Here is a 128,418-nt window from a genome sequence, read left to right as displayed (position 1 = left end):
ACAAGTCAGAAATGTAAAAGGATGAAACACCAGACAACGGGGAAACCTCAGAAAGTGACCTAAACGGACAAAGATCAGGAGACTCTGGGACAGAGGAGACAAGGGGTGATAACTGCCTGAAACTAGCAAGAATGTTCGCCCAGACATGTACCAGAGAGGGAATCTACTCCCCCCACCAAAACACAAGATGGTGTGTACAATTTGTTACTGGAGGAGGCAGCAGAAGGGAGGTGGGGGTGCCAAGGTTCCATTTACAGCCCATTAAAGAGTTCCAACCATGCTGGTGAGTCGAGTTGTGATCTGAGGGTCAGGGGTCGAGACATTGAGGAAGCCCTAAATTTATTCAGGGTTTTCAGGCTACATAAGAGCTTCAACAATCTGCGGTTCAGAGCTACACTTCTCCGGCAGCTTTCTCTCATGGGAGGTTGCAATGTCTGTTTTGTTCTCCCAGGAGCCAACTGTCGGGTGAACAAAGCCAAAAAAAAAAAAAAAAAAACACTTATAGTGGCATGGAAACGTTTGGGCACCCTAGGTCAGAATTGCTGTTAATGAGAACAGCTAGGCAAGTAGAAGATGAAATGATCTCCAAAACGCACAAAGTTATAGATGTCACATTCCCTTTACATCATAAACAAAATAACATTTATATTTTTTCAATTTTTCATTTGACATTTCAAAATGACAGTAAAGGGCCCACAGCAAAAGTTTGGGCACCCTGCATAGTTAGTACCTAGTAGCACCCCCTTTGGCAACTATCACAGCTTATGTCACAGTGGGTGGGGGTGTTGCCTGAATGAGGACCCAAATGCAGAAGCCACAGAGTAGGTGTAGAGATGAAGATTGACCTTTAATAGCAAAAACCCAAAAACTACAAAATAACAGAGAGGCAGGCAGGCAGACCAAACAGGAAAACATACGCAGAGGGACGACGAACATAACCAAGAGACAACATGTGATCAACAGATGCAGAGAGACACTGGCCAAGGGACAAGGATCCGACACAGACTAACCAGCAGACAGGACTTAAATACAGTGACTAGGCAAGACACAGGTGAACCACTAGGGCAGGGAAGGCAATCCACATGAGGGAAACAGAAGAACAAGATTTTCAAAATAAAACAGGAAGTGGCAACACAGACCGAACACACTAGACAGAACTCAAAACATGACTACTTGCTTAAATGCTCACATTGACAGAAATTTTGACCAGGGGTGGCCAAACTTTTGTTTGCCACTATAAGTATATATATATTCTGCATTGAAATGTGCCTTAAAAACATTAATTACATGTGCAACTAAATCCATATATGTTACTGAAAAGATTTGTTGAATATCTAACTGCATGTTAGGATCAAATTACTTGCTGTAAATGGATTTCACTGTTAACAAAACAGTTAAGGAGTTAAGGAAATCTTTGAAAAGGATTATACTGAGGCTTTCAGCAGTTACCTCAGAGGGAAACAGATGGATAAACTCAGACTAGAGCTGTAATCGGTCTTTAAAAGTTAGGCCCGACAAGGACATTTAGATTGACAGCTTTTTGAAGGCCCAAACCCGTTTACATTCCTGCATTATTCAAATGTGCGCACCCCTCAGCAGCCATTTTGGCATCTTTCTCGCGCTAATCGAAACTCATCACCTGACCACCGGAGCGCAAGCCCGAGCCCGGCAGAGCCAGTGTAAAACGATAGAAATTAGGATCTTCATTTCTAACTCAGACTCATTTTCTAATTGTGGATTATTTAGAAATCAACCCACACAAAGTATAGCGAGCAACAAAAACATACTGACAAGGTAACAATACATTTTATTTGGAATGTCGGTGGAGCAGAATGTCTTTGCTCATATAACTGCAAAGATCTTTGAATTTTTACCTCAATTATGAGACTTCCTGGTAAGATACAAGAAAAAATTTGTTTTCATTTAAATACATTTTCCGTATTGAGCAAATCAAGTCAGCACATCTGATATCAAACAAACCAAAGTTAGGAGCAGTTTTCTCATTGAAATCTTTTTTTTTTCTCAATCATAAATGTAGTCTGATGAATAATAATCAGGATGAGAACATCTGCAGTACTAGAACAAAACTGACTCACTGTGTGAATATCTGTTCTGCTCTTCATGCACATCAAAATCTTATCAGACCAACTAATCAAATTATTTCTGCCACAGGACACAACGGGTCAGTCATCTCTCTTTACCCTCACCCGTTTAATCAGAAGGAATGTAAATTTGTGCACAGGTGATTCATGAAACTGAGCGTGACCCAGTCACCTAAGCTAACAACCAACAGCTTCATTATCCTTTACGTGAACCCTAAACACCTGAACCAAAGGATGGTCACCAATACCAGTACCAATACTCACTGCAGCGTTAAGAACTATGTTAGAAATGCTGACTAAGCTCTACACTATAGTCACAACTGCTGCAGGTGTCTCAGGGAGAGAAGTAGTAAGAAGAGGTAGCCACTCAATGATCTTAATAGACGAACAATATAAAACGGAATAAATACTGACAATATCCAATTAAATACATTAAAAGCTAAAATAAATCAGCGGACGACAAAGAAGTTTCCAGCCTCTTCTTTGAATCAGTAACGTTTGGGCTGACTTTGCTCAAGGCCCCACTGACTGTTTGGATCTCATGTCATCTCATGTCCATCAAACATTTCACGAATATTTTTACACCGTAAACTCTCTAAATTAACCAAAAATGGTCAATAATGTGACAGGTTGGTTTTATTTTGAAAGGCTCGCCGGACGTGAGGCGGTGTCGTCACTGAAAATCGGAGACCAACTACAGCTTTGCTCAGACCTGATTCTGGAATAAGCACATCAGAGGCTACTGGGACTAGGCGGGTTCGTCTGGGACAACAATGAGCTTTAACATGGAGTGACATGTTTCCGTAGCTTGGACGGGAACAGCTACCGCAGCTCCTGAGTCTGTTTCACCCGGTTTAACGCCTCTGATGTTCTCGGTGAACCGCGGACAGCCGCACTACTCATCGTCACACGGACCAAGTAAGATCCAAGTCCGGGTTACACCTTCCCTGACTGACTCACAGAGAGTCGTTGGAGTGGGTCTAGTCCGGGAACAGCTGGCGGAGTAGACCCGCTCGATCGTTACACTCCGCCTCTCTCCAGGACTCTTTACAAGTCTCCGGTGCGCAGGCCCGGGCGTTATGGAAGAAATCCGCCGGTTGTTTTTCCATTAACGCAGACTCAGTGCTGTTCACGCCATCACGCTCTTGTCTTCGGGTACTCAGGTGTGACAAATTTGTATACAAACACAAGCCTCGTGTTCGGGTGCCGATAAATCCCTACTGTTAGTAGTGTTTAAACAGTGGTCATCATCTAACCTGAGTCAAATACTTTTTACTATTTAAAATAATTTGTTCACATTCACGCCAAATAGATTTACTCCTTTTTAATTTTTCATCATTTTCATCGTTATTCAGTTTTTTATATAATCTAAATCCACATCAACGTGTTTCACTATCAGGCTGTAACTAACCTCTTTTTCATTATCAGTTATATTTCCAGCTGATTTTAAGTCTATAAATCAATAAATCCTTTTCTGAGGTGAAGATGAAAGCATTGAATATTTGACCGAAATCCTCAAAACGGAAAACTGTTGTACGACTGCTTTCAGCAGGAGGCAACAGCCCCCATTGTCTCAGTGTGTGTTGGTTTGTTTTCTGTGTTATAGGCACCTCCTGAGATGGCCCTAGCAGAGACCATTGAGAGCGCCAGGGAAACGAGGGGGGAAGGAAATAGCCCCCTTCCTCCCCACACCACCTGCTGCATGGAGCTCCCTCAGCCGTTCCAGCCCTGGCCTAGCCTGCTCTCCACCATCACCACTGGGAACCACTACCTGCGTCCTCAGAGTCACCAGCTGTCACCTGTGTTACCACCATCACTCACGATGCCCTCTTCACAACTCTGCAAGCAGAGGGACGGGATGATACCCAGCTCTTCCTCAGTCTCAAGAGAGGATTCAGGTGAGAGCACATGGAATAACTCTGCTGACGGGGAGTTGACTTTCTCTAGGTGCAAATGAGATAACAGGTTAAATCATGTTGTGTATATACTGTGGTGTGGTAGATCTGTGTTTTCACTGACAGGAAGAGAAACCAATGTAACACTGAGACCTGTCAGATCTGTATCAGCATTAATCATAATTTAGTGTGGCAGAGTGTGCAGCAGCATTGATTCTTGGCCCTGTAGTCAGATTCTTCTGGACTAGAATGAAAAGTTAGATCTATAATACAGTTTTTCTTTAGTCCTCCACACCAAAGATGAAGGGGGTGTGGTTATAGTATGTAGTATAGCTATCAGGAGATTTTTTTTCTGTGTGATATTTACTTTCTGATTTGCCAGGAGAAGGCAGATATTGATAATTGTTAACCACTTTACACACACACACAGAGAGACACCCCTGGCCCTGCCCCACCCCCATCCTCTCCTCAGCTGTAGGTCAGCTGTTCATCTCAGGCATGTTCAGACATGTCCTCTGAGCTGTAGCTGCAAGAAAGAAACAATGTACAGTCCCCCCCCCCCCACCACCTCCTTTGACTCAGCAGTAAAAAGTAAAACTTCCATCTTTTCAGAATCACAGTATCTCCTCAGGGGTCTGATTATTCCATACACACGTGGACACGAGGCAGCAATACAGGGGATTTAGAGTGGCATGTTATTAGGACAGACAAACAGCTACTTTGCCATGAGGACTCAGGTAGTCAGAGATTCAGATATTCTCCTGGAGCTTGTTAGTGTTGAGTTCCCAAAGTGAACTCACACATTTGTTTGATGACTGATGCAGGAGACATCCAAATCAATTTCATATATTTTATTTGAACAACTAACAGTAAATATACTATAAAAAAGAGATTGTTTACAGAGCTCTTGACCAGACCATGTTTCCCTGACCAGCAGACAACTCCAGCATCAGTTCACAAAGTCTGATGCGCTATCTTTCCCCAGTCCAGCTTATGTTATGGTTACACAAAGGAAATGAGGTATGTGGGTGTAGTCCTCTTCAAAGTGCCCACTTCCTCTTCATATTATGTGGCTCCATTCCCGCGATCATGCCCTAGCGGCTGTTGTAGGTTGCTGTTTTCTGTGCAAGAGAAAGGAGAAAAGACACAAACCACAAAGTCCACAACCCCAGTGTATCTCCTTCATTCAGTATTAAAAGGGACATAATTCTAATATACTGTATATAGATATTTCATAAGTGTTTTTCAATCATGTCTATATGCTATCCTTATTATATTGTGCAGTAGCTACTTCATTCATGTGGGTGTCACTCTCTACTCTATCATGAGTAGTTAGTTAAATCCAAACAGCACAATAAAAGTATAAAAACATATGAGAGGTATAAACTCAGATATTAAAGCAATATGTGATTCATTAGGTTAAAACAGCCTGATTATCAATTGTACAAAAGTATGTAAGTAGCATAAGGTCAGACATCCCAACATTAGTCAGCTGTTAAATCTGTTAGCTGAACAGGAAAGAGTTTGCTGGTCATACTTAACTGTCAGTTAGTTGATTGTTCTCACAATAAACCACAATTCTTCATTGATCACTAGATTTGTCAATCAATCTGTTAACAGTTGTGAGATAAGTTAATGGGGAATTGTTGTTGAACTAATGGATGGGCATGTTGGACTGAAGGGGGTCTCTCTTTGAAACCTTGTCAATCTTAGCATTTCACTTTCAGGTTCATCCTCTGCCCTGCCCCCTTCCCTTTGATCCAGCCTATGACATCGAAGCCTTGAGCTCTGTCAGCCAATCACACAAAAATGACTACGGGGTGCTGCTTTTCAGTTACCTTGGCAACAAGCCAGGGTTCCCATCAGTTTTTTTACTCTTCTGCCGCTCTCTCTTTTCTGTCTCTATGTCTCATGGATCATTTCTAATCCTCCAGCAACCCTAATACAGTGGTTGCCAGGGGTGCCTGTTTCTGTGGCAACTAGTTCTGATTAAGTGGGTGCTGTAATGGTGCAATGATCTCCATGCCGCATGCAGGGGTCACTTCATGTGGAAGCTGTGATTCGACCCAAAGGTGTGCGGATGGATGTTAGAGCAGGGTCAGACTTCCACAGTCACAAGCTTTAAACTTCAGTTCTCATTTGCATTCCTGGGGCCGTGGAACTAAAGAACAATGAAATGACAATAGATTGAAAATGGCTCTTTAATTTTATTTTTCATCAAAACCAAGAAAAAGGAAGACCAAAGCAGAAAAACAGTGTTTCTTTTGCAGTGGTCAAATTATTCATTATGTTTATATGCTTACATAAACATGAATAGATGAGAGTGACTAAGTAATAGTCTCTAGAAAAATAGTCCTGTCTATTTGTGGCAGTGAAAGGACCAGACAGAAAGTTCAGGTATTGGTCTGTTAAAAATACAAACACTCAGCAAACAAACATGCAGTACCTCCATACCAGACTTATTAAGAAGATTAAGGGATTACTATCTCAAGTTCCATGAAGAGGAAAATAAGTCACAATCTATCAGCCCATCAGTCTCCTTCAGAGGTGTGCATGTGTGTGCGTGTGTGTCTGCATGCGAGAGAGAGAGAGAGAGAGAGAGAGAGAGAGAGAAATAGTTAGACCAGGGAACTAAACATCCCCACAGTTAATAATACTATATATAGTAATACTATATTTCAAAGGTCTAGACTGAAGTTAGAACCATTTAAGCCTGATGGTGAATGTTACTGTGTTTGCTCCCTTTTGTGTCCCCAGACTAGAAATGTCTTCATTTGTAAAAAAGATGTTCCAATTTGCTGTTATTTCAGAACTAGTGTGGCCAGAGGTTATGGAGCCAAGAAAGTATTTTAATACAGACAAAGACAGAGTCAGAACATGAACAATTATTAAACAAATAAATAAATAAAATGGGGAAGAAGAGTATAGTAATGTGTGTTTCATCTTTTCTGAATTTATTTGGCTTTTTCTGCTGCAGACTCCCACAGAGAGGAACACCAGGAGGCTTATAGCCAGCAGTGGCATTTGCCTGACCTGTTGCCCCAGAATGAGCAACCACCGCATGCTTCACTGCACCACAGAGCCACCAGAAGAGAGGGAGTGCAGGCCCTGCAGATCAGGAAGGTGGCCATCCAGCTGAGGGCCATTGGAGATGATTTTAATACCAGAGTCGTCTGCAGAGTGGTAAGGGGGGGGGGTTATGATTGTGAGTCAGTTTTGTTTTAATGATTACAAAAGATCATTACCTGATTAACTGTAATGCTGTTTTTTGAAATTTTTAATCACAGCCACTTTAGAAAAAGTAACCTATTCATTAATTTTTTTCCAGTGGCCCTCACCATTGTTTGAAATACACACACACACACACACACACACACACACAGACACTTTTCAGAACAAGATTATTTATTCAGAATCAGAAACTTAACACACATTCATCACACACACCCTCACATATTCATCCATTTAGGAACACCATGGACTGTCTGTGTGTGTGTGTGTGTGTGTGTGTGTGTGTGTGTGTGTGATTTTACACACAGCCTGAGCCCTTCTCAGGAAAGGAAGGAAGGATTGAGGGATGGAGACTGACTGTACAGAAAGGAAACAGGGAATATGAAAGGAGGGAAACAAACCTATCTTTCTACTTTTTTTTAGCAGGGCTGTGTCATTATCCAGGAATTTCAGACATGTAGTCTTTCCAGTCTCTCTGTCTCAGTCTCTCCTGTCTGCCTCTCTCTCCCTCTGCAACAGTGTGGATGTGTCATTAATGATCATGTGATGCTCTAGGACCAGTCACATGGCTCAGAGGATGAAGACCATTAATGGGGGACAGCAGTGAAGTTTAATGATGTTGCGTGATGTGTCCGACAGGCCATGTATTAATTAATTATTTTGTCCTACCCTCTGGCAGAACGCTGGTTCCCATTTGCAGGAGTGGAGGGACATCTGCAGAGGAATCCTTAGCTTCATCACTCAGACTCTCAGCACCCTCTACACACACACATAGAAGGCTGCCAATGCAGCTACTCGTCATCATGGCGGCATGCTTACATTTGGGACATTAAGTCAGACAGGGGCAGGTTGCCCAATCCAGCATCAAGTCAAAGGTTTTCCTCAACAATGAATTTGGAAGAAAATCCTACAGGGCCTCTGGCTCCCTATCAGCCAGGTCATGAAACTTAACCATGGCAGTCTGTCTGCAAGTGGATCAGTCCCTCAGCCACTCAGACTGTAGCTGCTGGACACACTGGAACTTCTCTACCTGTACATTCTGTAAAATCACTTTACTTTCACTGCTATTGTTAGAAAGCCGGAGCTTGACTCTTTATGCAGCAGGCTCAGCGTGTGTATTTATGACTGAGCATGTGCATGTCTGTGTGTTGCATCGCAGGGAAAGTCAGGAGGGACCATTTCTCCCAACACACACGGACATACAAACATAATTAAAGTTTTTGTTTGCAGACACTAAATTTAAGTGTCATTTGCATTACATTCAAATGTTATTGGCAGCAAAATTGAAGGTCGTTTCAGGACAGAAATAACTTATTCTGACACAGACGTGTACACAAACAAGTGGCAGGTTTCACGGTGTAAATAATCAGAATAGGTTTGATGAGCTGATTAATTCAGTATTTGCTGGTTCAAGATCAGTTTATGTTGGAGTGGTTGGCAACAGGAGAATCTGAATTTAAATCCAGTGGATTTGAGATGTTTTCCTGCCCACTCAATTTGTAAAATAAGCCCTGCTATTGTGATTATTTTAATTGTAGTTTGGACAAAATGTTAATTGCTCAAATTAAGAGCATCATTTATTTTCGAGTAGCCTGTCTGTAGCTTGGGTTTGTCATGCATTATTTATTATTTTTGTAGATTCCTGACCAAAATTTTGAATTGGGCTGTTCTTGAATTGAGACTTTCCCAACAGGGATCAACCGGTCTGGAGATTAAAGGTTAATCATTAACACTGAAGGTGAAGACATCACTTCCCTCCAGGTGCAATGAGCTGTACAGCAACTATGAACTGCTACTTAGTCAGCTCACAGAGGAAGTCAGGCTTCACATTGTCAGCAACAATTGAAGATTTTATTGACTTGACTTGAAACCCATGTCACTGCACATTCAGTTCTAATGTGACCTCTTCATTCAGATGATAAAGAGCTATCTATGTTGGTCCTGTAATTTACTTGGGATTAACTGACACTTCAGACAGCGTGAAGCTTTGATGTTCTGTGTTTCCTTCTCTGTGTTTTTGTCATTATATGGTGTATAAAATTGTGATGGCATCTCAGCTTTTAGCTGTTCAGCTAACATGGCTAAATGAAACACAATGCTACATAATGCCTGTGTATTCATCTTTGTTGACCATTTTACTAGCCGCGACTTTAGCCATGTTTGCTGTCATTCAAACGGCAGGTAACCCTGAGCACTTGCTTTGTTTTTTTTTTTATTTAATTTTTTTAATGAGAGGGCACTTCCTGGTTCAGGCAGGTGTGTTGCTGTTTTTCAACTTTCTTCTAAAGTAAACTTTTGTACTTCTTTCTTTTTATACAATAAATATTAGGAGAAATGTATGCACACATTTAGTGTCAATAAGTTTAATGTCTTTTTTCACATTTTAGACCAAATGTGGAAACATGAACAATTTAATTAACCATTTAATTCCAATTTAATTCATTCATTCATCTGCAACCACTTATCTGTTTCCGGGTCACGGGGGGTGCTGGAGCCAATTCCAGCTCACCCTGGTCAGGTCACCAGCTCATCACAGGGCCAACACAGAGACAGACAGAGACGAACAACCACTCACACTCAGACCTATGGACAATGGGAGGAAACCCACGCAGGCACAGGGAGAACCCTAGCCCGGGAACAGAACCTGCAAACTTATTGTGGGGCAACAGCCCTAATCACTATGCTGAGCTGGGACTGTGACTGGAACTGGGACTAATCTTAATCATTATCGATTGTTTTTTTTTTTTTTTTTAATTTAAGTCTATTTTTGTGAACTCCCAATCTGTCTTGATAGTATGCTCCCCAGTATGACTAGTTTACATACTAGGACTTACATTTAACCATTACAAAAACCTCCCCAGTGAGAGCTGAAGGTCAATGCCAAACTGGTGGCAAAGGGAATGGGTTTGATTTACTGCCAACAATGTGAGCCTAACACTGACTCCAAGAGTACAGGAATTAAATGGATTTTACATTGACATGGGACGTCCACCCCAAATCCAGTGAGGAATGTGGACTACTCTGTCAGTTCCTAACAGCCCCTCACTATTCATTTGGACCTGCTGGGTCTGTCCAGCGTGCTCCCCAGCCAACTCACCACCAGGTATTGATCAATTATTAGCTCAGCTCCTCTCTTCACCCGAGTATCCAGAATTTTTGGTCCCTGATCGGGACTGCTTTGGTTCAGACCAGGCAGGCCATTTCCCCAGGCACACTGCAATTTGATCCCTTGCTGCCCAGTTGTTTCAACCTGTTATATAGGATCACCAGTGTGCTCAAACCCCTACACTAATAAAACTGATATTTCTATTTTCTGCTCCTAGCCAGAAAATGTATATGAAAAATCCTCTGATGTCTGATGTGGTTTTACCACGTGAGTTCCTGAATAATCATTACGCCTCCGACATTCACTGAGATTCTCCTTAAATCTTCATTTATTCAAAATTGTTTTCATGGATTAGTACACAAAATGCTTTTAAATTTGTTTGATGCTTTTTCTGAATTAATTATCTTTTACTTATGAACAACAATCACCACACAGACACCATCAGGATCAGATGTCCTCAGTTCAGCTCCATTCTGCTAAATTAAACAATCATTCAGCTCCAATAGCAGCATCTGGGATTTGATTAGCTGCTCAATATTTGCTGTCAGGAGGAGGCTACAATGGAGTAACACAACAGGACATCACAGTATGTTGTGTGAAAAACCCTAGAGAAAGGATCAGAATGAACGAGAGAAATGTGATGCAGAGAGATGAAGTGCAGTGGAGTGATCATATTAGCAGAATTTCAGTCCTCCATCAACTGCAAATACCAACTACCCTCGTCCACTAAGAGAAGCTGTGGGATCATGTCCAGAGGTGAGTTCTGTTCTTTGAGTCAGATCCTTCATTAACAGCAATTAAAATCTGTCCAATAATAATAATAATTAAAAAAAAAAAATTCTGAATGTTCAGTCTGATCTTTTGTTCTTTGGTCACTGCAAAGTGAAGGATGATCCAATTTCTTTCACTTCAAAGCAAATCTTCCCTGAAGGTTTAAACATTTAGTTATATCCTTGTTACATTTAAACTTGAGCTTTAGTCATTTTAAAATGCAAACTTATTTATTAAACAGAATTAGAATAAAGTAGTACAAAATAGGAATTCTGCCTTTTGTTTCTGATTTTCAGATAATACCAATAATCATATTTAATTTAGGGGAATTTGAAATTTCTGATCACGTATCATTAAGTATGGCTAACCTTCATGATAAAAATCATATTAAAAAGCACTTGTTTTATGAATGCAGAAAATGAAACAATTTATAAAATATTGCTTTATTAGCAAATGTAAAACATTTTTAATATTTGTAGGGAAACAGGTGAAATGAGAAAGAACAAAGGAACTGCAGATGATTTCTTGATGGAGACAGACGTTCTGCCCTGGGGCCTTTCAGGTCTGACAGATGATCAGTTCGGTCCAAAATAGTCAATGACCCCGTTGCCTTTACGACCATCGAAGAAGAAGAAGTTCCTGTGTGGAGCGTCTCTCTGTGAAAGTGCCTGATACCAAACAGGAAGAGCTATTAAACCCCTACAAAGTTGCTTACATGTTAGACCTCAACCACAAAATGGCCTGCAGGTAATTACCCCCACACTTGAGATGCAACCCACTTCAACCTAGTGTGACGGGTTCAAACCACCATTATCAGTTATAATTCCAGCTTCCTCCTGCCTATTGTCACATCAGGGCCTCAGATTTCACTTTGAGTCAGATTCATCTGACAACAAGTAAACAAGTTAGAGGGTTTCATCATCACCACCATGATCCACACACGCTTGTGATGTGATGAACCAGTTTTCCAACAGGCCTCATTAGGACAACCAGAGAAACTAATAAGCTCAATTTGCTCAGTCCAAACAGGCTCCACAGGCTGTGGCCCTTGTCCTTTAGGTTCTCACCTTGACCACTTCCTGTCCCAGGACCCCACCCATGACAGCACAGACCGGAGACATCTCTGAGAAGCAGTAGCTGAGGAGGAAACAGGAGAATTATGTTACTCAGCTCATGTATGATGAGGAACAGACCCAAATTTGATAGATGAAAAATGGAAAAAAAGCTATGTAAAAGACCAACAGACTTTATAAATATAAATGTAATGTCACAATGGCTACCTCTGCATTACCAGGTAAGGGTAGACTGGTGTACCTGATGAAGTCATCATTCAGAAGGTCGCGGCTGAGGGTCAAGCCCTCAAGGACATCGTCACGGATCTGTCTCAATAGTTGACAGTCTCCTGCAAAGGATTGCGGGTCTGGGTCCCGGCGTTTGTCTGTGCGAAACTTCAACAGAACTGTGGGAAAGGATAGAAGGTAAGAAGGAGAGACAAGAAGAGAGTAATGACAAATGAAGGTCACGTTTCAACCATTTTTTCCATTTATTTCATGACACATCCACTGTCAGTTATCAGATGATCTCAAGAAAAGATCTCTCAGCGTGCAATTGTATCAGGAACAATTTTTTTAAACCATAGCTGATTTTCTGCAGCTGTATCACCTGAACACAAACACACACCCACATATTTCCTCTTTGTCCATTAACTGAAACCAAAGGAGGAAGTCAAGTCCTCCCACAGCTATTTCCAAAAGCATCGAGCGCGCACGCGCACGCACACGCACACACACACACACACAAACGATGAATGATTGTGTGTCCTTTAATCAGAGAAGCATTGTCAGTGAGAGCTAAAGGTCTGAGTTTGATGACAGATGATAATAATGTGACAAATGGAAACAAAACTGAACCTAAACCTGCAGATCATAACTTAGGAAAATAAATGTTGTAAAAAAAAAAATAGATTTACCCTTCATGAAAGGAGATTTTTATTTATAGTGATGAAAGGGAATTTTAAGAGTCAGAAACAGAAACAGATATTGATATGAAGAAGAAATCAAGAATAAAAGCAGCACCCCTTGTTTTCACCTGACAGTTCCTAGTGAACAGGAAGAAGTTGTAACATAGGAAGAACCACTTCCTCAACTGTTGCCAAACACAACTTTTCAACTACGGACCAAGTAGAGGAGTGAAGGAGAAGAGAGAATAAAGGAGAGAAGGACATGATGCCCCCCCCCCCCACCCCCCTTCACTTCATTGGACAACACCCAGATTGACCCATATGGGCTCAAGTAGAACACTGACCAGATGTTCAAGCAATATCTAACATAAACCTGAGACAGAAAAAACATCAATGAGACAGTGACCTGTTCCAGCCACAAACCAGATTTGGATATGCTCCTGATTTGGGCCAGGTTGAGACTAGGGCTCGATGATTTTGGAAAATAATCTAACTGCAATTTTTTTTCTCCAATATTGTGATTGAAATTTTTTAAATTATTATTTTATCCTTTTTTTCCAACAAAACATCATGAATTATTTTAATATGACCAACACAATATTAGATAGATTTAGTATAGAATGTTCTTTCCCACAGGCCGAGTGTCTTTGCTAGAATTAGAAGATCATAGGTCAAAGGTCACAATAAGATGCAAGAGTTGAAATAAATAAATGCCATGTTTATTTCACTGCTCATTACAAAAACATAAGAGCAACAAATCTTTCGCTTCTCCTCTATGTATTTAACAGGGGAGAAAAAAAAAACACTTGCAGAATGCACTTTGCATTCTGCAAGATAAAGATATTTTTAAATGGCATCTATCTTACTGCTCCCAAGTCAGACACATTTCACACAAACACAATTTGCCTCTACTACTTTGAAAGTATTTTGGAAAATCAAAGTAAATAAAGTTATACATAAAAAGATGGATAAATACACATACTGTATCATTTATCAAGCGTATTTATCAATGCTGTGAACCCAGGCTTGGCCACCATGCTGAGAGGCACCATATCTTTAGCAATGAACTCAGTTATTGCCTGAGTGACATCCCCGTGCCATTTAGGACTACGCTCATACAGAGCGACCCTTTCAAACATGTTGGGGAATGATGCCTGTCTTGGGTTTAGTGGCGCACTGATGTCAGGCTGTCGTGAATGGCTCTGTGGTGTTTAAGTGCTGGAAAAGGTTTGTTATGTTGCCCCGTGAAGTAGCAACAGTAGCTCAGCATGTTCTGTGCAACACCTGACGCTGCGCAGCATCTTTCTTTTTAAAGCTGAAATAATTCCCCACCGCTGATGTGCTGTTCTTTATTGAGACTAAAGTCTCAGTTGAGTCAGTTTCTGATGGTTCCATCGAACCAGAGACCATTGCGCAACAGGCTAAGGTGCATAAAAAGTTGATACAGTCAAGTGGTCTGCTCTCTCTCTCGCATGACCCCCCCCCCCCCCCCTTTTTTTTTAATTAAACGTGGCCACATTGTAATCACACGTTGTGATTAGATAATCACATTTTATCATATTGCAATATTATTGCAAATGGAATTAATCGTTCAGCCCTAGTTGAGACCAGGTACAGTCACAGACCAGGTTTAGAAGATAATTTGCCTGTATCTTTATTTTCATTTCTACTATTTAACACACATTTTTAGCCATTAGTGATGAATATACTAATCAATATCTTACACATTATAACTTCAATATTCTGTCTACACATCATTAACCTCTGGAACAGTCCCAGTTCTGTGACTGGTTTCATTTGAACACCCCATATCCATTAGTGGTTGTTTCTTGTTGCCTCACACTGGTCATCAGGTGGCGTAGGAGTTGGCCTGTTCTCTGTTCTATACTCAGTACACATGACTGGCCATGGACAACCTGTTATGGAAACTAGCATCAAGGGTTTGTTGATGGTGCAGCTGGGGAATGGTATGGGGGGGGGGATAACAATGTAAAGCCTGTAAATAACTTGAAAGGAAGCTACAATTGAGGTTTATTCAAAGACTCAAAAATGTTCCTCAGGCTGATGCTACCTAAACATTAGACTTTTTTTGATTTGTGAACATCACAGAGCATTATTATTATTGGAGTAGACTGGACAAAAATGTTACCATGACCTAATTGTTCTCTTGCCTGCACCCCCACCCTTCCCAATGCTGACATTGAACAAACTTCATGGATGTGAATTTTCATGTATGTGCAACAGCACCTCATCAGATAAATAAGATGCTATGATTTTGCAGGTATATTGTGTGAGCTTTCAGGATACAGTCTGATCTTTCATGAATGCTCTACTTGGATATTCAATTTGTCTTCAGCACACATTCAGGGACTTCTCACATCTCAAGTGTCATTAACAAATGTGCAACTTTAAAAAAAAAAAAAAAAAAAAAAAAAAAAAAACTTTTCATGGTTCCTAATCGCTATCATTTAAAGTGCCTTGATGTAACTTTGTTATGATTTGGCGCTATACAAATAAATCTGATTTGATTTCTCAACCTGTATTGACCTTTTTTTTTTAAGAAGTGAATAAAAGAATAACAATAAGAAAAAAAAAAACTGGAAGTAGAACTCATCAATGAAACTAAAACATCACCTGGAACTTAAAAAAAGCACAGCCATTGATATTAGAGCGAGAGAGAGAGAGAGAGATGAAGAGAATCGACTAGCAGTTCATCTCACAAGCCTCTTCAAAGTCTGATCCAATTGTTTTAATTTATATTCATAACAATGACTCGATTTTAATTTTTAGGAGGAAGCGAATACCCACGACCACTAAATAAAGGCTTTCACTGTGACAGGTACCTTGAAGAAGGAAATAGTCCACCGGAGTTCGCTTCAGACCTGCACGAGCCTTCTCACTGGTCCAGTCGACCTCCAGTGCCTCCTTCAGGGAGCAGAAACTGGCCATCTGGACAAACACAATGTGGATTACTCAAACATGCAAACAGACAAGGAGAACCATTTACTTAACTTTATCATCATTAATGTAAAAACATTTTAACTGAGAAAAATTACAGCCATTTTAAGAGCTCTAAAAGGTTTCCATAGTTTTAGAAATTACAAATGTTTTCCATTACACATTGAGGCATTTCTGAGGTAGCTTCAGTTTAGCCCTGCTGAGAACATCAGCCCACACAATCCATTAATAGTATTTCAAAAATGTTTTTTCCATATTTTCAGTTTCCACTTCTGTTGTCTTAGGTCATCAGTTGAGTACCGCCAGTTTCTATTCGTCTTCCTTACTGCTCATGGCATCATCCCATTGAGCCAAAGAGATGGAAAATCTCTTACTATTTTTTCACCAAAATAAGCAGGTTGTTGAAAAAGTTGTTAACCTTGTTATGTCTTTGACCAGACTCAACCTGATGTCAGCTGTCATGCAAACTGATAAAACACATCTATGACATCTCATCCTCAGGTAGTTGCTAGGTGTTAGCAGGTCTCAAATTTTTAATCACCTACCTTTTTCACCATTGTGGTCTCAGTGGGGTCCACTTTGGCTTTCTTTCCCTCTGGACCGTCATCTGAATCTTTGGACGGTTTCACGACTTTAGGTTTCTCCCTAAACAGAGAAGTGATTCTTTGTCAGCAGCTTTTGTAATGTAATGTAATTGTAGGCAAAAAAGAAGGGAACAACGTTTAAGAATCCCAAGACATTTGAGTTCTCAGATAATGCTGAACAAAGTTCCTGACCTTAAATTACCTTATTGAGCTATGGCTTGTTCAAAATCAGTGTTCGGAAAGGTCAGGGAACACACATCCTTAATTTGTCCTTAAAATCTGTGTCTTCAATCTGTGTTTGCTGTTTATTTTTTATCAGTATCTGAGCTTGCTTTCAATTATTTTTATATGCAATATATTGCAACAAACAAAGGCACAAACTGCCTGCATGTTTCATTAGTTAATGAGCAACAGCTGTGTGTAACTGTCACTGCTGCCTCAACAGATATTAAAAAAAAAAAAAAAGCTTTCTGCAACCCCAGAGGCTCCCCTCCTCTCCCAAACACACCCCTAAAACATATGTTTTTTGTGTACATAAAATGAAAAACTTGGGAGATGGCTGATGTTGCCTTCTGGAGGCAAAGTATAAGTTTGCATGTTGTTAGGGTTGAGCTGGATACTTGGCTGAAACAAGTATCCGGTATGGACATAGCATTTTTGATGAATATGAGTAATATGAGTCAATATCTGTGCTTGGGATTAAGGAAAATCCTCATCAAGGAGTCCTGTGATAGAGACGGATTTTTTTTTCTTCTTACCTTGGTGTAATACAAATTAAGCTGTAAATAAAAATATATTGCAGCTTACAATAAACATAGCAGCTTCTGATCAACCCATATCAATTTCGGGCTTAAAAATACAGCTTTCGTATAAACCACGCCCACATCTGGTTTAAGTCCCACTCCTCTTAGTACAAATACGGACACAGATAATGTAGATGGTTGAACAGATACGGATAGTGGTGTACTCGCTCATCCCTACTTGTTACATCATGCATCTTGTGCCTTGCTGAAAATATGTGGAAGTTGCAGTATTTCAAAAGGATTTGAAGACTTTTCCCATTCATTTCAATTGTTGAAGTTTGAAAAAGCTAAATCTATATAAAAAAGTATAAAAGTTAGAAAGTTGAAAAGTCCTTGCCATCATGTTCTGTACAACATGAACATTCTGATATTTGAATGGTTTCTTTAGGTGAATGCTGCCACTCATTGCATTCCTACAAATAGTCAGAAAACATGGCTAAAAACATGGCTAAAAACATGTTTTATGAGTTAACTTGACTAACTAATTCAAATTGGTTCATATTGGTCCAAATGAGCATGAATACTTGATTTAATTAAATTCCATTACAAGAATGGGACCAACATGAGACTATAGTGAACTTGACCCCAAAAAAGTAATTTTATTTAGTGCCACGGGCCACTTACTTCTACACAGTAGAAGTAAGTGGCCTCTGTGCACTGCACGAGGCACTACTTAATATTGTCCATACTTATTATTATTATTCCGTCACATTTTCGGCAGCTAATGCGGGTCGTACCACTGGACGGAGCCCAACAATATATATATCAAAACGTGCGGCTCGATCGGGACAAGTGTGCTAAGTTCTGGGTAGTCGATATTCCCATTTTTCCCAAAGTTATTCCCAAAAAACCAGCCGAAATTTTCCATAGAGAATGCATGGGAGCTGACGAAAAATCGCCTCAAAATTTCACCTATTTTCTCAGTCGCGTAGCTCTGTCATACGTGCACCTAGAAATGTTATTCTAACTTTAAAACGGAGGAAATCTTATGCTCTTTCCAGAATATCAAACCTTTGTCTCCTAAATGGTACGGTTTTCGAACTACGACCTCTCAAAGGAGCAGTCCGAATCACTTTTTCCTCAAAGTTAGAGTGGAGCCGCTCGTTAACTAGAGTGAGAGCACTGTGAAAAAGTAACCGACATTTTCATGTTTAACTCGAGCTCACGGCCAAACCGTGAAAGGGAGACAAATGATTTTTTGGCAAAACGTAGACACAGGTCTTGGGATTCAGAAAATCTAAGTTTGAGAGCTCTACTCCTCACCAAATTTAAACTGGAGGGCTCAGAGCGTCAGAAACACCTGTTTTTGGCCCAATTGACTGTAATGCAAATCAAGGTTTCACTAAAAACAATTTCACTCTGTCTTTGCACTGTCCCTACACGCTCATTTGGAGGACTTTTCAAAGGACTTTTCAAATCAAATAAAGACTTTCGGAATCTCCAGACTCTTCTGTCTTTCACGGTGTTTTCATTTTTCGGACCGGAGCTACGGTTTGCTCGCAATTCTAAGTAGTTCGGGACGTGGTCAAAAGCCACTTTTCGGAGAGTTTTCGGGAGAGTCTGAGCTCTGACCCGAACGAATTCTCAAATCACCGTGACGACCGCATCTCTCTCAGCTCAGGTCTGTGGATCAAACCCACCCCACTTTGGAGCCTCACTGCTTCGTCATACTTTGTCACAGAAACGCCATTCAAAGTTTAAACGGGTCAGAAGACTTTGACCTCTGTTTGTGACGACAGGCTTTATGATAGCTCCTACGCTTACTACGCAATCACAGATCAATTGTTATACTGGTCTCATCTCACTCTGTCTGTGGGCTATGGCCATCACTTTGAATGATTTCTTCTCAAAGACAGACACAGAGATATAGAGATGTAGACACAGACAGATATACAGACGCACACAGAGACAGATATCCAGACGCACTCACACGTACACAGACACACACAGAGACAAATATCCAGACGCACTCACACATATAAACAGACGCAAACAGAGACAGATATCCAGACGCACTCACACATATACACAGACAGAAATAGAGGCAGATATAGACACGCACTCAGACATATACACAGACAGATATAGACGCACTCACACATATACACAGACATACACACAGTCAGATAGACAGATGCACTCAGACATATACACAGACACACACAGAGACAGATATCCAGAAGCACTTACACATATACACAGACAGAAATAGAGGCAGGTATAGACACGCACTCACACATATACACAGACATACAAAGAGACAGATATACAGACGCACTCATTAAATCGAGCTCAATCGGTTCTCCGAACGGAAATTTCAGCAGGAAGGCTTTCGACAGCATGACTGTACGCGGGTTGCATACACCGTGACGACCGCATCTCTCTCAGCTCAGGTCTGTGGATCAAACCCACTTCACTTTGGAGCCTCACTGCTTCGTCACACTTTGTCACAGAAACGCCGTTCAAAGTTTAAACGGGTCAGAAGACTTTGAACTCTGTTTGTGACGAAAGGCTTTATGATAGCTCCTACGCTTACTACGCAATCACAGATCAATTGTCATGCTGGTCTCATCTCACTCTGTCTGTGGCCTATGGCCATCACTTTGAATGATTTCTTCTCAAAGATACACACAGAGATATAGAGATGTAGACACAGACAGATATACAGATGCACTCATACATATAGACAGACATACACAGAGACAGATATACAGATGCACTCACACATTTACACAGACATACACAGAAACAGATATACAGACACACTCAGTGAATCAAGCTCAATCGGTTCTCCGAACGGACATTTCAGCAGGTAGGCTTTCGACAGCATGACGGTACGTGGGTTGCTCGTCCAGGTCAGGGGTGACGGGCAACGGACGACGGGCCCCGGGTCCCGTGGCACTTCAAAATTTCCCTGGAATTTTCTAGTTTTTGTATACAATTTGATGTTTGCAGTAAATTTAAGATGTGTTACAGTTATAAGGGCTGCACAGGGTTAAAGTGAATGAGTCAGCTGCAGACACCAACGGGACATTAAGACGTGACACCTGAATTCATCTGAAAGCTGTACTACGCCCATACTCACTCAACATAGTTATGTTCCTTGCCAAGGTTACAGAACATGTAACCATAGTAACCATAGACATCCCCACAGAAGACCTTAATGTTGTGCTGGGAACAGAGCTGATCAACTCGCACCATCAGGTCTCTGGAGCAGCCTGTCAGACAAACCTGAGGGAAACAAAAGTCACAAAAGTATGAAGAACAGGGTTTGTTTGGGTTTTTTTTTTTTTTTTTTTTTTATATCCAATACTAGTTGAAATTGGAGCTGCTTCAGAGACTAGAGAACAAAGTTGAGCAGGATTAAAATAAATTGTAAAAATAAAGTGTTTTATTGCTTCAGCCTGAGGTGCATAGGTTGCTCACAGACAATGAAGAAATAGCGGCAAGGGATATTTTTTTAACCCAATAGCTGCTTTGTGACATGTAAATCTGGCAACATTTGAAGCTTATAGACTTGACATTGTCAATAATGTTGATAATCAATGTCTAACAAGGATTTTTTTTACCTTGTACAAAGAGACATGGCTGGTTGTATGAATATTTTACTGTGTGCAAGGATGGCTGTTAGTTGACTTCTCCCTGTCACAGCTTCAGTCTAGAGTTTAGAAAAATGGATCCCAGGCATTTTAATCCAGCTTCATGATACAGGCCCCTGGACGAGATGGACCATGGTCAGGCTCACTACTGCAAACACTGATGATGATCTCTAATGCCTTAAAGGAGATGGGCAATATCCTTCCACATGTTGAAAATTCTCACTCTTGGAGCCTCAGGTGAGCGTATTTAAAAATATTCTGTGAACCAAGTTGGCAAAAGATTCTGTTCAGGTGACTAGAGTTTTCCTTAAACGTTACATCATATCAACACAGTAACAGCACACAGGACTCCACAACAACACCCTGCATTGAGGCCGTGGCATTAAAAAAAAAGGTACCCTTTTCCTGCATTTGGTTTTTCTCAGTGGGAAAGTTTGATCAATTCCATTCACCTCTCACTGAGCCCTACTGTGAATTCTGCTGGCTGGAAGAAATTCTTTTCACTGTATATCTGCTTCCTTGAGGCAACATTATCAGGAAAAACAGCACCATTTTCACTGTTATGCAGACAGCACTCAGCTGTATTTATCAATGAAGCCAAATGAAGTTAGTCAGATAGTCAGACTGCTGTGTACTTGGCCCTAAGCACCTCAGAGAAACCCTATCTAATGAGTCTGGATGGCATTACTTTAGCTTCCAGCTCCACTGCAAAAAAATCTTGGAATAACTTTTCACCAGGACATGTCCTTTGTCCCTCACATAAAACAAGTCTGTAGGGTAGCTTTCTTCCACCCGAGAAACATTAGGAAAATCAGACACATCCTCTCTCAGGATGATGCAGAAAAACTAGTCCATGCATTTTTTACTTCTAGACTGGACTACTGTAAATCACTACTATCTGGATGTCCAAACAAATCTCTGAAAGGCTTTCAGTTGCACAAATATTAACAGGAACTAGAAAAAGGAATCAGATTTCTCCTGTGTTAGCTTTTCTTTACTGGCTGTCGGTAGAGTTCAAATTACTCCTTAGCTATGCTGCTAGAGGCTTAGACAGCTAGGGGAAGGACTGAGCACCTCTCTCTCTCTGCCATTGCATGTGCCGACATACCACTAACTATGTCTCCCCGAAGTCTCTGTCTCTCCCAGTTCCTCATCCCATGTTCCTGCAACGCCTGCTGCTCCCACGTTTCTATGAGCATCAACCAGCATCATATGTTCCTGCCTGCACTTGTTTTGAATATCCCTTCCGCCTGCTCACATTCTCTCCCTACGCTAGAGTTAGCCCCCCCTCGAGGTTTCAAGGAAGTTTTTTCTTGCCAGGTGCTAGCTCATGGAGGGGGGCCTGTTGTGTCTCTTCAAATAATTTTAATAAAGAGTTTGGTCTAGACCTGCTCTACATGTAAAGTGCCTTGATGCGACTTTGTTATGATTTGTTGCTATATAAATAAATCTGATTTGATTTTACTTGTTTTGAGCGCACTTCTCCTTTAACACATTTCTCCATCTGAAAATCATCAATCATTAAGCTCAGCTCTCTACAGTATTTACTGGAATTCAGCTTCAGTTATCCAGACAATGTCTGTGAGTAGTTTCCTTTCCACTCACTGCGTCAAACTGCAGAAAGAAATCATCAGGTTTTTCTTCGACGCTGTCTGAGTCAGCATGGACCTCAACCATTGGGTTCAGATTCTGTGCTCGCTCCAGAGAGGCCTTAGCCCGATTCTGACCCTGAGCAGTCACTGGAGCCAGGAACTGGGCTCGACACGAGTCCTCAGACACCTAAAAGCCACACACAGCAGGGTCAGAATTGTGCAGGTTCAGGTGCTGACAGGGCTCTTTATTAGTGATTTAGTCACACAGGCTGCAAACGGCAAAAACAAAAAGCATACAGATTTAAATTGTTTCATACAGTATGAAAGCAGAACTAAATTGTTACTTTGTAATGTGAACACAACGCTAGTTTTTACTATTAACCGCAATTTAACCATCCCAGTTATTCAACCATATTGAATAATACCGAGATTGAATAATAGTAATATTTTTTTAAAGTCGAGTGATTAGTGATTATCTTCACAGAAAAAAAGACAGGCTTTCAAGTTTCAATTCTGTAGAGCTGCAGCCGGAACAAACATTGTATCTTAAAGAACCGGAACTGAGTAAAGTTGGTGGCTTATTTGCTAATGAACCCAACGTCGTTACATGAACAATGGCAGACAAAGCAAGCGATTTTTAGCATCACAAGAACTAAAAACGGCTAAATAACTAGTGTGGGAGTATTTTTGTTATAAAAAGGATGAACGGGGGTGTTCTATGTGATCACCATCCAGAGATACATTCAATTAACTACACTAGAAAGACGTGGGGTTTGCGACTGATGTGCGTGTACATGTGCTAAATAGATTGTCAAAACTTAAAAAAAAAAATCGCCACATCCCTACATAACAAAAATGTCTGGTTTCTGAAAAACATTAAGGGTTATTACTGCACCACATGCTCCATCTACTGGTGTGGTGCTGCAGCTAGTCTGTCTGGGTGGGCAGAGCCCTACATTTATAATGAGCCCAGGTCCTGTCCTGTCCACACGCACGTGTTAGTGTTAGTTGTATACAGCGTGTGTACCTGTTCGTGATCCAGCAGAGTGAGACCTTTCACTCCAGCCAGGATCAGGTTTTTGGCCACTTCAGCTCCCAGACCACCTAAACCTGCCAGGAGAACACGGGATCCTCTCAACCTGGGATAAATGCAAACAGTTGGTCATCAGTTTGACTGCTAACTCATCGGCCCTCAAAACACCGTGCTGTTTTTATCTGTGCCGCCATAAAAACCCATCTGTGTGGACAAAGATATTATCTGTACAAGTATCAACATGGATATACACATAGTATACAGTGATAATCATCATCTCGGTAGTAAGAAATTAACTCAACACTTTGGTCAAACTGGCGCCGCATGAGTGCGACAACTCGACAGTCCGCTGCACAGATTAGCCTGATGAGCTAACAAAGGTAACTGACCTCTTCTGGGCATCCAGGCCCCACAACCGGATCTGCCGGTCATACTGTGCCGCCTCCTCCTCGCTGATGACCGGATCCTCTTTCTCGATCATCTCAATTCACCTTGCAGGCGGCAACTTCGGCGTAAACTAACCGTATTTCACCGCTTCGAATGTAGACGTTCAAAATGCTGCGACAGGACAACTGAATGGCGCTGGATGATGATGTCAACAAAACAACCCCCAAAGATGTATTTTTTAATTACAAATTTTAAACATACTAAATCATTTGGGATTTTCAATATATGTTTTTCTTTTGAAATTATCACTGTCCGAGTAATTTGCCTTTGTTTTTGTATCTTGTACGTTTTTGTACCTTCGTTGTTTCTTGAATTTCTAGCGTAAAGATAAAGAAATAACTAAATCTATCGCCTTTGCTGTTCAATTCACAAGTGTGTATCAAATAATTTCAAAATCGCACGTATGAACTTTAAGTCTTTGCTATACAATTGTCCTACCTTTATCACAAGACATTAAAGGAAAATGGGCATGTGCTTCCCCCTGAGCTTTGTCTTTTACTTTTTGTCCGCTGGTCGTCGAAGCAAATGCAACACGAACAATGGCTGGGCTGAATAATTTCTCTTGAAAGCATTGTATGAGATAAAACGACTAAGAAATCACAATACAATCTAAATCCAGACAGAGGCTCTGGATTACAAAATAGAAATTTGCTATTTTGTTCTTTATTTGAACGTATATCCTGAAATAAATGTTCTACACAACAAATGCATAAACGTTGCGATTCGGCAAAACCGTCAGCAGAATAGTATATCCGGCATGTTCGCAAGACCAACATGCTCAAATATGTTGTGTATTTGTACTTCATAACGTTAATGTTATTGTGACTTCCTTGCTCGGCAGTCACCATGGTGTGGCCATTCACCTGCGAGTCAAAATAGGGGACACATTTAACCCTGAATAATTTCGCATTCGGTAATTTCCGTGAGACGTATACGTTTACGCGTCCTGATGTCACTCTCGGAGAAACCCACCCCTTTTCTCTTTGGTGAAGACAGTCGGCCATTTTAGGTTCACCAGTCGTGATTTCACCTCGCTACAGTAGGACGGAGAACGTCAGGATTCAATTCATCATATTTCTATTCCAACTATAGTGGAGAATTACCTACTATGAACTGAAACTCTTCCTAAAATCAATACAAAGTAGATGCTAGTGAAGTGACGCATAAGCCAGTAATCTCCAGTGCCGAGTTGTAATTTTTTGCACCTCAATGTAGCGTAAGGAAATGGCTGTGGAAAGCATGACTGTCCTTCCAAACTCCCCAACTACCAACCACGAACACAACAGTCTTCTGACTGACGAAAGGTCGAGTAATTCTACAATCATATTTATATGAAATTATCTATTTGTCCTGTGCTTTTACACAAAAAGCCGGGTTTTTGGTTTTGTTTTGTTTTTGTTTTTTGTTTTTTTGTTTTTTTTTTTGGTCAGAGGAATTAAATTCGCCTCTTCTGGAAAACGAGTAAAGAGGTAAAGAACGCCATGTTTACACGACAACGCCAACTGGGAGGCCATTTATCACCTGGGATAACGTTATTCCCTGTATTTTATGACGTTATTTCAATCAACGATGAATCTACTGGATTTAACTGGTCTGAAGAAAAAAAGACGAGGTCGAAACAGCTGGTCTATTATACTATCATCGCCAAACTCGCTCGTTCAACGAGTAGGAACCATCGGTTGATTACTTGCCCATCCAACCGTTAACTCACTAATTGAGGTTAAATTCAAATGTGTGTGTGTGTGTGTGTGAGAGAGAGAGAGATACACAACGATGACTGAAATAACACAGGTGCAACAAATTCAGGCGATTGTCTGTCTCTTGCTAACTGTGGGCCCGTTTCTCGGCTGTCCTAGCAACATTAGCACTAGCCTAATGCTCCCAACGAGGGAAGCTACGCTAATGGTAACTACGGCCTTTCTTCTCGCAGTACCGTTTAATCAGACATCATTTTGACTAACACTGATAAAAGTGAGGGCTTTTAAATTATGTAGTAATGCGTTTAAATCTGCTCTTTCTTTTGCGGTAAACGTGTCGCCTAAACGGAAAGACGTAGCTCATTTTCATTACGCACTTTAAGTTGTGCTCCAGTCTTTGAGCGAATCTGGAAAACACTGGTCAAAATGGTTACTTTCCCTTTGGTCTTTTTTGCTCTATCCTAAATATTGATCTGTGACTTGGCCGCTTGAACTGACCGACAGTTCAAGCGCGTTTGTGCTTTTTGATGGTTACTCTTTTTCTTAAAACACTTAATTTACAGTTGTCTACATGCCTTGTCCCAAACACCCACAAAACTCTCCAAAATGAGTCAAATGTCTGCAAAGCATCCTAGGAGGGTTTCAAATCAAACACAAAGTTCCCTCTTTCCAAAGTCCCAAGAGTAAATTTACTGTGTCCAGTTGACCCCAATTTCAAGTCCCACAAACCCACTAGTGTTCCTGAAAGACTAGGGAAAACTTTTGAGTGAAAAATAAGAAGTTCTGACACAGTAAGTATTCCCCATTTTAATCATGGCCCTTGGCTTCTAGACTGAATGATCTGACGAACTCTTCCACTGTGCTCTAACAATGTATGAACAATCCTGTGATCCAGTTCTTCATATACAGAATGTTCATGTGCACAATAGACTTTTAAGGATGTCTCTCAGGTCTTTGCTGTGTTCACTTTTCTTAGAATGGATTTAACACTTTTCATGGGAAACAGGTTCATTGGTACATTGATACTTGTGTAGGTTCTAATTAATAACTCTGTAAATAACAGTTGGTTCTCAATTGGCCTTAAGTTGGTGGTGGACTAAAACTAAAACTTCTTACCTGTCCTGTTCCTTTCTCTGCTCCGTCTTGGGTGGGTGGCACATTGTTGGCAGCAGCTTGTATGTGTAGTATCTTGGCCTCAGCCCGACAAACCCCTGTGCTTGATTCTAGCTGTGTCAGGAGAATTTTGATTGACAGTCCAGCTTAACATGCCAACAATGAGGCAGGTGAATCCTACAGAGGTCATGATGTTTGCACTGAAAGAAGCTGTAACACAGCAGCTGTCAGACCGTAGAAAGGTGCTGAGGGTGGTAGGGAAATTTAACCAAAAATAATAGTTTAAGTGTTGCATAGTTTTGAGAAAAAAACACTATGATAGTATCTGATACTGACTGTTTGTGTTGAGCAATTATCATAAATACACATCAGGACAGATGGACAGGAAAGAAGTAAAAGTAACAGGGAGTGCACAACAAGTTAGCAAGAAAGAGCAGGAATGGGATTCAGTCGCTAGGCCAACTTCAGGTTCAAGGAAGGGACTTTGGAACTAAATGGATACCTCTGGGTTTAGGAACTAACTTATCGAAGCAGGATACAGATTTATCCTGATCACGATATGTAGTTGTGTCAGATTAAAAGACAGAAACCTTTGATATGACTCAGGTAAATTTTTCTCTTGGGAAAAAATATCATTGTGTTCTGGCAACTTTTTATTGCTGTGATCACTGATACAAGTGACGATTTTTATTCTCTGTTGCTGAGCATTTTGTGTGTGACATAGAGGCAAAGATCATTATGGCTGATTATTATGCCCCCTGCCCCCATTAGAGGAAGCTGGCCTGCTGAGGATGTGAGACAGTGCAACTGGCATTTTGGCTCAGCAAGCCGCCTGTGCCATCCACCTATTTTGTCACTTTAAGGTGCGCCCTCTGTAGGGGTAGCTGTGAAGCAGGTGCCTTTTGGGAGCATCCTATTCACATCTCCGTGGCCTCAGGCATCACTCCCAGCCTGCTGCAGTCTGTGATCTTGGGCTGGTCTGGGTGTGGGCCTGATTCAGCCCGTCACACTGATCTTTGTCAGTAAAAATAACAGGACAGGTTGTGGTCTAGTTCTTGGATCAAATTGACACTTTGTTCTCACCTTGTTCCTCTGTCTTTTGGGTAACATTCTGACAGGAAGGGAAGAACACAGTAGCAGTTTTCATGTAAAAATCCATCAGAGCTTCTGTATATGTGCACTTCGTCCTGACTAGCATATCATGTGGTTAAATACTGATGACAATGACAATCGGAATCAGAAATTCTTTATTATTATTAAAGCCAGCCGTTTGATAGACTGAAAAAAAAAAAACCACAAAAAAACACTGTAGCTTTCTACTAATTTATGTGTATTTGTGTCTCTGAGTACACCTGTCCAACTCACTGATTGCAGCATGTGGTTTTCAGTCTTGTTAAACATTCTGCAAGTAATTTTTATCTCTGTACACGTGAAATATCAACATATGTAAGAAACATAGGCGCTATGTAAATACACCACTGGTGTACAACTGGCAGACTCAGTCACTCACAAAAATACTTTGTTGTCTTTTGGTCCCATCTAATGTGAATCACACCGACATTTGTCCTTTCAGTAGAGTGAGGTGGTCTCGGAACAGAAACCTAAGGTCCTATGGCTCCTCTGGCACTTTTTTACTGTTCAGGTCAAAAGTTAATATTTCACACAAGTGTTATTTGGACCTTTACAGTGTTGACAGCCTGAATGATGCTTTGCATCTTTATCATATCTTAAGGACTCGGTAGACTTGAACCCGTGTTTGAATAGCTTAAGATGTGATTGCGATACTCATTACTCTTGGACAACAGATTTAATTTGTAGCTTTACCAAACCTCTGTACTAGTTTACTGCCAATTCATCTGCAAGCCCGCTAAAACAAAAACTAAATGTAAATTTTTTTCCTTGACAGATGAATAATTTTTAGATGTTGAACACATGACAAGATGAAATAAATAACATCCGTCCACATTTGTTCTGTCCAAACAGGCCAGAGGATGGAGAGCTGGAGGAGGGTGAGCTGGAAGATGATGGTGGAGAAATGGAGGAGGAGGAAATGGGAGGAGGTGTATCTGCTGTAGGAGGAGGTGGCGATGGAGGAGATGAAGCAGGAGGTGGAGGGGAGGCAGGAGGGGAAGGGCCCGGTGAGAGGCCCCAGCGAAGTAGGGAGCGCCATGCCAGCAGTGATTCTGAAGACGAGAGAACTCACCGTCGCAAGAGGAAGAGGAAGAAAGAGAGGGAGCGAGAAAGGGAGAAGAGGCGGTCCAAGAAGAAACGAAAATCCAAGCACAAAGTAAGAATTTCAAAAGAGTTTGTCCACCTGCTCCTCAGCTTCCTGTCTCTGTTTTATATGCCCCCTCTCTTTTCATTTCTCTCCTCAAGCGTCATGCGTCCTCTGATGACGACCACTCAGACTATAGTGATGACTCGGACTACAGTCCCAGTGAAAAAAGGAAGTATCGAGAGTACAGTCCACAGTACCCCCCCCCTGTGAGTCTGACATATTTAAAATGTTTGAGTCTTCTGTATTGTTCGATTTTCAGTCATTCCTTTTTGTTGAACGTGACATAATCAAACACTACTACCATATCTAGTCTCATGGAGGCTATGGCGGGTCCAAGAAGGGGAGCTACATGAAGATGGACAAGCAGAGTTATGGAGGCTATGATGACTATGAGGAAGACAACTACGAGGGAGAGGAAGATGAGGACATGGGAGATGAAGATTACGATGACTTCACTAAGGAGCTCAACCAGTACCGCAAGGCCAAGGAGGGAGGAGGGGGACGCAGTGGGCGAGGTGTGTTCATGGGTAAATCATGTTTGTGTCAGCTACATTCCAATATGAGTTCATCTCTGGATGTCACTTTTCACTTGTTGCAGTCAGACAGTGGTGTCTGTGTAGATAATTTAAACATTCTGTGTTTGCAGGGGGCAGAGGCCGTATGAAGAGCCAGAGAGGTCGTGGAGGAATCAGAGGGAGGAGAGGTCGAGGAGGTAGAGGAAGAGGAGGACGAGGTGGAGGAGTAAAAATGGGGGGAGATAATGACGACGGTGATGGATATGGAGATGACATGGAGGTGAGTGGAGAGCTCAGCATGAAGGCTGGTGTGTGTTTGCATTTGTCACAATCCAGGAATGGGTTTTCCTTCATTTATTCAGTGATTCTGCCAATTACTAAATGAAATAAATTGCTAACATTAGCACTTAGAGTCAACTGCCCTCCATGGATGGATGAATAGATTGGGCAATAGATAGGTCATCTGAACTTGTCTCAAAAATCAAATCATTCATTCATTCATCTATCTTCTACCATTTCTGGGTCACGGGGGGTGCTGGAGGCAATCCCCGCTCACATTAGGTGAGTATGGGGTACAACCTGTACAGGTTGCCAGTCCACTCACACTCAGACGTACTGGCAATGTAGAGTCACCAATCAACCTAAGCATGCATGTCTTTGGACGGTGGGAGTAAACCGGAGTACCAGGAGGAAACCCACGCAAGCACAAGGAGAACATGCAAAACCCACAGAGAAAGACCCCAGGCCGGGCAATGGAACCCATGACCTTCTTGCTAAACATCAACAGTGCTAACCTTTATGCTGCTGCGCTGCCCAAAATCAAATCAAATTCAAACATTTTTGTATAGTGCAAAATCATAACAAAGTTACAGCACCGCATTTTGCATTGACCAGAGACCAAACTCTCTAGAGTTATTAAACATACCAAACAAATCCCTCCTTGAGCAAACACTTGTTGACAGTAGAGGGAAAAAAATCCTTTGAGAGGCAGGCACCTCAGACTGAACCAGACTCAGGGTGGGTGGAGCCATCTATCTCAACCAGTTGGGTCGAGAGAGACAGTGATGGTGAGAGAAAGAGAGCATGAGAAAATAGAACACAATAAAAACATACCGTCACAAGTATTAATGACTGATGCTACTCAGGTACATTAATATCAAGACTAAGTTCAAATATCAGGAGGTGATAGTAGTGTTAATAATGCCAGTTAATCATATTGCTGAGCTGAACATACAGTACAGATGAGTACAGATGATTCACCACCTGTAGGATGAGCATAAGAGGGATCAACACAGACACGGGAAGAAACAAAGCTAGTGACAAAGCTAGGGACAATGAAATATTAGCTTATTAACCTCTATTAAACACGAACATCAGTGGGCTCCCTGGCTGTTATTTCCGCTCTCTTCTTGTTTACTTCTGCACACAGAGTGCTGCATGATGTCTTGTTCTTATGCCTATACAGAAGAAGCATTGGGACCAGTTCACATTCAGTCCAAGATTTAAAAGATAATGTAAACAGCTGCATAAAAAATTTAAAGAAATCCAAGTAGTCTAAGAGCAGGATGAATATGGCAGCCATTTTGTTGTCTGAAGCTATTTGAATATCATTAGTAACTTTTTCCAGTGCTGGTTATGAGCTGTCATGTACTCCAAAACTTGATGGCAACTCTTCAAAAAGGCCATTTCTATGCAGATGTTGAAATAATTTGTTTGCAACAGCTTTTTCATAAATTTTTTTTAATGAAAGAGAGGTTAAATATAATTAGCCAAAAAGTCTTTATCAAGATTAGGGTTTTAGGCTTTCAGAACTGGACTCTTGAAAGTCTGTGGTGCATAACCTGAATATAAACTCACTTTGAACAGATCTGGAAGGCATTAATTGAAAAACATCTGTCAACAGTCTGGTTGGTGTTGGTATAAAAACAGGTTAATGGTTTAGATAATGAAACTCATGAAACTAGCTCAGAGGGATTAAAAGGTGAAAAAGAATCAAACTACAAAAACATACAATCGTTGCTTATAGCTATAGGTTCAACTGAATTGTGATTCTTTGTCTGCCTGGCTAAAGTTCTGAAGAGAAACATTTTGTTCTTGTTTTCTACTATTAATAAGGAAGGTATTTGCTGGTCTAGAACTGAGCCAACCTCTTCTGAGTCACTACTTTGTCACTACTTGATATTTTTGATTGGCAACAGTATCAAGGGTTGTACACAATGACACCATAGTGGTGTTAACCTATATAGGGGGTGAAAGCCTCTATTGCATTGACACATGGAATTGGATGAAATTGAATTTTCTCCTTAATTTTAGCTGCGGCATTATCAGAGACATTTACTGTAGCAGTATTTTTTCCCTGACTTTATGTAGTCCATTACTGTATACTCAAACATTATTGAGTGATGGTCAAAATAAAAAGGGTTTTAAGGAAATATTAAATTGTCAGTTTCAATGATATATGTTAGAACAAATTCAAGGGTATGATTAAAACAGTGAGTGGGCTTGTTCACATGCTGTCAATGTTGAAATTACCCACAATATTGATTTTATCTGTATTGAAGATTAACTCTGATTAAAAACTCAGAAAACTCTTTGAGTAAGAATCAGGTGGATGATATACTGTGACAAGCAGGTTTTTCTATTTTCCAGCTCATTTGTGAAAAGCAAAAAGTCTTTCAAAAGACTTATTACTTTTAATTCTTAACAAGCTGGAGTGAAGTATCACAGTTACCCCTCCTCCTTGACCTATTTTACGAAGAATACAAAAATATGAATAGGAGGTGTAGATTCATGTAGACTGACTCTGTTGTTGCCAGGTCTCAGTGATACAGTAATGAGAGGATCATGTATCAGATAATTGACAGCAGGTCCAAAATGACACTTTTTGTACTACGTGTCTTTCCAGTATGAAGATGATGACTATGAGATGGGGGACTGCGACTACGACGACTACTCTAAAGAACTCAATCAGTACAAGAAGTCCAAAGACAGAGGCAGAGGTGAGTTCAGACCTCAGGTGGTTGTTCACGTTAATGTGACTCTGGTAGGTCTGTGATGGAGATAAATAGGATAAATCCACAGCTGTGTCTGACAGCTCCAAACAATTCACTGACTCTAACAGGAAGTAAAGGAGGCCGCGGACGAGGCAGAGGAAAAGGGGGGCGGGGCATGCTCAGAGGAGGGAAGGGTCGAAACAGAGGGAGAGGAAGAGGTGACATGGGTAACGATGACGACAACAATGGGGACATGGACAATGGGGTAAGACCCCTATAGTCATAACATCATCCTGGACTCTCATGATACCACGTCTGAACAAGTCAGGTCATCCAAGGTTCCTAGAATGTACATTTGTTGATTAGTTTGTGTGTTGTAGGATGGAGGAGATGGAACTGGATCAGGGAGGAGAAATCAGAATGAGAAACACCAGGATAAAAAAGGGAAAGCTATCTGCAAGTACTACATCGAGGGGAGGTGCACCTGGGTGAGCAAGCATGAATAACTCTGAACATGTTGTCATTTTACTACTGAGAAACCTGGTTCTGGGCTGGTCCCTCAGACTCAGATGTCAATGTGAACATTTTTATCACCAGGGGGACCACTGCAACTTTAGCCACGACATCGAGTTACCAAAAAAGAAGGAGCTGTGCAAGTTCTACATAACAGGATTCTGTGCCCGAGCTGACCACTGTCCCTACATGCATGATATCCTTTACCACTGAGCCAGTGGCGTCTTGTTAGAGCAAAATAATTCTTGGTAAATTGGGGGCAGTTGTTTCAGTTAAAACGTTTTATCTTAAATTATAATTAAATAATATTTGAATGGTGGGAATTAAACAGCCAAAGAAACAAACAGTTGAAGTTTAACCCCATATGACCTATAATAGAAGAAGTCCACCAGTGCATACCTTTACAATTTTACATGCTGTGGTGGCATTTTTTTGGAGTATTTTAATTTGCTATACATCAATACAACCTTCAGATCTCAGATTTTAATAATATGTATGTACCTATGTCCATATTAACTAAATAAGTGGCTACAAAGTGCAGTACACCACAAAAAAGAACATTGTTTCTTTTTTTTTTTCTTTACACATATTTTACCAAATGTAAAAAAGTTGCACAAAGTCCTTTCAAACCACAGAAAAGTTATTTTGAGTGAGTTTATTGCTTAATTTCTGAGATACACACGTTTTTATAAAACATTTTGCACAATATGCAAAATGATGGCAAGTTCAATAAAATAAACAATTTACGATAGTGCAGTCCAGTGTCAAAATGTGGCAGGTACTTATGAAGATACAGGTGGTAGCATGGCGAGAAGTGACATGCAGGAAAATCATGTGATAGTTCATGTTTACAGCGAGATGCTGAATATTCGATCATCAGAAGTGTTGTAAACAGCTGCAAAATAGATTACAATATTTTTGTTGTTTGCGCTTTTTTACTTGACTTTTGAAAACCCATTAGTGCAAGGAAACAGTGCTCTGGAACACACTGAATACCTGGTATTAAAGTGTCACTCCTCCAGTTTCACATTAAAAAAATTGGTTGCAATTCTACCAGCGTTTAAAAATAGATATGCAAACAAGCTCCTGCCAGTTCTAAAGAGTTAACAGTTCAGGTAACACTTGATTGAAAAAGAATGTGTATGAATCTTTTTGAGAGTTTGTCCTTGACTCTTGTGCTACGTGAATTCCCCTGTAAGCTGTTCCACACCACAGGCAACTGTGTCAATGGAGATGAGTGTATGTTCTCACATGACGCCCTTACTGATGATACTCAGGAGCTGCTCAACAAGGTGGGATCATGGGACTTCACACTTAGGTCCTACAGCTTTCTCTATCCGCCTCTCTTTTCCTGTCTCAATAGAGTTTGATATATCTATTGATGATATCTAAAGATCTAAACATTTCAAAATTCGCCTTAAGTTTGGAAGCTGAAGTCTTGATCCCCTTTTTGTTAGATGCTGGCTGAAGACGCTGAAGCTGGAGCTGAAGATGAGAAGGAAGTGGAGGAGCTGAAAAAGCAGGGGATCAACCCTCTTCCTAAACCACCTCCTGGTGTTGGCCTCCTCCCTACCCCTCCGCGACCCATTCCTGTTGACACCATCACAGGACCTGGGGACTTTAATTGCCCTGTGGCTGGTGACTTTGGAGGTCTTCCAGGGCCCAACCAGGGTGCCATTACCAGCAAAGGACCAACTGGACCTGCGCCTATTCCAGGGCCTGGGCCTGGGCCAGGGCCAGGGCCTAATCCTTGCACTGCTCCTCCTGTCCATGGCCTGGATGGCAGTTCCTTCCAAGGAGGACCCCCCAATCCCAACTGCCCTCCTCCTCACATGGGCCCCCCACCTCCTTGTCCTGGAGGGGGATGTGCTGCAGGAAAGAAAATCCCCTCATTGTTTGAGATTAAAGTTCAGCCAACAGGACAGTTGGCTCAGAAACTCGCTGTCAGGTAATAATTGAGAGAAGGCACATTAACCAGGGGATGTGATGTGCAACGCTGGAAATCTCCATAGTCTGTACATGTTTTTGTGTAATTAATCAAAATAGAAAATATTTGTTTAAACTCATGGGGTATAGAATTTATTTTTTGATTTGTAGTTATTGTGTCATTTGATCGGACTAAACCTTCAAATATTTTCTTTGTAAACTCATCTTATCTTGGTTCACTTCTTTCTCTCTCATCAGAAGCCAGACTCCCACCACGAACCAGGGTCAAACTCCAGCATCAGGACCACAGGGGGCCCCAGGGACCACCCCTACCCGGTTCCCTGCTCCTCCAGGCATGATGTCCCCTGACATACCAAACATTGGTCCCCCAAATATGGGTCCCTGTGGACTGCCAATGATGGGAGGATTTGCCTCTGGAGATGGCCCCCCTCATGGAGGTCCAATCCCCCCAGGCTCGACTCAGGGTGGAAACTTTTTCAATAATTTCTTCAATCAGCCAGAGGCTCTGAACATGGAGGGAGGGGCACCTGAAGGTGAGTAATCCACAGCCAGCTCTGGTAGATCTCTTACCTGTTGTTCACTGTATTCAGTAAAATCACTTTTTCCACTCAGATGACAACTATCAGGCTTTTGCTGGCATAGACGAGGAGGGGGGGGCAGGGACGTTTGGGAATGAGTCTGGTGGCCCAGACAGCTCTGCCAATGGCGCATTAGTCGGTCAAGGAGGGATTCCTGTTCCTGACTTCCTGCCTCCGGCACAGCGGGTCCTATTCATGAGGATCCAGCAGAAGCAACAGGAGGAAGAGGAAAGAGCCCGCAGGATGGCTGAGGGGGGAGCAGAGAAGAGCAGAGATGCTGAAGGTAGCAGAAATGTTTACAAGTGCCATCAGTCCTTTTTGAGTGAGTTGTTTATTCTCTGCCTAAAAAAAAAGTCCCATTTGTAATTTCATCATATCATCTCGATCATAGCTGAACTTTTCTTTGTTCTCCAGACTTATTCAATATTCACTACCATCAATAAATTAAGTTCTGAGATTGTTGTATTACTTCAGATTATTTTGCTAACACCAAGACATGTTGGTTGTCTTCCCACAGGGGACTCAGGGAACTGGTACTCTAGTGAAGATGAGGATGGAGGTGGTAGTGTGACCTCGATTTTGAAGACACTCCGTCAGCAGACCCAGGCTCCCCAAAAGTCTGATGGTCCCCCAAGTGACCCACGCCTGCAGAAGGCCTCGCTTGCTAATCCTCCAGCTCGCCCAGCAGACCCTCGCTTGGTGAGGGACCCACGTCTAGCACGTGCTACTGAGACGGTACAAATCTCTGACTCCTCCCACTCTATGCCTACTTCCTCTGGACCACCTGCAGACCCGAGGTTAGCCCGACTCGCTGCTGCTGCTTCTGCTGGGTCCAGTTCCCATGCACCTCCTACCTCCAAACCAGAGCCTCCTCTGGTCTACAGGCCGCCGCCACTGACAACACCAACAGCAGAGGAAGAGGAAACGGAGCGGGTTCTGCGGGACAAGCCAGTGCCAGTTCCTCTGGACCCCCTGATGGGCATGGCTCTGAGAGACCCTCGCTCTCAGCTGCAGCAATTCAGCCACATCAAGAAGGACATTGTTCTCCATATGCCGGCCTTTGCCAAAACCATCACCTGGTCCCCTGAAGATCTCCTTCCCCTTCCCATCCCCAAGCAGGACTTCCTTCCCCTCCCTCCAGGAATTCCTCCAGTGTCCTCCCTCGATCCTCGTCTGTGCCGAACTCAGCAGCAGCATCATACTTCACTCCCATCACAGCCTCCTCCTGTACAGACCCCTCCCTCTATGGAGCCACCTGCTCCCCCCTCCTCTTCCACTTCCTCCCTCCCAGACTTTGAGCTTCTGTCTCGTATTTTGAAAACTGTCAACTCCAGCTCATCTCAGACCCCCTCCCCTCCTCTACTACCTAACTCTGCTGCCCCCATGTCTCTGCTGGGTCCAGCCCCTGCCATACCTCCTGTCCCCACAGAAAAGCCTGGTGACCCCCGTATGGCCCGTAAAGGCCCAACTGACCCCCGTCTGCAGCTGCAAAAGTCAGCTCTGAAGCAGTTGTCCGATCCTGCACCTCCTCCTGTCCCCTCTACATCTCCAGCAACAACATCTGTCTCCGCTCACTCAACCATTGCTCCCTATGATCCCAGGCTGCTCTCTTCAGGTGGGGCAGGACGCAGTGTAGGGACTGGGACGCCAGGGGGAGTCAGTGTGCTGAGCAGCATCAGTCTCTATGACCCTCGGACTAACAAACCCGGGAGCCCCAGTAGTAGCAATGGCTCCAACAACTCCCCCAATTCAGCCAGCACAGAGTCTAAACCCAATGACCCCAGCACAGGAAAACCCAAGTCCAAGGAGCCCCTGTTTGTCCGTAAGTCTGCGCTGGACCAGCCAGAACTGGAGAAAAGTGGAGAGCAAGGGACAGATCGATACAACAGTTATAACAGGCCCCGGCCCAAGCCTGCTCCTTCACCCAACTCCACTGCTCAGGGCGGGGCCTCTGCTGCTGGGCCAACTACAGCTGGAAGCCAGGTGGCTACTGGAGCCACTGCAGAACAGGGGCCTGCGGGCATTCACAACCTACCAGTGTCGTCACTATTTGGCGTGGTGAAGCAGGCAAACAAACATGGAGGGACGAGTAGCCCCTTTGGAGGGAGTAGCCCTGCACAGCCTGAGCAGGTGGCCGCGGAGCAGGACAATGCCTCACTGAAGGATGTGTTCAAAGGCTTTGACCCCACAGCTTCCCCCTTCTGCCAGTGACCCTCTGACCTTGAACCATGACACCACCATACTCGTGGCTGGCAGATTGTTTTAAAGTTTTCGGACACTGAGTGCATTATAGAGAAACGCACTGGTTCAAAGAACTGTGAACAAAATGCTGTGCAACATTTTTGATGCACACAGACAGATTTAATGCAGTGTGGCAGGTTCAGATCCTATCAGAGACTCAAAGTTTATGGGATCAACTTCAAAATACAGTTCAAAATTTCTATTTTAAACAAAGTTATTGATATATAGATAAATATATTCCCTTCATCTCAGTGAGCAAAAAGGACAGATTTCCTCCCAGCTGGCTTAATTTTCTCTTTCAAATTGTTTTGTTTTTTTATTTTTGAGGGGTATAGTCTGTGTCTTTGTCCACAGTGACTAAATGCAGTACTGAGGTAACGCCCTCATTTCTCTCGTCACTGCCTTTACATTCAGTCAGGGCTTTGTCCTTTTCATTGAGAGACCGTGACTCATGTTCTGCTTAAATCTGTTTCAACTTTCTTTGTTTTTAGTATTTATTTTTTCGACTGTGAGTTTGTGTGTTAAAAGTTTGATTGTTCAGCTCCTCATGGACGCTTTCATTTCAGGTATTTAATTCTCATCTAAAACAGCTCAATTAACTGTCATAGGAAGTGACCCGAGACCTTCCAGTGCTGACTCGGTGTCCCTTGTCCCCCCTCACTAACGTGACAGGTTGACATGTGGACACGTGATTATTTGGCACCAAGGACATAGACATGAAAGACACTCAGACTGAAATCATAGATTTCATTCATTGGCTGACAATTAGTGCTGTTCAGGGACATTAAACAAGTTTGTGTGGTTTCTATTGTCTATGCTAAAATGGTAATGTCACCAAAGGCTCAACGTGTGATTGGATACATTGTCCAGCATTTATATTGCTCTTTCTGCCTTGATTCACGGGTTCAGAGTGAGAACGTCTTGAGGCCATGACAGCCAACAGAGCCACAGCAGCCTCCAGTTTGGGGTTCTGTGGCAGCAAGACAATCACTACCTGGACCTAGACCTGATGAATGTGTCGACTTGGAGCCCTGTCGGCCATCAGAAGTCACTTCTTGGTGGAGATGTTGCCCTGGAGTGTGAGCAGCTCTTGACCGAGCTTGAGCTTGGATGGGCACTGATGTAGGTTTTGGGAAACTGTGGTGGAGCTGTCAGACGCGTTGACATCCACAAGGTTCAAATTCTAACAGGTTCACTCTCCACTGTCTCGTGTATTAATGTTGATAATTTTTATTTATTTTTTATACTTGGGTAAATATCCTTCGTCTCTGAATGGTTTTATATGTCAGGTTATGAGTGCACATGCAGGCATCCTGTAGCAGAAGAGAGGCTTATTTTTTATTTGTTTTTGTGTAAAAAGACCCAAACTGTTTTTGTGAGCCTGCTGGAAGATGAGTGATAATCATTTGTTCCTTCATAATTTTGTTCTTTTGTAAATTGCATTTTTTTCTCCTGCTATGTCAATTTGAGCAGTGGCCTGTTTTCTAACTACACTGAAGGTGAGCTTGTCAAAGTATTTGAATAAAATTGATACTTGATTAGAAAGTTAGGGCTGTTAAGTTCTCTGTTCTTACAATTTTTTTTACCTGTGGCTGTGAAGCCAAAATGAATAAATGTTTGTTTTTTTTTTTTTTTTGTCGGGGATCAGCATTTCATTAAAGCTGAGGGTGAAAATCAAAGGAGTTGACTGACACTCTTTCATCCACACAACAACTGTTTTGTAAAAAGACAAATGTTTTGAGTTTCCTTTGGTCTTCGTGTTTTAAAACCAGTGGTTTGTTTTTCTTTACAAAAAGAAGCCTGCTGGTTTGTTTTTGTTTTTTGTTTTTTTAAGTTCAGGATTGTTGGAAATATTTAGACTGAATGGATATTTATTTCCCACTTCCTTCTCCAGTCACATCATCAGTGGTTTAAAGACACCTTTGACCCAGAGCAATGTGTTTTTGTCACAGCTTTGACTTTGTTCTATCTTTAGGACTGAAGCTGATCCGGATGCCAGCAGCTCCCAGTCCCTTTCCTCATTCGTCACCATCCTCCAGTGAGTCACTTCCTGCTGCTCCCCTCCCATCCTGCAACACTGGCTCCACGAAGAAGAACCATTCATCCACTAACTAAGAGGTTTTAATCTCACCCTCTCTCACGCGCGCACACACACATGTTGGTCCTAATACCATTCATCATGGATGTAACACAGCTGATCCAGCATCAGACACAGACACAGACACAGAAACAGTGACAATACTGACTGACTGACCAATGCCACAGTCATCGGACACGGGAAGACTGGTGTTCCTAATAACCTGGAAACTCAGTGTAGTTCAGCTGAAGTGTGATGTAAGCAAGGTGCTTTTTAAAAAAAAAAAGAAAAAAAAAGACAATGATTCTGTGTCTTGTACAGCCAAGACATCTACGAGGGTGTGTCTAGTCACATGACTGGGAAACCATCTAGACATGTGATTCTTAACTCTGACCACGAGCGCCAACTAATGGGCTGCAAAAAACTGGACGTTTTTTGCACTTTCATTGCAAAAAACTGGAAGTTTTTTGCAGCACCTGTGGGCCAAGAGGGCTGCGGAACCGCAATGCAGCTTCTTACCACTTGGTGGCAGAGAGGCAGCCAGTTGTTAAACATGCTCCAATAAGCAGCACCAGAAGACACCAGCTGCAAACTATTGGCTGAAGTAATGGAAGTGGAGTTTTAAAACGAAACAAAAAAAACCCCCACCCCCTCCTCCCCAAAAGGCTAAATTTGTGCGCCAGTACAACCCTGACTTTATTAAGTTCAGCTTTGAGAAAGGAGGTAGCGAGGCAGAGCCCAGAACCCAATGTGCTGAGTGAGGGCTAACGCTATCCAACAAAGCACTGGAGCCTTAAAAACTAAGGCGGCGTCTAGAAACCCAACATCCAAAGTTAGTTGGATTTTTCTTGTAGCAACTTGATGAGTTATAACTGATATTCTCTTCAGTGTTGTTAAATTTACAGTTAAACTGTAAGTGGACTTGATTTGGTTATTGAATACAAATCAAATCAAGACTCGGATCAATTAAAATGAAAGTGTTAGTATTTGAATGGGCCCTGGGCCACTTTGTACTGAGAAATTTGGGCCCAGGGGTCAAAAAGGTCAAGAACCCCTGATCTAGACAGACTCACCAGGGTTGCATTCCAGGTAGGAGATTCAACAAACTCTGAGTCTATCCCCAAACTCTGAGTATCTGGTTCCATAACAGCTGATCGGCGTTGGTTCAATCAACTGAATAGTTTACATTGAGTTGCACACGTGCACAACCTCTATAAAAAGCCATCATCAATGGAGCCCCGATACCACGAGTCATGACCATGACAACTGAGAAGAAAAAAGATCCAGTTATTTCTACCCATCGAGATGGAGGTCTTAATGCAGGCCTATGAAGAGGTGAGCACATGTTTCGCTGTAAATGTAATACTACTGCAGCAGTGAAGTAGAAACAGCATGAGAAGGAATTACTACCCAAGTCAACACGTAAGTTTGGATGTACTCTTCGATTGATTTATCGAAGGGGCGGTGGCTGAGCCTTTAGGAAAGTAACAACTGAAGAGAAGTGAGAAACACAAAGCGCTGGAAATCCCAGGGGCAAAATACTGTATGAAAATTTCAACAGAAGATCACTAGCAACGCTAAAAAAAATAAAAAAAGTTAACGGAAAATTGCTAGAAGTATTAGGAAATGCAAGAGCAAAGTAACAACAAAAAATCTGTAGTTTAAAACTAAGAACGCAAATGGAAGAAGAAACTCTGGAGGTCATACGATACGGTTCAAGGAGCTGACAACGAGACACAGGGCTTGGAACAAGACGTTCTGGCAAAAAGGAGAGTGGAGACTGGGGTTCAAACACTGCACCGAATCCAGCCCTGAAACAGAAATGAAAAGATGAACACACAACACAGGAAACAGAGGGTAGCACAACTTCAAAATAAAAGCATGAACCGGAATCATGACAGTTCTTTTTCTTTGAGTGTGGCCAGTGACATCTTGGCTGAATGTTGACAGGAAGGACAGGTATGGTTCAAGTCCCTGGTAATTAGGATGAGGTCTTTTGGATGCTGTACTTACAACCTGCTTACTGTTGTGTGAAGGACATCACCGGTCGAGTCTATGTTAACAGAGGGAAGAACTTAAGCTGCTATCGCGATTACATGCGACAGCTCCCTCGGTAGACAGGAAGGCTTCGTGCTAATGGCTAGCATCTCAATGTCTATACTATATTTTCCTTGATAGTAATGTGCCCAGGGTTGCACCATTTATCGTTCACAAACACTGTTCAGACTCCCATTCTGAACAAGTCCATGTGTCGATAGTGACTCAGACTTAGAACACCACCCATTGGACACAGGAGGTCATCACTGTTCAGCTTTAATTGTTATTTTAACTGCAGCTGAAAGAGCAGTTGTTTGTCTGTGGACAGATGTGTCAACCCAACGGTGCCAAGACTGTGACAGATACAGTCATAAACATTGACAATGTCATGACCACAGTGCTCACGGATAGAAAGGTGCTGCATGGCATTGCAGCTGGTCTGTGTCTGTTTTTTTCTGTTCCAACTCGGCTGTTTTCAGCATTGTGTACTGACAAGTTGCGTCTTCACTGTGTCTTTCCTTAGTAATTGGCTCAGCTGTGTTTCTGGGGACACACACTGAGGGACATGTATTTATAAACCCGATCCTCTTAGAGAGAGACTTGGGATGGGATTTGAAGAGAGAGTCTATTAAGCCTTTTCAGCTGCGGCTCAGTTTCTGCACCTGCAGGGACAGTGGGCTGAACCTTCAGTCTCCTTTGGGAGGACATATCTTAGTCTGCTGGTTTGTGTTTGTCCCATTATCCTGGCCGAAACCACAATGGTACAGAAAGTTCCCACATATCAGAGTTGAGGAGTAAGGGCGGTCGGCCTGGTCGCTATGGCGGGCCACGGCTCATCCAGTTTGGGGGTGCGGTGTTGGTGGGCGTCAGCCCTTGCTGGTGCATGACGGGGCCCTTGCTGGGAGTCTGGCCGGGTCTCTTGCTCCATGCCCCTGGGCTTAGCCTGTGCTGTGTGGGGTGCGCCCAGTGGGCCAGGTCTCTTTGGTCCCTTTGTTTCTCTGTGGGCTGCCTCCGGGTGGGGGTTGCTGCTCCCGTGTTTTCCTACATATCCTTGCATGGGTTGGATCTGGCTCTCTCCGGGGAAGGGGGGTTGGCCTGGGGCTGCCTGTGTTGTAAGGGTTGCTGGGTGCCCTGGTGGCTTGGTCCTGACCTGCCCGCTATCCTGGGTTGGGGGCATGTTGTCATAACTACAGTCAGCTACCCACAGCATCCAATGACAAACTGTAGCATACATATATACACACATAAATACACTTGCATACATACAAGGTGCACAACTCACATTGCATGGAAAACCCTGCTCTCATGGTTTATGTTGACATTGATGTTGCTGCTGTAGTTGTTGTTGTTGTTATTGTTATTTTTGCACCCCCAACCCCCCCTCCTGTCTTCCCTATCCTGTTTCTGTTCTCCCTTTCTATCCACTCCTGAGCCCCAGCCTGGTAGCTTTACCTACAAACCAGTACCATTACCAATAAAGTTAAATGCAAATAGCGACAGGAGGGGTACGTCAGACTTCTCTTTTGCAGAGTAAAACTGTTTCAGCACACCAAGGCACCAGGAGCATTCATACTGCCTACCCCAGCTGATAAACAGGACAGGTTTAAAAAAAAAAAAAAAAAAAAAAAAAAAGGGTTGAGGAGTCAGGAGTCAGCCTTTACTATAAAAGTCAATTTATGTGCAACAATGACCCGTCAGCTTGGGTCATGTCACCATCTGCATTACACTGATAATAAAACTAAAGAACATGTTGTTTTCCCATGATGCTTCTCTTAATTTGTCTATACAGAATGACATCTTTGAAATCCCAGAAATGTGAATTAAGTATCTTTTTTTTTTCTTCTTTTTTTTTGTTTTTGTTCCAAAGACAGTATGGAGTGAGGAGGGAGTGACATGCAGTGTAGCTCCCTGGGTCGGAGTCAAACCTGGGACGCTACGATAACATGGCATGTGCAATAACCACTTGACCACCCGCACTGCTGCATGTTTATCTTTTCCTGAGCTGTCTGAATACAACATCGCTGCACAAACAATTAGCCTTACTTGGTAACAAATAAATGGATTAATTGATATACAGCAAGTAAAATAAATATTGCACGTCACATTTTTTTCAGTAAAAAGTTGCTACATGAAATTTTTACAAGATGTCGGTAACAACCCATACAACCCACACTTGGAAGAAAATCAAACTTTAGGTGTCCATAAATTAAGGTATATGTGATAAACACACACACACGCACACACATCTGCAGTTCCCATGTGGCCTTACAACACCGATATGAACACACACACACACACACACACACACTCTCCACTTCCTGTTACTGCTAAAACAACTCCAGCCTTCACTGCTCTCATCCTGGGAAAACTCCTCCTTTCCTTTCGTCCTCTTTCCTCTTTCTGTTTGTGTTGAGGCTACTGTTCTTTATGTCTCACTGCAGTCTTCATCAAAACAAATTCTTTCCATATCTGCTCCTGTTTACCTTTCATTCCCCTTTCTTGCTCTATATTGGTCAAGATTTTACAAACTAAACAAATATGATTTTCTGTCTCTCTGCCCTGTCTGATCTGTAATCTAATTATCTCCACAATGAACAGTCTGCTGCTGTCTAATTGATTTTGTTCTACGCAGAGATGTTTAATGTTTCTGGTTTTAGGGTCTGTTTTGCTCTTGACAAATCACAGGATGAGGACTGGATCCAGGACACATTAGTTTATTTTTATCAAAAAAAGAACTGTTTTAATCCTTATAGTTTTCCTCTGAGGTAATCCCAAACCTGCTAAAATTAGAAGATATCACTTCTCAATGACACCACTGGAAACAGTGTATTCAGGTTTACTACATTTGAAGTAGTGTCACCTTTAAAGAACATTGTGTTGTTGATTAGAAACTCCTATTTGATTCATGTAATCAGTCAGCCAATTATGTGTAATCTGCACTGAGTCAGACCTGTAGAGACTAATCAGGATTGTCGTCTCATATTCACATAAGAGCAGGAAAAAAGCAGCAGCAGTTCTGTTGACGAGGGGTCAGAGGAAAGTGTTACAAATCTGGATAATTGTTTGCAACATAGAGAAACTCAACACACATTTACAGGGAAATTATATGGTTTATTTAACTGAACATAATCAAAAGTAAAGTAAACTATGATAATGTCAGCAGAGGCAAACATATTAGTGTGTAAACTAAAAAACACAAATCAACAAGACCAGAGTTTTGGCCAGGTCAGAGAGGGATGACAGTGGTGACATGGATCCTCATGACCATCCTCATTTTGAACTGTTTTTGTCTTAGCTCTTGGCATATTGTGATGATCCTTTTTCAACATCATGGGACATTTTAATGTCTGAACAGTCACCTTTCATGTTGTTTGTTGTGCAGTTCTTTGTGTTGCCACCTCAGCAGAAAAGATGGCAGTATTTCATTACATATAAGAAAAATTACTCAGTGGATGAGTGAAAAGGGAATAGGTTTAATTTCCTTGCAGCTGTTCTGCAGGAGCTGTGAACTGACCTACGAGCAGCAAACATCTGAATTGTACATCTGTTAAATCCCCATTATCTAGTTGTCTAGCTTTCTAGTCTAGCAGGTCTCATTGAGCCAAAAGGAAAGATTTGGAGCCCATTTAAACATCTAATTATTCCTCGCAATGAAGAGCTTTTATAACTCAGTGGAGAGGACCAGGAAAATGCTGTATTTGACCCAGATACTGCGGCAGTAGCTGTACACCAATACATGACTATACATGTTTCCAGCACCAGTTTTCATCTGAAGCACTGATCAGATGTCAGTAATCTCTAGACCTGTTACAACCTAAAGGCAATTTATATCCCATCACAGGATGTGAGCCTGAAATATTGATCTATTCACTGAGGCAGAGAATAGATTCATTATATTAAAAAGTCATCTTAATATTTATTATTATGTACCTGGTGATAATCAGATGATAGAACAGAGTGGACAGTGTCTCTCACAGCAACGAAACAGCATGAACTGAGCTTGTTGGCTGAATGTCAGGTGGTCAGAAATCAGAAGTTTGAGCTGCTGCTCTGACAGAGTGGAATGACAAAGGGTCATGTAGCATCATGCAACAGTCAGTATGGTTGTGATTTTTCAACTCAGCAACTGAAACACACACACAGTTGACTGTATGAACAAATCAAACCTCTGAGGATCCACAGATACAACTGGTGATTGTCACACGTCGACCTTTGACCTTTCTCCAGCTTGGAGCCTGGAGATCAAAGAGGCTGTTTCTCTGTAGCCAATCTCATCTTGTTTCTTTGTTGCTGCTGTTTAATGACCAGAGCTATAAAGAGTCAAATCTGTGTCAGACTGAATCAAATATCATCCACAGGTTGTTTATAAACCTTTTGATAAAACTGATGATTCAATGTAAAGAGGAACTGGTGACATTGTTGCTTCTGCTCAAACTGGAGCTTCACTGTTCAGCATTTACATCGCAGTCATAACTCCCTCTGTCTGTTTCTGTCTGTATTGTGTCAATTGATCCACTTGAACAAAACTTCACTAAAGCACGATGACATGTTTGAATCCATCTGGGCCATGTTTTGCGTTGAAGCAGTCTGTAGTTGGATTTTGGCGAGATGTCAGTAGTTGGATTTCAATTTTTTGCAAAATAAAAGCAATATATCTAAAATTTCAGCAATGGTCAAGTGTGATGTATACGTGTTTTCATTGAAGGTGTTTTGTGAAAGAACTATAATTCTCGTAAAATTTTGTCTTGCAAGATTCCACTTTGAGGAAGATTGATTAAAGCATTTTGCATTTCCATGGATTTGGTGCACTGATTTACAGTGAACTAGCCACGTAACCCTGTATATCATGTCTGGTGTGGTGTAAATGCGAAAAAAGGTGTTTTCATTAAAATTTTACGATATTTGTCTATATCAACATGCCTGAAAAACCACCTCATGAAAGCATCAAAACATTGCTTGTGATATTTGAGTTTTTTTTTTTTTTTATTTCCATTATCAGATTATTAAACATTAAACAAACATTATTAAACAGCTGATGCCCTGAAAGTCAGAGGTCACTATGGTGATTGAAATGTCTTGGTTTCTACTGAGTGACATGTGATGTTAGTTGAAAAGCACCTGCTGCACTCAGACCTATCACACACAAATGCATTCTTAGGTATACACAGACTCTGCTAAAAAGTTGTAGCCTGTCTGAATTCCAAATTTCTCCTTACTGTTTTCAATTTTTCTTTCTGACCCTGGTGTGTCTGGTTACAAACCAACCACAAATACTGCAACATTCACTGCCGTCCCAAAAAATGCAAGTATAACCCATCGTACTGCAACACAAAACAAAATAAGTCACTTTATCTACTATACATCTATATCAAAACAGATGACCCTAGCCAAACAGCACAGTATTGATGAGGAGTTGGCTAAAATGACTGCCACTGATTTCCATCCCTTTTCTATTGTGGGGCATAAAGGTTTTAAAAGTTTTGTCAAAGCCTTAAATCCCACATACACTCTACCCAATAGAAAAATACTATTCCAAACAATGATCGCAAAACTATATGATACAGAGCATGCATTATGGCAAGAAAGAGTGAAAAAAGGCTGATCAGTTTGCCTGAGAACTGAATGCTGGACCTCCAGAACGACCTGCTCTTTAATATCTGTAACTTGCCAATGTATTAAAAATTACAAGATGACATCTTGACTGCTGGACTGTTCTGGTTTCACCAACAGACATAAGACTGCCAAGCAGAGGAAAAAGTAGTGTGCTGTGTGAGTCATAATGCTGCAAACATGACCAAAACCATAAAACTCCTGAAGTGGTCCCAATAAACTTGATGATTAGAGATGCCCTGACGTGTGGGGGCTCTTCCACAAAAGCACAGTAACTGCAGAGAGGCTGATGTCCAAACTGAGGACCAACGTTTTGTTCACTTATTTTTGTTCAACTAAACATTAAACCAAAGTACAACTGCTTTTATAACAGAACTAATTCTCAAATAAAGGAATTACAAGGTTTGTACGAAAAACATTGAATGCAGAAGAGGATTATCAACACATAATCCATTCATATTTGCTCAATTGGCTAAAATATGGGGATAGTGGGGACTAAATGTGGGTCAAAAAAGGGGAGAGAGAAAATTCAAGATGAAACAGCTGATAGACAAATAAAAAGAACTACCCATGCTACCACTACAGGTTGTGTCCGGATTTGGACCAAATTATTTTGAAACTCCTGACCGGATGTGATCGGTCCCCCCCAGCTAGTGTCTCCAATGTCTAGTCAGTACACCGGTCCAGCGGCTCCAGGCTGGTCATAGTCTTGAACTGTAGCGCTCTGTGGATGAATTCTCTTGACGGACAGAGCTCCGCCGCCGTGTAAAAGTCTGGGAGCGAGCCGCTTTCTCTGGTGAGTCCCGGTCCGTCTGTGGATTGTACTATGGGGGAAAGAGGAAAAAGTGATCAGGAACTTATCGGTGATTGTTAAATGTTTGTCGTGGCTCAGGTGTTTCAGGTTTCACGCAGAACCCGCTGCTCTCAGATTTGTACTGAGCATCCTGTCACTTTGCAGGACTCTACGGGACTCTCAATTGAGTTTTTAGTAAACTCCATCTGGGCCGGGTCTGAGCAGGGCCCCGGGACCCGAGGCCCTGTGGGATTTCTGGTTTGACTCGGAGTCCAGGGTCGGATTACAGGCTGCTTGGTCAGAACCGGGAGCTGGAGTTACACAACACCCCGCAGAGGTGGAGGGAAGGGGGCCGCCCCAGTTTACTGGTTTGATCAGGTCCTGATCACTTTGTGTCATTGATTATTGTCCTGAATGGAAGCACACCGAACATAAACGATTATAGTGACGAGTCTGGGGATGACTTAAACGAATTGAACAAGCTCGAAGTAAGAGGAATAAAATCTGTTTATCTGACGGCAAAAACAAACCGAGCAGCTGCAATATCAGAGCATTTTATCAACAGTGCCCCCTGTTGTGCGTAATGACGTAAGGCTGCGAATAAAGACAGGAGATTGAGGCTGGCAGCTTCATGGTGTCAGGGTGAGACCGTGGCACTCGACCCTGACTCTGTGCTGCGTTCAGGGTATCAGGGTGAGTCTATAGTCCTCGCTCCTGACTCAGCGCAAGTTCATTTTCAGGTTCTATGGTACCTCAGGGTGACACCTGGGAGGATCTGTGACATTACTGTACCATGTATTGTCACAGTTCAAGGGGAGGGCCACCCTGCCCGATGAATAGAAGACCCCAACCAGTCTTCAGATATCCAGGATGGATGAGCAGTCAGAAACATTGTATGGTGAAATTACTGCACAGATTAAGCCACCATCACCAGCAGCAGTCAAATTTCATAGAGATGCAAAGCAAACACAATCACATTTCATGTGTGACTATGCACCCACCTCTAATTTCATCTGATTTCTTAATCTGGCAGTCCACAAACACAATTACCATTTCTGCTTCTTTTTTTTATTTTTAATAAAATGCATTTCACTGAACATCACTGTCTGTGTTCATCTGTGCTGCAGCTGTGTGGTAGGGTGCACTACTAACAGGGTAAAGAACCCCGATCTAAGTTTTTAGAAGCTGCCAAACAGAAAAAATTGGCTTTTAAATGAGAGAATTGGGCACAGGCAGGGACGAGGATGAGAAAGAACATAATTAAGCCTAGCTATGGTTATAGCTTGATAAAGCAATCTCATCAAACTTCTATCCATGTCCCAGTATACATGTATGGGAGTGAATTCTATTTATTTGTTGAAATCATATCACCTCCACTACGAAAGATGGTGATATATCTTTCGCCTTGTGGGTAATGGGCCACTACCGAATTACCTATGACGTCACAGACCACAACAGAGGTGGAAAGAAACAAAGACCGGTGAACTAGCACGTTAGCCTCTGTAGCTGTCCAAAAATTAGCTGAGCTGTAGACTTTGCCATGTTCTACATGTAGCAGTTAGCTGGCTTCTTTGGTGTGACCTCCTACATTTGCATTTGCCGTTCGACTTCCGGGTCATAGTTTAGCGCAGCACTTTAGCACATGCGCAGTTCACCTCCTCCTGCTCCAGTCTGACTGTCTGTATACATGCAGCAGTAGATTGACTTTCAATCCCATTATCTGGGTGTGTTAGTCCGACAATTTTCAGGCAGCACGGTGGCGTAGTGGTTAGCACTGTCGCCCCACAATAAGAATGAATGAATGAATGCGCATAGGTTTATCTTTTTTATTAGCTTTATAAAATGTAACTTATGCAGGACTTGTTTTTTTTAATCGCTATTAGGTTAAACGATGAACCATAAAACAGCTGACTCTGACTGCTGGGTCTTCAAGGCTGACGATGGGGCCCCTTGTCCTTGCCTGTATCTGCTTCTTCTCGTCTTAAAGGCTCATTTTGTTTCTGTTCGGCAGCTTCTAAAAACTTAGATCGGTGTTCTTTACCTTGTTAGTAGTGCACCCTACCACACAGAAGCTTTAGGGCATTTGTTTGAGTTTGCTGGCACACGTAGAGTGACAAGAGGCACCTTCACACAATACAAAGTCAATGGAGAGCTGTTGATTGCTTCCCCCTCTAGTGTGGGTGGGGATTAAATGTGCTCTATCTCTACCCACTTTGAAAACCAAACAAAAACCAAACTGCCCCCTCCTTTGCATCTGTGACGTTATCGCGTTGTGCCACAGAAAAGTAGTCTGGGTAAAATTCCATGCTCTGTTTAAAAAAAATAAATAAACAAATAAATTAAATTAAACGATTCCTCAAGGCAGAGGAAATTCCATAATATTTTTTTGTAATTGAGGTACTTAAGTTATCCAAGGAAACTTCAGCCCTACTTTTATGCATGAAAAGTGCCATACAAATAAAATTTTATTTGAATACTAAGACGTTACCTCTGGAGGCCCCTCTGTGACAGCAGATAATGTCTTCATAATTTTCATCATCCTGTGAAGATGTGCTTTATGTCTCAGTAAACTTTAAACTATATAATAATATATAATAATCTATGTAGTATTGAGTAGCCTAGAGTTATGTATTGGCATGCGGTTCCACAAGGTGGATATTCCCTTTAGAATTTGTTGGAACCAATGGAAAAACTCATGAAGCTAAATAAACATATGTATGAATTATATAAAAGAGAATATGTAGGCCGAGGCCTATTTTATCAGATTAAAGCACTTGTGGTTTAGGAGGTGACTGGCTCCCACCTGAGATTTACCTATTGGAATTCTGTTCTTGTATTTCATTTTAAGATTCTTCCAAGTCTTGCTTGATTGCACCTAAATGAAAATTAATTTTAAATGCCATACAATTACACTGGTTTTCTCCTATTATGTTACAATTGTGATTAAATATATCAAATAAATAACATTAAAACCTGCTCTTTGACTTGAGCAACAGTTTTCTCCCTTCACAGTTCTGTTCTTTGCTGCTGCATGCATGGTAGCCTTTGTTTTTTAGAAGAAAAGCCTGTTCAAAGTCGTAGTAAATGATGTTTTCTGATTACAGACTGGAAAAGTTTCCTGTTTTCACCTGCTGCTACAGTGAATATCGGCCTCCAACGATCTAAGTTCTCAAACTGGAACTGAGTGTGTGTTGTGTAAGTGTATGTATTGTGTCTCTTTGTGTTTCTGTGTCAGTTTCTCTTTCTCTCCTTCTCTATGTAGATATGTGTATCTACATGTACAACATGTCTGTATGTGACCACAAAAGAAACACTGTTAACCTGTGAAGCTGCAATGTGGAGACTTTAACAGAAATGACACGTTATTCTGAATCAGAGCTCAGAGTGTGTTGTTTCCAATGAATAATGTAAGGGTGTGGCCATTTTCAAAGATTATGTGATGACGTGATGGAGACAGAAGTTTTTAAAAATGTAAATGTATTATGAGTAATTTTTCTGAATGAATGAGTAAACAATCACATAAACTGAGCTCATAACAGCTAATATTGAACACAGGTTGTTGTTCTGTCAAGAATTTCTTTAGATCTCAGTAGATTCACTCATGGTCCCAGGCTCAGGCCTCTTCTTCAGTGTTGATTGAAGTTTGCGACATCACAACCCCCAGTGTCATTTACTGAGAAAGAATGGAGGATCGGGTGAGTGCCTCCCAATGAAAAGAAGGGGAATGACACCAAAAATGCTTGTTGTATTCAGTCAGTTTATGAACCTGTTGAAGGTAAAACACCAAGGGACCATTTAGGATGACTCAGGCCAGGACTCACACAGCACAGCCCCCCCTTCAGCAAACACACTGGATTCTTGGAGTTTTTTTCATCATCATGTCCTCTGGCTCACTGAAAAGAAGGTTGTAAATCTCCTCCCCCATCTCCCACCCTGCCTTTGGTTCTAACTCACTTTTCTCTGGTTCCTCCTCACAGATCTTCGGCATGTCACATCATTTTTGAAGGTTTTGCAAAGATTAGAGACTGAACCCATCCAACTGAGATTACTGTCTTAATTTTCATCTTTATCTTCATCTGCATCCATCCTATATGAAAAGAGAGAAAAAGCATTGTTTAAAGGGATGAGACAGGTTCTGCCTGGGTGGGGCTTTTCTGTGTATGAGGAAGTGGCTGCTGGTTAAGCCTCCTCCCCACTCCCCAGCCGTTGAGTTACGTATCATTGTGAGTCTCCTCCCCAAGGAGCAGTTGGTATAGTCCAACCTAAATCCTGTGTGCTGAAGAGGAGAAGCACAGACTGGATCACTAAGCTAGAAGAGAACCTGCTGCGGACACTTTGTTTGCTTTGACCCCTCAACCCACCACACACACCCCAAAGAAGCCCACCTTAGGAGCCTTCCTGCTTCTGTTACACATAAACCTCAAGTTGCATCTCCAAGGGCAAAATGCCGGCAAAGACACCAATATACCTAAAAACTACAACTCCCAAGAAGGGAAGGAAGCTTAAACTCCGGGAGGTCCTCTCTGGTGACATGATCAGCCCCCCTCTGGGTGATGTACGTCACAGTGCTCATGTCGGCCCAGAAGGGGAGGGGGACATGTTTGGAGATGTGGGTTTCTTGCAGGGCAAGATTGACATGCTTCCATCCTTGAGTCGGACACAAAGTGGTCACGCATGCTCACAAAGCGCAGAGAGATGCCTGGAGGAAGGCTTTGCTAACAGACAGGACCCACACAGCTATGCTTCCAAAGGCTTCCATTACCAGCACTGCTCCACAGGCCTGATGAAGAATACTATCTCCATGCCTGTCTTCATTGCCCATGAACAAGCTCCACCCAAACCCCCACGCCTCCACTTGGATGACCCTTCCCTTCCCTCTCAGCAAAATTCCTTTCTTCTCCAGCAGCAGCAGGCCAACAGCCTTGGTCAAGCTGATCACCATCGCCACCAGCACCCGAACCTGTCACTCTGTGAGAATAGCGTTGTGGGCCGCTTGGTATCAGAGCCCTACCGTGACATCTCTCTGTCCCCTGCCATCCATCAGCCTTTCCCCTCCTCTGGCTCCTTCTCAGAGGTCTCTTCTGAGGACTCAATGTCAGAGACTGGTGGGCTCCTGGACATTCGGAGGGGCCTCAGCCTGGACTCGGATGCTGGTCTAAGCAACGAGGACCTGAGGATTGACCGCAGTGAATCTCCCTTTGCTGCCTTTCATCCCACTGGCCTCATGCCACCACTCAGCGTATCACGGTCAGACTCCCTGGTGGGGTTGGACCTGGATCTGGGACCATCCATCCTGGAGGATGTCCTGAGTATCATGGACCGGTACAAGACTGTGGACAACCGATGTGAGGTGTGAGTGAGGAGATGACAGTGATGAATGGAGCCTGAAACCAGTCCTGAACCTCAGATTGTCAGATGATGTTGAGCTTGTTTTCATGAGTTTCACTCAGCAGTCGACTCAACTAGAGACAGGGTCCAAATGACCAAGCTCAGTCCAGTGAAAATTCTCCTTTGGCTGCTTCAGGTTTTCAGGTTTTAACATAAGAACTGGTTTCTGTCCTCCAATGTGACTTAGTAATTAGCGGGAAACAGAAACTTCATTCTCATAGGTTAACCACTAAAATGCAAAAAAAACAAACAAACAAAAAACTGCTCCTTCCCTCCATGATGTGTCACTGTCAGCGCATCTGATATTCACTGTCTACATCATCACAGAAGATTTCATTAATCATTTCATTAATGCTGTATATACATATATAAATATATATCACTATGTCTCTATGAATAAAGGGTTCATATAAAAACACATCAGTCATTCAATAATAAATAAAGGAAGAAGTAGGGACATGATTTACTGATACATACATACATAATACAATCTCGCCCCCTGATGGTTATTAGATTGAATGCAAATTTGAGACTGGCATTGGCTTTGTTATTCAGACCCAGAGTGCAGGTCAAGGTTCAGAACCTGGCCAGGTCCAAGTGTGTCCAAATTAACTTGAAATTTTAGTATAACTGTACCACCCCTCCTCACATCTAAAAGGACCTGCTGGACGAGTGGTTTACATGGTGCTGACATGGTTTGGATCAGATTGCCATCCCCCCACCCCCACACTATGCAATTACAATGTAACTATAAAGGGAGCGTCATGATGGGCAAAAACACTTCTGGCAGGGGTGCTTAAACTAAGCTTTCTAAACCGGTCAAAAGGGTGAATCTGCGCCTGATGACACAGAATGCTGACCCTTAAACTAATTAAATAATTGATGTACAACTCTCTATCAAATCAGTACAAATGTACTTTATCACTTAATTTCTTAATATCATTTACTTACCCCTTTTTCATCAGTATGTTCTTAAAACATGCAAGTATATCCAAACCATATGCATATAAAAGCATATAAAAATTATAAAACACTCCGAAGGACAAAGTTGACACATTTGCTTTTAACAATGTCAACTTCTTGCAGAAGAAGGAAGTAGTAGCAAAATTAGACAAAATGATGACTATTTCAATATTTATGTGATACTATCTCACAGAGGGACAAAGTCCAATGCAGATGTGGCTTCTTTAGCACAACAAGCTCAACTATGATGTATCCTGGACATTTATCTTTGTAAAGTGAAATCAAAAAGAAAAGATTATGATGAGCGTAAAGATTAAATAGTTTATTAAAATATAATAAATGTAATGATTAGAATCTGTCAGCCAATGGATAAGGGAGTTTATTCCATTATTTGATAGTAATATTTAGAGTTTAGTTGGCCCCTGACTCTGATTAAAAGGTAATAGCAGATAGGATAGCAAAGAATTCAGGTAATCTAAATTAAATAATAAACACATCATTTGGAAAGAAGAAGGCAAAGCAATAAAATGAGACAAAACATAACAGTAAAGAACAAAATTGTGGCAAGAAAAATGGAATAAGGACACTCAAGGCAGAAAATAATACAAAGTTCTGCAATTAGTGTATTATTATTATTAGTGCATTAGTGTATACAGAGTGTACAAGGTAGAAACAGAAGAGATGAGGTCATATTAAGATTAACATTTGATCACACGGGATTAAATAAAACATTATTCATATTGGGAAAAGTTCAGTCACAAATGTGCATAGCATCTAACGTAAAGTGTTGGACAACTACTCATGAATTCGTAAATATCACGACGAAAGAATTAGACTTACACCGGGTAAGAGAGAAGGATCGGTCAAGATTGGCAAATGTCAAGACTTTGGAATCCATGGAGAGACGGTGAGGGAAATACACAGAGGGTCTATTTAACACTACATTAACAAACAGTATCACGCGATATTATTTTTTTTTACTAACCAACCAATTAATTACGGAAGTGATCACCGTCACTCTTTGCATACTCATCGTAGACACATTATGTCCTTTTAGTAGGTACTCCAATCCGCCATAGAACGAAGAAGGACAGGGAAATGCTTGACTGTGGGGCGGCGGTAATGACACTTTGCGCTGTTCGTTCTTTATCAAACGAGACGAAGAAGAAAATGAGGCGGAAGAGGAGGAGCCTGGAGCGTCTTCTTACTAATGTTCCTCCTGAGTTTAGTGTTTATTTAGTTTTATTTTGATTCATGTCAGTGCTTGACGCAAATTTTAACGAAGAGGAACGACTATTTCACGTCTCACCAAAATGAAGTGAGTATTCCATTGTGTTGCTGTTTTTGTTGTCAGTATTGGTATGATATCATGATTTCGGCCAGCAATTCACATTCTGACATGGATAATATAAATGAACTTTGTAGTGGCTCCGGTTTATTTCTCGCTAAAATCAGCGCTGATTGCTGGTTCGTTAGCACGTTAGCTTAGCTTAATTCAGGTGAACATCTAAATGAACAGTTCGACAGTTCAAGTCCGACTGTAAATTTGAAACTGTGTTATTTCTGAATAAATGAAAAGCCAGTCGGGAACATACACAGTAAGTCTGACATTTAACACATTGGCCGTAAAAATTTATTCATTCATGTGTTCATCATTTTCTGAAGCTAATCAGGGTCAGACTGTGTGTCAGAATAAATTGATACTGTTATTATCACTGTTGCATGTAGGAAATTTGCGACACAAATGTGGAATGCATGTGATTTCACGCACGTGTTGAATAATGCCAGATGTTAACGTCCTAAGATATTTTCATATTTTGATTGATGCAACTAAGGAATGAAATCTAATTTTGTTGAAATCATGTGACGATAGAATGAAGCAGTTAAATTTTTCACGCCATCATATTTGAACAAAAAAGATTAAGCAAGGTCTGCATCATTTGTGAAGTTGGTTACATTGTGTTGTTAATTGCAGGCTCAACATTGAGGGTCTGTTGGTGTATTTTCCATATGACTACATCTATCCTGAGCAGTATTCATACATGCTTGAGCTGAAGAGAACACTTGATGCTAAGGTGGGTGGTGTTGAGCAACTCTGTTTATCCGAAAGCTAATAAAGATGCAGTTCATTCAGTTTGATTTAACAGTGTAGACGTTAAACACAAAACAAACTAAGAGATATCATTGAGATTTTGTGAACATACTATAAAGAGAATTTCTCAAGCAAGCACAGAGTCGCTGGAGTCAGAGCAATAAGGTTTAAATTCTTACAGCAAGGAGACAACCCAGCATGGTAATACAGAGTTGTCATAAGTCTAAGATGAATGCATGTGTTTTAATAGAGGAAAAGCTGGGTGCACAAGGTCACCACCCGCTGAGATGCTGGCAGTCTCAATAAGTATTACTGAAACATGAAGATAACCTGGGTGCAGTGTCTAAATGTCATGATATATGTCAAGTCAAGCTAAGATAGTGGGAAATAGATGAGTACATTGTGTTCTATAATTGATTGATAAATTTGTCTAACACATACACTGATCAGACACATTGTCTCCACAAATAGCTGCAGACAATATAAAATTTTAAAAACAAACAACAACCAAAAAAAAAACATTTACGGGGTATTCCATGAAGCAGGATTACGCAAACAGTTCCGTTAGAGTTCCGTTCTATCACTGTAGTTTATGAGTTCCTGCTGAGTTACCATAGTGACTTTTACAGTTCCTGACAAAAGTCTTGTCACTTATCCAAGTTGTAGGAACAACAAATAATTTAACTTGGAGTCGATCATTTGGAATCAGAAATGGCTTATACAGGGTTCCCGCGGGTCCTTAAAAAGTCTTTATTTAAAATCCGGGTAATTAAAGCCTTCAATTGTCTTAAATTTACCATAAATTTGCTATAGGTATTACATTTCCAGACAGTGTTTAATGTCAATGGGAAAGCACAGTGGTTAACCTTAAAACATAGTGTGTAGCCTATTTGTTTGATTAACTTCGTACGAAGCACGTGTTGTAAATGAGAGACTCAGCAATTAATAACCGCTTTACGGTAGGTCAACGACAGACTAACATCGGGCTGCATGCAGCCATTATGCACTATGGTTGTGGTCGGTCATAGACATATTTTTTAGTGATGGTAAACTTGGTTCTTTTTACTGAATCGAGTTTAAATTAGTCATTCACCAAAGTGAATCAAGTTTTTGAGTCACACAGTCAGTTACCCAGTAGGTGCATACTGCGAGCTGCCGATATTCAGCTCGCAAGGAGGGAGGGAGTGTGTCAATGAGTGATATGTTCATCTTCATGGCTCAAGTATATCGTGAGCTGCAGCCATTTGTAGCTCACCCGGAGGGAGGGGTGAGTTAACGACTCGTGCGTGCTGACTGTATTTACTGTGAGCTTAGTGAGTCTTGTGTTTTGAGTGGAGCTAGGTTGACGTCAGCTTGTTTGAGTGCTTTCTCCCTCGTTCACAGCTCATAGCAGGGAAGGAAATAGTGACGGTTCACCAGGGGAAATGGGGAGTTCAGTTAAAAAACACGAACTGTTGCTTTCGCCACACTTACAATGATTAGCTTGATACGTTTCTACAAGTGCTGTTAGAATAGCAGTTACACAGCAATGATATTGATTGGTGTCTTCAGTTAGCTGTGCAACTAACTAGCGGTAGCAGGAATGAGTCAGTGGGGACCAAGAGTCATGCTTCATGAGTCAGTAAAGCGATTCGTGAGTTCATGACTCGCACAACACGAATATTTATATGTTTATGGTGGGAGTGCTCAGGCCTGGGACACCGCCCCATGTTAAAGGATCAGAACAGACACGCTGTCTGTGTGAGCCACAGCAGCGGCGCGTCATTGATCCAATTCTCGCCCATTGAAAATGATCTGTTCAGCATCACATAGACATCATACCATCAACAATCCATAATGTATGTCAATGTCGCAATCATATAACTTCCGGTGTGTTTCACTAGCACATATTTAAAAAATTTTTCTTTTAAACAGTTATGACATATTGACAGGACTGTGTATTGCGCCTTTAACTGCTCCATAATACAAGCCCGCTTGTTTTTGCTGGCTTATGTTTTAGGAAATTTTCATACTTAATCAAGGTAAAGGTAAACTTAACTATCCCACAAATGGGAAAATCATGTGGTCACCATTGCACACTCCCTTTTAAAAACAGTAAAAACATAATACAAAACATAAGAAGACAATGCTAGGACAGAATAGACAAAAAACAATTAAAAACTTTATCAGCATTAAAAAGCATAAAAGACTAAGTGCTCATACATAAATACAGTGTGCTAATTAAAAATGCTCAGGTTTTAAATGTGTTGTACAGTCTAATTACTGTGGGCACAAAGGACTGGTTATGCCTTGTGGTCCTAATTTTCTTTTGTAGGATTCTGCCTCTCGACCTGTTACTTCTTAAGAAGTTCAGATGGAGAGGGTGGGTTGGGTCAATTTAAGATCTGTTCTTTTTTTTTTCTTTTTTTTCGACTGAGGTCATTGTACAATTGAACAACAGAAGCCTGGTCCACTCCAATGATTTTACTGGCTGTTAGAACTATTTGTTGCGGTTTCCTCTGGTCGTTAATGGTCATGTTTCTGAAGGCACAGATAAGGCCAAAGGATAACACACTCTGCAAGAGTGCTTTGTAAAACATCTGCAGAATGCTGGCGTCTATCTTAAAATTGTAAAGTTTCCTCAGGAAGAACATCCTCTTTTCCAACTTTTTAAACTTATTTTGTGCACATACATTAAAACTTTGTTGTCGTATTTGTATGTTGAGACCCGCTCTACTACTACACCATTTATGTCTGAGGATGGGACTGTAATTCCGTTTTTATGAAAATGATCTTCTTGGTTTTCTTGGCGTTAACAACAAGGTAATTATCTGTACACCATTTGATAAAACCCTGCATTTCCCTCTCAAAACCCTCTAGAGATGCAGTATTGGATTTTAAAAAGCCAACCAATGCTGTGTCGTCCGCAGATTTAAAATAAGTGAGGTTTGAGAAGGTTGCTTGGCAGTTATTGTTGTATAAGTTGTATAAAATAGGAGATAACGCACCCTTGTGGTGCACCATTATTTATAGTTTTTAATGATGAGACACATGAATTCAATTTCACTAGTTGACTGCGATTAGTCAGAAAGTCAAATATCCACAGAACTAGTCAGGGATAGAGAGGGAGAGAGAGAGGGAGGGAGAGGGAGAGGGAGAGAGAGAGAGAGTGAGAGAGAGAGATTTCATATTTCTTATTTCTTTCAGTTCAGCTGAAAAATCATTTGTATCAAATCTACAGTAAAAATCATTCAAGTCAAGATGTTTTTTCGGCTTATATCTTGTGATTGTCTGAACCCCCTTCCATGCTCTCCTAGCATCTCCTAGCAAGAGTTCTCAAGTTTGTTTTTGCGTTTATATGCTACTTTACAGTCCCATATCATAGTTTTTATTTATTTTATTTTTTTCTGCACAGCCCTTCTCTCTTCTTTATTTTTTCCTTTTATGGTTAAGAAGTTGTTTTTGTTCTGGTGTTACCCAGGGCTTGTTGTTGGGAAACAACTTAACAGTCTTTTAGGGAATGATTGTGTCCTTGCAGAATGTTATTGTTGTGCCTTGGGTTGTGTATAGTGTTGCCTCTTATCAAGTCTGAATCTAGAAGGAATGTTCTTTACCGTGGATTGACTTGAGAACAATTACAGATGGAAGGAGTGTAACAAAGGCTTAATTTATGCGGGTTTTTATTAATTAAAAAAAGGGGAAATAAAAACATGCTCATTATATACAGGTGCAAGTGAAAGCATAAACTAGGTGAAACAGGTGAGCTATGTAAATGGAATGGCATGATATGACAATGATCACTCAGAACAACCCGCTGAGGAAGCAGATAAATGCCACCTTACTTGGTAGACTACTCAACTGGCCATGAAAAGAGCAGATGTCCGCGTCGAGGTCCTTCGTCATGGCCTCCCAAGCTAGACTGATCTTCAGCTGAAGTGGCTGTCGGTCTGGCTCGTCCCTCTTCAGTGGCAGTGTTGTCTTTTGTGCGACCTGCTTGGTTATTGAGTTAATATCCGAATTATTCTTCTCTTTCCTGATGAAAACAGACTGGAGCCGAGGGCGGCACAAGCGGCAACGCAAGACGCTGGAGGCTGAGTCCTGTGCAGCCAAACTTGTTCCGGTCTCCAGCAGCCTGGCTTCACATTGGAACTTAGCCCCTGTAGCTTAGCGGCTAAATTCTGACTTTTCTGAAGTTTCTTTTTCTGTTGTGGTTGTTATTGCTTTGTCAGGTCTCCTGGGGAAGCTCTCCTCTTCAGAACTTCCCCAGAACTCTGCCTAGACTCCATAAATTTATTGGGGGCCGACCCACGGGTGTGGTCTGGTTGGATTTTAGCTACGTCTTTCATTCACCCAAGTTTGAAGTTATATGTAAGACCAGGATAAATGTATCGTTTGATAAGTACAGTTTTCTCTGCTTGTTGTGGTTACTTCGGCGGACATGGTTTCATTCACTGATTCACTGTAAAACACAATTAAATCACAGAGCACACAAACAAATGAACTAAGAAAAGCTAATTGTCATGCATATCTTGACTGGGTGTGGAAAATCAGAAACGTGGCTATGGACAGTGTATAAAGTGTCTTTTTTTTTTTTTTGCTTTCTCAGACATTTATGAGTGGAATCCAAGTACGTAGGTTATGGTGTGGTGGCAACACGCCATTGGTTCCAATGGCTTGCCATCAGGTGGTGCTGTGGCTGCGTGATTGGAGTAGTTCATTATTCGGTGTAAGTCCTATCTCTGTCAAATTAGCTTGTAGAAAAACAGTTTGAATAGCTACAAAGTCCCTTATTTTGCAGAGAAGTCGGTTCGGCGTCTTTGCAGTCTCTTACTTGATCATATATATATGTGCGCTTCCAGTTCTGGTGGAAATTAGGCTTCGACACATTTTGGTGGTAGTAGCGATGCATCTTTGAAGCAAGGACGGGCCCTGGGGAGTCCTGGCTGTAGTCCTGGCTGTAGGTGACCCGTGCTGATCGGTGTGGCCGGTAGCATGTTGGACGATTTCGGTAAAATAAAGAGGCCAGGATCAGCAGGGAAAAGACTTGATTCAGCCCCATGGTTAGGCCAACACTTTACTGAGTTATGGCTTGTTTAAGCCCTGTTGTTACTTACAAATACACATCTAACCAAACAAACATGGGAGAAGTGCAGGGACCTTATCGCCACTTGTGCATGCACTAAAAAGTCGGTAGTCAATAATCAGTAGTGTAGTCTACTTTTTTTGTAGTGGGTATACCTTACTTCAACATGCAAAGGTGGGGCAGTGCAAATTTAACAACAAATTGAAGATTGATCAGGATTGAAGAGGATGCATTTAAGATGTGGTTGGTGTCGGCTGAAACAACAATGAGCACGTTTACATGCACAGTTAAGTCGAGCCACTGTTATAGCTCGATAAAGGACTTATGTCCTTGTCCCAGTATACATGCACAGGAGTGAAATCAAGTTATTTGTTGAACTCATGTTGCCTCCACTACGATAGATGGCGGTATGCGCTCTTTCGACTTGTGGGTAATAGGTCACTTCTGATTGACCTATGATGTCACAGACCACAACAGAGGTGGAAAGAAACAAAGACTGGTTAGCTAGCAAGTTAGCGACTCAGAGGTAAAGAGGCACGACAAAGGACAACCACCCTATAAATTTGTACATAACTTCGCCATGTTACCGACTGCTTTTGTATGACCCCATACATTTGCGTTTACATTTTAAATGCCGTTCGACATCCGGGTCATAACTTGAGCACAGATCACCTCCTCCGGTTACAGTTCGATTGCCCATATAGATGCAGCAGCAGATCGACCTTCAATCGCATTATCTGGATTCGTTAGTACAACAATTTTCAGTTCAACTTCAGCCGAGCTAAATGTGTTTACATTTACTTTAAAAGTCCAGTTTTGGTCGGTTGTTTTTCTGTCTTGCAAAGCAGACTATAGTAGACCAGTGGTTCTTAAACTTTTTTCCTTGAACCCCCCTTGCCTATGTCCAAGACAAGCCAGACCCCTCCAACTCCAAATACTACCTGCATATACACGCTAAAAGAATAAAATGATTAATTACTTTTATTTGCAAAAATTCTTCCTTTTTATGTTCTCAGGTGTATCTAATAACTGCAAGGACATTTAACTAGGCCTGGTGTCTCTTTTTGTGAGAGCTTAAAATTAAACTAACTTCTATAAACAGATGAACAGAGTGGACACAGACACACACACACACACACCTTACAGAAGGAATAAAGATAGACTTCCAGAGATGTATCAGGACCTAAGCCTATACTTGCAGCTCTGTCACAGATCTCTTTCAGACAGTTAACTTAAACAGGATCTGCTGATATCCACATACACATCATTTCAACACAGTTTGGGACATCTGTTGTTAATTACAATAATAACAAACATTGATAACAATAAACAAGTTATTCCTTAAGTTTTTACGCTGTGCCAGTTTATTCAGTCACAAACTAATGACCACCTTGGGCTTGCATACCTTTGGCCAGGGATGTGATGTCAGGTGATGCTGTTTTTATCGTCACAAGGGCACTGAATGCTGTGTCAGACAAGTACGTAGTGCTAAATGGGAGTATAACCCTTGTTGTTGCACATTTGGCCAGTCTGGGAACAATAGCTTGCCCTTTGACAATCCAAATGTTTTTGTATCCCTTCTCCTACAGAATCAGCTTGAAGTTTACAAAGCTCATCTTCACAGCCGAGGTATTCCACATCCTCGAAGCTGGAATTGTAAGGGTCCAGCACCCACGATTCCTTTGATAAGTACTCATTGATATCTGTGAAGTGGCTCTTAATCTCCTCACGCAGCAGGTTCAGGTGCTTGGTGAACTTTGTGCGTAAAGACTTATGCACAGTGCCTGCCAGCAGACTGCTTCAGCAGCAGTGGAAGGTACTGTTTGACATTTTTGCAACTCTGTAATCCAGTTTGCCCACAAAAGCGTGTAGGGCGTCTTTGCGATTCATAATCTTGATTCTGGTCCCTGCATCTGCTTGTTTGTCTCATTGTAGAGTGTGAATATATATGCCGTTTTGATCCAAAATGCTTCAGTCAGTTGTTCACACAATGGATGACTATGATCTTGCAAGAATTCCTTTATTTTTATCTTGCAGCTCCATAAAACGCACAAGCACTTGTCCACGCGATAACCATTGCACCTCCATGTGTAGCAGTAGTGTTTGATGTGCTTCATCCTCGCACAGCTGGGTAGAAAGTCTTTTGGTAGATGGGCGATCTTTAATAAAGTTTTCAACTTTAACAACAGTTGACAGGTTGTCACAAAGATCTTCTGAAAGTTTTTTACTTGCCAGTGCTTGCCGATGTAGCATGCAATGGAAAATCAAGCATCCTGGGGCTTTTCCTTAACGCACCTGTTAAACCCCTTGTTTTTGCCATCATCGCTGCGGCCCCGTCATTGCAACATGCCACCAGGTTTTCATAAGATGGATTGTTGGATGAGAGATATGAATCCACAGCCATAAATATATCCTGGCTGGTTGTTGTTGTCTCTAGATTTGTAGACATAAGAATGTCTTGTTTCAGGTCCTCACCATCGATATATTGCACATAAACAATGAGGACGGACTCGCCTGCCACTGTTGTTGTCTCATCAAGTTGAATAGCAAAATTAACATTCCTCAACTTCTCATGCAGCTGTTTTTGGCAATTTGCAACCATTTTATCAATTCTGTCTTTCACAATGCTATCCGAGAGTGGGACGGTTACTTTATCAAAAACATGCTGTCCACACAATCTCTCCACAATTTTCAGGCAGGCGGGTTTGATTAGCTGCTCTCAAATATTGTGTGGCTTTATTCTTTGCAATTAACAGCGAACAGTCAAATGATGCCTCCGTGGCTCTGTGTAAATCACTACCTGCTCTTTCACAAGCTTTTCTGATGTCCGTGAATCTTCTTTATAGTGCCAATTGCTTCTTCCTCTCAAAATATTCCAGACTTTCTCCAATAGTCTGGTTGTGCTTAGTCTCCTGGTGTCGTTTCAGTTTGCTTGGCTTCATGCTGTCCTTAGCTAGCTTCTCACCACAAATCACAATCTGAGAACTGTCCTGTCCTTCCATAAAACCAAAATCAAGGTAACTCTCGAGATATTGCCTTGTTTTCTTTGATACAGAGGACTCATCTGTACTTTTATGTTTCTCAGACATTGTGTATTATTCATAAAATGGTGGCAGCAGGAAAACAGTAAGGGATGAATTGCCGCGCTTGCTAGATGACGTGAAGGTTGCCTAGCAATGCAAATTCAGAAGTCAGGTAATATACCTTAATGAATTTATATGTGAACCAAAAATATGTTTTAATTCGGATTATACAAAATTTTGATTATCCTATTGGATATGTTGTTTTTTAACCAAAAACAACAACAAACCAACTTTGGCCCATGCGCGTCTTCCATGGTTTTATATTTATCAATTCATTAGGGCTTTCCATAGCATTGGGACATGCACAAAGCCAGACTGTATAAGCCTGGCCTGACCCAGTGTGATTAAACAAGTGGATTGAAACAAGAGTTAATTAGTGGAATGGTTTAAGAATTCATTTGGAGATGGTGCTAGTGTCAGCATAGCTGTATTAGCCAGGGCTTTATTTAGCTGATGATAAAGTACCCCCCAATTGTTGTTTCATGCTGCGTTGCAGTGAGGAAGAATGACCAGTGTGTTCACTTTGTGTCTTGTCTTGTTGTGTTCAGGGTCATGGAGTCCTGGAGATGCCTTCAGGAACGGGGAAGACCATCTCTCTGCTGTCACTTATAGTTGCTTATCAGAGGGTGAGCTTCAGTGCACTGATGTTGTGTGGCATTTTTTGTTCACTGTTTCACAGCAACACACTAACATGTCTTCTCTTTCAGGCTTTTCCTCTTGAAGTGACAAAGTTAATATACTGCTCCAGAACAGTTCCTGAGATTGAGAAGGTGAGTCAGTGTCAGTGAAATTGTCTTTTAGACTGGTGTGAAAAGTTCAAACAGTAAAATGTGTTTATTGTATTTTTAGCTGACATTAAGAAGCTGTCAATGTCATTTTCTCATTAGGTTGTGGAGGAGCTGAGGAAACTGATGGAGTTTTATTCCAAACAAACCAGAGAGAGCAACAACTTCTTAGCTCTGGCTCTTTCCTCCAGAAGAAACCTCTGCATTCATCCTGAGGTCTGCACACCAACACACACCAGCCAGCCATTACATTAGACCAAGCTTTGTGGTTGTCTTTGTCTTGCATGTTAAAAACATTAAATACTCGTCTGCCGCTACTGGAACAGGTTCCTCTGCTTAATTCCAGGTTAGCTCTCTGCGCTTTGGTAAGGAGGTCGACGGGAAGTGCCACAGTCTGACAGCTTCCTACATTCGGGCACAACACCACAGTAACCCCAGCTTTCCCGTCTGTCAGTTCTATGAGGTATGAGGTCGTCTGAGGTCAAGTGATCGAGAGTAGCTGAGGAGGCTGTTAATAGTTGATAAAAAGCAGTTTGTGAGCCACATCAAGATGCAGCATTTAGTTGCAGCTACAGGAGGATTGTCTCTATGCTCGGATCTTAAAAGATTGTAAGTGCACACATAACAGAGCACATACCCGCTCTCTGATCACCTAAGGCTTTGCTGCTCTGCGCTATATGAAATCTTGTCACATCTGTGACAGTGTTTAACTTTTTTTCAGATCAACCTGGTCCTAAAAAGTGTTGTGTGTCTCCACTCATTGGTTTGTTTCTGCAGGAGTTTGATGCTGTTGGCCGACAAGTGCCTCTTCCTGCTGGAATCTATAACCTTGATGACCTTAAGGACTTTGGTCGGAGGAAAGGCTGGTGTCCCTATTATCTGGCTCGCTACTCGGTACGTTCCTCTGTAGCCACCCAGTCTTTGTGCCTGCAGAGCAGACCCCAGGCCCAGGAACAGACGTTCCACAACCTTCTTACTGTGGGGCAACACTGCTAACCACTATGCTGCTGCGCTGCCCTAAATAATAAATATAATAATCAGAAATTAAGATTTAAAAAGTCACAGATGTGGGCCACAGTGATATAAAGATCCCTCACTCTGGGTTTTTAATAGCTTAGGTAAAATGAAAAGGCCATGACCAGGAGACCTGAGGGACAAAAGCAGATCTGATGAATAAGTCGGACTCAAACCGGCATGGCTTAGGGTAAGGCGTTAGCTGTTGCACAAAAATTTTTAAATAAAAGTTGATGTGACTGTGAGAATATAGTGATGATGGTATTGGTCAACAGAAAATATTTTTGACGACTAACTAGCCCTGCTAACTCGGAACTAACTCTTCTACTACTAATGTATTTAAAATAAGTGTTGTGAATTCTTCCATGCTGTCGAAATGGTGGCATCTAGTGGACCAAACCATGGTGCAGCTCTGAAAGGAGTGGTAATTGCTGACAGTTGTGTTGGGAGCACAGGTGCGCCTGCAGTCAGCATTTAAAGCCCAGCTCAGTCATTCAGAGCTTGCTCTGACCTCCATCCACTCCCAGGCCATGTGTCTTTGACCATCTAAGACTGTTTAACCTTTGTTTGACCGCATTTTCTTTCTTTTTGTTGGAAGAGGGAAATGGATTGTTTAAAGTTATGTTAATTTATTGCTTTGGTTGTTTGTCAATACAGAAACCATGGTTATGAGTGGAATTAAATCCTCAAACTGACTTCAATTGTCATCAGCTCTTTAATTTGAGACACTTGAATGGTCAGCACTTTCAATAGAACCCACAAGTTTCAATAATAAGTTAACAAATTTCTATATGGTTCACTTAATTATTTGCTATGATGAGAAGAAGAAATAGGTTGAAAGTAGTACATTCATTGGAAACCTGTGACTCCTGACTTTCTCTGCCATCAGATTCTACATGCTAACATTGTGGTGTACAGCTACCACTACCTGCTGGACCCGAAGATTGCTGACCTGGTGTCAAAAGAATTGGCCAAGAAATCGGTGGTGGTGTTTGATGAGGCTCATAACATTGGTAAGAGCTGTAATGGGTACAAATATATTCATTGAACATGTCTCTCCTCTTTATTCCTCCTCCTCTTCATAGCTGCGGTTTCTCTTTTTTCAGACAATGTTTGTATTGACTCAATGAGTGTGAACATCACCAGGCGAACACTGGACCATTGCCAGAACAACGTGGACACGCTTCACAACACAATACACAAGTAAGAGTGTGGCCAAGTTCAGAAGCATTGAAATTAACAATCTTCAGAGAAATGTTCTTGAAAGGTTATGCACTGTAGAGAGGTGGTTGTGTGTGCTGCAGCTGGGTTCCTGCAGGTCCTTAAATTGTCTTATATTCACCATAAATTTGCTGTAGGTATTACATTTCCAGGTGGTGCCTTTTAATGCCGATGGAAAGCAGTGGTTGAACTTAAATCATAGTTTTTGATTAACTTAGTACAAAGACCATGTAGTAAATGAGAGGCTTGATTAGAGAGATGCGAATAATAGCTGTTTTATGGTACGTCAGCGACAGACTGACGTCGGGCTGCGTGACACAATTACGTTGTCGACGTGAGCAGTTTCAACATGCAAAGATGGGGAAGTGCAAATTTAATGACAAATGGATGGAAGAGTATGTGTTTAGAATGTGGTTGGCGCCAGCTGAAAACAAGGAGACAATGTGCAAATTATGCAAACAGACTTTTTCCGTTAGGGACCATGGGTCTCAAAGCGCTATGTGGCAGCAGCTAGCCACAGCGGGGCCAAGTTTAAATTGTCTACGTTTTTTTTTAATATATATATATTATATATATATATTTTTATTTATATATATATTTTTTTTTAATATATATATATATATATATATATATATATATATATATATATATATATATATATATATAAAAAAGAGCATAGAAACAATATTAAGTATTTAACATTAAATATTGTGTATGTCACAGCAATGCTTTGGAATTGGCAGTCAGGTGTCTGACAAATGGGTTTAATTATCAGCTACGGATGTTATAATTTTACCTATGTACAGCTGGGATTTTCGTTAATCGATCTCGGTTCTGACAGGATAAAAGAGACAGATGCGGCCAAGCTGAAGGAGGAATACAGGCGACTGGTTGAGGGGTTGAAGGAAGCCAATGTTGCCAGGGAAACAGATGTCTACCTCTCTAATCCGGTGTTACCAGATGAAATTCTTCAAGGTACAATGGTCAGCAAAACATGAACAGAGTTTTTTTTTTTTAGATTTTCATGCTTTCTGGATGTGACTCTGTCTGTTCTCTCTCAGAGGCTGTTCCTGGTACAATCCGAACTGCTGAACACTTTGTTGGCTTCTTGCGGCGTTTCCTGGAGTACCTGAAGTCTCGTCTGCGGGTCCAACATGTCATACAGGAGAGTGCCCCACAGTTCCTCAAAGACATCTATGACAAAGTGTGCATTGACCGCAAGCCTCTTAGGTGAGATGATGCAATTGAAAATAAATGGAATGAATTCTATCAGATCTGAGATCAATTCCTACTCTTTCTTCTCCTAAGCTGCCAACTTTTTCTGTCACTCACATGTTTGGGTTAAATTGGTTCAAGACATTTAGCATCATCCTGATGATGTGATCAATGTCTACAGTGACCCCCTGTGATGCAATGCATTTTAGGTTGTTGGGTTCTGTGTAAACAAGCAGTAGTGGAAGAAAGATGCATTTCCGCACAGTGATGTTGTCCTGACCAGTCAAATTTTTTATTTATTTTTTTAAACTACATCCCTGTCTCTTTCAGGTTTTGTGCTGAACGACTGCAGTCACTATTACGAACTCTGGAGATCACTGACATCGCAGACTTCTCGGCTGCCACTCTCATCTCCAACTTTGCCACTCTGGTCAGCACCTACAGCCAAGGTGCCCCCGGCCATATTGGAAAACATGTGACTTTATCTTCTACCTCTATTTATTCTGTTTGTCTTGTTCACCTCAATTGGTTGTTTCTGCCCTGTTAAAAATTGTAGATCTGTCACAAGTTAATCTGTTTCCATTATTTTGATTTCACACAGCAGTTCAGACAACTTAATAGATCTGATTCTGGATAAACAAAGATATAGCCTGAAACTAGTCTGATTGGTGGGGGGGATATTACTGTGAGGTAGCGATTCAAATTCATAATTTTGTTTATCTGTTTACTGCTCTTAAAGTTAAAATGGAACTTTGTTTGGTCTGTTCGGGCTCTTATTTATGTTCTTCTCATTTCTCTCAGGTTTTACTATAATCATTGAGCCTTTTGAAGACAGAACTCCAACGATTGCCAACCCTGTGCTCCATTTCAGGTGGACTAAAATTGATACTGATGATGTCATGTTAGACTGAACATTTTGCCTGAGACAAAATGAATGAATTTCACTTTGTGCTAAACTTCCCAGCTGCTCAAACACTGGGGCATCATTAAAGTATTTTTTTTGAACTGGTGCTGGAGGACCGAGGAGTCCCACTCTTTATTACACCATTTCACTAGATGAAGTTAGCTCGTGGAGCCAGTTTTTGATTACAGCCTATCAAAGGACTTGAAGGAAGTTTTTCCTTGCCACTGTCACCAATTGCTTGCTCATCGGGGGAAACTGTTGGGTCTCTTTAAATAGTTTTCTCAAGAGTTTGGTCTCGACCTGCTCTATATGTAAAGTACCTTGATGTAACTTTATGATTTGGCACTATACAAATCTGATTTGAAGAAATAATCTGATATAAACCTAAATTGTCTTTGTTTATGTCTGTCCTCAGCTGCATGGATCCGTCAATAGCAATCAAACCTGTGTTTCAAAGGTTTCAATCAGTCATCATTACTTCAGGGGTAAGAGGCACAGGATATTCCGGTCCTCTACACAGTCTGTAAATCCCAATGATTTCTCCAGCTGTTTCATGAGAAGTTAAAACCTCTTCCAGTTCCTTTAAATCTAGTCCTGTATCTCTGTGGTATATTTGAAAATTATCACATTTTGGTGAATTTCGTCTGTCTTGGATAAATTCTAGAAACATATTGTTTCCATCTTTGTTCAAAACAGAAACCTCAATATTAAATTTATCAGTGCTGTGATGAGGTTTTGATTTTTGTTTTTTTTTTTTGTTTTTTTTTTTGTTTAACATGAAGTTGTGATGTCCACTCACAAAATGAATGACAGTCGACAGACTGCTCTCATCCTGACTGTCTTTCTGTTTGTCCTTCCCAGACTCTCTCTCCACTTGACATCTATCCCCGAATCTTGGACTTCCACCCTGTTACCATGGCATCATTCACCATGACGCTGGCTCGTACCTGCCTCTGCCCTTTGGTGTGTAACAATTCATAAACACAATCACTGTTAGCGCCAGTGAAATGATTGAGCTGATGAACTAAATCGTGTGGTGTTTTTTGTTTTTTTTTTTTTTTTTTTTTGCAGATTGTTGGAAGAGGAAATGATCAGGTGGCTTTGAGCTCAAAGTTTGAGACCAGAGAAGACTTTGGTCAGTAGATCATTTACTATCACATGAGCTAAAGAAAAAACTGTGAACCTTTCCAATGAATACAGATCACTAATCCTGTCATCATTAGTGACTTGGGCTCTGCCCAGAGTCACTATTGCCTCTTATAGCCTTTGGCTATAGAGACAATAGTGACTTTGGTCAGTAGATCATTTACTATCACATGATCTAAAGAAAATACTATGTGAACCTTTCCAATGAATACAGATCACTATTCCTGTCATCATTAGTGACTCGGGCTCTGCCCAGAGTCACTTATAGCCTTTGACTATAGCGTTATCCTACGTGTTTATTATTCTTTTTAATTTTAATATTATTACTATTCCTCTTCCATAAAATTTTGATTGCCTTCTTGTCAGAGGGCTTTGAATTCAGCCCCACGGACCCCAGCCCATCATCTGGGGCCTGTTTGGGATCATTCTGCTATTGATTTTCTGGGTATAATACGATATTTTGGTGCCGAAAACGTGGCCAAAAAACCCATTCATATCCTATGAGAGATGGCGAAAATCCTCAATCTTCAGCTTTTTCAAACCTCTGATACTTTGGCATACGTCCAGCTACACAGTCCATTTTACCTTTAAAACTGAGGAATATTTGTTGTCTTTCAAGTTGTCATCTTTCTGATATCTTTTAAACTTTTCAATCAGCAATTGTTGTGATGCTTGTTTCACATCATTTCTGCTGAAAATTTTAGTTTCCCGTGTGTGTGTATTGGAGGGAGGGTGGGGGGGCGCTGATGAACACTATGGCCATCAGTTTGAAGGATTTCTTCTCTGACAAATCAATGATGTCATCAGACTCCAGATATGAGAGCTGATGATCAACTGTTACTACTGACAATTTTGTTAGACTGCAGAACATACACAGACTGATAAAAAGATGCGCTCACACAGAGACAAATATACACATGCACAAAGACAAATATACAGATGCACACAGGAACGCACATAATGAGACAAACACAGCTGACAGACACACAACAGATGGACAGCCTTTGTCAGTTTTTACAATAGTGTCACAGGGTGCATGTGTGAAATAGATGTCTCAATTAAATAGTTGTCTAAAGACATGTCTGTCTGTGTATATTCTCATTCAAACAGATCATAACAGTCCAACAGTTGAATCGAAAGCAGCTGAACTCAGGACTTGGGTTTTGTCAAAGAAACTTTGCCTCTTATCCAAAGGGCTTCGTCAGTTCCTAACACCTTGGTCTGACTGGTCTGATGCATGCGTGGCACACAGTTATAGTTCAATATATCTGTACATCTACCACGTCGACATCCCCATCCCAGCAGCAACCCCCCGAGTCACTCTCGAAATTTCTGCCAAGGAATTTTTTAGTTATTGTTGTTCTTCAATGTTTCCAGCTGTGATTCGTAACTATGGCAACCTACTGATGGAGATGTCTGCCATCGTTCCTGATGGCATTGTTGCATTTTTTACCAGCTACGTCTACATGGAGAACATTGTGGCATCTTGGTATGAACAGGTCAGTGTGTGATTGCGTACACACACAAGCTCATGGTCTTTCTGACTCACTGAGCAGTGCTGATCATTTGCCTTGTCGTTCAAAGTCATGCTAATTAGAATTGAAAATGTATTTAAAGAAATCCAGTGCCACTCCTTGGAATCTCCCCGGCTCACTGGTGTAGTTTGGTTTTAATTACTTATTTGAAGTAAAGTGACTGTGATGTGACATTGAAGTTTCAAGAAGAGTTTAACACATCTGATCACATTTATTGAACAGACTAACCCTGTTTTCAAAATAAACATTAATTGAAACAGAATACTATACGCCCCCCATTAAATAAACGTAGAAATATTTTGTTCTCCATGAACATATCTAGTGCAAATTTGAAAATATAAATAAAAATGTTAATAAATTCTTAAATTACAGCCACATTAGCTCCACAAACAAGACACACGTTTACTGGCAATGTTGATTAAATATATACTCTGCCTCCCACCTGTTCTGAAAGCCCCTGGTTTCAAAGTCCATTCTTTGCTTGGCCATTTTTAGGGTCTAGCTTAAATGTCGTGGTTTTAATTGTAAACATCCACAGATGTTTGAAATTTGACAAATGAAATTATCTTGCAGGCTGGATATAATTGTATCCCAGCCAGATATGCATCCAGTCCTGTACCATTGCTCTGTCAATCAGATTTTATGAGTGTGAAAATATGATTACAGTCCTGATGTTAGTTGTGTCCGTTTTCAGGGCATCCTGGAGAATATCCAGAGGAACAAGCTGATCTTCATTGAAACTCAGGATGCAGCAGAGACTAGCATGGCCCTGGAGAAATACCAGGAGGTTGGACACACCTCATTTAACATTATTCCATTTGAAGTTGTAAGTGTGGTGAAGGTAATGATGCAGACTAATTTTAATTTTTCTCGTGTGTCTTCAGGCGTGTGAAAATGGCAGAGGGGCTATCCTCCTGTCCGTGGCCAGAGGAAAAGTGTCTGAGGGAATAGATTTTGGTAAATGATCAGGTCACTATGATCTCCAGGGACTGCAGCATATATTATTATTATTATTTTTTTTTTTTTGGTCACAATGTGAAGACAGAAACAAAATTTAATCTGAGCTCAAGTGTAATGAATTCACTTTTTAAACTGTTATCTTGTTCTGTTCTCTGTTCAGTGCATCATTTTGGCCGAGCAGTCATCATGTTTGGAGTACCGTATGTTTACACACAGAGTCGCATCCTCAAGGTCAGACTTTCCTGTGCCCACACCTGTGTCTAACATCACCCTCTTGGCGTAACGTTCTCTTTATAGAGAAGGTCCATCAGTTAGGGATAGTGGACAGATAAATACGTAATGAGTTAGACAAAGATCTTGTTTTTCATTTACTGTCAAATTGAAAACTTTAAACATAAAACCACTCCCTGAACAAAAGATGGTTCTTTAAAAAAAAAAAAAAAAAAAAAACCCATACCTTAGGTTGGAAAATAAAAATAAGTAATAAAATAAAGATCAATTAGTGTGGCATGTAGAAAATACTGTATAGTTGAAGTATTTTCAACTTCATATTCAAATTGCTCAATTAAATAAAAAAACTCAATGGCTTCACAAGCCAGTTGAAATAGCTTGAAGACTTACTCACATGCTTCATTCTTCAATATAGAAAACAGAAAATATAGGCCTCATGCTCCTTTGTGCTAACGCTAGGTGCTAAAATGAGTTGCCAGATGGCTCCGCATGACCCATCTTTACTAACATTAGACTGGGTTGTTGGTTAGGTTCATTAACTCAAATTTTTGGGTTGGCTTAAACTCAGCAAGGTTGGTCTATGCTATGTGCTAAACGAGGTTGCTAGGATGACACGACAACAAAATATGGATTTGTGTGAAAGTGTTTGTCATCCAAAGGAAACAAAAGTGACAAGTAGTTCCTTGCTTTAACATGTAATATTTTCAGTATGTTCGGTACACACATGCACTCAAACCAAACGCCCTGTACTGGATGGTTCGGTATGAATAAACCTACTGTATTTTGAATGAACGTACATACTTATATACACATACTATTGTATATACAATCGAGATGTGCTGTAAGTGCATATTTTCGGCTTTAATTTGAGTGTATTTACATCCAAATTAGATGAATAGTGTAGGAATTACAACAGGTTTTATAAATGCCCTCCACTTTTTTAGGGGCCATAGTAATTGATCAATTTGCTGCTTAGCTGTTCCATGACAAGGTGTGTGTTGTTCCCTAGTTATTTCATTTACAAGGAGCAGAATAAAGGTCCACAATTAATTTCAGATGTACTATTTGCGTTTGGAATCTGGTGAGGTCAACTCTCAGTATGAAGTATAAAGAGCTGTCACTATCAGTGAAGCAAGCCATCAGTAGACTAAAATTTCAAAAACAAACCCATCAAAGAGAGCGCAAAAACATTGGTGTGGGAAAATCAACTAATTGGTACATTCTTAAAATTAAAGAACGCACTCGATAACATCAAAAGACCCAGAAGGCTGCAGTAAACAAGTGTGGCGGATGACATATGAATCCTTTCCCTGGTCAAGAAAAACCTCAAGAACACTCTCGAGGAGGTAGATGCCTTTGTTTCAAGGTTAACAATTAAGAGAAGATTTCAGCAGAGTGATTACAGAGGGTTCACCACAAGGTATAATCTATTGGTGAGCCTCAAAAACAGGAAGGCCAGATTAGAGTATGCCAAAAATCATTCAAAAGAGTCTCTGCAGTTTTGGAACAACATCCAATGGACAGATAACACAAAAATCAACTTGTATCAAAATGATGGGAAGAGTATGCAGCAGAGAATCAACTCAAAATCCAAAGCATACCTCATCAATTAAACATGATGGAGGTTGTGTAATGGTGTGGCCATGTATGGCTGCTAATGGGTTAGTATGGGTTACTAGTTCTCTTATTGATGATGTGACTACTGATAAGAGCAGCAGGATGAATTCTGAAATGTTCTGGGCAATATCTGCTCAAATTCAGCTGAAAGCTGAACAGCGATTTGTGATGATGGACAATGACCTGAAGCATATTGCAAAAGCATCCAAAGGGTTTTTTTTTTTTTTAAGGCAAATAAATGGAATGCCAAGTCTCACACACACAGTGAGTGTGACAGACTGTTCCACCCAATCAGAATAGAGTAAAGAGCGTGTTGGCCCATTCGCTCATTCCTTCTCAGCTCCATCTTCTCGTCCAAATAATAATTCATATTGATTTCAAAAACCAAGATGGCCAAAAGGCTTCAAACTGTACCAGTCTGAGTTAGCCAGGGTTATGGTGTCAAATGGTGGCTCCTTCACTGAATTTGCACCTCTTCAAAACAGCTGTCCTCCCTTAAAGTTTAACAGTTAAAGACTTAACCAAACTGCCAATGTGTCTATAGTAATGAACTGTCACTGAATTTATTTTGCATTGTTTCCTCCTCATTCGAATTTAGAGTTTAGATCTAAAAATGAAGTTGACACACTGAACCTGATGTTTTATTTTTTAGGAAAACTGTGAACATTGTCAGAAGAGGAACAGGGTCATGTATATACAATGAGTCTTTTATGCTGTTAATATATTTTAAATCTGAAGAATTTTGTTCCTATGGAAAATATCAAAGAAGGAAATTTAGTTTAACCCTTGACCTTCAGATGTTTCCTTCCTTCAGTCTAACCGAACTGCTGTTTCAGGCTCGTCTTGAGTACCTTCGAGACCAGTTTCAGATCAGAGAGAATGACTTCCTGACATTCGATGCCATGCGTCATGCTGCTCAGTGTGTGGGCAGAGCCATCAGAGGCAAGACGGACTATGGGCTCATGATTTTTGCTGATAAGGTTTGTGGTCACCTGTCCCCTCACAGAGCCTGCCCTCCCCCAGAGCAGTAGGTGGCTGTTTTATCAGTTTATGATGGAGCAGTGACCTCCTTTTTTTTTTTTTTTTCTTCTCCCCCCCCCTTTCTTCTCTCTACAGCGTTATGCCCGGGCAGACAAACGGGGGAAGCTTCCTCGCTGGATTCAGGAGCATATCACTGACGGCAGTCTGAACCTGACAGTAGACGAGGCAGTCCAGCTCTCTAAGCACTTCCTGCGGCAGATGGCTCAGCCTTTCAGACAAGTAAAATTCACACCTCTTACGAACAATACACTGATTGCTAAGTTTATCCTGACAAGAGTCTGAGTCAACACTTAATATTCTTGAGCTGATAAAAATAATTAATCTATTAATATAAGAAAGTCCATGAGAAGTGGTACGTTTTTTTCACACATTGTCTGGATCATGATCTGAGACCATTGTGTTATGTTGATGTTTGTACGTAAGGTACAATAAGATGATTTTTGATTTCTAATTAAGCTGAATTTACAATCCTGACCAGAAGTTGTATCACTTGCTTATATATTCATATTTCTGCCAATGTTGCTCAGTTCATTAAACTGACCAATAGATGATGTAATAAAGTGACAAAGATTTGATATTTACATTTAAGTCCAATATTTAGATAATTTTTGCAAAAGAGTCAAATCATATAAAGTGCACATTTACATATATGGCTCCAAGGATACACTAATCAGCCATAACATTGACCACTGAGACACTGACAGTTGACATTAATATCATATAATACCTGGTTACTATAGCAACAGCCAAATTTTTTGTCATGGCTCCTCCCCCTCTCCTGCCCCGACCCAATCTTCAGGAAGACCAGCTGGGTTTGTCTCTGTTGACTCTGGAGCAGCTTGAGTCGGAGGAGATGCTGCAGAAAATTGCTCAGGTCGCTCATCAGACATGAAGGTCACATACTCTGACATCATCACCGTAACACCCATGGAGAGGTCAACAGTGACATGGTCTCTGAGTGGATACAGGATTGAATACAGCCAGATTTTCAGAAATCTGTTTCTTTATGATACAAAATCTTCTACCTGATCATTTTCACAAAAAAAAAAAAAAATTCATTCTGATTAAAAAAGAAAAAAAAAAGAAAAAAAAGATTTAAATATTTTTATGTAGAAATATAAAAAAGCAGATGTTAGAAATGTTTCAACAGGAATGTTGGTTCATGTGTGGTGTCATACAGACAATTCACATTACTACTGTAACTATGCAGAGTCGTATTTTACTGTTTTCATCTGTTTTTCAACCAGGAATAAAAATCCATGTTTGTATTGAAAATTACTTAAGTTTTATTTCTCACATTTTAATCTTGATGACGTGATTTCACTCACAACTCAAACAGAAGCAATAGATTTTAAAATCCAATCCATCCAATTTCAGCTGAAGTTTGCAAAAGACAATAATGAACAGATGAGCTATTCATTCGCTGTGTTCAAGGAGATTGTAACAGATCATTTCTATTGTAACAGGTCAGCCTCTTTTACCAAGCAAACACTCATCCAGTTCTTTATCATTGACAAATGGGACTTTTTTCATCATGTTTGAACAAGCAGAAAGAAATGGAGCAATGAATAGACTGCATGAGGTTCAGTGAGCTGAGATTTCCCAACAGTACTTCTCACTATATTTAACATTCCTGTTTACTGTGTCTGAAGTTTTGTCTGTATTAATATAAAATCTTTAGTGTAGATGTTGATAATTCATCCAATAACTTGTGCGTTTTAGTGTAAAAGTTTAGAAATTGTCAGTCACTTAGTGAAAAAACGTAGTTGTAAAATGACTAAAGTTGACACTGGCCACCATCAGCTACAGAGAACAATCAGCCACATCTGCAGCTCACGTCGTGAAGTCGTCAAGTGATGCTTCATTAAAATCTGTTACCACAGCCGTAGTTCTGCTGTTCTTTCCATTCACTACTATGTCCAGCTGGTTTCACAGAGCAGACACCAAGCAAATGATCTAATGATGACAAACTGCAGTTTCTGGTTTGTGTCATAGCTTGTTAGATTTTGTCTGGTTTTTTTGAGCTTCAGACACTTAACAATTGCTTCCTCAACAGTTTATCCTAATCAGCCACACGACAGAGGGGCCTAATCAGGCTTCAGCTAAGATTAAAACCAGGGGCCAGATTCACAAAACTTTCTTAAAAGATTTTTTTAATAAGTGCCAATTTCCCCTTAAGAATAAAAATTGGAGAATTGATATTCTCAAATACCGTTCTTGAGTATTTTCAGAACTTTGTGTCTTCTGAGGAAAAAAATTAAGAATGAATGATAATCTTGAAAACAAAGTTCTCAAATTCGTTCTTGATTATTTTCTCAATTTTAAGACAACCCCGTTTGTTGTTTTCTGGGCGACACCTCAACCTCGAGTTAGCTGTGCTGCAGCAAGGAAATAAATGTGGGCTCTGTTGAACTAGCAAACTGTGACATCGCCTCCTCCTCGTCCTTGCTCCATCCACCTTACGCCACAAAGCTACAATACTTTCAGCTCCACCGGTCTTGTTCATCAATTGTTTCCTCTCAGTTTCTTCTTTTTCACCTCCAACTTGAAATCCACCCAATTTGTCTTTACACTTGCAGCATCTCTCAGCTGAGACAGCCGCATCCACTTTAGACTTATTTTCAGCTGTTATTCCCATATTGTCTATTTTCCCAAGTAGTAATTTGTTTCTTACATTAATTTGCTAAATTATAACGTCCTTTTAAAGTTTATTGGCTCATACGATGCAACACATTAGTTTGACGTATTCTAAGAAGTTTGTAAGTTGAAAAAATAAATTATATATTTAATAAAATATTGAGGAATTGCATTTAAGACCTTTCTCATGAACTTCTTAATTTAGATCTTAAGACGTGACTTAAATTCTTTAAGAACAAATTGGAGAATCTTGCCCCTGGTTTGTGTCCCCCCCCCCCCCCCAAAAAAAAAAAAAAGCAGCATGTTTTCACAGCTGGTGACAGAGAAAATCCTCTGGCCTTGAATTGGGCTGGTTGATTAATGATTAAGTACTGATATTACTGAGCTTATGATGTAATATTTATTTTTAAAGTTCTCTGTGTTGAGCTGCTGCTTGTTTTCAGATCATGTTGCCAAACTTCATTTCAGTTGGTTAATATTTTTTTATTTAAACACAATATTTTTATGATTCTCTCCTGGAATGAAATAGGATTTGAACAATCTACATATTTTAAAGGCATTCAAAGGATTTTTCACATTTAAATAAATGTCCTCAACATTATAAACTTGGTAGCTGAATTTTTCCCTCGTAAACCAGACTACAAATTGCTTTGTAGTCAATGTGTTCCACAAAGGGGCAGTGGTTTTAAAAGGATCATCTTAACCTCAGCTGGTCTATTTGAATTCACGTCATTTAAAATGTTTTTCATTGTTTATAAAGTAATATACAACATTACAGGGACCAACAGTAACAGTATTATTAGTGTAAACTTTTTTTCCCCTCACAGTATAAATGCTGGTGTCATTATTTGATGTAGTTTCTTTTCTTTTGATATGATGAGACTGAATTTGTGTCTGAATTCAGGAGAGAAAGGTTGAAGTGAACCGCAAGTAAAGGTTTTGGTGCAGATTCAATATGTTAATCACACTTCACATCACTAGTGGATATATTTATCTTATTTGTCAGGATTTTAAGTGCTTGTATTAAATTGTGACTCAGCTGTAACAACCATCTTTGACTCTCTGGAAGGTTTTTAAATTCCCTTTGGCATCTGAAATTAGGTCAGATGTGTGTGTGTGTGTGTGTGTGTTAGCTTGTCCCACCAAGTGACCCTCGTCTGGTCAGACTCTGTGTGCTGCAGCTCAGACCTCGATTATCTGCCAAATGGCTTGACTGAGGAACAAAAGGAAAACATTACATTCTGTGTTTTCAGATAGATTAAAATGACATAGTTGTATTTTCAGCTGTGGGAAAAAACAGATGCATTTAGTTTATTTGAAATTTGATGACCTAAAAAAAATCTTTTTGTTGAGAAGTTGGTTTTATATTGAACTACTATTATTGTTTCCAATTAATGACAAATGAATCAGTGACTGGGTTAAAGGAGGTTAAACAGACTGAAGCAGCAACAGTCGCCTCACCTGGGAACCATCTCGACCTTCTCTGCCTTCAACATTTAAAATATTCAGAGAGTTTGCCCTCTTCATCCTGGAAAGAAAGACCATCAATGTCAACACTGGACAAAGATATGAAAATGTTAAAACCCCTTAAATTTCTGCTATAAACTATTTCAGAGACCTCATAGTTTAACACCACAGGCTGTGTCAACTTTTTATGAGGTTGATGCGCTTGTAGTCTTGCAACTAAATATTTTATTATTTCAGTTTGTGTATGTGACCATCATCAGCACTCTCTGGAAGCTAGTTTGTTGATCTTTATTCAGTGAAATGACCTTTGTGTGGCAGGGAGGGCAGTGCTACACCTCAATGAAAATAGAAGGGAATAAAGGACAAAGGAGATGCAGACTGATGGACAGGGGAAGGGAAGCATGTGGTGCTGGTAGGAGCTGGTGGAGTGCAGGATGTTGTGATTTTACTGCCACCTCACTCAGGATTAAGAGAGTCCAGAGGGTTTCTGTGTAGCACTCTGGAGAGATGGGAGTCCAGATAGGTGAAGGTGTCCCAACAGAGTCTAATACAGGGTACATAGTGATGGAATGAAAGAACAGCTCAGCCCCTTTTAGGCAGGATTGACCCAACCCGAGCTGGCAAGTGAAACCGTACATGCAAGTGGTCTTTCCCTAAATATTAGAGAGACCGTCACCAGGGCCCAGAGTCAGGTCAGAGGTCCTGGCTCCTCATGCCCCCCCAGCACCCCGCCACCACCACCACCCCACTGCCCACATCCACCACCGACCTCCCCCCCATCCCCAAGATGAGCCAGAGGTACCCCACTGACTGAAGAGACCCACCTGGGAGCGGTGCCCCAGCAGGTGGACCCAGTCGAAGTGCCCGAAGGGGGAAAGATGGGTGAAAGACCATGATGCACACAGGCTAAGGAGACCACGGGAGAAGGAAACCCCACAATCTCTGGGAGGAGCCCTCAACCCCCCCAACAAGGGAGAGAGGAAAGGGCAAGCCACCATAGACCGTGCCGGACTGATAGAGGCCACCAAGGAGCTGCCCCAGACCCAGCACCACATAGCACGAGGAGGCAGAGCCAAACCACCCGACCAAGCTGGGCTGCTGTAGGGTCCCAGGCTACCAAACACAAGTGCCACCTCAACACTAGGGCCCGGGCCCCGGCCCCCCAAGCCATGCCACGATTAGTGAAAATCTCCCTTTTATTGTGCTTCTTCAATCGCTGTTGGGGAAGCATTACCCCGCACCATGATCTTCTAACCCTGAAAATGGTGTGGTACATGAAGATTGGAGGAAAGGAGAGGAGGGTGGGAGAAGTCAGAGAACCTGAGAACCTGACGATATACCCCCTGCACCCGCCCTGACCTGTCCCCCAAGGTGTGGTGCATTAAAATCTTGTGTAGGGTGTATGTGGTGCTTGTGAGTAACTTGTATATTTTAGAGAGGTTTTTCTTCTTTTTGGAGAGAGCTTTGTGATGTTAATGACAAATTCTGGGGGCTGTATGGTATACTGGAGCATTGGAATTTTCTTCTTGATTGTCTTGATCACCTGAAGGTATTGGAGAAAACTTTTAGTTGCTTTAAGTAAAAGTTGTAAAAATTTGAGAAATTCTCTTCAAAAAGTAATTGAACATAGCTAATTTCTTCAACCCCAAATTGAGTTCAGTCAGTTAGTGTCTCTGAGCTACAGTAAAGCTCACAGTGGAAGTTTCAGCACCACCTTAACAGAAAATTACCCAGCATTGCTAGGAGTAGTCTCCTCCATCCCAACGCCTCTCAGCTTGCGGACCAGTTTCTCACTGCTGCGGCGAATTGACTCTCTGAGCTTGGTGAAGGAACCGCTGCGCCTCAGGTTACTGATTCCATCATGTGGGGAACCACCATGCTCAGCCCCTGACCAGCTGGGACGATCTTCTCCTAGAGGGATGCACATGGTCACAACAATGGGTTGAAGAGAAATTACATTTTTGAAGAATCTGATCCCCCATACAGTATGTTGTGGAAAGTAACAAGACAATTAAAAATGACTGAAACTACAAAAATGTCATTGTGGTAGGAGGCACTGCTCAAAAATACTGAATGAAGCAAATGGTGGTACGAGTCACATACATGTAATGAATTAAAAGGTAAAGACTAATAAATAAATAACAATAAGCCAATCATTATAATAAACCAATGAACATAACATCACTGTTTCATACCTTCTACAGATCCAAACTCTTTCTCATGAGCTCGGGTCAGAATCTCTTTGTACAGAGACTCAGCTTGTCTGTACTTCCCCTGTTTCAGATAACAGGAGGCCTGACGGGGAGAGAGGTACACAGATGAATGAGTGGAGAGAGAGAGCGATAGGGACACAATGGAAACAATGAGGGAGAGAAAGACTAAATGTGGAGACTTTATTTATCTTAGTCCTCTGGGCTTAAATGAAACAGTGACCTTATTGAACGGTTCACATTGAAAGACATGACCACAGACCCTATGACCAACTGGATGTGGTGACCACTCACCAGGTTGTTCTTGGTCTTGGCCACATTTGCATCATCTGGTCCCAGTTTGCTCTGGTAGATATGCAGAGCACGTTCGTAGTAAAGCTCCACTTCCTGGTACTTCCCCTGGTTCTGACACAGCAGGGCTAGGTTGTTAAGCTGCTTAGCAACATCTGGATGGTCTGTGCCCAGAACCTGAAGGAGGGACGGCCGCGAACACACAGTCCAACATGACAACTACACGATCTGATGCACAACCTTCTTCACATGAGTAACAGATTAACAGCTGAATCCAGGAATAAAAGTTCTGGGTCTTCCTTCAGTAAAAATACTATTATTTTTATTATTATTATTATTATTAACATTATATCTTTATTATTATTATAAATAATTTATAACTGTATAGTTTTAGTTGATAGTAGATTTAAACATTACAATTAATGTTGGTGTTTTTTGTAAGGCGGAGGTTGTGTTTCTTACTTTCTCTCTTATCTCCAGAGCTCTTTTACACAGCGGCTCTGCTTCCTTGTATTTCCCTCTTTTCCCATAAAGCACTGCCAGGTTGTTGAGTGTTGCAGCCACCTGTGTGCAAACACACACAAATAACACACATAACGTGCACACAGACAGACAGACAGTGAGCATGACCTAAACTACATCAACCAGCCATAAATTGAACAATGTAAATGTTTGTGGGTCACAGGGTGTGAGCGACATGAGATGGAGAATCCAGTGTTGTCACCACAGCCTAAGCTGGTATCAGGTCTCTGAAAATAGATTTGAGCTGCTTTGGCAAGGAATGGTAACTTACAGCTGGATGATCCATCCCGAGAGTCTTCTCCCTGATGGTGAGTGCATCATTCAACAGGTTGGCTGCTTCTTTGTATTTGTTCTGGTCCCTAAAGAAAAAAAACAGGCCATACACTTTGTCACCTCAGATTTAACATCTGATAAAATCATAACTTATCATTCTGATAAATGTTCCATTGTTCAATGGACAAGAAGAATCTGAGCTTATTGGTTTTATCATTAGTGACTTTCACTTTAATGTTATTTAATACTAAAAATTATGACTATTATGAGGCAGCATTAATGCAACAAATAATGTTCAAAGAAAATACAGACACCAAGTGCATGAAGAGACATGAAATTAAATATATTTAAGTTCTAATAATAGTAAATCCTGAAACAAGTTTGGGAATCAAAAAACTGTATAGATGAACAAACTGATGAAACTCTGTGAATTATTCAAAAGGTGACAGATGTAAATCAAGAATCATTTTCATCCCTGTGGTAAGGTGTCCTACCTGTACACCAGAGCCAGTATATTAAGCATGGTGGCTACATCAGGGTGGATGTGGCCTGAAGACTTCTCCAGGTCTTCCAAAGCCTGTGGACATAATGTCATTGAGATATGAGCCTCAGCAACCAGGGGCCAGATTCTCCGATCTGTTCTTAAGAAAGCTCTTAAGTAATGTCTTAAGATCTAAATTAAGAATTTCATGAGAAAGTTCTTAAGTTTCCTCAATATTCCTCAATTCCTCAATATTTTCATAAGAATAGTCTCAAATCTTATGAATTTATTAATTTTTCCGAGTTACGAACTTCTTAAAATACATTACGAATTACATACAAGCTAATAAACATTTAAAAGGACGTAAGAATATAATTGAGGGAATGAATGTAAGAAAAAAATACTTCTTGGGAAGATAGACAATATTGGAATAAATGCTGAAAATAAGTCTAAAGTGGCTGAGGCTGTCTCAGCTGAGAGATGCTGCAGGTGTAAAGGCAAAGTGGGCGGATTTGAAATTGAAGGTGAAAAAGAAGAAACTCAGAGGAAACAATTGATGAAAAAGACCGGTGGAGCTGAAAGTATTATAGCTTTGTGGGGTAAGGTGGATGGAACAAGGACGAGGATGAGGCAATGTCGCAGTTCGCTAGCTCAACAGAGCCCACATTTATTTCCTTGCTGTAGCACAGCTAACCCAAGGTTGAGGTGTCCAAACAACGAACGGGGTTGTCTTAAAATTGAGAAAATAATCAAGAACGAATTTGACTGATGGTACTTATAAACCCACAACATCCCCCACCCCTTCCCAGAACAAACCATTGGCAAATATCCCTCCGGTGTACACCTGCTTCAACAAAACAAAGCAGCAAGCCAATATCATAGTAGTCCCCATACCCAGCGTTACAGTATTCATCTCCACTGGATGAGGTTTGTCACATTTGAGGCTTAAGTTTTCACTGTAGGAATTTTAAGACAGGTCAAGGTTGTCTTAAACTTGAGAAAAAAAAAAAGAAACAAGAACAAATTTGAGAATTTTTTTTTTTTCTTCAGAAGAAACTTGTGAAGAAAGTTGAGAAAATATGCATTTGAGAATATCAAATTTTCTCTTTTTATTCGTAAGCCAGGATTTAGGAAAAAATTTGCACTTAAGAATTTTTTTCTTCAAAAGGTTTTGTGAATCTAGCCCCTGCTCTTTACCCAAACAGCAGCAACTACAATTGGAGGCCATCACCCCCCTACCTGTTTGCAGAGTGGTACAGCCACTTCGTATCGTCCCTGGGATGCATACTGGATGACCAGGTTGTGAAGCGTTCGAAGGCGGGCAGGAATCTCATAGCCACCCTGCTGGGCCGCAGCAGCTGCGCTGCTGTGGTGTGGCTGCGACACTGGAGAGACAAACAGACATGGCACAGTTGGCAGGTTTAACTAGATCAGACTGAGAAAAAAGCCTTTCTTTCAACTTTGTATTTGGTGTTAAGTCAAGTTCATATCATTTTCAAGGATTTATTTAATCTTTAAATGAACATATATGTATGTCTGCAGCTATTGTCCAACTCTACACAAAACAACTTCATAAACAAATCTGCTGTGGAAATAAAATCATTATATGTGGTTGAAATTAATTTCCTTTCATACTTTAAATCCAGTGTGTCTTTTGTTGGAAACATCTTTGCTGAGTGTGATAATCATCATGACCAGTGACAAAGAAAATAAAACACAGAAAGTCATACAGATGACTTGCAAAAGTTAAAGGTTCAGTTCACCTAAAATGCCTGCATTAACATCTCCTCACATTCACAATTTACTTCCACTGTGCTGGGCTGCACCTCAGATCTCTGCTCTTTTATTTCCACTCAGTTGAGCTAATCTGATATTTGACTGTTGCTGTTACAGAGACATGAACGCCATTAAAGTCTTACTCTGGGACTGCTCCTCATCCTCAGCAGGAAAAAGATCATCCAGAGACTCTTTGTTGGAAGATGTGTTTTTGTCATCCTGAAGGGAGAAACAAACACAAACAGACCAAGTGCATCATGTTTGCATGATTTCCCACTGTGACCTGATGAAAACGAATTTTTATATGAGTTTCATGGTGATAAACCCATAAAACTCAACTGTAAAGTGAATGAGTGTGAATATTTCTCCTTTTGTGCTGATTGTGTAAATAAACAACAGGAAGAGTTTTTGTATTTACAGCTTCACAGGTGTTTGTGTCAGTTCTTCTTCTTCTACATTAATTCTTAAGACAGACACACATTTCTCTCTCTGTTTTAGGTTCATTCAGATGAAGTTTATATTTCTGGCTGGTGTCCCAAAGCTACAGTGGGTTTTCAGTGGCTCAATTCGTGGCTTTGTTTGTGAAAAAGGTTGAAGACTGAACTCCAAACTGCCATAGTGTATTATTTGTGTGTCTGTGGCATTAAAAGTGCAGTTATCTGAATAACACAAGACTGAGCCCTAACAACATGTTGGTTAAAGGAAGAGTCATCATGTGGTTCATCCAAATTTCACACTTGTTGTATCGCCTCATTTGTTGCTGCAGATGAGACAGACAATTTTCCTGAACATTCTCAGAGACAGGTTTGTGTTTGAGGGCTTACCAGCTGTGGTTCCTCCTGGTCGTATTTGCGTATGGACAACATGAACTGCAGGTGTCGGTTCTGCTCCTCCAGAGTGACCATGTCCTGCTCCCTTTCCTGCAGGCGCTGCTGAGCACTGGCCAGCTCGTCCCTTAGCCACTGGTTTTCCTGGCAGAGACGACGCACCTGGGGATGACGAGGACAAGAAGGACAAGGAGAAGAAAGAGGATTAGGATGATGATGAGAGGGATGAGAGGAGGAGGAGGAGGTGGAAAAGGCATAAGATGTGGAGGAGAAGGACAGGGGCACATGGTGGCAGGGACAAAGAAGTTATGCAAGTTAAAGAAAGGATGACAAATCAAAGACAATGGGGGTGGAGGATTAGAAATAAAGGTCCAAAAGTAGAAAGAGATTTGGGAAATATGGGATGAACAGAGGAAAAAGGGGAACAGGAACAGGAAAGATCACAAGCACATAGGGAGGAAAATGTGAATGATGGAGGATGGAAGATGAATAAGGATTTCAATACAAACAATGACCCACAGCAAAGCAAAAAAACCTTAAGACTTTTGTGGAGTCGACCTGAATATTGGTTTTCAAAGTCCAGAAAGTTTTTCGTATTACAGAGACAAACCTGAGCTCGGAGCTTCTGTTTCTCTGCCTCCAGTGATCCCAGGTGAGCTGACAGCGCCATCATCACCTAAAGAAATGACACAGAACATTAAATCTATAACTGACACTACGGATGTCATAAGAACCAAAGTTTTGGTACCAAGCCACAAGTTGTTTTGTAGATGTTGTGCAGGAGAAGTGATGATGCCAGTTTAATAAGTCTAAACTGGTCTGACATCAGAAGATGAGGGCAAGCATTGGAGAGGAAATATGACACAGACAAGTGGACGTGCAAAAACTGCTCTACCAGGACATGGCGGAAAAAAACTAATTGACAGAGATGTTCAGTATCAAATGATCAAGCTCAATTGAAGACAAACAGCATAGTGAGGTGTCTGTGAACTGGTGTAGCTCCCTTCTACATTGGCTGCTTTTATCTTCTTTAGGCCAACTCATAATGTGAGCTGGGTGCTAATGACGTGTTGGAGAGGTGGTCAGCGCTTCCACCAGCAGCCTAGGCCTATAGCAGCATAGCTAAAGAGTAGATGGACCTTTTAACTATAAGCTCTGTCATATAGAAAAGTTTTAAGCCTGGTCTTGAAAATTGCTACAGAGTCCACCCCCCAGACTGATACTGGAAGTTGGCTCCTTAGAAGATAACTGATAAATGAAAGATCTGTCTCCTGATTTACTCTTGGAGACTCTAGCAACCACAACTAAACCCCCATCTAGAGAGTGGAGTGGCCTACTAGGACAGTAAGGAACTATGAGGTCTCTGAGATATGATGGAGCTTTGATGGCCATTAAGAGCTTTATATGTTAACAGAAGGATTTTAAATTCTACTCTGAATTTTACCGGCAGCCACTGAAAAGAAGGTTAAGCAAGAGAGATGTGATCCTTTTCCTAGTTCCTGATAATATTCATGCAGCAGCATTCTGAATCAACTGAAGCCCCTTCAGAGATTTGTTTGGACATCCAGATAGTAATGAGTTACAGTAGTCCAGCCTAGAAGTTATGAATGCATGGACTAGTTTTTCTGCATCCTCTTGAGACAGATGTTTCTGATTTTCCTAATGTTTCTCAGGTGGAAGAAAGCTGCCCTACTGACTTGTTTTATGTGAGGGACAAAGGACATGTCCTGGTCAAAAGTTACTCCAAGGTTTCTTACAGTTGAGCTGGAAGCCAAAGTAATGCCAGTATGATTACTGTAGATGATCAAGGTTTCACTGAGGTGCTTTGGGCCGAATACAAAAACGTAATTTTTTTCTGAATTTAGAAGTAAAAAGTTACACATCATCCAGACTTTTATGTCTTCAAGACATGTCTGCAGTCAAGGTATCTGACTAACATTCATTGGCTTCATTGATAAATACTGAGTGTTGTCTGCATAACAGTGAAAATTGATGCTGTGTTTCCTGACAATTTTGCCTAAAGGAAGCAGACTGGTACTGAGTACTGACAGGTACAAGTACTGAGCCCTGTGAAACTCCATAGATGGCTATAGTGTGTGAGTTGGCGCTATTGTCAACTGTAATAAAATATTGTGATCAATGGTGTCAAATGCAGCACTGAGATCTAAGAGAAGTATGGAGGCTGATCCATTGTCTGAAGCCATTAAAATATCATTGGAGACTTTAGCCAGCGCTGTTTCTGTGTTCTGATGGGCTCTAAATCCTGACTGAAACTCTTTGAGCAAGCCGCTCCTATGCAGATGGTCATATAATTGGTTTGCAACTGTTTTGTCAATGATTTTAGAAATGAATGGAAGGTTTGATATAGGTCTATTATTGGCCAAAACAAATTAAGATTTTGTTTGATGACTGCAGTCTGGGGTACATAACCCAAAGATAAGGTCAAATTGATCAGATTTAAAACGAACGGTTCAATTAAGTAGAAAATCTCTTTAAAGAGGCTAGTCGGTATTGGGCCTAATAGACAGGTTGATGGTTTGGATGATGAGACTATAGACGTTATCTCTGAGAGATTCAGAGATGAGAATGACTCAAGATGTAAAATGGGTGTTGCAGTTGATTCAGGAGTTGCTGTATTCAGTGGAAGATTACTGTCTAATGTGTAGCCAACAATGTGACGACTGCGCCTCTCATCCTCGTCCTTGCCTGTATCCACTTCTCTCGTCTTAAAGGCAAATTTTTTTTCTGTTCAGCAGCTTCTAAAAACCTCTAAAGGGTTCTTTACCCTGTTAGTAGTGCACCCTACCACACAGGAGCTTTTGGGCATTTGTTTGTGTTTGCTGGTACATGGAAAGTGACAAGACACCTTCACACAACACAAAGTTAATGGAGAGCTCTTGCTTGTTTCCCCCTACGTGGGCTTTTGGAGTATGACGTGTTGCCCTCTGTCTCTATGGCGGAAAGACTTGACGACGACGAAAGCAAAGATAAAGATAAATGCTGATTGTCTAAAAATGGAAACCATTTGTTCATCATTCATCATCAGTGAAATGTCATTTTTGGAATTTTTTGTCAATAGAATTTTCTGTAGAATACTCGATTACTAAAGTATTCGATAGCTTAGTTTTTGCCTAAATGTGAAAAGAGATTTGCTTTATTTTTATTTTCTATGATGGAAGATTGGGTAAAAAACAAGGAGATTTGGCATTGTTCTTTTTTTTTATTTAAAAATTTGGGGAAATATTTAGGAAAAACAAGGGAAAAGGTTAAAAAGTTAGTAGAGACTGGCCTTATTTTCTTATCTGATGGAATATGTATCTCTCAATTTGGCATCTTTAGGAGCTAAACAGGTCCCTTTTTCATGGCAGCATGGAGGAGGTTTAAGGAAAAGTACCTAGTAGAGTTACTATTAATGTATGTATTAATTTAAGTATTTACGTATTTGTATTTTTTCAAGTCATCAGTACAATAATTTGATTACTTTTTTTACAGCATAATCAGTAATGAGACTGTATTTCTAGAGTAATTTGGTAATTAGCAGACTGCACTGTGTGTGTGTGTGTGTGTGTGTGTGTCCTTCTGCCTATCAGGTTTGGAACAGTGGTACAGCTAAAAAGTTCTGGTTCTGAGCTTGGTGTGAACGAACACTAATGATCCTCATGTCTGTACCTGCGCCTCACTCAGCCCCAGCTCGATCCTCTCCAATGATTGGCAGATGATGCTGCTCTTCTCCTGCTCCACGCTGCCGCTCTGTGGTGCCGGGTGGTTCTCCATCACCCCCTGCAGGCTCTCCAGCAGACTGCGGTTCTCTCCTCTCAGTGCTTCCAGCCCAGCAATCACCTGCTGCGTGCTGCACAGAATCTCCTCTGGTGACAACATGTTTACAACTCTGAGGTTCATGCCCTTGGACCAACTGATCTGGAACAGCACAAAGAGCGAAACACAATTAGCTGCATCAGTTATCATAGCAGAGCAGAGCTGGCCATGGAAGCTTTCTCTTGATTCTTCTGAATGAATCTGTTCCTGACCTGAGAGGACTGAACTGAATACAAATCAGCTTCATCAGGTTCCCTTCGGCAGTTTAACATGTTCATTTGGAAACTGTAATAATGAATAAACTGAGCAAATTTCTGTTGCATGGCCAACAAGAGAGATGTATCTCTTTTGTGGTCAATGTAACTGGAAATAAGTAAATAAAAAATAATCCAATTTATTCAATGGCACCTTTCATGGCACTCAAGGTCACCTTATATCAGATAAAATCAGTAATAAAAACATATTAAAAAATACAATAAACTACAACAGTAGCAAAAAAATCTGTAATATCACCAAGCCTCATTGTCATGTATGTAATAAAATGCTTCAGAAACAGTGCAACACTGACGTCTCACTATCATGTTGTGATTTATTTTGAACAAAGACAACCTTCACGCATATGGAACTGAAACACTCCATATCTGAGATATAAACTAATCTGTTGTGTCTGACACGAAAACTAGTTCTTGAAATTCAATCCACAAAAAATTAATTGATGTTTACAAGGAAACTGAAGACATCACTCTAGAGCTTCGATCAGCAGAATCAGCATCTTAGTGATATCATAACGTTAATTTTACTCGCCTATTTGATAAACCAGTATGAGTTAAAAGTTGCGATTTGACACAACATAATATAAGCTAATTTGAGAATGACAAATGGGGTCAATACAAATACAAGGTTATGCATAGGTTAGATATTTAATATTTCGTTTTTACGATACAGCAACACACAACGCACGCGCGCGCGCGGTCTATGCGCCTTGTTTACAGTGGACGGAGCATCGGGCCTCAGCTTCAGATTCCGTCCTCTACTTCATGAATAACGAACTTTTATGCAAATTCACATCTACTCCATAAATGTCAGCTGATCCTTCAGCTGCTGCGTCACAACATGACGGCCCTAATGTTTCATCAGATTAAATCAGCTTTAGTGACTGTGAATCATCATCAAACATAGGTAGAGGACGAGAAACGTACAAACGGATATAAACACACGCAGAGTCAGACCCACATCATCCTGGCGTTATTTATAGCCCACCTGCTGAGCTTCGCTCTTTATGTCCACTTTTTGCTCCTGTTGTTGTTTGTATCGGCTCAATTCCCGCTCCTTGTACCCGTTCTGTCGGTCAACGTGGAGCAGGTGAGACGGTTAGACCTGAAGGATGAGGATCTTCCACCTGTCGCCTTCTCAGTTGCTACAGATCGGTCACTAACACCGGACCCACCTCCGGTCCGTACCTCCAAAATAAAAGCCAAACCATGCCAGCTAATGATACTGCTAAGCTTTAAAGTATCCACGAGTCTTGGCTCATTCTAACTAACCTATTACATTTGAATCAGATGTCTTACACTAACATGGATAATAGAGCCTCAGGGATACATTGAAATATGCTACACCAAAACTCATGTTGACATGGAAGTTTTCCATTATTTCTTCAATAATTTTTTCAATCTTCTTCAATCATTTACCTGTTACTTGTACAGGCTCAACTTTATTTGTGATCAACTCATCAACTGTATTTCACTTCAGTTTGACTGAAGTTTCATCTTCATATGATGTACAAGAATCTGCACAGACAGCAGAAAGAGAATAGAAAGCTCAGTGAGGTGCCTTTAAATTTCTCCTCAAAAAAACACACATGTTTCACTAAACTGTTTAAGGCTTTGCCACATTTATACAGAATGTATTATACATGTTTTACAATAAAAATCCGAGTCCAGATGCGTCATTTACTTCATGATGGACTCATTAAAAACTTTTAACTAATATATAGCAAAGTAGCGATCATAACTCAAAGTCCATTTGTTATTCTTTTGCCAATCTTGTTCAAACATTAGTTGTTTATTTTCCTTTATTTATTTCAAGTTTAGACTTAATTTAGGTTCATAAATACATTAGCGTTTCTATTTATTTGATTACCTGTTAATGCTTTTATTTTGAAGGTATCAGGTAACTTGGGCACACCAGGTGAGTTAGAGGAAGTAACAGAGGAAGGAAAGGATAGGTGAGCTAGGCACTGGGAAGGGTTATGGGTTTTTTTTTTTTTTTTACCATGGTGAGAGAGACAGCAGAAGCCATTGTGCCTTGTTCGCTCTTTGCCAATGGAAATAAAACCACGCAAAACGTAATTTTCTTGCCTGGACAATGGACTTTCTCCTCAATCCCTCCGTGATTTAAATGCCTTAGTGCCTTAGTGGCCATTTGATTTGAGTTAAGTTTATTTTTTAAGTATTTTTCATTTTCTTCTTTATTAGTTTGAGACAGATAGCCACTAAAAAGTGACTGAGCCTTTAAATTAAATATTATAACACGTTACTTCCTTTATTTTGAAGGTAATGTCTCTTCACTTCCTTTCTTTATGAGGTTATATGTGTTTAACTTCTCTAAGCCAAGGAGCTTACCTGATTCTATGTTTTCCACCATGCACTGCGGCACTGGGTTGTCAGTCATGTCTTGCCCCTTGCCCACCTGCCGGGCAGATGAACAGCATGCAGCAGGAAAGGAGCAGATTAATACACACTCACTGGGCCAATTTGGGCCCCATGAAAGGATGGAAGTGCTGAGCCTTCAAAGGTGAGCACTCACTCAGTAAATAAGATAAAAGATTATAGTTCTTTTATAACAATTCTGTCCAGTGATCGCATTTAACCTCCACTCTCTATTTTGTGTTCAATAGTTAATCATAGTGTGTTTCACTTCCATGTTAACTAATACAAGGCTCCCTTTTTTAACCTATTAACCTATTTAATCAGTTCAGTTGTAAATTCCCATGGTTCCAATGTTTTTTGTTTGTGTGTTAGTCTTAATGTCTTACTGTCAGAAATACAAACTATAAAATAACTTACATGGTTTCTCAAGAGTGCAATCTCTTGATTTGTCTCAAGACATTTTTTTCAGTGTTTGCATTTATTTTACAGATTATCTCATCAATGTACCCAGATTAAGTGCATGGTCCATGTGCATGTGTGTGTGGTCCAGAAGTTAAGGGGTAACCAGCATTAGTCTTAATCAAGTCATATTACCTGAGCGAATGGTGTAACAAGGTTTGAAAAAACAATCAATTTGAGTTACATTAAGACTTCACAGCAGTGCTTAGTGCGAGTCAGAAGCGCCACAACTCAGAAGATTAATGGAGCTAAAGGACCTATACTCTTTGTTGTGTTGTATAAGTGTGCTTATCTGCATCCAGCCTTCATTTCTTGGGTTTTCTTGTCCTTCTTTCGTGTCCGTGTTTAACTCATTTGCTCCCCAGTATTTGTCTGAATGGCCTTGGCCACCTGAGCACCAGCGGCTCAACATCTCATCAACTTCACCAACCAACCAGTCTCTATCATCCATCCATCCATTATCTACAAATGTTATACAGGCGCATCTCATTCTTTCATTCAACTGTGTATCCATTTCATAGCCCATCTTTAGTATAAAATGGCATGTCATGTTCTGTAATGTGGGATTTGTCTCTGACTACGTTGTTAGTAGGGCTGCTGTGAATAACAGATATTGCACATCTGACACCCGTGTCTCAATCATCTGATTCCTCCTTCATTCCACCTCTTTCTGCCACAACACTACCATCACCACAATCAACATTCAGACCAGTCAAAGAGAAAGAAAAATTATTGTAATTTAATTCAGATGTTTCGTTAGTGTAGTGGAATATACCCGTTTCGTATGTGGGAGACCAGGGTTTGATTCCCCGACAAGGACCCTAACCTCAGAAAGAGAAAAGCCAAAAGAAGAAAAAGAAAAAAATTTTATTCTACTTAAATATCTTTATTTCCTGAGAATACTAAAAGCAACAATAAGATTTTTTGCTTCGGTATTTCATTTTGCAGACCTGATTTCTTAATCTGACTGTTCAAGTACACCATTTCCATGGCTGTTCCATCCCCCACTTTTTTGATCAAATGCATTTTATATAATTTCTTTACTGGTAACCAGAAATACATGAAGATCACATTAAAATGTTTAGCTCTACATGAACTCCACCTAATTAAGCACTGGCATTTACTGAACATTTCACTGTGTGTGTTCATATTTGCTAAGGAAGTTGACGAATCCTCCTGCTACCCAGCCACTCTGTTGAAAAGGATAATGCACATTTATACTTGTTGTGCACTAGTAGGGGTAATTTGGAGATTGGCAATTAATATCAATGATTATGAAACTGATTATTGATATCTAGAATTATTTACTATAAGCAGTACATTTTCGCGGCACCACCCTGTTACCAGGGACCAATGTCCAAATTAGCAAAATCAATATCAAGTCTCAAAAAGGTTAACAGAAGGAGTAAATACGAGTACTGACTGTTATAAATCCAGCAATTGTCACAATTATAGCCACAATAATCACAAACAACGATGGTTTAACATAACAGAATTTATTCTCAGCAATAATTATTCAAAATAACATCACTCTGAATAAATGGCTGTTATTGTCTGATTATTCAATAACACACATCAACTACTAAACTACAACAGGTAACACACATGTAATAAGAATGGGTTAGTAACATGGATAGTCTTAGCGATGGTGCTAGCTGTAGCGGTAATGATAGTAACATCCTATGCAGCAACACTAATAAATAGCGAGAGCAATGATAATCACAGTAGCACAGCCACCGCATTCGCACCAGTCTATCTATGGATCTTGAGGGTGTGTGTGTGTGAGCAGTAAAGATGGCTGGAGAGTCACATGGGTGACGTCTGCAATGGCCAAGATGGCGACAGAGTGGCGTCGGCTACACACTTGTCGGAGCCAAGATGGCGGCTGGTCGCTGTGTGTGGACGTGTGTGAGGGGAAGAAAAGGAAGGGGAAAGAGATTGCGGACGACGGCACCACAGTTGATTGTTACAATATAACTACACAATAGCCGAGCCGGCAAATGGAGTTCCCGGGTCGGGTATTGGTCCTTCAACTAGTGATGTTGTGCAATCACCGATCACATGATGGCTGACACAAAATCTGTTGCACCAATCACTTGCAATTTATGGAATTTATCCCGTGGTCGTGCTGCCATTTTCAAAAAGGCACACAACTCTGGCTCAGGCTTCAGGAGGGACATGTAGGCCTCTCTATTGTTCTTTTCAGAGCACATGGGAGGCGATCCCAACATACTTCAGTGTTGGCTGAATGTCACCATCTATAATCCGTACATGAATGGACGTAAATGTAAATGGAGAGATAACTATCAGAGGCCTCTTTGTCACAGCATATAATCTGTCTTCATCATCCTCATTATCCTGTGAGGATGAGGATGTATTTTAAGTAAACTTTAAACTAAAGTGGCAGGAAAAAGTTTTTGGGCACCCCATTCATTTGTCATGATTTGTGTATAAAGCCAACATATTTGAAACTTCTTCAGAGACAAAAATATGAAACACACCTAAAGATACAGTACACATTCTCAGCCATGAAGGGTACAGCTACAGCCAGATAGCCAGAAAGAGCAGATGGAATCCTTCAGCAGTTGGATACACCCTGCGGAACAGCCAGACAAACGAACAATTTAGATGACAACCAAGATCTGGGGCTCTAAATGTTTCTTAAGGGCAAGTAAAACCTTGCTGCAGGAGCACATACCAATTGGCCAATGGCCAGCTCAATCCCTGGAGATGAGCACTATTGAAAATCTGTTGTGGATTTTCAAATGTTTCTTTTTTGAAGCATAAACCAAGGAATTTTGAAGGATTAAAAAACAGTTGCTCAAGAAGAATGGGACAAGATCACCTCTCCACAGTGTGAAAGGCTCCTGGAGAACATGGCAGCGATGATTTGAGCTCGACTGCCTGCTAATGGCGGGGGTACAAATTATTATTATTTAAACCAGTCCTGTTCATCAGCTGGGGCCAGCAGTATGAATGCTCCTGGTGCCTTGCTATGCTGAAACAGTTTTACTCCGTGAAGAAGTCTGACATACTCCTCATGTAGCTTGGCCTTTAACAATTACTTCATAAGTGTCTAACTGTAAGTTTTTGACGTAATCGCGGTTTCTTTGTTTAACCGTAATTAAGGCAAGTTTTTGGGGGCTGGCAGGCGTGGCAAAAGTACTCAATTCTGTACTTAAGTAGAAGTACAAATACAAAAAAAATACTCTGTTAAAAGCAGAAGTAGTGATTCAACTCTTTTACTCAAGTAAAAGTAAGAAAGTACAGGCTCTGAAATGTACTTTCAAAGTAAAAGGAAAAAGTAAACATTTATTTTTGCTGTTAATGAAACACAATACATCCTTTGATAATTTCTGCAACAGTACAAGTTCTCGATTCTCTCTACCGTCCCCTCACTCACTCGACTTCTTCCTGTGGTTACCTGTCCCCCCCGTTCTTCTCCCTCTGTAGTTCGTCACGGCTTTTACGTATACTTTTGTGTTGTGTCGTCATCTGTGGAGGTTTAAAAACAAAAAGTAACGTGCCTGTTTTTACAATGTAAAAGACTAGAAAGTACATATTTTTGTGTATGAATATAGGGAGTAAAAGTAAAGAATCGTAAGAAAAATAGAGAGTAGAGTACAGATACCTGAAAATCTACTTAAGTACAGTAACAAAGTATTTGTACAAATTATTTTTACTTCGTTATTTGTCACCTCTGGGGGCTGGTGCAGTCAATTTTCATGACCATCGTAACACTTTTGTTTGCATCCATAAAACATGTCTCCAGTGTCTGTGTGCATCCTGCAGTGCGACAGAACTGTAACTGTCCCAACGGAGGACGCCTCATGTGCATTTATTTACAGATGCAAAGTTAAATCGGCTTTCTAATGTTAATAATCAAAAGAGAACTGAGTAGTTTCATGAGAAGCGGTATTGAGAAATGCCCATAACATTAAGCTGGTACACACTTGTTTTTTGCTGGAGTTCTCATTTAGTGTTGTAATAAAGAAGGAAGTAGATTGGGGTGTCAAACAAATTTTCATTGAGGGCCACATCAGTATAATGGTTGCCCTGAAAGTGTCACATGTAACTGTAAGACAGTATAAATGTAACTAAATACAATGTATAATAAATGTATATACTCACTCACTCCTTCATCTTCATCCGCTTTATCCGTATCTGGGTTGCGGGGCTGCTGGAGCCAATCCCAGCACACATTGGGCGAGGGGCCTTGAATTTGACACATAGACCATATGTGACCATAAACTCTCGATTCGAGCCCTGGTTTTGCCATGTGCATGGTTGTAGGCCTGCTGTGTTGGGGGCTTGGACTCACAGGCACAGTCGTCTGCCAGCAGCACACCAGAGAATTCACCTGATAATACAAGATATAATTTATAAAACTTCACAGCAGAGTTAAACACTCATAATGTCCAAGGTGCTTACAAATAAAATGTGTGGCTTACCTTGTAACAGTCTCTTGTAAATTGGACTAGCCTGAAAGACTCGTGGTCATGCACTGAGCCAGGCCACTTTGCCTCTAAATTGCTGACAAGGCTGTTAGTGTCACAGATCATCTGAAAGGATAAGATGGAACCTATTCAGGTATTTTAATGTACAGAATTCATTTATGTAGGTCACAGTAACAACAAATCACTCTTACCTGAACATTGATGCTGTGGGAGAATTTCCTGTGAATGTAATCTCCCTCGTGTTTCCCTGGCGGCATCTGATTCTGACATGGGTGCAATCCACTGCACCCATGAATTTAGGGAAAGCTGTATCAAAAAAATAGTAATTATCCAACTCTGATGGACAAAAATTAGAAACTAATGGTTACAATTGGAATTGATGTTACTTGCAATTTTGTAAAAGTCCTGCTTGATGTAGAGGGGTATTTTGTGGCCATTATCATTAGCATAGCAATGTAAACAATAGGCCTGCCAGTAAAAATACCACATGAATGAATACAAAAAGACTGTTGCAATTACAAACAGCCAACAGACTTCAATGAAATGGCAAATGGCATATCTGTAATATTTTAAAGCAGGATAATTAAAATGATGTAACATATTTAGAAAGACATGGAAATGCTGAAAAACACATTCATTTCTCTAAGGATTGATAGCAGAGTTACCGGATTAAACACTAGGATTAATTTTAGGCTGGTTGTTAGCCGGGTCTGTAGCAGGCTAGCTGCAGAGAATAAATCACCATAGTAAATTTGACCAATTTTAATGCAACCAACTTGAGGCTAAGTTCAGCCAGGATAACTAACATATCCTGGCTTAATCCCTTATCTTGGTTTGTGCAAAAGACAATAATAAAATAAAATAAAATAAAAATTTCTTTTAAATTCAATACGATTACAACAGTTTTCACTTATGTTACAAAAATAATTTACTCTGACTTGATCAGCAGTTTTCCCTCTGATCGGTTCTTTTTTTTTTTTTTTTTTTTTTTGATGCTGCAGCTGCAGGTATGTTATCCTTTTTGTTCAAACTTGCTGATGATTTCTCTCTAGCCACGGGGATACTATCAGGCTCCGTTAATGTTTCGTTGCTGTTGTTGTTGTTGTTTTTTCGGTGGTTCATGCACTGAGCTAAAACTTAACCTCACCAGAATTTACCCAACCAACTCAAAATCAGCAATTCTCAAACCGGAAACTCGGACTTTCGTAAATGAAGGTAAATCCACTCAGAGTTCAGGGTTAAAAGCCAGCTTGTTGAACCGCCCTTCTTGAAATGGGCACAGCTTGACCCTTCAGTCGGGCCAAACTGAGGGCTGCCATTGGCAAATTCTGCTGTCAGTCAAAAGTAGCTGTTTGCATTGTTTCTGTGTGCGCTCGTTCTTTTGTAATGGGTGGTTGGCATGAGTGCGGAGAGGTTATCTAAGTAAACCCCGCCTCCTCTGGGAAGTGACGGAGTTTACATCGAGCTCACCCGCCAGACACAGCCGGAGCTGGTTGATACATGCTACGTTGGTCTGTTCGATTGTTGTGTTTGCCACTGACTGTTCTGTGTTCGCCTCTTCACTTTTTGTAGTATAAATCTCTACATTGAAACCAAAGAAGGAACCGGTATACGACATGATGTGGGGTGGCGCGTGAGCGGAAAAGGCGCACGTGTATTCTCAGTGTTCGCAGAAAGGTAAGCTAAACGCCGTTGAGTCCTCCCTGCTGATTGAACTGCTGAAACGTTGCGATCCAGACTTAATGGCATCAGGCTCATGTTGCTCTACCATCAGAAGAGTATACTATGAAGAAAGCGCAACAGAACCGGGCTTTCTTTGGGTGAGCTGGCTCCAACCAGAGATAACGAGTATCACGACGGTGGTTGTAAACTTGATTTGTCTACCCAGGCTTGCCTCGTCAGGCTCTGTGCGCGTTCAAATAAAAAGGGGCGTTTAGGCGTCATTTGACGCCATTTCCGCAGAAAAATTGTCCGATTACATGCCGCATATTTCAGCCAAAAGGAGCAGATAAAGATAATGGAGAGCTATGAAGAGTTCAGACCGATAAGAACAGCTGAGAGCAACACTGTTTCTACAAACAAGGCAAAAGAGGAAACCTGACAAAAAATTCAGATCGTGTAAGTTAATATAGCCGATTATAATATCATTGTATAACTTTGAGTCCCTCCCTGACATTGTCTCACAATGAAGAATACATGAAAATCACTTAGATTAGGGCCAAATCAAAATGAAATTTATTTGATTTATCTTATTTGTAATAAAGTTAAGCTAATTGGTGTTCTATTAGTTGTTGTGCCAGCAGTGCAAATCTGGACCAAGCACAAAAATATAATCGAAAGGGGTATGTGTTTACTGTGCATTTATCCCTCTTTTTGTGGAATGTGGATGATACACTGAGTAACATATTAAGTGTTAATATTATTTTAAGCCATCAAGAGAAAAATTTGAGGAGAAAGACTGAAGGGGCCCGCTCCAGCAGATTACAAAGCCTCAGAGGAGCTGGCCCTTGCAAACAATGAAGGGTGGCCGATCATGGAAGGGATACAAGGGGGTATTCAATCAGACCCTCGAGCTGGCAGCTCCCAGCAGCAAGTTTTTGTCCAGGGTATGTATGCTTTGGTGGTAAAATACAAAATGCATATTTATTGGTTCTCAGATGAGAAAAGTCTATTTTACAGTTGAAGGAGACACATTAGTATTGCTCAAACCGCCAGCATACACCTTTGCTGGCCCCTTCACAGAGTTGTCATGTACTCTTACATGAACGCCTCAATGACCTATTAATACAGGTTGGAGCAGACAATGTGAGGGCCCTCTATAAAAGGAATCTAGAGCTCGATAATCAGAAAAAAGAGCTGGAAATCAAGAAACTAAAACTTGAGATTGAGCAGGGGAGTAAGGGGAAAAGGGTACTACAGTACAAGTGCTGGTCATGTAATTAGAATATCATAAAAAAGTGGATTTATTTCAGTAATTCCATTCAAAAAGTAACTTGTATAATGCATACATTAATTAATTTCAAAACTAAAGAAATAAACTAAAAGAAATAAACATTTGAAATATATCAGTCTGTGTGTAATGAATGATAATTTGTAAGTTTCACTTTTTTAATGGGATTACTGAAATAAATCAACGTTTTGATGATATTCTAATTATATGACCAGCATCTGTAAATGCTACTTTAAAATGTTTTAAGCATGATTGTCATTGTATTATACCTTTTTCTTTTCCAGAACTTTAATAAATAATAAAACAGTGGCTTGACTTTTTGCAACTTATCCTGAAGTTTCTGTAATTCTGTGATTGATTGATTCTTTTTTCCAACATCATGTTGCTTAAAAAAAACAACATAGCGTTGTGGCGGAAAAAGAGGAAATCAGGTTGTCTGGACACAGGTGTCAGATGGGGAATCTCTTTATTCACATCAATCCTACTAACAACGTAGTCAGAGACAGAACCACCAGCAAAACACGTGACATGCTTCTTATACCTAAGACAGGTTATGTGTGTGTGTGCTGTGTGGATAGCCTTCACCCTTATCTTGAGCTTCAACCACAGCGATTGTGCACCACTATGTGTGTGTGGTGTAGATCTCTTTCCTAGCACCCCAGATGTCTTCTACTTATTGTTTTGACTTGTTAGGCGCCAGAGCAGGTCCTGATGACCTGACTTTCATATTGACGCATGAACAGAGAAAAGGCTTCTGGACGCTGTCTTTCCCCTACATTAACAAACATACTTAACCATTTCATCTGATGGGTTTTGCCAGCTATCAATATTCTATGCTTGGACCAGCTTGAATCCTCAATAATCTAAATTTGCATCCTGACTTTGAAGATTAAAGTTGAGGTGCTGATTGGAATATCTGGTGTGACGCAAGGGTCATGGCTCTCTGGAGGAAGAGATATTTTCATAAACTAAAAACTCATGAATTTAGTGTTAAATGCCTCAGATCGCTTTATTGCATGCCCTTCCTGATATTCTTTATTCACACTCCGAACATTGCTTCAATTTGACAAGCTGGTTTAGCAGAAAGAAGTCGGTTCTCCAGGACTGCAGTCGGTATGTTAAATACCAAACGTCCCGGCTCGTGTGTGTGGTTGTGTCTGAAGCGGTGGAGTACTTCCAAAATTTCGGTCAATATCTTGGTCAGAAAGTGCGGAAATAATGCAAACAACTTCAATGAATTCCTCTGTTTTACACGCTATATGCTTTGGATCAGCAGGTCCCACTTCACAGTGAATCTTTAAGCCGTAGTAATATTTGTTACTGTGAGAAAATGATCATCTGATGAAACTATAACCTTTTCCAAGTAACTGAAAAAATTGTAATTGCCATTTTAAGAACTCATACCAGTACTTCGCATCAACAGGTACCTACATTTAGGTACTACACCTTGTACTCAGTCTGTGAAAAAAGTGGTATCAGAGCATCCTAATTGTGATGATTATTAATGTTGGCATTACATATTGGTTTACTCTGAGCAGTGCTTTATTGCTCTTCCTCTCAGGTCCTGGTGATGGATGGGCCCTCCAGCGGAGACAAGACCCCAGCCTGTGACAAGGAGAACTCATTTGTGTCTCATGTTGTTGGCCTCAGTTTATGTGATTCTACCCCCCTTCTGTGGAGGTTCCAGGACCTGAAAACAGTCAGGTGTCAGGGTCTGGTGGGGGCACTACTCGGTTCACTGCCTCGGACACCCCGGCAGAATGGACGACTGGGAAGACCACTGCTCCTGATGCCAGAGGAGGAGAGAATGCTGAGCGACCGCCACAGTGCTGCTGCTTTATGTGCCAATGATCAGGTCAGTTCACCTCCTTCAGATCCAGAAAAATGTAAAACCAAGATGTACATTTGCCAAAAAGAGAAGTATCAGTGAGTTAGGGTCTAAGAGTGAGTCGGGGGGGGGGCAGCAAAGGGTAAACCAAAAGGTTTTTATTCAAAATCAAAAGTGGAAATTTCACTGCAGATACAGTAAGTGATGTGTAATTGTGAATATGTAATTTTCCTGGTGGGTATACAGTAGAACATGTCCCTCAAATACCAAGAATCTTTTTTTTTTTTATCAAATTTTATTAAGGGCTTGAAAAATCATCCAACAATGCTTTAAGTTGCAAAGGAATGAACTCCTGTGGTGAAGTTGTTACAACCAGGTAAGGGGAATCAGGAGGCAGATGAAGTTACAGGGTTTTATTGTGAGATGTGACAGGAGGAGCAGTTGAAGGCTAGGTTCTGTGGCAGAAAGGTGAGCAGATCCGAATTGGCAGTGAGGCAGGAAGAGTGTGGCTGACAAGTGGGTTGCAGGAGCTTGGTTAGTCGGAGTAGGAGCAAAGATGATGAGACAAGTCTACAATCCAGCACTGGCTGACTGAAGACAGGAGCTTATGTAGGCAGAGACTGATGAGGTGCAGGTGTGGTTCAGGCCCCATCTCCAGCACAGCAATTTCCCATCTCTAATCATTGCCTATATACCAAAAGAGAGAGTGAATGAAGGACTATGAAACAGAGGGCATGACAGAAGTGAAAAAGAAGAGCATGTAACTCTGAGAGTTTGTACAAAATAGAGAGAAATTGGCTACTAGGCGGCCACAAAAAGTGTGTACCTCATAATTTCCCACATTGGTTCATATGAAACTTGGCAGTCATCAAATGCATCAGGTGCATGCATAAAATTTTCCAGTAAATGATTACTGCGGGCACAAGTTATAATGGAAAAAATTAAATTTGCTGTGGTCATTAACAGCCATCCTGAAGTCGTACCTATATTTTAGGCAGAAAATACACTAACCATGCAACTATGAAATGTCTATAAGCTTTAGGTATTACTTATTTCTTCCTCACCTGACATTGGCCACCCCCATCTTAAATTTATATTTTTCTATAAATGGGTCATACTGTATATGAGCATGAAACTTTAAACTTTAAATCAGCCACTAGGGGGTTGATCAGCTGCCGAGTGAAATTAAATAATTAATCAGAATCAATGCTTAAAACTTGGTAATGATTGAAAATGGGTGTGGCCTATCTTTATATCTCTTCTCAATAATGGTGTTAAAGATTATGGAACAGAAATCATAGTTGCATCTATGAGACTCATCAGGTTTTGTTTGATTAACCTCTTGTATTAAGATTTGGTGCATTCATTTACCTGTAATAGAGACCTGTATATTTAAAACATGTTGAATAATTCCATATAACATTTTGCAATAACAGAAGAGTTTAATGAGGTATGATAATCATTTGTGAATTTCATGCACATGATTTTGAACTGAAGCGTTGAAGGGCTGTTAAACAGGTGTGTGTGTTTTGATTTGTTGTTGGTCTTCACAGGATGAAGGGGTGGTCCTCCGTCACCAGTTAGAGCAATACGAGGAGGAGCAAAGGAGGAGTTATGAAGAGCAGAATGTCCTCGCTCTGGAGGACAGGAAGTCAGCGATGCTCCGAGCAATGACCTCATCACACACAGGTAAGAATGGTACCATGAAGGGGATGCTCCAGTCAGCTTTTTTAGGACTGATCGTTGATTACTGGAAATCAGTATTTGCTTGTACTGATCACCAGTTGCAGAATGGGTGGTTGGAATGGGAAGCCTTCATTTAAACTGATGTAAATACTGTCTAGCATTGTGCATCATTTATAGCAGTAAAACAAAAACAAAGAGTTTAAAGTATCATTAACAACCGTTTCGGTGTTGTTGCCAACTACTGTTTCGCTTCATGGAAAGTCTCAAGAACTTCCAATCACATGATGAGCTTTTTTTTTTTTTTTAAATCAGCTGATAATGATCAGTGGCTGATTAAATGGAGCATCCCTAATGAATATATTTTCAATGTGGCAGATGACTGATCCAGAGGGGTATTCTACAAAGTTGGCTTCAGGGAAATATACACTTGTCCCGATAAATATGCTTAGGTGAGTGTGTCCTCAGCATGGTTTATATGAGTTCCTGCTGAGTTACAATGATATCTAATGCCAGTGTTTAAGCCTACTCTGGGACAGGCTAAATGCATCTGGTTGAAAAAATGTATATATACAAAATTATGGATCTGCTGTGTGATTTATTTATTTTTTCTCTGCACACACATCAAGTTGTGAAAATTGCTAAATATGTGCAGTGGAGAGGACACATACACACTAAAAAACAGGACCTACTCGCACATGGATCAGGTGTGGCTTCAACATCTTTGGTTGGGGATCCAGTAGAGAAATTGGTCTTTAATGTGTCTGCTCTAGTTTTCCAAGTCTAGTCCCAATTTATTAATGGTGTCCATATTTCCTCTTTTTGGAAAGTTCTGTAGCTCTACGAAGCTCCATCAGCATCATTTGTCCTGCTGCAGAAAAGAACAAAAGAACAGTGCTCAAACTTTGAGATCTTTGTGTATCTTTTCATCAGTCTTTAGTCCATCCATTTGTCGGGGCTTCTTGTATAGCACTGGTACATGCACAAAACCAGACAATGTAAGCTTGGCCTGAGTCAGCCTGATTAAACAAGCCTGGGATGAGTAAGTGGAAAGACTTCAGGCTTAATTCAAAGATGGTGGTAGTTTAAGCCTAGCTTTGTTTGATGAGCTGGGATTTCTTTCACAACGTTGTTTTGGTACTGACTATGTGCAGAGAACAAAGGGAGGACTACAGGTCCTACAGACGACCAAGTCCAAAGCCTGATAAAAGTTGAGCTGAGAACAAAGGAACAAAGGATTGTTCAAAGACACTTGGCTGGTAAGCCCGTGGCTAAACCATGAGGGAATCCTCCCTTTTTCCCCAGCGAAGTTAGCTGTTACACATCAAGGTACCTACTCCAGCAGCTGTAAGGCAGCACCCTCTTTGTTGAAGCCATAGTTTGCTACTCGTGGACGAGAAGGACCATTTCTTCACCTGAAATTGGATTACTTTTGTTTGCTTTTTATTTTTGGTTTTTCAATTTAAGTACCTGGCTGTTACTGTCACATGTTCCAGCCTATGTCAACCTTGAGAGAAACTCTCATTTGTCATTGCCCTGCATTTCAGTTTTCAGTGAATTTTAAGGTTTGAGAAAGCAGTCTCACTTGTCCAAACGCTATATAGCATCCCTAGTGTGAACCTTTTGATTAAAACGATGAGAGATTCTTAAATACACTTCAGTTTGTAAGCAGTTACCTTGATTTGGTTGAGTAATGCACAAGAAGAGAGTTGTTCTGAAGTTCAACAGTTGACTGTTTTTATTGCCTCACTTAGCAATAACACTGCAAGAGCTTGCAGAGGTTTAACCCTCCCCTAAATAGATTACAGAAAATAAATAAAATGTTCAAAGAAAAGAGCCCTTTTATTACCCTGTTATTCCCATAATCTATTTTCCCCAAGTAGTAATGTTTTCCCTACATTAATTTCCTCAAGTATAACCTCAGTGTCCTCAGGATCACACATCAGTTGAAATCCTGATGACAAAGGGGGGGCGTACAGCTCAACATGCTGATTTATTGTCTAGACAAAGGAGGAGGGTCCTTTGGACTCAGCCCTCCCACAATCCTTATCTTTTCACACCTATGTGAGAGGACAACCACAATATATAAACCCAGCTCCTCTTTGATCAATGTAAGACAAGTGACCCAGTTCTACAAAACTGTGTGTTTGTTCCTCTTCTTGCTCTGTTCTCTTGAGGCTATTGCTTCCCCCATGGCAATTTAGGCACCTCTCTCTTGGTTTGCTGCCATTTCCTGCAAGCAATGAGCCTCAAGGTAACTTGCTAACTTAACAGCCACGCCACCAAAGCAACCAACTGAAGAATATAAGAAGGAATTTAACCACAAAGCACAAAAAAGGACAGTTGCTTGTTCACTGGGCCAACCTAGCATAAAACAAGCACAGTGAAGGACAGGACTGCTAACCTTTGTACATGCAAATGTAGATTTGATTACTTTCTTTGTTGGGCTTTCTTGCATGTGTTTAGGTTGTTGATTAGCCACACCAAGAGTTGATGTTGATTATTGTATGTTCACACATGCCTCCCCCTTTTTACCTTGGCACCTTTCAACTATTCCAGCTGGCCTTAACAAAGGACCACATGAGAGATGTGGCCCCGGCAGCCATCTTGTTTGTAGTTTCATTTTCTGCTATTTGGTCACTGTCTCTCTCTCTCTCACTCACTCACTCACACACACACACACACACACACACACACACACACACACACAGAGAGAGACACAAGGGAACACAAACATGTATTTAGCCCATATTAGAATAGTAGTGTTTATTTGCAACTTTATAATAAATGTTCTTAAATATGAACACTGGTCTATGTGACACAGGAAGGAATATTGCCAACCTGTTCATTGCAGAACTCTGAATCCTCCTACTTTAATTTAGCTATTAAACTGTTAATTTAGCTGAATTTGCTAAGATAGTTAGTCAGAGATCCAAATTAATAGTATTGGCTATTGTTTCCCTTTTTGGGGTGATTCTCTGAGGTTAGTTTTGATATTAAAGTTTTCATTTAACATTAATATCTCATATTATTTGTTTAGTCAGTTTTTGACAGCCAGTCACTAATGAACTATCAGGCCCCAACTAATAGTGCCACATGTAATGCCTGGTTTTTGGTCCTGCATTAAATCAACGCTGTACTGATGCCATTGCCGTGACGCCGTGACGCCGTCGTGAAGTCTTTGAACTTCTCTGTCACTCCATTTCATTGCTGTGCAGTTCACCGCCACAGTGATAGGGGGCTGTGCTCCTTTCCTGAATGGTTATCATTGTCTCTAGTTGATTTATTATTATTTTTTCCTTTGTCTGCGCCTCCTTGATGTGTAGTTAAATTTTTTGGGGGGTGCACATCATGCTACGCCAGGGGCCCTGGCGAGCCTCCCTACCGTACAATGTAGGTACGGCGTTGATTTAACGCAGGACCATAAACCAGGCTTAAGTTGTACCACAACAATATTGACGAAATACCTCCCTGAAGAGTGTTCTGTACTTGCAGTCTCATGTCCTAGTTCTGGTGCCCTTAGGTTCAGATGCTGGAAACACAGACAATCTACAGGGCCGCCTGGAGATCCTGGACCAGAACTTCACCTTCCCCCAGTCAGCGCTGGCAGTCCAGTTGAGCACAGTGAGGGCAGGGCTGATCTACTGCCACGAGGACCGAGCCTTCCTGCAGGCTGATTGGCCAATGAGGGCGCAAGACAACCCGTGTAGGGAAGTTAGATATCAGGTTTTCACAGACCTAAGGAGCCGGGGCTTCTATCTGACCTCAGGAGGGAAGTTTGGAGGAGACTTCCTTGTATATCCAGGTCAGAATTTGATTCATCTTATGTGTTTTTTTTTTTTTTTTTTTTTTTTTTTTTTTTATTTTATTTTTTTTAATTAGGCTGTTTTTTATTAAAGAGTCTGAACTCAAATCCTGCAACAAGCAGCAAATCTCTTAGTTCTTATGTGATCTCCTCTGTAGTTCCCGCTTTGATTTACCTCTGTGGTCTCCTTTTGTGATTAAAAATGTAAAATATTGGTTATTAAAACTACAGATTTAAACAGATAAATGCAATAAGGTTGAAATTTTACCAGTTTAGCTTTTATTCCAGGGGTGTCAAACTCAAATTCACAGTGGACCAAAATTAAACTGGAAAGAAATCACAGGGCCAAACTCAATATTTATTGAAAAATTGACTGCAACTGTGCATCTTTTCCCTTCTCTCCAGATATGCAATGTTGAACCTTTTTATATGGAAACAACTTTATTTTTGCGTTAACCAAAGCTTAACATTAACACGAGACATTTGAAATAAAGCACATATCAGTTGTATTCGTTTCTTATTATGTCTCTCACCATCTGAAGCCTTTCAAGTTCCTATTTAATGTAAATATTTTTTTACATCCCAACAACAAAGCAACCAAAAATAATAATAATTTCCTTCAATTCAAATGCAACCTTTCAACTATTATCAGTCCATGTCTTGGAGTAGAAAAAGTCCATAAAGACAACATTCATTCAAGCTCAGTTTGCTCTGATTTACTCTGATGCACATTGGTTCGAACCAGATACCTGACATCTCTTCTTAGATGCAAGTGCATCAATGTCTGGGTTAGGCTCTGAGCTGAGGAAATCAGGACTGAGTGAAGATGTTCATCAGTGAGACGAGTCCCTAGTGGTGTTTTGTTTAGTGATGGTAAACTTGATTCTTCTTACTGAATCGAGTTTAAATGAATCATTCACCAAAGTGAATCGAGTTTTTGAGTCATTTGTGTCACCAAGTTAGTTACCCAGTCGGTGCATACTGCGAGCTGCCGTGATTCAGCTCGCAAGGAGGGAGGGGGTGTGTCAATGAGTGATACGTTAATCTTTATGACTCGAGTATATTGCGAGCTGCAGCCATTTTTAGCTCACCCAGAGGGAGAGGTGAGTTAATGACTCGTGCGTGCTGACGCTACGTACTGCAAGCTCAGTGAGTCTTGTGTTTTGAGTGGAGCTAGGTTGACGTCAGCTTTGTAACGAGTGTTTTTTCCTTCGTTCACATCTTATAGCAGGTAAGGAAATAGTGACGGTTCACCAGGGAATTGGGGAGTTCAGTTGAAAAAACACGAACTGTTGCTTTTGCCACAATTACAATGATTAGCTTGATACGTTTCTAAAAGTGTTGTTAGAATAGCAATGAGCAGTAATGATATACTGATTGGTGTCTCCAGTTAGCTGTGCAACTAACTAGCGGTAGCAGGGATGAGTCTGTGGGGACCAAGAATCGTGCTTCATGAAACAGCAAAGTGATTCTCGAGTATTGATCGATTCATTCATAACCCCCACAACACTAGTTTTGTTCATCTTCATCAAAGAGAACAGTTGCTCACATAAACGTGCTGCCGAACATAGAGAGAATTTGAGCAGCTTGGGCACGGAATTGGGGCAGTGTGTCGGAGGAAAGATGGAAACTGTGCAGCACCCACAGACTCTTACTTTGACTTGAGCGTGTCACTACACTGGAGTTAAATCAGCTCCATTTGGAGGTTGACTTTTCACGTCAACCGCAAACGGATTACTGAGCAGTCCAAATCTGCGTTTCTGGGCTTCGGTCGGCAAATCGCCGGGTAAACTCGGCGCTGAGTACGCTGTCAACAGAGAAGTGGGGGTGCTTAGCGGTTTCGGCTGACGCGGCTGATTTGTAGTATTAGTGGTGTAAGCGCTGTACACTGGCGGGCCAGCTCTAAAACATATTTTGTATGATCTCGCGGGCCCAATTTGGCCCGCGGGCCTGAGTTTGACACCCGTGTTTTATTATGAAGGTGTTATTAGGATGGCTCACTGTTGATATATCAGATCAAGGTTTTATCTTAAGTCACATGGTCTCTCTCCCTCCAGGTGACCCTCTACGTTTCCACGCCCACTTCATTGCTGTCTGTCTGCCCCTGGAGGAGTCTGTCTATCTGCTGGAAGTCCTTGCTGTGGCGCGCCTGGGATCTAACGTGAAGAAGACAGTCCTGCTCTGCTCACCAGGGTTGAATGGTGTCCAGTACACCTCGCTTCAGTGGAGTGGAATGGTTTAAAGACTTGAACATTTAGGTACTGAGTCCAGGACTTTCCACAGGACCCTGGTGGTCCTCAGAGGGTTAGAGACTGAACTGACGATGAAATCCAGAAGAGAAACCACAGGAAGGGATTGGACAACTCAAACTGGGGGAGGAAAAACATTTATCACAGTATAATGATACAGAGAGTGTAACCTAATAAATCATTGTGATCCTCATCATCTCAAACTTTTTGGATCCAATAATGACACTCTACCTTAACCACCTTTGGAAACGGGTTCATTGTTGGTCTGTGGGCCTCAGGAAGGATTTAATTTGTGTTTGTGCCTTTTCGACACCATGCGGTTAGCCTAGGAGAATTGGCCTGTGTTGGAGTGTTGGCTTTGGCTGTTCAGGTGAATTTAGTTGCTGAATCTGCTCGTGTAGCTTTTATTGCCTCCACCTCCTGCACGCTCTATACTTTCATGCCCTCTACCCGAACCAGGGTCTGTATCCCATCCCTACTTTTCTCTCTCCTCTATTTCTCCCCCCTACCCTAACCAGGGTCTGTATCCCCACCCCGCTTTCACTGGTGCAATTGGTGAGAGGTTAGAGTAGTTGACAGTGGTGCTGCTTGAGATAGTTCCTTTTGTGTTTGTGGGTTAGGGTTAGGGGTTAGGGTTATAGCATGATTGTTGCTAGGAAGGTGATCACTGAGTGTGGTCCATTTTTTGTTGCACAAGTTTCTTGTGTTTTCTCTAAATAAAGTCAAATTGCGTCTCTGCCTATCTGCTTCATGTGACAGTGTCGTCATATGGAAAATTGTAAGGAATGTGACAGTCTCTGTGGGTCCATTTCATTTAGCCATTGTTGACTCTTTCATATTTCCGCAGATCTATTGGGGATCTGCTCTCTGCTACCGCCAAACTGCCTTGAGCGATGGAAGCTGTTATGCCATGAAAGCTTCTACTCATTAGATTACTGATAATAACAGGAACAGGCTGATTGGTTGTACAGATGCTGTTCCACAGATGATGCCTCACAATGGTGTGAGTGTGTGTTTTGAAAGGGAAAACAAACCAAAGAATATATATGGGTTAGACAAAGTTCAACAAGTTTAAAGTTCAAAAGTGTCTTTATTGTCCCAAAATGGGTTTGCAGCCAGGGAAGATAGACAAAAAGACATTCAAACACAATATTAAAGTGTCATGGGCAGATTAAAAGAACCTATTAAAATATGATAACATTTATTCAGAGGTACCGGTAATATAGAAATAAATAGAGAGCATGGAGGTAAAGTGCAGATGCAGAGTGACAAGCCAGGTTACATTGTACCATGAAGTCAGTCAATTATAGAAGTTATCTGCTATTCAGCAGCTTAACGGTGGTGGGGACAAAGGAAACCTTAAATCTCTTTGTCCGAAGAGAAGGCACCTTCCTAAACACTTGCCTGGTGTATAAGTCAGCAAGCTGGACTTGGCTCCTCCCTATAACCTTACTGGCCACTGATGTCAGGATTGGAAGGGGACACAGAAAAGTGATTTTTATTGTATTATTAAATCACAACTTTGTGGAGGCTTCCACTTTCTACTTCCTCTGTCCTGGGGGGATGAAGACCAGAGCAAGTGTCCACTCTTGGACTGGAATGTCTCCTCAGGTGCCTGTTCTTCAGGTGCCTCTCCCTCTCCATCTCCATCATGATCCAAGTCTGGATCAAAATCTAGGTTGTCTTCCACTTCAGAGACATCCTCTATCTCTGGTTCAATTTCAGTGCCCTCTTCATCATGTCCAAAAAGCTGGACCAGAACCTCTTCGACAGAGAACCGCTTGGTCAGTGGCCTACTCATTGTGCTCAGAGTAAAGGGAGTGCAAGGCAAACATCATGCGATATGTATGAGGTCTGTGTGAAGATGATATATTGATTAGTCTGGAAGGTGTGGTTCACATGGGGGATAGGCACATAAGCGATATGTATGAGGTCTGTGTGAAGATGATATATTGATTAGTCTGGAAGGTGTGGTTCACATGGGGGATAGGCACATAAGCGATATGTATGAGGTCTGTGTGAAGATGATATATTGATTAGTCTGGAAGGTGTGGTTCACATGGGGGATAGGCACATAAGCGCGGGAAAGAGATGTGTACCTGCAAGACATTGTTCAGTCTGAGTGAGTGAGTGAGTTGGGGTGGTGTGTATGGGGATTTTTTTTCTGTCTGATGGATGAATATAGTCTGGATACCCATTCATTTCCTATGGCGGTCACTTTTGACCGGGAACACCCCAGGTTTAAGAGGGTTGATTAAAACACTCAAAATTCAATGAAAGAGGTGATCATCACTTTTATATGTTCAAGTGCATAGTGTGGAGGATATCATAAGGCCTTGAGGCAATCGGATGTAAAACGCAATATTTATGAGTGTTTTAAGTTGTAAATCGGTCAGATTTGACCTGAGCTAGTGATATTACAATCACTGATCACATGATGGCCGACTGAGGTCTGTAGCACCAATAGCTTTTGCAATTTATGGAATTTAGGGGAAAGAAAACTAAACAAAGCAAACAGATAAACTGAATCCCCAAATAAACAAAAGACACGCGAAAACAAAATGCAATGCACACTACTCTAATTGTCTCTGCTCTGACGAGCCTCTTGACTTTGATTGCTCCGCTCTTCCCGAGTGAGAGTGATCTGCTCCGAGTCTCCGCAACGCGTTCTTCAGCTTGGTCGAGCGGTCCGTGTTATCCTCAAATAATGGCGACGTGAAGAATCCCTCAGCGGCAGCTTCAAGCCATGAAGTAGCTCATCCCCTTGAAGAAGACTCATAAAGCCGGAATCATCAGAAAATTTAATTAGTCTATTAGCATAATTGTTGCGACAGTCATTAGTGTACAGTATATAGAGCAGTGGGGGGAGACAGCATCCTTGAGGTGATCCACTGGGGGACTGCAGCTGATTTGAAAGGGAGCCATTCACCCTCATACACTAGTAGTTTTACCTTAAGCGCGTGCCACAACTATAAAAAGACAGCATCAATGGAGCCCCGAGTCGACGATGGCAACGGGGAAGAGGAGGGCCGCTTTTTCACCCTGATAGAATTAGACAATTCAATGCACTCATATGGCGAGTTTGAACATGTTTTCAGAAAGAAGTGTGACACCGCTGCAGCTCAGGACAATGCGCAAGTTTAAATGTAGTCCTTTGCAATCACAATAATACAGGGGAAAACTGGGTGAATGGTACCTTTTGAATTTATTTCATTTAGGTGCAATTTAGGCGCACTTGGCAGAAGTTTAAGATGAAATATACAAATGTTGTTCAAATAGGAAATGTAAGTACAGGTAAGCGTAACCTGATGCCCTTTCTTTCAACATCAAGTGTCACCGAACTTCAAACTCTCCAAAAACCTGACCTGCAGAGCAGGCCACATTCATTCATTTCAGTTAAATTAAATTACTACAGGCTATAAATTCTTAGTTAAAATAAATAACCTATATATGACATATATATAAATTTGAATAACTTACAAAAATATGCATTTCCACTTTTTGTCTCACTTTACCAGTGTAAATCAAAATTAAAATCCTCAAATAACTCAAACCTTTTCGCATCAATCATTTGGATAAAATGAGAATAAATTAGCGGCTAACACTACTTTTACCTGACACTCTTTCCCTCAAAATGCACAATAAATCCACCGCCAAGCGGGTAACATCAACCGAGGACTCTGTGGAGTCAACTTGTGATGAATTCCGACTACTTCATTCCGTTTAAACCACTTCTAGATATTTTTTTTTTCCAGGCAGAGCGTTCCTCACGCAGCCTAATGCTGTGGTCTCTCCTCCCGTTCTATCTCCCAGAGATCAGACATCTGCAGCGCAGGTGCCTCGTGACGCCATGATGCAATGCTGGCGCTGCGCAGCACAGTTAATCCTATAAATGCCAACTATCTCTCTCACACACACTAATTCAGACTAACTGACTTTTACTCCTTTTACTTTTAACTTATCCACAGTTTATGAAGCCTGCCTACATATCTATATCTATCTATCAAAACAAATTACAAGTGGATTGTTAGGGCCTCGATTTGTGGCTCAAAAGTGGAATTAAGAAGCATGCAACAAAACCAGATGTAACTGGTGAATTAAAATTTTTATTGAAATTAATTGTTCTTTTTCTTTTAACAAATGAAAAGTGGTGATGCAAAACTACGTACAAAACGGTGCGTGCTTACTTCAAAATAACAGAGGGAAAACAAAAAGAGACTCTAAACTAGAGTCAAGAATAACAAAAAAGGACAACCAAACAAACAAATCCTCACGATAACCATTATCATACACCAGTGAGTCTTGGGAGCTGGGACAAAACATGTGTGTGACATAGATCATAGTTTTTTATCTTGAAATGTGCATACTTTACTTTAAAAGCCTAACCAAAATCATAAACAGGACAAGGGTAGCACCATAAACTGTGTTTTGATGTTGGCTAACATTTAGTTTTTATTCTAAATGATATGTGACCAGTGCCTACAAAAACCTATGTCTCATCACAGTCAAAAGCTTTAAAAAGTCCAAAAGGTAATATGAAATTGAACAATATTATGTGTAAAATAAGTAGCATTTATCACAAAAACATTGAAAAATAAAAACTTAAAATGTTTTTAATGCACTTTCTGGTCTGGAGTTTTTGTTGACACCATCTGACTTTTTTAAATTGGTAAAAAAATCCTGAATAATTTAGAGCAGTTATAACCAACAGGACCCCATTCCTTCCTCCTTGGTCCTCCTTAAATATGCTAAAGAATCTGCTGCTCAGCCTGATATGCAATGAAGTGTTGCGTGCTTATCCATAATAAAGACCTGATTGCAGAATGGTACTGTATGCGTGTCAGGTTAGAATGACAAGACAGAAGTTGTCCATTGAGGAGCGAAGCAGAAGGAACAGTATCAAGAGAAAATGGGAGAAAAAAATTATATCCAGCTTCAGTTGAAGGAGGAGTTCCTGACAAAGCAGAGGGTGAACAAAGGCAAAAAAAGAAGATCAACAATTTGGAAGAGAGAGAAAAGAGGTGAAGAGAAAGTATTGGAACAGGCACAGTCAGACCAAGAGAACAAAAGAAAAGAGGAAGACCAGCAAGAATTAGATAATCTGCCACAGAGTCCTTTAGACAACAGCATTGAGGAGCAGAGGTGCTACAGACGGCTTCAATGTTGTCCATGCCAAGGGCTCCTCTTTTTATAGAGAGACAGGGGAGGAAACCCATGTTAACTAACATTTTATAGTTGTTTACACACTAAAATGAAAAAACACAATTAACAAATCTTTATATGCAAGGAGCAAAACACCTGTCCAGAGTTGCACAACAATAAGCACAGACTCAGCTTCACACTTTTTTCGATCACTCGTATCCTTAAAAAACATCAAGTCCTGATAAAACAACTGTATAGAGTTCCAGGAAATTCAGACGGGGTGAAAGCCCAGCAGCGTGAATATGTGGAGGTAAGTTTTGTTGATTGACTGTAGTATTGTGTACTGCACACAACCATTTTACTGCACATTTAATTTTACTTTACAATTTGATCTTTTGTTGTATGTGCAGAGAATTTGGAAATGGATGAGGAAATGGAAGTTCCACAATATACATTGATGAAGTTGGGTTTAACCTGAAAACAGGATGGCTCGGATCTCAGATATCAAAGCCATCTGGTCCTTGGCCTTCCTCATCCTCCCTATCCTCCTCTTCTTACTCTCACTGCTCTGGCTCCAATATTGGCATCCATTGCTCCAAAACAGAAGAGCTCACCTGTTGCCCTGTTATGCTAAGCTCTGATTGCTAATTGTGAAACTGTGACAAGTGTTTGCCAGTGTGATGAGTCAGTGTGTATAGAAAGCAATAACTTCAGAATTTATGTGCACCCTCTGCAAAGCTTCAGTAAAGCTACTGTTCGATGCAGTTGTTGTCTGTCTGTTTATTGATCTCATCAAGAGTACGAAACATCACACTGATGACGAGGATTAAACCCCAAAGCAGAAGGACGAGTCAGTTGAAAAAAAAAAAAAAAACAACAAGAGGAAAACACGAGTGACTTGCTAAGCTAAGAGGACACAAGCCGACCTCCAGAGAAACACCCTTCGACACTGAAAGTGATCCTAGTTCCACCGGACCACGCTGGACGAAATGGAGACAAAGGTTTGAGAACTACACCAGAGTACATAATATCTACGATACCATGGTGGCAGAGGCAGACAATTATGCAGATACCAAACAGAAACTCACAGGATACTTTTCACCTAAAAAGAATGCACAGTGTGAAGTCTACATATTCAGAAAAGCAGTACAGCAACCAGGAGAAGATCTGAATAGCTATCATACCAGGCTAGGCATTCTAGCAAAGAACTGTGATTTTTCCGACACTGACTCTGAGATCAAAGCACAACTGATTCAAAGCTGTACATCATCCAGGCTGCGCAGGAAAGTACTGAGAGAACCAGACATGACATTAAAAGGACTTCTAGATCATGGGAGAACACTTGAACTGTCTGAAATGCAAGCTACAGGCATAGCAGGGTGCAGTTGCTACAATAAATGCAGTACACAGAGGAGCACAAAATAAGCCATCAGCTGGAAATAAATACACAACGAGAGGTCAACCGAACAACCAGTGCAGGAATTGTCGAGGAAAATACCTACATGATGAGGACTGCCCAGCTAAAGGCAAGACATGTAAGGCATGTGGCAAACAAAATCACTTTGCAAAGCAGTGTCGCTCAACATGTTAAGGTTAAAGACACCAAAACATTATGAGACAATGGACAGCAACAGAACACACATCAGAGATTACACCATGTAACCAGCACACGACACCCAGTGAAAGCAATAGGCCAGAGTCATCTAGTAGTGATGATGCATATGTGTTTGTAGTTAACGCAGAGACTGCAAAGCTTCCACAGACTGATATCAAAATAAACAACCTCAATGTACCAGTCCTGATAGACTCTGGAGCCACAGCAAACATCACCAGCAGAGCAATCTACAAGAAACTGGTGCCACGCTCAAAACTCAGACCAATGATGACAAAAATATACCCATACCACTCCTAAACCCCTCTCCCCCTTGTTGGTGCATTTGATGGACAAGCAGAAAAAGGAGACCAACAGTCCCAAGCAAAGTTTTATGTTATTCATGGGGACAGCTTCTCTATACTGAGCTATGACACCTCCACAGAGTTAGGACTGATCAAGATAGTTACCTCCCTATCACCTGTACCAACCACCAGGACTGTTGCGGATGAGCTTGTCAGTAGCTATTCAAAGGATTCATCTTCTCTGCTGACGGCATTTCAGCAAAAGGTAGCAGCGATACAGCAACCCGCAGGATGCTGGTGAAATCAGGAGTCTGCTTGGGATGGCCAAATACTCGATTCATCAAAGACTTTTCCTCTATCTCTGCACCACTGCGCATGCTCACAAGGAAAGACACACAGTGGGAGTGGGGTCCAGAACAGGCAGCAGCAATAAAAGCCATCAAGGATGGCCTTACCAGTGATACCACCATGTCATACTTCGATCCTAACAAATAGACAGAGCTGATCGTCGATGCAAGCCCCGTGGGACTCTGTGCCATCCTATATCAAAAGGAAAAGGGTGAGAGACACAGCATTGCATATGCTAGCCGTGCTCTCAGCGATGTGGAAAGGTTCTAATCACAGACAGAGCGGGAAGCTCTAGCCGTCGTGTGGAGCTGTGAGCATTTCCATCTATATATCTAAAGACATCCATTCACACTAGTGACCGATCACAAGGCTCTTGAAATAATCTTGAAATAAAAGAGCCAAACCACCTGCCAGAATCGAAAGATGGGGACTGAGGCTTCAGCCATACAACTTCAGAGTTGATTACAGAAAAGGATCTGACAACCCGGCCGACTACATATCTCGTCATCCTGGTCCCACACAGACAGGTGACAGCACACGGGCAGCAAAAGTAGCAGAAGAATATGTCAACTTCATGTCACATCTTGCCACACCCAAAGCAATGACTCTCACAGAAATCAGTGAGGAGACTCTGAAATATCCTATCCGACAAAAAGTCAGTGAACACATCAGAGACAACATGTGGCACAAAATCACAAATGACACGCAACATGCCCCCATTCTGAAACAGTTCAAATTAATCAGCAGTGAACTAACAACATCATACTAAGAAACACAAGAATCGTAATTCCTTCAGCCCTACAGCTCACACACAAGGGACACCAGGGCATCGTCAAAACAAAGACACTTCTCAGGACAAAAGTCTGGTTTCCAAACATAGACCAGCAAGCAGCTGTTGTCAAAAACTGTTTAGCATGCCAGGCGAACACACCAGCTAGTAATTCAGAGCCACTACAGATGTCTGAGTTCTCCCTACTGGAGAATATCTGCTCGTTACTGTGGATGAATACACACGCTACCCAGTAGTTGAGGCTGTGAAGTCAACTTCTGCCAACACAGTCATACCTGCTTTAGACAAAGTCTTTCCTTTTTCATGTTTGGGATCCCCAGAATCCTAAAGACAGATAATGGCCCTCCTTTCAACAGTGCTCAGTTTTCTCAGCTTGCAACCTACTTCGGGTTTCACCACCGCAAGATCATGCCCCAGTGGCTTCAGGCTAATGCCACTGCAGAATGTTTCATGCAAACACTAGGCAAGAACATCTGTGTTGTATCAGCACAAGGCACTCCATGGAAGCAACATCTTCGTTCGAGAATATCGCTCTACACCACACAGCACTACAGATGCTTCACCAGCTGAATTGTTGTTCCAGCAGAAGATCTACACAAAGATTCCTATAGCCACAGACACTCCCAACAGCTCAGATCACATAATCAGAGCAAAGGATCATGCCACTAAAACTAAAATGAAAGCTTATGCCGACACACATCGTCATGCAACACCAAGTACTCTCATCCCAGGAGATGCTGTACTTCATCGTCAGCCCAAACACAACAAGCTCACCACACCTTACAACACTGAACTGTACACAGTATCAAAGATCAAGGGCTTGATGATCACTGCGACGTAAAAAGGAAACAATCACACGGAACTCTTCCATCTTCAAGAAAATCCCTACTGACCTTCAGAGTATTCCACCTGAGTCAGATGATGACAGTTGACATACCACCGAGATATCCCTCTCAACAACAGACAACGTCCTACCTACCTTAGTGAATATGAGTAGTCTTAAGAATCCATATACTGTTAGGGACTGTTAGCAGGCTACTCGGAAGATTGTTCTATCTCATGGACTGAAAAGCTATCATTTAAGTTTACCTACAAATGAACATTATTGTTTATGTTGTTATACATTAAGAAGGCACAAGTAAATGGCTGTTTCTTTACAATATAGAAATTGACTTTTCAGTTACTTTTTCAAACACAGCTATGGTGCATATCAGTTACAGTTACAGATATTATGTTTTGCCTATTGGATTACGTAGGATTAAAACATAAGTAGCAAGTTGAAATTCAAGTTAAGATATTGTTACAAAAAAAAAAAAAAAAAAGAAAAAAAAAAAAGAAAAGAGTGATGTAATGTCCATAATCGACCATTGTAAGGCATGGTCTTTATGACGGAATTATGGTCTTTTTTACACCCGCTGCTGGTAAATATATGTATGTACCAGCAAAGTTGTCACATGTTGGAGTTCAGTCAGTAAGCGGTCTGCCATGTATGTGCACCCTCTGGAAAGCTTCAGTAAAGCTACTGTTCGACGCAGTTGTTGTCTGTCCATTTATTGATGTCATCAAGAGCATGAAACATCACAGACACTGTGTTACTGGTGAAAACAAGCGATTTTCTCCATGAAAATTGTGCCAAATGCAGAGAATTATGTGTAGTGTTATGCATCCTACATCCTACTTCCACTGGATAAATCCTAACCTTCCATCCTCGCTGCTCAGCATCCTTACCTAGCTCTGTATACCTGAGCTTTTGCTTCTTCAACTGAATCCTCCCACGGCACAGTTATGAATGTGCTGAATGTAGATATCACTTTGACTATGATAATTTTTTGCTAAATGCATCTACAATACACATCTTCAGAAATTATATGCCCTGGATTCTGTGTCCTAAATTATTTTATGTAGTGTCTACAGTGGTGGTTCTAGACCAATTTTACTGAGGGGGCCTGACAGGGGCCTGACGCCAATGGTTTTGTCAAAGGGGCACTTTCAACCAGGGGCAAAAAAGACAAAAATTCAACACTTCTTCTTCTTCTTCAACACTAGCTCCCACCATTTCCCTGCTCTCTAAATTGTCTTCTGTCTTTCTCCCATCCACTCTCTCCACTGTTTTGATTGAGCTTATCTATATTCTATTTGTGCATACCCGGAAGATGTTGTGATATAGTCCCACTCACAACTTTATGAAATATGATTGGCTAAGACAGAAATTCATGCCCACATTGACTTGAATTACACGGGCCTTTGTTACAGCCACCGAAGGTCGAGCAGGAGGAATTGCTGATTTAACAGCCTACCCAGATTCCATTGGAAGAAAAATTGTGATTGGTTTCCCAAAAAATATTAGTCAGTTCAGTTTATAACAATGATCAAGTAATTATTACTTGTACTGACTGAATAAAAAATCATTGAAAATTTTAATTAAATAAAAATATTAGTGGTACAAAAATTCTTTCAAAATTTTTTCTTAGGCCTTCATTGAATACATTGAACACCCAGAGAGTTCCCCTCTGTTTACAAGATTGTCTACAGTACTATAAAATTAGCAACTGCAACTACTAGCTTACAGTAACAGACCTATGAGCATAAAATTGTACTGGAAGCATCAGTGCTGAAAGTGTGTGTAGGTTACACTTAACACACTGAGACACACTGTTGATTACATTAAAGTTGACACTGTTATCAATAACGCTGTGGGATTCCATTATTTTGAAGGACCATGTTAACAACAAGTGCTTCTTGTTCATGGGAGAAAAGAGTAGTCCTTCCACCCTCATGTGGTCGCCTTTCAATTCTACCAAGGAGGAAAATACACTTACAAACATATTCAGCCAATAAAAACAGTGTTGCAATGAACATTACAGTACTTACAATAAAGTGCTGTGTTTGTCAAATGGTGTACAACGAGGAACAATTACCTGTTCAATTACCTCTGAATGTCCTGATGATGCTGGCCACAGAGAATCTGCTCAAATCAGGCTGGATTCTTTGTCCTGCTTCTCTCATTGTCATCTCATGAACAAGGACATTGTGTACAATAGTTGCCTGAGTTTCATCAGTAATGATTGTTATTGTTTTTGTCACGTTAGTGGTGTTGTTGAGGGTGATGGTGTGGGAATGAGGAGCCAAATGCAGGAGCTGTGAAACCAGGTTGAGGTGAAATAAATGCTTTTAATAAAAAAACCAAAAGCTACAAAATAACTCAGGTGAAGGGGTGACAGGTAGCCACAGGCAGAGAAACAAGCAGGGACAGGCAGGGACAGGCAGGAGTCAGGCAGAGAGGCAGAGAGGCTGGCAGAGAGATTTTGGACTTCCTCCTTTCAAGAAGTAAGGAAATTTGTGTTTGGTAGATTATTTCTTTGTTGTACCATTGCTTATTGGCAATAAATCTTACTGTTACTGGCAGTCCATTGTTTGTGTTGTTCTATTGAAGAAGACACATGACACTGACCTCAGACCTGAGTGTTAGCTTCATTTTGATCTGTCAGTACATCATCGACCAAAGACAGACTGTCAGTGTTGGTGTCAATGCAGGGACAAGGAAGCCACATCAGCCCCCTCCCAATCAAAGTCCTTAGCGCAAGACTTCTTTCACTTGTTTCATCCAAACCAGTTTCAGTCCAAGGACTGAAAACAGAAGGAGACACAAAAAGAGCAACTGCAGGTTGTCAATCTGCTCCAACTTCAAAAGAGAAAAAGACAATATTACTGGCACAAATATTTCTTTCTGTTTTATAAACAATCAAAAAGCGGAGTACAAAGATCACATGATCAACAGGTGCAAACAGGCGTGATCTTCATGACAACAGTTTTATCATTACCGACACAAGAAAATAACATAAGACATACATAACATAACAGACCAGAAATTGAAACTACACTTAAACTAATTCTTACACATAGGATCAGTCCAGGTCCAACCAGTTCTGGAGGACCTGAATAGGCCTGGACAAATATGAACAGATTTGAACAGATCCAATCCTCTCTAAGCAGGTCTAAAAAGGGCTTGAAGCAAAACTAAAGATCAGAAGCACAACATTGACCCAATATGCAAAGTCTAACCAGTTCCTAAAAAGATATATTGACCCAAATAATATGGAGAGACTTTTGGTTGAACTGGACCAGGTTCAGACTAGGGATGAGCGAGTACACCACTATCCATATTTGTATCCGTATCTGTTCAACCATCTACATTATCTGTAGCCGTATCTATACTCGGATGGGGTGGCACTTAAAACCGAAACTGGGCATTGTTTATACCGAAAGTTGCATTTTTAAGCCTGAAATTTGTATGGGTTGATCAGAAGTTGCTATATATATATTGTAAGCCTCAATATATTTTTATTTACAGCTTAATTTGTATTACACCAAGGTAAGAACAACAACAAAAAAAAAAAAACCTGACCGGTGAAGAAAACAGTGTGAGAATGAGAAAGGCGATGCAGGTTGCATGCAGCCCGGCCTGTCACACAAACACCGCTTCTGTTTCGAATCAAATAACTCTACAATATCTATCGAAATGCTGGTGTGGACAGGCTGTCTCTGTATATATCCGTACCGGATACTCGTTTCAGCCGAGTATCCGGTACCCAGTTCAGACCAGATACAGATCCTACAGATTCTTTAGTACATGAGATCAGCTGCACCCCCGCTCATGTCCACCTCTTTGTTTTTCTGAAAGGGAAACTGGATTCCTGCCAGTCTGATGAATAGGATGTTGAGTCCGTGAAGGGAGAAGATGAGGAAGAAAAGCCAAAAGGATCTGTCGTAACTCTCACTGTACGCCTGGTACACGAAGTTGACTTCGTTAAAATTGGCAATCCGGTCTGACAGGTGATGAAGTTTTACCTCTGATGCAAACAGGATCATCACCAAACAGCTACACAGACCTGCAAAGCAGACCAGACCATGAACCAGCTTCTGTTCTTGGGTTTCAGACAGACAAAACACTAATTCCTGACTAAATGCTTCTGAGTCAGGGGTCAACATGCAATACAAATCACTGCTGTCAAAATAATCATGAAATTCAGTTAATGATTATTCTGAAAAAAAAAAGGCCTGAAGAGGTCACAGTTCACTATGATGAGCAAATGCTGAATAATCATTAATTGGTGAGATGTTATAGTGACAGATGAAATATTAGTGATTACAAGTAATGACAGGTTGACAATAAGTGAGATGTTAATGATGACAGGTGAAATGTTTGTGATGACAGGTGGTCATGAAATAAAAATGTAAGTAACCTCAGTGAGGGAGATAAATGGGGGGCTGTTGACTCTTAGTTTACTCCAGCAGTGGCTTGCCCCCATCCTTTGCCCTCCCTATTTCTCATTGTCTTTTGTTCCCATCAGCTTGGCTGTCCTGGGTCAATGTTTCTGTAATTGCAGCGATTATCAGACTGGACACTGACACTGTTTCTCTGCATCTTTAAACTGATCCCTTAGAGAAGGGACCTACTCAGGTCCTACTCAGAAGGAACTTTCTAGCCCAGCATGCATTGGGCATACATCATGACGTGTTTTATGCATTGTAACATTCAGTCACAACAGAAGAAGGGTTTAGTATATTGTTTGTTTCTTAGTTTGTGGGAATGCTGTATTAAAGCGAGACTGAAGATTGATCCCTTCTCTGCTGTGTTAAAAAATCTATTTAAGGTGTCCTCATTATTTTGCCTATTTCTCCTAGATATAAATGAGTACATTTATAAATGATGAAAAGATATAAATGATGTAACATTTAATGTTGACCATTTTCCTTGTGTTTCTTAATCTCAGCTTCTCAGAAACAGCCTTTATTTGTTGAAGCCAATTTAAATTCAACTTAAAATGTTTTTTTCCCTCTGTCTTCGATAGAAATAAACAATTCTTAACAAAACAAAATTGTCATCATAGTATTTCTCTCAAAGGAGCTTTAGGATAAACTCGTCAGAATTCAGTCATCTCCATGAAAATGAACATGAGTTGGACATGTAGGCATGTGTTTCTCACAGCAGATGATGGTCCAAAGGTAAAGTCCCATGGGTCCTTGCAGAGTCTTGTAGGGTCTGCCAAAGGCATTGAAGAAGAAGAAGCCCGTGGCCACAGAGGAGAAGAGGATGACAGCACCACAGAAAAAGATAATGCTCACATGTAGGCCCGCTGGGATGGCACTCAGTAGGTCTGGGAAGACTGGGAGGGAGAGAAGACACCAGAGGTTCAGAGGAAGACCAGAGTCACCAATTAACCTAAACATGCTTGTCTGGACAGTGGAAGAAAACTAGAGTACCCAGCAAAAACCCATGCGAACACAGGGAGAACATGTAAACTCTGCACATTCTCTGGATGACAAGACATTATGCATCAATAAAGAGGGAGGAAGCAAAATGAATTTCTTCACCCCACTAACCCCAGCCCCAGTAGGCCATATTAAAGCCCTCATCTATGTGGTATTACCATCAGTAATGTTACACACCACATCGGCATACAGATTTTATTTGTTTCATCTTCCAGTCCTTTTGTGGGTTTCTCTGAAATGACTGAAATGACCAGGCTGCATATTATATGTATATTATATGTATTATATGTATATGTATATATGTATTATATGTATATATGTATTTATTATATGTATATATATATATATATATATATATATATGTTTAATTGCTTTTTACCTTTGCAGCACAGGCTGTCCCCACCTGCAATTCAAGCTGATGCAGTTTGATGTTTCCAAGGTTTTTTCTTTATATTGCCCCGGTGGTCTCAGTTAGCTTTTGCCGTGCATTAAAGTCATTAAGCAGAATAACATTGTAAGTGGCAGCAAAGTAAATTTGTAATTTTACAATATGTTTGTCCAGCTGCATCTGAGCATCCTACATGTCTGTGTTCACTGTCTTCTCATCCTCAGTCTCAGCTTCAACATACCAGAAATCTTTGTGCTTAACACTGTCACACTGTGAACATGTTTCTTTTAGCTGCAAAATTATTCTCTGCACATCGTACAGTATGATGGACATTTCTGGACAAACCAAAACTCAACAGTGTTGATGTTCCTTGTATTTCTTCCACCATGGGTGTAGAGATGACTTTGATTTTCTACGGTTAAGCAATTTTTCCCAACTGTGTCTTTGTCCCCTGAATGTCACATTTTGGATTTGTCTTATTACCTTCACATCTATATAGTCCTATCCTGAATTATAGAGTCTTGATAATGTTCCATGCTCCTTAACTGTATCACCCATCACCAAATCCAGTAACTTCTTGCTAAACTCACCAACAAGGCAGCTGAAAAGCTTTACCTTCTGCTTATACCTCTATGTCAAGTCCCCATACAGCAAAAACTCCTCCCTTCAGGTGTCTCCATGTTGCACTCTACCCTTTGTCACCCACAGCCAAGTCTGAGGCAAATTCCCCTCCACAGCCATCATTCAGTCTGTCTTTTCCCCAAGACTGAATCTCAAGTTTTATCAACTGGGTCAAAAGTTTATGAACATAATAACATGAACGGTCAACAATGGTCACACAAACAGACACACAATCAGGTCTAGGTCACAACTGAGTCCTACACAACAGATCCATTGTTAGACAGTGGGTGTCAAACTTAATGGACAATACCGCTTCTGTTTCACCTGCCACTGTCATGCAAAGGATTAAATGCTATGTTTTTAATTTTAGTTTTTAATAACAGCCTGTGAATTTTTAAGAACAGTAGAAGAGACTGGACGATCTGCTACACTCTGGACTTAACTGATACATCCAGTGATGGTTCTATACAGATACTCTTTGTTCTCTCTTCAGATCTGGTCCAATCAGCTCGTTTGTGAGACATGACTGCTCTCGTTAACTGGAACCAGTTCAATCTATCTGCTCTGCACCAGGATGAGCATAGCAAAAGGCCAAAGATCCTCTGATTTTCACAGAATACCATGGGAATCTCCTGGACCTGGACCTACATCAGCTCTGCTTGTCTGGTCTAGTTCTTGTGAGCCATCTTTGAATAAATTCAGTCTGATCTGTCTGGTTTCAGTTGACTTCACAGACTCCACATCAGACCAGCTTTAGGTTGATTCCTCATTCGTATTCCGTCACTGATGATTGTTGTCTCCATATCTTTCATGTAGGCGTAAAAAAAAATTATAAAAATAATAATAATAAATAAATAAAAGATGTTGAACTTAACATTTGAGGAAGTGACTGACCAGGAGTCAGAGTCAACTGAATTAAAGTACCAAAACTCAGTAGAAATGCTGTAAAAGCAGTTACAGCAAGAACCAAAAGTAAAAGTTGCGACTATCCAAGACTGTATTCTGAACTACCAGATTCTGGGTCGTAAGGTCTATTTAAAGAGGTTTTTAGTTATTCAATTGAATAATTGATGCTCACTTGAGCTCACAGTCCATCTGCCTGTTGCCGGACCAAGTCTGCATGAGGACTCAAACACTCACACGAAAACCTGGACGATCTCCCTCCCAGGCCACACTGCTTCACCCTCTGTCCGTGAAACAGTCCGTAGCTCAGCTCTCCCAGGAATTTGTTCAGCTCGGGTCCGGTCGCATTGACCAAGTCGGCTCCAGTCCGGCACAGCACGGTCCCGTTTAGCCAGAACGGCAGACCGGTGGCCACCGCGGCCGTCAGGGCGCAGGATAAACCGAAAATCCCGCAGACAGAGAAGATGAGCTGCTTCTGTCGACTCGGCATGGCGGGGAGGATGAAGGCTGGATTAGGCTGTTGGACGGGTGGAGCGGGGGCATCGCTCCCCCATCTGCCCCACGTCCCGAACCTCACTCCGCTGCGGGACTGAGGTCAAGACAGGTACAGGTTCGTCAAAGACCCACAGCAGACAGGCTCAATAACACCAGATCGAATCACCAGGACAACAAGGGGTTAAATTACAGACTGGGAGGAGGAGGGATCACTGAGCATTCAGCTGTCCAGCAATATGCTGAGTGTGACAGACGATGCTTCATTGTTTATGTACCACACATACTAACACACGTACACACAGGTCAGATGGCACCTCCTATTGGCGCATATTTTAATAACGCAAAAACTCCCCATCAGTATAAAGCTGCAGTTTCAGCTCCGCAGCTTTCCGACTACTGTTCAGCTACTAATTTAAAGGCTTGTGTGGTTGAAAATTCTGACATTTAACT

General features: G+C 41.0%; 7 protein-coding genes across 11 annotated transcripts; 4 read left to right on the top strand and 3 right to left on the bottom strand.

The window, feature by feature from the left end:
- Positions 1-10,696: 10,696 nt before the first annotated feature.
- On the bottom strand, positions 10,697-24,518 carry sae1 (SUMO1 activating enzyme subunit 1). 2 transcript variants are annotated; one of them, XM_029517324.1, is made up of 9 exons: positions 24,024-24,115; positions 23,629-23,740; positions 22,615-22,788; positions 20,496-20,641; positions 16,569-16,668; positions 15,909-16,014; positions 12,420-12,564; positions 12,173-12,242; positions 10,698-11,773 (listed from the first exon to the last, which is right to left on the bottom strand). In XM_029517324.1, the coding sequence occupies exons 1-9, from the start codon at positions 24,113-24,115 to the stop codon at positions 11,681-11,683; spliced, it is 1,038 nt and encodes a 345-aa protein (XP_029373184.1). In that variant the 3' UTR covers positions 10,698-11,680. The 2 variants fall into 2 exon arrangements, with proteins under 2 accessions (XP_029373183.1, XP_029373184.1); XM_029517323.1 differs by lacking the exons at positions 12,173-12,242; positions 12,420-12,564 and having other exon boundaries at positions 10,697-11,773; positions 24,024-24,518.
- A 558-nt stretch (positions 24,519-25,076) lies between these two features.
- On the top strand, positions 25,077-39,593 carry zc3h4 (zinc finger CCCH-type containing 4). 2 transcript variants are annotated; one of them, XM_029517556.1, is made up of 14 exons: positions 25,077-25,385; positions 28,875-29,178; positions 29,268-29,375; positions 29,480-29,684; positions 29,816-29,964; positions 32,590-32,683; positions 32,806-32,942; positions 33,058-33,165; positions 33,275-33,386; positions 34,373-34,482; positions 34,648-35,138; positions 35,375-35,670; positions 35,750-35,998; positions 36,233-39,593. In XM_029517556.1, exons 1-14 carry the CDS (start codon positions 25,306-25,308, stop codon positions 37,924-37,926), a joined length of 4,137 nt encoding a protein of 1,378 aa, XP_029373416.1. In that variant the 5' UTR covers positions 25,077-25,305; the 3' UTR covers positions 37,927-39,593. The 2 variants fall into 2 exon arrangements, with proteins under 2 accessions (XP_029373416.1, XP_029373415.1); XM_029517555.1 differs by having other exon boundaries at positions 29,480-29,696.
- Positions 39,594-48,339: 8,746 nt separating this feature from the next.
- Positions 48,340-54,267, top strand: LOC115053206 (cdc42 effector protein 2). 2 transcript variants are annotated; one of them, XM_029517775.1, is made up of 3 exons: positions 48,340-48,476; positions 51,578-51,668; positions 52,451-54,267. In XM_029517775.1, exon 3 carries the CDS (start codon positions 52,918-52,920, stop codon positions 53,827-53,829), a length of 912 nt encoding a protein of 303 aa, XP_029373635.1. In that variant the 5' UTR covers positions 48,340-48,476; positions 51,578-51,668; positions 52,451-52,917; the 3' UTR covers positions 53,830-54,267. The 2 variants fall into 2 exon arrangements, with proteins under 2 accessions (XP_029373635.1, XP_029373634.1); XM_029517774.1 differs by having other exon boundaries at positions 51,578-54,267.
- Positions 54,268-56,004: 1,737 nt separating this feature from the next.
- Positions 56,005-77,839, top strand: ercc2 (excision repair cross-complementation group 2). Of its 2 annotated transcripts, XM_029516785.1 has the most exons (23): positions 56,005-56,142; positions 56,800-56,899; positions 65,610-65,687; positions 65,769-65,831; positions 65,949-66,062; positions 66,193-66,309; positions 66,624-66,740; positions 67,750-67,873; positions 67,967-68,063; positions 68,923-69,056; positions 69,143-69,311; positions 69,627-69,745; positions 70,098-70,167; positions 70,616-70,685; positions 71,062-71,163; positions 71,272-71,335; positions 72,724-72,845; positions 73,576-73,668; positions 73,766-73,838; positions 74,002-74,072; positions 76,526-76,669; positions 76,806-76,949; positions 77,530-77,839. In XM_029516785.1, exons 1-23 carry the CDS (start codon positions 56,138-56,140, stop codon positions 77,620-77,622), a joined length of 2,283 nt encoding a protein of 760 aa, XP_029372645.1. In that variant the 5' UTR covers positions 56,005-56,137; the 3' UTR covers positions 77,623-77,839. The 2 variants fall into 2 exon arrangements, with proteins under 2 accessions (XP_029372645.1, XP_029372646.1); XM_029516786.1 differs by lacking the exons at positions 56,005-56,142; positions 56,800-56,899 and adding an exon at positions 65,138-65,173.
- A 1,830-nt stretch (positions 77,840-79,669) lies between these two features.
- On the bottom strand, positions 79,670-92,429 carry klc3 (kinesin light chain 3). The gene is made up of 14 exons (XM_029516787.1): positions 92,291-92,429; positions 90,884-91,132; positions 87,825-87,890; positions 87,212-87,376; positions 86,531-86,606; positions 85,851-85,996; positions 84,625-84,707; positions 84,129-84,216; positions 83,798-83,899; positions 83,339-83,512; positions 83,030-83,129; positions 82,565-82,745; positions 80,829-80,895; positions 79,670-80,580 (listed from the first exon to the last, which is right to left on the bottom strand). Exons 2-14 carry the CDS (start codon positions 91,112-91,114, stop codon positions 80,497-80,499), a joined length of 1,563 nt encoding a protein of 520 aa, XP_029372647.1. The 5' UTR covers positions 91,115-91,132; positions 92,291-92,429; the 3' UTR covers positions 79,670-80,496.
- A 7,625-nt stretch (positions 92,430-100,054) lies between these two features.
- Positions 100,055-111,514, top strand: tsen34 (TSEN34 tRNA splicing endonuclease subunit). Its single transcript, XM_029516789.1, has 5 exons — positions 100,055-100,274; positions 103,109-103,402; positions 104,929-105,064; positions 108,582-108,863; positions 110,921-111,514. The coding sequence occupies exons 2-5, from the start codon at positions 103,118-103,120 to the stop codon at positions 111,103-111,105; spliced, it is 888 nt and encodes a 295-aa protein (XP_029372649.1). The 5' UTR covers positions 100,055-100,274; positions 103,109-103,117; the 3' UTR covers positions 111,106-111,514.
- Positions 111,515-123,911: 12,397 nt separating this feature from the next.
- Positions 123,912-127,963, bottom strand: clrn1 (clarin 1). The gene is made up of 3 exons (XM_029518298.1): positions 127,711-127,963; positions 125,276-125,455; positions 123,912-124,177 (listed from the first exon to the last, which is right to left on the bottom strand). The coding sequence occupies exons 1-3, from the start codon at positions 127,961-127,963 to the stop codon at positions 123,912-123,914; spliced, it is 699 nt and encodes a 232-aa protein (XP_029374158.1).
- Between the last annotated feature and the right edge of the window lie 455 nt (positions 127,964-128,418).

This window comes from Echeneis naucrates, chromosome 13, assembly GCF_900963305.1.
Source record: "Echeneis naucrates chromosome 13, fEcheNa1.1, whole genome shotgun sequence".
NCBI lineage: Eukaryota > Metazoa > Chordata > Actinopteri > Carangiformes > Echeneidae > Echeneis > Echeneis naucrates.
This window is presented reverse-complemented; position numbering and strand designations above follow the sequence as displayed.

Excerpts from the sequence above, each read along its gene's own strand:
- sae1 (XM_029517324.1), bottom strand. The coding sequence starts at position 24,115 with ATGATCGAGAAAGAGGATCCGGTCATCAGCGAGGAGGAGGCGGCACAG. Across the intron at positions 23,741-24,023 it reads GGCCTGGATGCCCAGAAGAG|GTTGAGAGGATCCCGTGTTC; the intron begins GTCAGTTACCTT and ends CATTTATCCCAG. Across the intron at positions 12,243-12,419 it reads CTGAATGATGACTTCATCAG|CTACTGCTTCTCAGAGATGT; the intron begins GTACACCAGTCT and ends TTTCCTCCTCAG.
- zc3h4 (XM_029517555.1), top strand. The coding sequence starts at position 25,306 with ATGGCTGTGGAAAGCATGACTGTCCTTCCAAACTCCCCAACTACCAAC. Across the intron at positions 32,684-32,805 it reads GTCCAAAGACAGAGGCAGAG|GAAGTAAAGGAGGCCGCGGA; the intron begins GTGAGTTCAGAC and ends TGACTCTAACAG. Across the intron at positions 35,671-35,749 it reads GGAGGGAGGGGCACCTGAAG|ATGACAACTATCAGGCTTTT; the intron begins GTGAGTAATCCA and ends TTTTCCACTCAG.
- LOC115053206 (XM_029517775.1), top strand. The coding sequence starts at position 52,918 with ATGCCGGCAAAGACACCAATATACCTAAAAACTACAACTCCCAAGAAG.
- ercc2 (XM_029516785.1), top strand. Across the intron at positions 68,064-68,922 it reads CTTCACAACACAATACACAA|GATAAAAGAGACAGATGCGG; the intron begins GTAAGAGTGTGG and ends CGGTTCTGACAG. Across the intron at positions 70,168-70,615 it reads AACCCTGTGCTCCATTTCAG|CTGCATGGATCCGTCAATAG; the intron begins GTGGACTAAAAT and ends GTCTGTCCTCAG.
- klc3 (XM_029516787.1), bottom strand. The coding sequence starts at position 91,114 with ATGAACCTCAGAGTTGTAAACATGTTGTCACCAGAGGAGATTCTGTGC. Across the intron at positions 86,607-87,211 it reads ACCAGGAGGAACCACAGCTG|GATGACAAAAACACATCTTC; the intron begins GTAAGCCCTCAA and ends TTCTCCCTTCAG. Across the intron at positions 83,513-83,797 it reads CTCTGGAGATAAGAGAGAAA|GTTCTGGGCACAGACCATCC; the intron begins GTAAGAAACACA and ends TCCCTCCTTCAG.
- tsen34 (XM_029516789.1), top strand. The coding sequence starts at position 103,118 with ATGGATGGGCCCTCCAGCGGAGACAAGACCCCAGCCTGTGACAAGGAG. Across the intron at positions 103,403-104,928 it reads CTTTATGTGCCAATGATCAG|GATGAAGGGGTGGTCCTCCG; the intron begins GTCAGTTCACCT and ends TGGTCTTCACAG. Across the intron at positions 108,864-110,920 it reads AGACTTCCTTGTATATCCAG|GTGACCCTCTACGTTTCCAC; the intron begins GTCAGAATTTGA and ends CTCTCCCTCCAG.
- clrn1 (XM_029518298.1), bottom strand. The coding sequence starts at position 127,963 with ATGCCGAGTCGACAGAAGCAGCTCATCTTCTCTGTCTGCGGGATTTTC. Across the intron at positions 125,456-127,710 it reads GAGATCGTCCAGGTTTTCGT|TCTTCCCAGACCTACTGAGT; the intron begins GTGAGTGTTTGA and ends TCTCCCTCCCAG. Across the intron at positions 124,178-125,275 it reads CCTTTGGACCATCATCTGCT|GTCTGTGTAGCTGTTTGGTG; the intron begins GTGAGAAACACA and ends TCTGCTTTGCAG.